The 135,837-nt window shown below is 38.0% G+C and overlaps 3 protein-coding genes across 7 annotated transcripts; 2 read left to right on the top strand and 1 right to left on the bottom strand.

Annotated features, from left to right (window-relative positions):
* Positions 1–8,699: 8,699 nt before the first annotated feature.
* On the bottom strand, positions 8,700–24,042 carry TMEM175 (transmembrane protein 175). 2 transcript variants are annotated; one of them, XM_062600346.1, is made up of 11 exons: positions 23,887–23,970; positions 23,450–23,488; positions 22,221–22,318; positions 20,032–20,083; positions 18,737–18,772; positions 17,328–17,411; positions 16,497–16,661; positions 13,377–13,455; positions 11,506–11,644; positions 10,664–10,952; positions 8,700–9,586 (listed from the first exon to the last, which is right to left on the bottom strand). In XM_062600346.1, exons 1-11 carry the CDS (start codon positions 23,887–23,889, stop codon positions 9,569–9,571), a joined length of 1,002 nt encoding a protein of 333 aa, XP_062456330.1. In that variant the 5' UTR covers positions 23,890–23,970; the 3' UTR covers positions 8,700–9,568. The 2 variants fall into 2 exon arrangements, with proteins under 2 accessions (XP_062456330.1, XP_062456329.1); XM_062600345.1 differs by having other exon boundaries at positions 8,700–10,952; positions 23,887–24,042.
* Positions 24,043–28,518: 4,476 nt separating this feature from the next.
* On the top strand, positions 28,519–45,229 carry LOC134153494 (S-adenosylmethionine synthase-like). Its single transcript, XM_062599737.1, has 9 exons — positions 28,519–28,591; positions 30,333–30,410; positions 33,405–33,527; positions 34,466–34,578; positions 35,209–35,352; positions 37,275–37,493; positions 38,382–38,564; positions 41,921–42,054; positions 45,127–45,229. The coding sequence occupies exons 1-9, from the start codon at positions 28,519–28,521 to the stop codon at positions 45,227–45,229; spliced, it is 1,170 nt and encodes a 389-aa protein (XP_062455721.1).
* A 7,942-nt stretch (positions 45,230–53,171) lies between these two features.
* On the top strand, positions 53,172–130,242 carry GAK (cyclin G associated kinase). 4 transcript variants are annotated; one of them, XM_062599103.1, is made up of 28 exons: positions 53,172–53,413; positions 64,574–64,635; positions 65,881–65,940; positions 67,578–67,692; positions 68,056–68,198; positions 71,355–71,480; positions 72,643–72,732; positions 77,040–77,175; positions 77,787–77,899; positions 78,446–78,557; positions 80,787–80,910; positions 88,232–88,281; positions 88,371–88,519; positions 91,603–91,725; positions 94,211–94,344; positions 95,586–95,780; positions 96,893–97,010; positions 101,369–101,448; positions 101,752–101,945; positions 103,841–103,990; positions 104,891–105,364; positions 107,306–107,476; positions 115,203–115,340; positions 115,710–115,829; positions 119,581–119,793; positions 121,180–121,328; positions 123,133–123,309; positions 124,810–130,242. In XM_062599103.1, the coding sequence occupies exons 1-28, from the start codon at positions 53,272–53,274 to the stop codon at positions 124,909–124,911; spliced, it is 3,960 nt and encodes a 1,319-aa protein (XP_062455087.1). In that variant the 5' UTR covers positions 53,172–53,271; the 3' UTR covers positions 124,912–130,242. The 4 variants fall into 4 exon arrangements, with proteins under 4 accessions (XP_062455087.1, XP_062455086.1, XP_062455088.1 ...); XM_062599102.1 differs by having other exon boundaries at positions 103,832–103,990; XM_062599104.1 differs by lacking the exon at positions 65,881–65,940 and having other exon boundaries at positions 103,832–103,990.
* Positions 130,243–135,837: the final 5,595 nt, after the last annotated feature.

Here is a 135,837-nt window from a genome sequence, read left to right as displayed (position 1 = left end):
ACTCTTTCCATCGGGCTTAAGCTTTTTGCACTTGTCTTTTTCAGCTGGAAATCTCTAAGAGCTGGTTTACAATAAAGGTTCTCAAAGTTACTGTACAATAATAAATAATTAGTTTTGCTACCACAACACTACTGGGGCTCTGCCAATTAGTAGTTTCACCTTCAGTACAACAGAACATTAAATATAACAAGCATTGTTTTTTGCTTCTGCTTCAGGGTGCATCTTGTGTATATATACAGTTCTGTTTCTCCCATTTCTTAAAGAAGAGAACAGGACTGAGAAATATTCAGATAAGGTCAACAAGGATGTTTAAAAGGGTGGTACTGTTTTCACAGAAACAAAATAAATAGACTAGGGCTTTTTAATCTGGAAAAGAAAAGACTGAGAAGTGTTTGCAATGGGGAGCTACACAGTGGAAAATTAAAAGAGGAATGTTTGTGCACTGTTTCTTACAATAGAAGAAAAGTTCTAAACTTTGCACGTTTGTTCGAATTAATAAGTAATAGCAAATGCATCATACCACATTTTCATACTAAGAAAATATGCAGCTTCTATATTTATGCATGTGCAAAACCTATATGCTTATGAAGAAGATCCAGTAAAGGATATAGGTAGATATGTATTACCAAGTACAGAATTGTGATCTAAATAGTTTCTATTTTTTTGTAGTTGTTACCTATAGAGAGATGGGAAGCCTCTCAAAGAGAGCCTTGCAGGGATCTCTGAATGCACTGTGCTCCTTTACTGGGAGGTCTGAGACAGAAACTTCACATAAAGTCTTAAGTCACCTCCACTCAGAAGAGGTAACCAAAACTGTAATTAAGATCCCTTAAAAAAAGAAAGAAGTAATTACTGAAAGTATTACATCCTATATAATTGTATCTGAACGCGTATATAACAAATACTACCCTAGGCTGTGTCTGCAAACAAGGAGCAATTGTGCCAAAGTTAATGAAAGCTGACATTTCCCCAGGTTAATTAAAATCCTTTTACATTTGGTGTATCTACAGCTGGGGACAGGCACATTTTTGGAACCTCAGATAAATTTGTCATCAAGTTACTCAGTACAGTTGCCATGCAGTATGTTGTTTATGGTAATGCTGCAATATATTGACCCATCAGTGTTTTAACTTAGCAGCAGTCCTCTAGGCAGCAAACGATTGTGGTGGGGGGGGGGTTCAAATATAAATAGCTGTTGTATAATGTCCTGGAAGCAGAGGGTCTGGCAAGTTTGTCCTCGTATGATGCATGTTTTGTTTGCTTGGAGTTCTCTTAAGGGGTTTGGCACCTCCTGTGTGACACGACTGGCTGCAAGCTTACCCTTGCCCCCTCAGTGAAGGATGCGTTATAAAGGCAGGTTCTTTAGGACAGCCTAGCACATCACTCTTCCCAGTGAAAATAGTAAGCTAACTCTTCACAACCAGGCAATCAACCAGGGCATTTAGCAGTGGACATGCTTTGGGAAGGCGCTGAGATTTTCTTCTGGTGTTGGGGGTCAAGAGGAATGGAAGAAGAGAATGCATTATATTTCTAGTGGTTTTCAGGTAAGTCTGAAGAACAAGTGTGTGGGAGTTGCATCTTTATAAAGCAGGAAGCTGAAACATGAAATACTGGTTTTACTAAATTCTGCTTGGAGATGGAGGGATGTCCCCTGAGCTGTTCTTTTGGGTCAGACTTCTGTCTTGACACTGCATCTTTGCCGCTATCAAGCCACCAGCTCCTGTGCTGAACGATGAGTTTTAACCTAGTTCAGTATTACAAGTGGCTCTTTTCCATCTCTGCCAACACCTTGACTCACCTATATGTGAGAATTTCCTGTTCTTTCTTCCCCATGTATACTGATACAGAGTGTTGAAATAGAGAGGCACTGTGTGGGCATACCCTTCACCACAAAAAATACAATACAGTGAAAAAGTGGTGTGCAAGTATGCAACAGCAGTGGATAACTGCACCAGGCATTCAATTAAAGTTCTTGGGTCATGTTGAAGTAGTTTTTATTTGCATTAAAATACAATACTGTCAGTATTTCAGGGAGCTATCTTCTATCTCTGAGTATGTTTTGTGGCCAAATGGTAATTTAAGTTTGAACATTGTCACTCTGTAAGCAACAAGAGAAGTTTGCTTTGTGTTTACATAATTTAAAAGTGTTTCACAATATGAATAAAAGACAAATGCAACTATTATATTCCAGCAAACACAAAAATAAGGGTATTGAAAGCTTATATAATTTTATAAGAAGGCTCTGCGTATATATTTTTCACTCAACCTTTCTCTTAAATCACAAATGTCCATTTTAGTAGAAGAGAAATAATGAGGAATTAGTATTTTCTTGATTCGAATGCGAACTAAACATACACTAATGTACAGCTTTTATGGAGCTACAATCAAAAAAAAAAAATCTAATTAACCTCTCCATTCAATTTATCATCTAGACTTTCACATTAATTGATCATAACAGGGATGGATTCATAGACAAAAAAGACTTGAAGGACACGTCTGCTTCCCTGGGTACATAAACCTTTATGGAGAACCAACGTTGAGTCAGGCATTTACCTCTGAAGCATTTATATAACTAGCTAATGGCAGAGAAATAATTTTTTTGGTAATCAGCTAAACATCTTTGGTTCTGTTATTAATGACAAAACAGCTAAAAAATCAAATAATCAAAAAAAATCAAATCAGTATGTTTAGAAGCAAAAGATTTTGGAAATTGAAACATAGTTTTGCAAATTACTCTGGTATCTAATAGTCTGAATAGTCTAATTAGACTCCCAGATTCAAAGAGCCATCACAAGGCCACTCTTGACATCAAACACTGGCAGAACACTTTTTTTTTGTAGAGGATGTCAATTATTACCATTGCTGAAACTGTGTAGTATGCTACAGTATTTGTTTTCAGATCGTATATCTTTATAAGGACATTAAGATGTAATAGTATACTTGTACATTTTTTCTATGTGTTTTGTAATCCCCAAGTTAGCCAATGTTAAAATTACTGTAACATTAAAATATCTCTCTAAAATTGATTTCTATGTTTCTTTAGTTTCACATTCCCTGTATTGGATAGATTATGCCTTCTTTCTAGTAAAGAACTTTTAAGAAATTAAAGCTTTGCATGCTGCAGGGTGTATCATGAGATCTACACACTACAATTTCTCCAATATTTGGTCTTGAGTGGTGATCAGTCACCACTCCTTTGGCAGCTTGTGACTCTTCTTCTGACTGTCTTCTTGCTAAGGAGAGTAAAATAACTCTGTAGCCCCCTTTTCATCACACATTTCTGAATTGTGTGTTAAGAAGCCAAGTTGCAGCCCTACTCAACATGTGCTGAGATTGGGTCATGACTTCCCTGAAACAGATGGGCTGTTGTATTTGTTACAAGTGGCAGAACAATTTAAACACTGGAGTTGCCTCAATTTACTGTATTTTCTGTTTAAAAGGTTCTGAAAGTAGGTAGCAGGGAGGGAAGGGGCAATGTGACAAGGGAAGGTGTGGACATTTAGCAAGAGGAAGAACACAGGAAAAAAAAAAGTTAAAGAGAGAGTTGCATAGCTGTGCCAGCTGGGTGCCCGTGTGGAAAGCAAGGAGCGTGCAGCCAGCAGGGACCAGATTGGAGCCAAGCTCAGCGGTAGCCAAAAGAAAGGCTTTTCTGGGAAGCCCAGAGGAAACTACGTGCGTGTGTGCGTGTGTGTGTGTGCGCGCGCACGTGCATGCAGGAGGTTACTCCATGTATTAACCGTGCTGGGCTGAAAGGGAGGACAGCAGAAAAAGACATTCCTCTCCCTCCTCCCTGAGGAAATGCAGACATCAGGGAGAAGATTACCTTCAAATGTTCTGGCCAGTCTTAGCCAGCAACTTGGGATTTTCATCCATTTCATTGTCCCAGTCTAGTTATTTTACATTCTAGTAACACAGCTTTTAGGAATGGCAGCTGCTGGCTGGGATATTGAGTACATGCAGATGGTTGTATCTGACCTAGTCATTAGTTCACGGGGAGGACAGATGCTTTTGTGGCGTTAGTCAGTTCTAAGATCTATTATAGGCAATTACAATAGAGTGAACTATTTTTCCTCATTACTATGAGGGAGCCTAGAGGAACTTGCATACACATAGATGTTCACCTTGTAGAAGAGAAGAATCCCAGCTCTGGTGTGGTTTGATATGCTAATTATAGGCTGGTAGGGGATGAGAAAAGCTGAAATTTCACCTCTATTTTCTAGCTAAATTGTGATCTTTTTGCAGCATGAAACTTCATTTTTATTCCATGTGGAAAACGTAGTATTTTACAAAGCAAAGGAAACTGAAAGCTTTACATGACTGAAGTTGTATTCACTAGGTAATTGCACTACCATCCCCCTACGAGGAGCAGTAAGAGTAGATAATATAAAGCAACAGACAAATCCAAGAATCATAAGGTATTTGTTCATTGAAAGACTTTCGTCCTCTAATTTATGTAATTTACAATTTACAAAGATAAAATTGTTTGCATTTGTATTTAAATTTGTATTTTAAAATTACAAATTTACATTTGTAAATTGTAATAAATCTAATTTACAAACGTAAAAGATGAGGAGCTAGCATCCATGCTTAAGGAAGCCTCTGCATCTATTCATTTCACAATGTTTGAAACCCATTTGGGGAAAAGTTAAGTAAGGTTAAGAAAAGGTAAGTTTAAAGCTGCCAGCCTAAACTTCAGAACAGCTTTAGTTTCAACTCCCTGGATACACATGTACCTTTCAGGAGAGGCTGTTCTTTACTTTAGAAGTCTATTGCTATTAAAAGATTTTTTAAATGGCCTATTTTGAATGAAGGCCAAAGCCCATGGCAAATACATCATGAAATCTGAAAAGGATTAGGCATAGTAAATCCTTACTTTTTAGGAATAACTAAACTGAATTTGCTGTTGGTGACCACTGTGAAGAACTCGCTTGGGGCCTTAATAGAAGAATTCTGTTTTTATCTGCTGCCATAATAATAGTATGCTATTTTTTTTTCCCTGTCTACTGGAGAAGTGATGTAAAACCGCAGCATCTAGAACTTAAAGAAAAGCACTGTTGCCATTTTTTATTTTGAAATATTGATACAGTTATTTAACTGCCTGAGCCCTTCACACAAAGGCCTTGATACAATGTAAAAAACCCCTATGGCATTGCAGGTATCCAACCAAACTGTAACGCAGCCCCTGGGGAATCAGGAACAGGGCAATTCCAACGTTTAAAAAAGCCAGTGGGTGCAGGTAAATGCGTATTTAAGAAAAGGAAAAGTCATTTCTATGAGTGTGGGAGAGTTTTACCACTAAAATTAAGAGTTCCATGCTCCTTCCAAAATATTGTAACTACTTATTTCTACTTACTTGGACTTTCTAATAAAGCAGATTTTCTTGCTGTAGCACAAATGGGTGGTAGCTTTCATATTAGAAACACTAGTCTTTTAAAAACAGAAATAAATTATCTTAAAGGATCCTAAATTTGGGGTGCAGGCTCTTAATCATGAGTAATATTGACAAGTTTTTGTCTGCTGGCTTCTGAAAACTGTCTTCTTGTGGTTTTACTAATCATTTTACATTAATAATACATTTTTATAGTAGGATGACATGAATTAACTTTCAGCAAAACCTAATTCATGACTAGAGTTTTTATCTGTAGCCAGCACCATGTTTTAGTATTTGATCACGTTTCCTTCAGCAGCAAGAAGCCATCATACTGCAAAATAAATTGTGTTTATCTTGAAAAAAATAGACCAGTAGACTACAAGTTCCCATTCTCCAGCCTGTTTTTAAAATCTAAAGACTCAATATTTTTACTTCATCTAAAAAGAATCTTGAAGCCTAAGGAAATGGCATTTGGAGCCATTAATGTTTTTGTCCTCCCATGCTGTAGTGCAGAGACGGAAGTGCAAGCAGTAAAATAGAACACTTTAGCTGTTTGCATGACCATGTTCTTAAAGACGTCAACTAGCAGGCTTTTAGCCCAAACAGACATGCTATCAACTGAGCCATGCTGATATATTGCTTTCTGCAGGTACTTATCCCAAAGAAACTTTATTAGCTGCATCTAAAATTTTTGATTCTGGAGGCAAAGAACACATTAGCAAAGACTAGTGTGTTTTTGAACCTTAGTAACATGATTTTGTTATGTGATAGGCAACTAAGTAAATATTCTGGATCATATTTCCCATTCTCATAAAACTGAGGTATTTGTATCTTACCCCACTGCTTATTAGTGTTATCAATTTCAAATCCCTGCCTGTAGAAAATGTACATAGTGAAAGACTGAGCATATGATTATTAAACTCCCTGAAAGATAATTGCCTGTGCTATTTTCTGCTAATCAAGCCATGTGTAATTGAAACCTTTCACTTACGGAGTTCTGAAGAGACTTTTGTTTAGCAGAACCTGTTAGATTATTAGTATTCCATTCATTTACAGAAGAAGATTGTTTTAATTTCATTGTTGTACCTGCTATATCAATAAGCTCTGAAAGATATTTCATCCCCACATGAAAGTTTTCTTCTCACTTACTATCTTTAGTACGTTTGTTTTTAGGATTCCTTTCTGCAGCAACAACTCTGAGACTCACCTGGAGAACCACATTGCTTTGTGGATCACTTTTGTTCCAATCAGTTCAATGCCACAGCAATTCAGCAGAAAGCTCAGTGCCAAGTCAGTTAGAAACTATTCAGCCACTTTTGTCCAATAAATTTCTGGACAAGAGTTATAAAATCACTGAAAACCTCAGAAGTAGCAGGATTTCGATTAAAAATTGTCAGTCTCACAAATGAAAAGCAGCAGCAGTTTAACTAAAAATTTTATGCTTATCTGCAAAGAGAACAGACTCAAACTGCTATTGGCAAAGCCCAAACTCAGTCTGGTATTTGTCTAGATGTTACTCTACAGTTTTGAAAAGTAACAAATTTAAATTACATCACATATTAGGTAGATAGAAGTGCTTTTTAACTTAATACTACAAAGAAAAGATTGTAAAGTGTGGGTTCTTGCATTATTGCATCATTTACTTTGAAATACAGCTGACCTGAATCAGTCATCTGCTGAGCCTTTTCTCTGTTCCACCATCCTGAAACACCTTCTGATGACATGGGCTGACAAACCCAGTGCTGAAGAAGTTTGTATGTGGCTTTGTTACTCACAAGGATGGTGGTGTTAAATGCAGTTTGCTTTGTAAATATGAGCTTTGTAAGACATCCTGTAAGTTAAAGTTCCAAACTTCTAAGACAAGGTGAGAAAAAAAAGCAGCAATTTTTTTATCTTTCTAAAAAGTTATTCTACAGAAAGAGTAGGTCTTTAAGCTAACAGCGTATTTTGCTCTTCAGCCAGTGCCTTTATGAACCAGCACCAACTCATTTTTGGAGGCTTCACTTTGTTCTCCTTCTGATGGGAGACAGTGCAGAAGACGGAAACTGGGTCTTCTCAGTGGTGCTGTGACTGAACGAGAGGCAAAGGGCACAAACTTTAACACAGGAAATTGTGCTCATATACATGGTGGTGGGGGGGGAAGCCTCTCTCACTCTAATGGTGGTCAAGTGCCATAACAGGTTGCCCAGAGAGGCTGTGGAGTCTCCATTCTTGGAGAGGATGAAAATACCTGTCTGGACACAGTCCTGAGCAACCTGCTGTAGCTGACCCTGCTTGAGCAGGGGTTGGACTACATGATATCCAGAGGCACCTTCCAACATCAGCTACTCTTTGATACTAGTCATTAGGAATGCTTAATTTTTCTAGGGGCAAAAAGCTGTGATCACTAGTAATGCTGTCGAGAACAACCACTTAAAAATAAATTTTGAAATATTTATCTATTTAAGAGCACAGTTATTGATGCCTCATTCTGCAATGCAGTTATTTCCCTAGATTTTACAAGAATAGTCTATCAGGATGATTTATACCAACTATCCTCTTCTTTATATGAGTTCTCAGATCAAGTTTGGCGTCAAATTTAGGTTCTGAAATAATACTAAATTTGATTAGAATAATGCTACATTGATTACGTATAAAACCATGTTTTCTGCAGGTGGTGTCATTCCCTTGCAAATCGAAAGGAAGAAGAAAGGAAAATCTTACTGTAGCCAACAGTCACTTGCCAGATGTCTACAACACAATTCCTGGCTCTTTGAGAGCCTTGGTCAGGTTCCTTTTCAGGTCCCATTAAGTACATCAAATGAAAATACCAATATTTCTGTACACCTTAAATATATACTTTAAAATTATTTTTATGTTTCAATATTTCTTTGATGATCTGGGTATGAAAGCACTACTTTACATGGATGATCTTCCCCCCCCCCCCCCCACACTGAGTCAAACTTGAGCCTCAAACCTCCAAACTTCCAACAGCTCACTTGCTCACTCTTGGTAAGTACTTGGCTTTAATTTACCTAATATGCCAAAAAGTACTAGAATGAGAATGGAGAACAACTAAACCGTCTACAAAATACACCTTCATGTTTCATCTGAAACAAATCACTAGCCTATGCTCAGTTTAATTAACCCTTAGTCCTGAGATGGAACAGTATTTATCCAGTCTTGGAAAAAAGTAAAGAGAGTTCCAGCATTATTTTAATTGTAAACATCAGGATTTGTTTCCACTACCTAGATCGAATTTAAGAGCTAGACACTTGGAATTTTTTTTTGTACTCAGTTTATTACAAATACACATATTCATGGCTTATACACATTAGAAGTAAAATCATACAGAACCCAAAGTGCTTTTATTAAATTTATCGCAAGAATCCAGACAGAATGACAGAACATAGTGCACAACCCCACTGCAAGCGCTTCAGCATCAACCAGGTATAAAACCCCTAGAATATCTGAAGATTTACATGAAGTACCTAACACTAAACTTACCAAGGTGTTTCAAACCAAAAGTAAAAGTGCTTTCAGACTGATCCAGGCTGAAAATAACCTTGATTGTGTCTTCACTAACAGTTACTACAGCTGTTCTTTGCTACAATTTTTTTTAGGACAAATTCCTGCAAATACTTCTGAACATGGCAGAAAAATTATCAGGCACTAAGAAAGTTCAAGATACAAATTAATGGCTCTGCCCAAAAGAAATGTATAACCTTCCAGGGAACCAGATCCCAGATGACTTTGCATACTCCTTCTATGCAGCTCTATGCAGGGAAAAGTTGGAGCAGCTGCATACATGCCTAAAAACTCCAATATCCCAGGGACTAAGACTCCTACTGGGTTAAGACCCTTTAATGAAACTCAAAAATCTGTAGGAATTCATTGTATTAACTCCTCAGCTAACCTCTGCATAGGGACAGACTCAGCTCCTTGGCCTGAGTGGGAATTTTCAGAGGTGGCAGAAAGTCTCATAACCTTTACAACTCCTGAGTCAAGTCTTCAAGCTGACCTTTTCCAAGGAGGTTCCTTTCAACAGGCACAAGAATAGACGTAAAAACCCTGAGAAATCCCAATCTTCCTTTTCAAAGGGACAGCTTGTTTCACAGCACAAAACAAATTTACTGGTGGTCCCACAGTTCTTCCAAGCTTCTTCCCTGGGAGATTACAGATCTGGTTCAAACCTTGGATAGGTAGCCACAGGAATCCTCATTTGTTAAATACATCCTTTAAAAAAAAAGAAAGTCAAGTACAACTGAAGAAGGATCTGTTAAGGGAGTAGAGAAGACTGCATGTCAGTCACAATTGCAACTCCTACCTAAACTCATGCTTAGAGTCATTCAAAAGCAAGGAGCTTTTGAAACACCATCAGAACTCTGCTGCTTTGCAGAAGAGACAGTGTAACCATAGGAAAAACCTCAACAAAAACCCAACAATCTGTATGCATAAATGTTCTACCAATTTACCATCCAGAAACTCAAGAGATAGCCCTCGTGTCGTCAGGCATCATTCGCTCTTCATATAGCGGCACAATCACCTGCTAGCTATACCTGTGTTTGTCTGCCACAATAACTTCCACATGCCAGAAAAAGGGCATCTTGCTGAGCATCTGTTTGTGCGTTTCTGAAGTGATCATCAGTGCAGTTACACTTCAAGCAGCATTTTTACCAAAGAGGTGATTTTAAACAGGGAGAACATGCTTTTCTTTTTATCTCCTACTAACCCAACTTTTTCCAATTAGGTATTTTGGAGAAATGGTCTTAAGCATCACCTATATATATATATATATATATATATATGTATATATATACACCCCAATTATGATAAACACAAGCTTTAGTTTGTGTTAAATCAATATAATCCATACATTAATTCCATGCGAGTTAGAACTAAAGTAATGTTAAATTTTCACGTGTGCTGCATGGAAATTTAAGACAGTGTTTCACTAGGAGACAAACACGCCTCCTCCTCTTCTAGCAACACAACCTTCTGTCTGGAGAGAGACATCACTGACTTTATGACAGTTAAGGAAATTCTAACAAAAATGCGCAAGGCAAGAAAAGCAAATGGGATTACAATCTGCATAAGATGGAAAATTGCTGTGCTAAATTCACTTAACCAGCATGTTAAAAAAAAGGCCCCAAGGCTCACACATGGGTAGAGGGCAAGCTTGGCAAACATGAAGGCATGCTCCTTGCCACCATATCTAGCAAAAGGATGCAAAGTTTCCCTTTCATGGAGGAGGGCTGTAGTCCATATTGCAAACTGAAATATGCTGGCAAAGAAAGTGGTAACACAGCTGACCTGAATGGCTTCTATTTCATTGTGAGACTTCTCTGCAAATTCACTGGTTAGCTGATAAGCCAACGGAAGCCCTCCAATGAAAGCCAACGACAGTATGTTAAGCAGTCCCATTAATCGTGTAGCCTTTGTTACATAAAGGAAAAGTGAGTGGTGGACAAACCAGAGAAGACCAATTGTTACAAAAGAGCCAAAGTAGGCAAGGTAGTTAGGTCCATATTCACTTAAAGCTTCAAGGAGGCTGCCATGGAACTTTTCCTTAACTTCTCTGGGATCAGGAACATTGTCTTCACTGTGGAGAGAAAGCTCACTTTACCTTTCATGCTAATGATAAAAACACAGACCTGAAGCAACACAGAACTATGTTGTTTTAATCTGAACAAGTATGAATGAACAGGCATCCACTTTATTTGCACTTCTCTAATATATAAATTAAGTATTTCAAATAAAAGTTTTGTGTATAAATGGGATTTGAAAGGAAATCTAAAAGTAAATTTTAATTCTTTTAATGTAACAGAGCTGCCAGTAGGACTAAACATCTTTTATTGGTACGTGCCTTTCATTCAGAAATATAAAACATGAAGCAAGCTTTGTTCTTCAAGACTTCCAAGTACATCACCCCACCCCAACATACACTAGACTGATGTGTACTACTACTACTGAAATGTACACGTTAGAAGACTTCTTCGTGCTCGGCATGCTTTAGAGAATTGTACCTCTGGTAACCACAGCAGATTTTAAAAGTAAAAGACGATGCTTATTTAGTTTTATTTCTCAAAAATTACATAAAGTTACAATTTAATATTGCATTTAGCAACGCAAAGCATGAGAGCACAAAGCCTTACCATATATCCAAAATAAGCAGGGTTGCTACGATAGCATACACTCCATCACTGAATGCCTCTACTCGTTCCTTACTCAGAGGCTCACTGAGGTAAAATGTGAAAGTCTCTAAGCTTCTGTGTTCCTCTTCATCTCTCTGGCCTGGAAAACAAATCTAGATGTTTACTAATAAAAGACAAAAAAAAAAAAGTTCAGGAAGTATAAAATAAGGTAGCTAAAGGAAAACAAAAACAAAACTGATCACTCCTTTTTATTCCCAACTGCCCAATCTTTCTGCAGAAGCAAGAGACTGACCACAGAGGTCAGTCACACACCTTCTTCTGCAGCTCTGCCTCTCCCTGAGGTTCATGTTCCTTCCTGGGACAACAAGTACTTCCGGAACAAAAAACTGTCCTTTAAAGTACATGGCATACTGTTTCTACTGAGTCAACAATGACCTGAAGCTGTAACTAAGCAAAATATTTAAACTAAACAAAACAGGGCTTCCTGAGGTTTTGCACAGCACCTAAGCAGCACTGGGGGAATCAAACCACTTGGTGTAAAATAAATCCAGTGTTTGGTCAGAAGATGGGGCTCTGGAGCTTTTAAAGGAAGGCGTCAAACTCATCCTGAAGGATGGGGCTGCCTTGCTAGCCATGCTGCACCACTTGCAGAATATATGCAAGGTGAAGGAAAAGCTTTACAGGCTCTTGAGCTAGTAAAGAGAAGAACTGGGAAAAAAAAAAAAAAAAAAGTGTAATCACATCTCAGTTATTAGTGCACTAACTTATAAAACCAAAAACAAACAGCAAAGATCTCTGCTCCAGGCAAACAGGACCAGGAAGACATTTTCTCCACAGTGCTAAGTTTTAGTCATCAGACAGGGTGGTCAGATGTACACAGCGGTGATCTGTTGCAGCAGGCACAGGCAATATTGGCATGTGTTTAGTTTCTGGCTCTGAGAATTTGGTTTCAGCTGTATCAAGGCATTTCTGCCTCCCTGTCAGATGTTACTGCCCCATGGCAGAGCCAAAGTGTGTTCCCACTTGCAGTAAACACAGATGGAGTTACACGAGGCTAAACAGTATCAGCAGACACAAATATGAACATTTCTCCTTTATTCTGGCACTAGCTACCTCCTTTCTGGTAGAGTCAATGAGCTGCTGGTGCTGTTGTGCAATTGTTTGCGCAGATACAAGGGAGGTGGAAAGAAAACAGAGTAAGGAGCATGATGACAAGCAGCACAGATTTATACTGATTTAAAGAATGTATGCAGTCAGATCTTTTGATCACTGTAATTACATTAATCAAAGGTAACACAGTGAACAGTAGACTCTCCTAGAAGTTCTTGGCTTAATATCACTACTAATCGTTGTTACAGACTCTCAGATATGCTGCTGCTTAACAGTTTGAGAATGTGGGAAAATACAGTATTTCTGGAGAGACAGTGAGTCAGGCAATACAGTTTCCTGTATTGTTCAATACTCATGTAACCTTTTTAATGGGAAGAACCACCTTTTAAATTGGGAAATACAGTGTACAGCCATCATGCATGTGTATGTTTATGTGCACACATGTACATTCAGGACAAACCAGAAGAGTTCTGCTTTCAGAAACTACATTGTAACATGTGCCTTACATAGATCAAGCAGCAAATTAAGGAAAATATGGGAGAAAAAAAAAACTTCAACAACACAGATCAAATGAAGGAAAACAGGGAGGGAAAGGGGAAAGAGTCTAGGAAGCACAGCAATAGAACCCCAGATCAGTATGTTCTAAGTGCCAACAATGAAAATGGGAGTAGAAAAAACCTGCTTAATACTATGTTGTTTGGATAACAAGTTGACAACTTACAATGCATCAGAATATGCTTCTTATGAGTATTGTTACTCACCAACAATCTTGGTTTTACACCAGGTAATGAATCGAGTGAGGTGTGGAAAAACGATAACGAGGCCAAGCAGCACATAAGACTATGGAGAGGAATCAAGACAGTTTTAGTTTAGTTACTGAAACATAAATTTGCTTCCAAGTTTAACATCAAATGATAACTCTCAATCTTTATGTATAATCACATAAAAAAACCCCACAAATTTTGACTTTATGACGTGGAAGAGGTTCAGCTGAAACACATGGGGTTTTTTGGACAGCGATTGAATGGCCAACAACCGAATGCACAGGCACCTCTATAAAGCAAACTTGGGTGCTACAACTGAAAAAAGAGCTAATTTGCCTCCTGAATATTATGAGTGCAACTTAATACCTAGTTTAGAACCGTAATACCTGGTTTAGAATCAGCAATGAGACAAGCTAAAACAGAAAGGGAGATAATTCTGTTAAAAAGGCAGCAGCAATCATTTCTTTGGAAGTTAGGGAACTATCTCATGTTTCTAACATTTTTTATCACTTGTCATTCAGACAAAAATATCCTATTTATTGAATGAACTGTCCAGACAGCCCCGCATTGTGCTGGCAAAGCTGCCTAGATAACCATGTAGTAATGGGAACAGCCACAGTTGAAAAAAACCTGCAAAAAACATCAAAACACTTTCTTTGGTTTAATCGCTTGTGTGATTTCAGGATGCTGGAAAAAAAAGATGAATTGGAATTAGGTGATTATGGAAGCAAGTGGGAGGGAAGCAGGTTCAAGGATTCTTAAGCTAGGGCCAGAGAAACACTTGTGAAAGACACTGCCAAGGACAGAGTGTCCGTGCTGCTTCTGACACCATACTATACAACCTTCATAAAACTGCACAAATCTCTCCTTGTTCCTTTATAGCTGCTGACTTCATTAAAGATATGTTAAACATTGCTGTGAAGCACTGTCACTACAAAAGAAAAAAAAAATCCTACCTTTCTGAAATCTGAGAAGGTCTCCACAGTTTCACCAAACAAAAGAACCCTTCAATAGTGTCTGTTTCCTGCTCTTGTTTTTAAGTATGTAACTGCTTCTATGTCCCTTTGGGACAGCGGTCCTCAGGGTAGAACTAAAACATGCTGCATGGTCTGCATATTACTTCTGTCCCAAAGACAGAATGCAGCAGATCCTAAGCTATTCACACAAGAGAAACCTACACAGTAATTTGGCTGTTAAGGACATACAAGAAATTACACTAAGGAACAAGGAGAGGGAGTAAAAGGAAGTAAGGATGCAAGTCATAGAAGAAGAAAATATCCTCCCAAATCTGCGAATTACTTCAACACTGATAATTCCCACGGGAGGTTTCTTAGATACACCTATTCCTGAAGAATAAGACAGAGGCAGGGAAACTCATGATACATTCACAGACTAGCTTTCGGTTCCAAGTGGCAGTTCTGAAGAACATGAAAGCTATTAACAACTCTATTAACAAACTGTATTATTGGACAGTGAGGTGGATTGAGAACAGGCTGAAAGGCAGAGCTCAGAGGGTCGCCATCAGTGGCGTGGAGTCTAGTTAGTGGCCTATGGCTAGTGGAGTCACCCAGGGCTCAGTACTGGGTCCCATCCTGTTCAACTTTTTCATCAATGACCTGGATGAGGGGACAGAGTGCCTCGTCAGTAAGGTTGCTGATGCTGCGGAGCTGGGAGGAGTGGCTGACACACCAGAGGGCTGTGCTGCCATTCAGAGAGATCTGGACAGGCTGGAGAGCTGGGTGGAGAGGAACCTCCTGAGGTTCAACAAGGGCAAGTGCAGGGTCCTGCACCTAGGGAAAAATAACCCTAGGCACCAGTACAAGGTGGGGGCTGACCTTCTGGAGAGCAGCTCTGCAGAGAAGGACCTGGGAGTGCTGGTGGATGACAGGTTGACCATGAGCCAGCAATGTGCCCTTGGGGCCAAGGCCAACGGTGTCCTGGGGTGCATTAGGAAGAGCGTTGCCAGCAGGTCGAGGGAGGTGATCTTGCCCCTCTACTCAGTCCTGATGAGGCCTCACCTCGAGTACTGCACCAGTTCTGGGCTCCCCAGTACAAGAGAGACATGGAGCTACTGGAGGGAGTCCAGCATAGGGCTACAAAGATGATCAGAGGGCTGGAGCACCTGCCCCATCTGGAACGGCTGTGAGAGCTGGGCCTCTTCAGCCTGGGGAAGAGAAGACTGAGAGGGAATCTTATCAATGTGTACAAGTACCTGAAGGGAGGGTGTCAAGGGGACAGGGACAAACTCTTTTCAGTTGTCCCATGTGACAGGACAAGAGGCGATAGGCAGAAACTGAAGCACAGGAAGTTCCGCCTGACCGTGAGGGGGAATTTCTTCATTGTGAGAGCGACAGAGCCCTAGACCAGGTTGCCCAGCGAGGTTGCAGAGTCTCCTTCTCTGGAGATCCTCAAGGTCCTCCTGGATGCAACCCTGTCTAACATGTTCTAGGTGACCCTGCTGAGCAGGGAGGTTGGACTAAGTGATCTCCAGAGGTCCCTTCCAACCTTACTGATTCTATGATTCTATGAACTCAGCAGGAGCAACTTAATACCATTTAATAAAGCAGGGTGAGGAAGCTGCAGTGTAAGAGCAGAATTCAGCCAAAAACATTTGTTTTAGAAGATGTTAATATCTGATCTATTTATTTTATTTGCTAACACCTTGACTTAGTGTATCAATTATATTCACTTGTCTTTAGTTTTTAGGCAACATGGTGTTTAACTCATGTAATTTTTCACATTATCCTACCTACTACTTATGAACAAGCAGCTGAGTTACAGTTTAAGAGACTTGCTTTCAAAGAGTAGATAAGGGAAGTGTTAAAAAAAAAAAAAATCAATGCAGAGCAAATGAAGCAAATACTCCTGATACCAGGAGTTTCACAACCTACACAAATTCATAGATCTAATTATAGATGCATCTTTAAACTAAACATCCTCATCTCAGAATAGTGGCCACCTTCACATCACCAAAGAACTGGCAACACAGAAATTCTGCACGTTTAGCATAGGAATAAGTTGTTAATGCTTAGTCCTAAATACAAATAATACAAATTGCTGTATCCAATTTTTAGGTTAATGCATCATTTTTAAAGGATAACTATTCAAAGAACTTACCAAAGGAATAAAGAAAAAAGAAAAAATGGCTGCTAAGAAGCACAAAACTGGTCCTCTTAAAATAATCTTTAAGATATGACGTTTATAGAAGTTCTGGTTTTCAGATACTTGTATCTGTTGATTTAGTAAGTGTGGGTGATAGAATCCGTAAACTACTATAACTGCCTGCAAAGAGAAGAGCATTACTGAAATTATTAAATACTAGTATACACAGCATTTCAATTATAAAGCAATGAAATTTTGAAATATCAAACTCCAACATGTTGAAGGTTATTCTTCCCTTTCACATGGAGGGCTGGTCTCAAAAGCTCTGCGTTTTCACAACATTTTACATATGAGCACCTTCATTTGCCCTGTAGAGCCTGTCATTACCCAAGAAAGACCTCCACAACAAGAAACAGAAAAGAACAAGGTACTGCTCCCAGAGGAAAAACTGTGCCATCTGCTAAGTATTTAAAACTAAAGCAGACTGCCCACGCTCATTGACTTGCTCAGCCAATGCTGCTCAACAAGAACCACAGCAGGAATGAGCAATGCAGGATACTAACCACTATTTTCCCAGTGCATTTTTAACAAGTGTGGAAGGAGTTCTAATTCAATCAACTTTGAGTTTAGTCAATTTAGTTGCATAAATCAGGTTCATTGGACATTGACAATAATACCTTTGTATAAGAAGAACGGTTGTATGTTATCACAGCAGGCATAGCTTTGAAAAAGAATGCTGTACAAAAATTTAGTATTTTAGATCCACAGTTAATAAACCTGGTTTTATATCTACACAAGAAAAATCTAGTCTTTAAAAGAGAAAATATAAAAGTAAAGCTCAAATACCTGAATAAGGCCAATGACAACAGCACAGACACTAAACAGGAAAATGCCAAAAGGTACATCTGGAAAGGAGGCCATTAAAGAAAACTAGAAGGAAAAATGCAGCCAGATTAAACACTTGATTAAGCAGCAATATAGGAATAGCAGTAGAGAAAATGATGTATTTTTCATTCAATACTGAAACTCAAGTAATACTTTGTTTTTCAAAAAAAAAAATCCATTAAATGCAGTTTCTTGTCAAAAACACACACTGGCATGCCAACTGAAGGCATCTGGAGGAGAGCGCTGTGCTCATATGTTGATACTGCAAAAGCTTCTGAACAAGAGAAATTGAGCCCAAAGCACAGTCCTCCTGATGCTGTATCTTCATTATAGTTACCAGCTGGCATGTAGCTGAAGTGTGATTTTGACAGCATTTTCAGGGCCAAAATGTTTGTAACTCTGAATATTCTTGATACTGGGAGACTTGCTAAACGTTTTAAGCTCTGGCTCCATGACTTCCTCTTGTGCTAAATTTTACAGCTTCATTTGGAAAAAAGTAGCATAGAGACTTACTAGGGTAACCCTGACAGCTTTCTAAAATTATTTCTGCTTGAAAACAAAGGGGAAAGTATGTGTTCTTGCCAACAGCGAGCTTTTTACTGATCATAGCTTTACCCTTTGCGGACTGATTTTATGTTTATGTATATGTATAAACACGCACACATATATGAAATATTAATGTGTATGTGTGTATATATATATTTTTTATATATACATATATATATATATATATATATATAAATTTAGATTTTATAATGTTATATGTATATGTAAAATCCACAGTGAAACAGGTTCCCTTCATACAATTTTTTCACTCAATGAAAATCAACCAGCATTTAAGGAACAGCTCTGTAGTGCTAATGCAGTGTTCAGTTGTAGATATTCTTCCTAGGCCCAAAGGGTATCTGACATCAAATTTGCAGATTTAACAACTGAGATTGGCTGTGCCAGAAGCAACACTGCTGAATAAGTCAAAAAGGTTATCAAGAACTCTGTTTAGATTACAAGAGTAAATATTGTGCAGTCTAAGGAGGAGTTTGTAACAGCATTATTTCCCTTAAAAAATGCAAAATTCTAATCAGTCAAATTAGACATCTTTCAAAATTTTCAAGAAGCTATGACTTCCATGACTGACACCTCCTTCTAGAATATCTATTTTCTTCCAAATCTACAGCATGTAGCAGTTCAAGATTACACCATGTTCTCATGCATTCAAAAAAAACTACAGCTTAACTATTGCAATGAGTTTGGGATTTATACCACAATAAGGCTGTCCTAAGTTCTTGAATACTATGGGTAAAGTCTTTCCAAATAAATAACAAAAAACCCTGTAATTTTAACATAAGTCAAAATACTAGAAAAGGACTTACTGTATATGGCAAGAAAGTTATGATCATCATGCAAGCCTAGAAAACAAAACAAAAACTGAAACACCAGCTAAAATACAACCTGGCAATCCAGTCATTCAAGATTTGTCTAGAAAATGCAATACAAACAAAATACCTCTGCTGCCTCAAGAAAAGACATAACTAAAGTAGCTGAGGTACCTCTGCAACAAACGGCTAGTCCTCAGTTGCCATTTCTGTTTTTCAGAGCTCTAATACTCACCTTCTAGATTTATTTTCCAAACTATACAGGCTGATTTTAGAAATCGTTGAAGTTTTGTTACCAGTAACACAAAAAAAATGTTTTGCTTATGTTTCTTAACAGACTTCTTCTAAAGTAGCAATGATAAGAGTACTACACCTTGATATTTTTCTTCCTAAGCAAATGCTTCTGATTTTCACCTGTGAAAAGCATTAATTTCTGAGTTCAAATAGTTCATATAGAGTAGGTCAAATTAAAAAAGCTCAAATACACAAAAATGCATTGCTTTGAAAGCTGTTAGAAAAGAACAACATGCCTTAAGTAATTCCTCTCCTATAATTTCTTGCAGTATTACCTCACAGAATTTAAACCTAGTATTCTTACTAACAAAAATCAGATGAACAGTATGTATGCCCACTACCAGGGAGCAGAATTTTAAACAATATAGTAGGATAAAAGTTCTAGATGAAAACAGGAATACGTTTACCACTATAGCATCCCATTAAACCAATTAGTAACTGAAGTATTAGTGTGACTCATTAAAGAAAACATGCTCTGAAATAAATGAAGTTTTTTTAAAACAAAGAACATTTATGACAGAGTAGAGCTTAAATCAAGTGATCCAAAGACACTACTGGGGTCTCAGTGGTAGGCAGTTTTTGAAACATTATATAATTCTGTATTCCAAACATAAGGAGAAACACTATAGCTGTAATTTAGATTCACCGTTACGATTTTTGCTTCAGAAGACACAGCATTTCATTTTCTTAAGCCTGGAGGACAGATGTCATACAGATCATTAGAGTCAAGAGTTTTCTCCACAGAAGACTCCTCAGTTCTTGGATGAACTTTGGGCTAATCTCGTGTAGAACTTGCTTGGCTTATGATTAAAATTATTCATGCTAAAAGCAAGTTAGCTATCAGTCTGCCACTTTGGCAAGGAGGAATTCAAACTCTATCTTCCTGTCTTGAACATTTGGCAGTTACACTATCTAAACTAAAAGCTCTCTGACATCCAGACAGAGACACGCAAAAAAATTACCTTTACTAGCTAGTCAAGTATTTTAACAAGACTCACCAGATTTAGAAGAGCAAGGACATCGTCTATGAGCTCTATCACCTGAAATAGCCTGCCAAGGCAAGGCAAGACACAATGAACAAGCCAGCTCCCCAAAATATGCATTATAGCGCTGCATACAAAATTTACATTGATGATATTGCAGGAAAACCTGATTTCATTTGCTCCATGATTTACGAGTGGCCCAGCCTGCGCACATTAATTCATACACAGAAGTCGTTCACTGATTTTCCTTAGAATTTGCCTCTTCATTTATACGATGAAATGCATCCAAGTCAGAGTAGGCTACTTGGTTGCTTTCTCCCAAAGGCGTTTTGCTACAGAACACCTGTCTTCCATGACCTGGCACAAGATTGCCAGGAAACTGCATAAATTTCAGAATCTAAAGGACAACTATTATTAGTTGTCTACCAGCTACTGATTTACCTAAATACAGGAAAGGTCCAGAGCTAACTGGAAACTTGCAACCTATGCCTATTGCTCATACAAATACTGCTGAGGCATGAACAAAGGCAGACTTTTACAGTGAACAATTTATTGCTCACAAAAGAAACTGAACATGTTTACTTGATGCCCAAAATAAAAGAGGTAGGCATCAGACTGACTTTTATCTTCTCACACTAAACTATGTTGTATGGGAGCTGAGCTCTGAAATAGCTTTGCACAGATTCTTCCATAACAGATCCAGACGTTCAGGGTGCATCCAGCACCTAATTTTTCTCTTTCTCATACGCCCTTGTGAAGAGCTATTATTTTCATTTTCTTCAAATCTGACTTGGAAGAACAGACAAGCTTACATTTTCAGAACCTGAATCTTTTCAGCATATCAAAGCTTAAAATTATTTCTCATGAAGATACAGCACCGCTGTTATTGCAAATAGAAAACAAGCTCTTTCTGCAAACTGCCCCATAACTTGTTAATGAAGTTCCTGCTCTGGGCAAATGTTCACATTTAAGAACTATGCTTGCGCATTTACTTATGCAAACAAAGAACAGGAATGGTGATAAAGCACTAAACTGAAATATCAATTGCAGCTATAGAATTACAAGTCTCAATTACATCTATAGTAGAGTGCTCAATCCATTTACTTAAGGGGGAAAAAAATATTAAAATTTATCAATTCCAAAATTCAAATGAAAACTGTCGTGATTTCAAAGCTGTAGAGAGTAAGCTGCAGAGTTAACTTGATTTTTAGCCTAATCTAGAAGATCTCAGCAGTATGATAATTTGACATAACACTTACTCTGGCCATGTTTTCTTTAGAATTACACTATCCATTCATAGCTTTCTAATATGCAATGATTTGTGAGAATTTAGAGGCTTGTCACATTACCCCCAAAACAAGTATATCCAAGAAAGACCAACTACAACATTTTTGCTGACCTGCTAGCCCTGGAAGGTGGTCACTACAGGTAAATTAATCAGTTTGAAAAAACAAACAGCTGCATTGAGTTCTAACTAAGTGCTATTTAATTACTGTAAATATTTGAGAGTATTACAGAGAAACCAAGCTATTAGAAAACAAAACGGCCTCCGATTAAGTGAGATTTAAAGAAAGTACAGTAATTTTTAGCGACTTAAGCAGAACACAATCAAAACATTTTTAGGGGAATGGAAACAGGACTAACTTTCCTTGTTCTTAAGAATAAAAGCCCTCATCATACTATGGCAGTATACTAAAAGTGCTTGCTTCCTCCTGTCTGCTCCTAGCAGAAGACGCCTGTATGTTAATTATTTTTAAATAAGAAATGGCTGGGTGGCAGTGTCCAGAGCTCTATAAAATGCAACATCTGCAACACTGATTTAGTAAGAAGTGCTGCTGAAGTTTGGGAAAGATGAACTTTGGACCAACTGTGATGTCCAAGTCCTTCTACTTGCACAACACACAATTTAAGAAGTCATGCTGTTTTCACAAAAATATAGGTTTAATTCCATCTAGAATATGAAGTTAAATGAAGAGTAATTCCAATTTTAAAAATATAATGCTTGTTCTTCTTTATCTTGCTCTTTCAATAGCATAACAGGATATTTAGTCACTGCTTAGGGTGGTGTTTCTTTTTAATACTATCCAACAAAAGATAATCCAATATAGAAATATATCAGATATATGGTTATCTCCTGTTCCTTTAAACAATAGTTTTTCTTTAACTTTGTAGTAGTATTAAACACTCCCAGTGTCCATTCCTACCTTACATGAGCTGCCCATGCCACCGTGACTATTAAGAAGGTCATCAAGTAGACTGCAACTTTTGCTAGAAGGAGCTGTTCAATACTTTCATCTAGTTTCTGAAACAAAGCAAAAAGCGACACACAGAGGAAGGAGAAGGGTAGAGGCTACATTCTGAAATTATTAGCAATGTCTGCAAGGAGGAATGATGTACTGTCACAGGATACACTTTTAGAAAACACCCACCAAGAATACACTTCTCTTCCAACGCCCTTTTTCACTATTCAAACAGAGGAACTGCCTTATTAGGCACCTGTACGCATGCCAAAACATGCAGTTAATGGCAGATGAGGTGCCAACATATCTCTTTAAACCATGGCTTCCCAATGCCCTGTCCTCTATGTGATTCTTTTACGCACTCTCTCATTACTGCGATAATGCATTTCAAAGGCAGGACGGCTACAAAATGCCCTTTCCATTTTCTCAGCACTGACTTCTCAAGCGGAAGTATGACACAGGTTTTCATGTGATGACGGTTAACACTGAGGCAGGGAAGGGCTCAACCACTGTCAGTTTTGCAGGTACCACCACACTAGCTTACACAGATTCTGGCAGCATATTTGCTGTGTTATGAATCACACTTCAGTTTCCTAAACTAAATGAGACAAGTCTTGCTGTGTTTTTAAAAGTAAGAAAGTAAGTTACCATAAAGCACTGTAAACCTTCTCAAGTGCTAATTGATGTTGCCCAACACTCCTGTTTTTTCAAAGTTACTGTGTTTTCTGCAGCTCTTCTCATTCCACCTACTTATCATGACCACAGTTGCAATTATCCTGATTTTAATACCAGCATTCAATTTGTATTCTATGTGGATTCTTTAACTGATGCTGCCATATAAACAGCAGATGCTTTTTTAAAAAATATTTTGCTCAGACAGGTAATTCATATCCATATAAGAGTAACCAAATAAAATCAATGGTCTGTCAACAGGTGAAGCTGTCAACAACTCATTCTGCCCTTAAGTCCTGACTTTTGCAGATTACTCTGAGCTTCAATATTTTTATTTATTCATTTATTTTTGCCTCTGGTTCAACAGCTCCTCCCTCGGGGGAAACCTCTGCTGGCTCTATGTCATTTGATGGTATGTCTTTTTGAAACCCTGTAACTTGAATTAAAATGGGAAGTTAAATTAGGGCGTTATATGTACTCACAAAGGCAGAAGAAACAACAGAACAGAAAACATACAATACCTGATCAGGATGTATTTTCGTGTGAGCCACAGGCAAAATCTGAAAAAAATAAAACCACATCAGCATCTAACGGGATCTTACGGGAACTTCATTAAAAAAAAAAAAAAAAAAAAAAGTTTACACATGCACGTATGCCTCACGTTATAACCAATAAACCCCACAAATTCTCCAACACAAACGCTGGTTCCTGCAGAGCGGGGACAGGTCTGTCCCCCGCCAGCGTACGTTATGCAGCTGGCCGATACACGCGCCACCGGGAAGGCCTGATTTCAACCTAACACCGCAAAAAAAAAAGGGGGGGGGGGGGAAGAGGGCCGCAAACACCGTGGAAATAAGTAAGTTAAGGAGGCAGGGAGGCGGTCCGGGCGCAGGGGCACGGCGCAGCGCCCCGCGGGACTCCGGGCGTGAGGCCGGGGCGCTGACCGGCCGCCGCTCACCATGACGGTGGCGATGATGGAGAGCAGCGCGTCGCTGTAGGCCAGCAGCCGGTGCGACGTCTGCGTGCTGCTGCCCGGCTCCGGCTCCGGCGCCGCATCCAGCTCCAGCCCCAGGCCCAGACCCCGCGCCGCCACTGCCGGCGCCGCCCCGCCGCCGGGGCCCGGCGTCGCGGCCCGCGGAGCCGACATGCGCCCCCCGCTGAGCCGCGCCCGCCCGCCCGCGGCCGGCGGCGGGGCGGGAAGGAGGCGGCACCGGCTCGAGGAGGGGGCGGTGCCGGCCGCGGCCGCCATGTCGCGAGGGGAGGGGCGCGGCCGCCATGTTGCGAGGCCGGGGGCGGGGTGGGGAGCAGGGGGGAGACCATAATGGTCGTCTGTTGGGAACAGAGCCCAGTCGAGTTGTGTTCTGGCTGAAGCGGTTCGAACTCTGTCGTAGAGAAATACTTGCATTTTAAAAAGTCCTTTCTTGTAACTCAAAGGATTTCAAGGGCTTTGAGGGGGAAAAAATAGCTGAGTTTGTGATAAGTTTTTATCTGGCAGTATCTCCAGCATCAGTATCTCTGTGCTTTTTTCTCAGTTCCTAGAAAGCCCAATCTCTAATGGATTTAATAGAGAAGAAACTGGCAATACATGCTGTATGTCTGATGCAAAAATGTTACATGATTGACAGGTATATGATTGATGGAGCCTGTGAAGATTAATTCATAAATGACTGGCTCTGCTTGCTGCCTGGAATTAGATTGCTAACATGCTCTAAATCAAAAAATGTCCAAATATTGCCCTTCGGTAGTGCAGGAGCTGCTTCCGGTAAATCATAGTAGATTTTCATCAATTCCTCTGTCGACCCAAGCTAGAAGTAAAAGAGGCCGGGTTAGAAATGTGCAGCACATAGTACAGACTGGAATGGTTTGGTAGTAGCATTTTTGGAAGGAATAGTCCAGGAAACATGCTAGAATTGTAGTGGAGTTCTCTGGAATTCATAAAGCTCCATAGGAATCAGAAATAATACAGCACAGTCAAGTCAAAAGTTCTAAGAACTATTGGAAATCACTTAAGTGTGCCCCATAGAGCCATAGAGCTGGCTATGGTGGGAATTAGCTCTTAAATTGGTTAGAGCCTACAAGAAAGTGGATGGCTCTTAAGACCTGCTTATATTCCAGAAGTGATCAGCCTGGAAGAATGATATGCCTGAGAATTTGGGTAGTCTTCTTGGAAAGAGGATTGTGAAAAGGGAGTTAGAAATCTGGATGCAGAACAGATTCTTGCACTGGAAGCAAGAAGAGGCCGCAGGATAGAATTGCAAAGCTGACAGACCTCACTAGGAAGAACTTTCAGCAGCTAAGCAGCTTGATAACACGTGTATGGGGAACCTTTTGTCAGGCACTCAAATAGGCTAGCAGTAGGCCTTAGCTGCGAAATCTCCTTGGGAGGATTTATGGAGACTCAGAAACTTTGTCCAAAAAAATGGTCCTGAGTATGTTAGCTCTTAGAATAGAATATGTTCTGCAGTAGTTTGCTGAGACAGATAGGTGAAGTAACAGCATTTCCATTTCAGGCTGACCTGAATGGTCTGAACAGGAGAATACAACTTTAAAGTGATCAGATTAGAGAAGGAGGTGACTGAGACTTGAAGAACCACTTTGTGAAATCTCAGAATTCGATCCCTTTTCATAAACGTGAACTAAAGTTTTGTATAGATGATGAAAGAAAACAGCAGAACTGTGGGAAAAATAATTTGTAGAATAAAAAAGGGCAAGCCTTTGGTTAAATACTGAAATGATGTGCCAGATATTAGCAGACTATGCATGGGCATGTTGGAACAGGTGCTTTTCTGTTGCTCTAAGAGTAACACTTTTTGGAGATACTGAGCTGCACAACAATAATGAAAGTTCAGCTGCTGAACTGATTCCATTTTAAAAAGGTCTTTCCGTTCAACTTTCAATTTTGCAAATGCAGCTTTCTGATGTGTTTTCACAAGTTCCTTACATCTGGTTAAGAAACATTAGTAAAGGAGACAAATTAAACCATGGCTCTTACAGAAGCAGTTGACATTCATGGAACAAATTTACCAGTTAAGAATCTTGGTTTGCACTGGTTCCTCTTAAAAACCAAATACCCTTCTCTATCCAAGCCCGGAAAAAACATAACATGAAGCACGGGCAGTCATTTGCATCATCTCTGATCTCCTAAGGAAATACACACAGAGGCAACCCTGACCCTCTTGGTCTGGTAACTGTGGTTTTTGATTCTCACTTATAAAAGTTCACTATTTTTTTTTTTTTTTTATCAACAGCCATGCTTGGAGTTGGAGTATTTGTTTACTCCACACAATAAAACATGCATGTGTTGAATGTGAACTGGGGGTGTATAAGGCAGGAAGTAAAGCACAGTTAGTTTAGAGTGCAGCATAAAATGAATTAACAAGGGAGGAGACTTAAATCCTTTGTGTGAACATTTTTATATGTTTTGTATGAAGTGTTTTGTGACACTTGAGCTCAGAGTGTTACATGGAAGTGAAATCCCTCCAAGCACACAGATCTTTGCATGACTACTTTAATTTTGTATTATAATAGTAAATCCTTTGAAGGTGACAAAAGGCAGTGAAATAGATGAGTTAATGGATTTCATAGAACATTTCTGATAATTATTAACTATGGTTTAAAGTCTTTCTCTTTATTGCTCTCCATCAGACACTTGAGCAATCACTGTCCTTCAGAACTTTACTATCTGTGAAGCAGTGTTTCAGTCAGTGTTATGCACTGAAAACTTTTGCTCCTAGGGTTGAAAAAGAGAGAAAAAAAAAGCCAAACCAACATGGGTTTGTGTGGCTTTTTGCCTCCGTCTGAATCACTTTGTGCACTACTGTTTCTCAAGTATAGTGGTAGTTTTCAGTTGCATAACTAGTGCACTAGAGCATATTTGCTACTACTTGAATTACCACAACTAGGCAGTAATTTCTCCAGTCATGCTTGCAGCTAAAATAAAATTCTGCTGTATATTTTCCTTTGCCTGAGTGAAATTAACTCAAGGAGTTACATGTAAGCTATTTTACCATCTCTGAGATGAAAGCATTCTCTTAGGCCTTGTGTTCACTGTTAAGAACACTATAGTTATTTCTGGAAAACAAAGATATGCTATTGGGATATACATATATCCTAACATAAAATATAAATATACTCTGGAAACAAGGTTACTATGAAGTAAAATAGTTGAGAAAAATTCCGTGCTGTGCTTAAGGGTTGGATTTGGCTTGTTTGTCTCAAAATAAAACTTGAGTCCCTTGTCTTCATTACTGCTGTTATTATCACGTAATACCTCACAAGTGTCCTGAAGGGAAAAGCACACTGCTTTTTCACAGTAAAGACTTAGCAGAATGGATGTTTGGAGTCATCCTTACAGTGTTTTTTGTGATATGCTTGTAGTAGCCTGGTGAATAATGTGGTTTGTTTGCCATGTCAAGTAGTGAAACTTTCAATGACAGCTGTCCACCTGCATCTCAGTACTTCTCTGTTACTTGCATAATGTGCTTAGATTATGGAGCAGTGTTTTCAGAAGTTACTGATTTATAGAAGCTGAGCTCAACATAATGTATTGCAGCAGAATAAAACTGTTGTGTAGAACAAGAGTTTTTAAGACAGTGCACATCTATTGTAAGATCCTAAATGGCTTTGTGGCAGTGTGCTGCACTAATGTGCTCCAGTGTGCTATGTGCTCTGAAGTAAGCACAGTTGTGTATTGCAGTGTGTTCTGAAGTAAGCTAAAGTAAAACAGAGCATCCAAAGGGACAGAACTTACTCGTTTCATTTAGGTATCTTGAATCCAACAGTTTCCTAGAAGTCTTTCTTCATCTAAGGCAACTAGGAGGCAAAAAGGGGTCGTTAAGAGAATCCTAGCAAACTGTAAGAGTTCTTTAGAGAAAGGCTAGTATGCACAAGTTTAGTAACACATGAGCGAGGGTCTAGTTTTCAGCCTCAGGATTCAAGTGATTTATAATGAACCCACTTTCTTTATCAGTTTCCCTACAGAACGTGCTGTTGTTTGCAATATAGCTATTTTCATTTAGCCAGTGACATAAATAGAGGCAGAGGAGCACAGTTTACCACCTGGGCAATTACTGATAAAAACATCTGTTCCCCTATAAAAAAGGGATGAATTTCTGTACAATTCACTACCACAACTAAGTACAATTTATGGAAATTACGCCTAGGATAAAATGTCACTTGCTCTTCTACGTTCAGATAAAATCTATGAGTTTTATTACTATCTTGAAATGCATTTTACTTAGTGCTTAGAGGTGTGAGTGAGAATGGCGGCTTGGGGAAGTATGCAAAAGCACTTAGCTCTGGTAGTAGTATTCACATTCAACTTAATGATAACACTTGTGCAGTGTTTAGCAGGAGCAAGTTTAATCAAACACAAAAGGCTTATGAAAGGAGTTTCTGTGGCAGTATGTTGTAAAATCCACAAATATCAGTCTTAATCTGCTGACCTTCTGAGGAACAAACACGCAGAAGCCATTACATCAGCTACCTGCATAGATATATTAAACTTTCCACCTCACCTTCTGTGTGTTTTTTCTGTAATCCACTTGCTTTGGGTCATTCTCACTTGCAGACTTGCTAAAGATACTAAAAGATGTCAAGTCATGCCTCAAAAAAAGAAAAACGATTTCTTTTTACTTCAGAATCTGTTGCTGAAGGTCATTCTGGTAAGTCAAAATCCTAATCGAATCTTTCCTTTTATCAATTACTTATATTGAAGAAGGCTGTATGACAAAAGTCTTTTCTATCTTAATGGAGAAAAGGAAGGACCAGTCAAATATTTTGGTTAGACTTCTGATTAATTTCTTTGTGCACTTTAAAAGAATTTATGTTCAGTATACAATTACATTTAAATTTTAAACTTTTGCTTGAGAGGAGGAGCATGGGGAAGTCTTTTACAGGTAGACTGGGAGCTGCTGCATATACTGGACATTGATTTCCTTAGCAATTCTTAATGAAAAGACATAACTTTATAGCCCTCTCTGTAATAGATGATCATTAATTCTGGACTTCTGATATTTGGAATATTAAGCATTAATTTTCATCAGAGCGGCATTCCAGATAATGCTGTAATGTTAAATGTGCCTTTTTTGCCATGTTGATGTCCTTAATACAATTCATATAAGCTTCAGCCTGTATAAAATCAGTCTACTTTCTAGGTCTGGGACTGAAGGACAGTGCCTGTGCTCTACGTGCTGTTCATTAAATGCAGCTATTTTTCATACAGATATTTTTAGACAAATACTTATCTACAAGCTTTGTTAACTGATGTATTGGAGGAAGTTTAGAGCCCCTGAAGGAATTCTATGGCTGAAATTTGCTATAAAGGTGGCAACAGGTCTTATTATTATAACCTTTAAATGACATATATTTTAATGTTAAGACTAAAAATAACATTATCTGGCTGCTTTTCTGCAATGGAATGACAGACAAAAAGTCTAATACTGGTAAAATCAGGGTGATGTCACACACTGAAGGTTTGCAACTACATTTTTTTCTGTGTATCTATTTTCTCAGCGTACCTATTGATTAGGTCAAACTGGCATAGTTTGAGACCAGTTACATTACTATCACATTTGTCTTCCCAACCTCTAGTGAGCAGATCCACTTACCCTGATGAGACAGAGAACCTCAATAAGTTGTTAAAGGCAGAATATGTAAAAACATTTTTGTCTAATGCATTATGTCCTAATGCTTCTTGTCCTTTTATTCTGACTTGTCGGGAAATCTCACTGTGAAAACTTGTAAATGGCCAGTGCTGCTTGTCCCTGAGAAGGTTTGCAAATTCTTCTCTAAACTCACATGAGCTGAATAGTTGTGGGTAATTCCAACAGTGGCTTCAATCTAAAGCACAGGTTTTTAGAAAGAGGAATGCCTCTTGTGATTCAAAAAAATTGTTACATGAGATAGCAGGTAGTGAAGGAATCAGCAGTGCTGCAAATGCAGACCTCTGGCACTTACAAAATGCAGATGAAAGTGGGTTCTTTGCACTCAAAGCGCAATACAAATTTTAAAACCAAGGGGAGGAAGAGAAACCTCCTGCAGAAGGGGTATAGCTATCATGTAATGAAATTCTTTTTTGGAAAGTCTTGTATCTTCTCTTTTATTGAAATGAACATCTCAGGATGCTTTCATGGGCCTTCTTCATTTTTCCCTCACCTAGTAAGCTGCTGGTCCTTGCAGATGACAGTGATGCATCAGCTGGGATTGACTTGAGGGGAGTGAAAACATACATACATACATACATACATAATGCACACATTTCAGGGTTTAAGTTGTTAAAATTGCATCTTGGCAGTTGCTTTAGCAGAATTCTGCTGCCCACAAGAAAGGAAGTTTTACCAAGAAATTATTTTTTTTTCTTCTCAAAAGAAGAGATATTATGTCTTTCTTATTTTTGTCCTCTAGATAAGATGTGTGATCAGATAAGTGATGCTGTTCTGGATGCTCATCTCACTATTGATCCAGATGCCAGAGTTGCCTGTGGTAAGTACAATGCAGTTAGAAAAACAGATGAACAAAGTGCAAGAAACTAATCTATGCCGACTTAACATCCTCTGATCCAAGATTCTTGTAGTAGGTGTCTGGCGGTTGACAGTTCCACAGACAAAAGGCCAACTCTGGCATCCTGACTCTAAGCTGAAGGAAAGACAGGAAAAAAGCTGCAAAAAAATGAATAGGGAAAGGAAATAGGGAGTATTCCATACAAGTTTAAAATGATCAAATGTATGGTTGAAGGGATAATGAGGAATGCAAGAAAACTGGGGAAGAGAGAATTGGGGAAAGATACATGGTATGGCATATTTCTTGATATAATAAGTAAAATGTGCTAGTAAAACACGAAATCCGGAAGTATTAGATGCATATTTATCCTGCCTTTATAAAAGTGGGGTGATGCCTTTGGTTCACAGTAACATGAAGTACGCAGTTGATTTGAATGTGACCCTCACAGCAGTGGTTTGCCTTTTTCTTGGGACTTTGTCTTAGAACTATGCTGTATATGGACATTGTCACTATGCAACGTCATCTCTTCCAGAGCCTTAAGAACAGGTCATCAGAGTACTCTGAGTGCAGCTGCCAGTGGGGAGTGAACGCTGGAAATGGAGATGGGAATATTTCCAAAGAATAGGAATGTTTCTAAAGAGCTCTCTGAATGCAAAGTCATCTCTTTCTTAGAACAAACTATGCAGTAGAGTTACAGAACAGAGAACTAGCTGCATCCCAGGAATACAATGACTAATATGACACTTGATCTAAAAAAATCTCATGCGATCCTTGGAAGCATAGATGTGAGCAGTGAGAAGTGGAGAGAGGAATTAATGTCTGTATTTGACTTAATAAAGCATATATTTGAATATTGCATGATGCCTGAAAACTGCTAAAACTGAAGAGCGTAACAGAGAAAAACTACAAAAATGACAAGGATGGAAAAATATGTTTTAAGAGATGTGAGAAATATGATCAATTTGTCTTACCAAATAGAAATACCGAATACCAAATAGTAAGAATACTGTGGTGTGGCATGATTATTTATGTAAATTCCTGATTTTTATAACCAGATGGGGAAAAAAGCATTAAAACTGCTGACTGGAGTTAGAAAACTTGAATTAGCATTAAAGCACAAGTCTTCCTAGTTGTCTGGACACTATTTTCTTACAAAGTAGTGGGTTGGAGAGTAGAAAGTAGTTAGTTCACTCAGTACAGGGTTTACTGGGTAAAACTTCCTGTCTCATATTGTACAGTACTTCCGCCTTGTTGTGCAAGCCTCAAAGTTTCTGAAAAAAATTCAGAGCATTATATAAGTACTAAGTCATTGTAACAACCTATTTTACAAAACTATGAAATGCAGTTCACAGAGATGTTTAAAGTAGGTTCTATCTATCAGTAGAGACAGGTACCTGTAAAATTCTCTAAATTTTATTTGCTGCTTCGTCTTTTATCATCAACCAGTTTGGCAGATGATGTTCTGAGCTACTTCACTGGCACTGCTTCACTGAAGCAGGATAGGGCTGGGCTATCCATGTACTGCCAACAAACTAACAGCAGTAAAGTCAAGCAATAGAATGCTAGGTGCAAGTAGTATAAGACAGAAGGCCGATTAATGATCCCAATTCCTCTGTGATAAGTGAAATCAAATTCTTTCTTGAACAAAAAAGTCCTTCTCAGTGTGTCCAGTAAGTCAGTGTCGACAGAGAATATTAACTAACCATATACTATTAAAATACCAGAAAGAAGGTGGAAGTTTTTACCTAGTACTGGCGTTTAAAAATACTCTTTGGCGGGACTTAATCCTGTAAGAAGTCAATCCTTCTAAGAACCAAAAACTTTATAGTAACTTTCGCTTCGGTGGAACAAACGGAGGTCTTGCCTGTAGTACTTAAACTTGAAACAAATAAAATTACATAAGCAAGATAGTAACTGGATGAAGAAAGTGATGGAGGAAATTCAGTGTAGACTAATGCAAAGGAACAGGGGGCATTCTTAACCCAACATATAAGGAGAAATGTTTGGAGATGATTGCAGGTGCTCACAAGTGAGGGGTTGGGGTTTGACTTGCACTTCTGTGAAAATGGCCAGTGATCAGTAGCAGTCAAAAACCACAAGGAGTGTTAGATATTGCTGGGAAGGGAATGGAGAGCAAAACTGAGAACATCATTAAGGCACCGTATAAATCCATAGTTGCCTCTGTCTTTAATACTGTGTGCAGTCTGTTCCCCTTCCCCCATTTCCCAAAAGGCTATAGTAAAATTGTAAAAAGTACCGGAAAGAGTAACAAATGTTGTTATTGTCACAGAATTCCAGTGAACAGCATAGGCCTCTTCAATCTGGAAAAGAGAGGAATGAATTAGATATGAAATAGAGCTATACAATTACAGGTTACATGGATGTGGTGACTAGAGAGTGATAGTTTGCTATCTGTTGCAACACAAACTGAAGAAGGCATGCTACAAAATTTGGGTGCTAGGCGGACACTTGAAACAAGCAGTATATAATGGTTCTGCTCAACATTTGTAATGAAATTGTGGAGCTTCTTGCTGTAAAGCTGAAAGTTGTCATGGTTGTCAAGGACAACTGGATAAATTAATGTAACAATCTATCAGTGACTATTAATGCCAACTGCTAAAAAATGATTCTGCTTCAGGTTAGGAAGTTCCTGAACTGAAATTACTGAAGACTGGAAAAGTGTAAAATGTTTGAAAAATAATGCTATATGCATGACCTGTTCTTATGGTTCACCCTATACATTTTCTGCAGGCCACTGTTGCGATAGGATAGTTGAGTTAGATGGATTCCCCCAACACAGCAGTTTTGATGTTCATTTTGGGTAGAGAGAGAAGGGGTTGCTTAGAGCCAGATACATGCTGGGGCATTACAATAAGTTCCCTTGTGAGTAATCAGTTGTTTATGGAACCATCCTCAGAATCTGATTAACTGTAAATAGTAGCAATGGTATTCTTGTGTTTAATCTTTCTTCTTCAGAGTGTGTAGCAAAAACTGGAATGATTTTGCTTTGTGGTGAGATTACTTCCCAAGCTATAGTGGATTACCAGCAAATTGTAAGAGAGACCCTTAAGAGGATAGGGTATGATGACTCTTCCAAAGGTGAGTGAGATCCTTCACATGTTCATTGTTGGGTTTGTTCTACATGTCATGGTCATGTTCTTAACAGTGTTCTGGAAAATAAAAGCAAGTTTGGATTCAGACCTCAGAAAAAACTGCACATATATTGATATATATTTTTCAGTGCCACAGCTGGTACTAAAGGAGCTATTTTAAGGTGACATATTAGTAAGAGATTTATTCTTCAAAGTACCAGGTACCTCTTGCTTCTCTGATGCAGAAGGACTGGTGCATGCACAAATGACAGGAGAAGGTGGGCACACCTGAAGGTTCATACTGTGAAAGTTTTAACACGGATGTTCCTTGTTCTCGGGCTGTCTCTTCTGAGACTTGAAGTTCATGGCCAAAGGAATTCTTTCTGCATTCTTGACATATTTCACACAGTAGCTTCATTCTAGCGTTGAACCCTTTTTGTGATTGTTCTCCCCTTTCATGATTATCTTCCTCTTTTTTTTTTCATGACATACATAGCTCTTCTCCAATTCTACCTAATTTTCTATAGAAAATTTTCTATAGAACCTACTACACAGAAAATGAGTAACAATTGCTGGTAGCTTTTTACACTCATACTGTCCAGATTTGAATGCCTGAGTGGTCTGAGCCTAGATATTTGTCCACAAGCAATGTGACAACCCGTGGTGGGGCAACTTGCAGGATTACATTGGGCCTCTCAGTTCAAGAGCCTGGGTTTCAGCTAATACCCTGAACTTGCCAATGTCCTGAGACTGTGATAAAAATGTGCTCATATTGTCTGCTTCTACTGGCAATATAAAATGATGCTGGCATAACAAAATTAAATATAAGTCTTGGAAACTATAAAAGCTTTAGCCAAGATGACTAAGTAATCCATAAAGGCTTTTCTAGCAGTTTGTGAAATCTTCAGCGTGCTTCACTTAACTTTCTAAAATTATCTTCACCAGGATTGGACTATAAGACTTGTACAGTTTTAGTAGCTTTAGAACAACAGTGTAAAGAGATCAAGCGTGCTGTCTCCTATGGAAAGAGTGACGATGACATTGGAGCAGGGGATCAGGTAATGAGAATTTACTCCAGGCACATAAACAATTTAGCATACACACGAGCAATTAGATTTGTGGTGAATCTGAACCTTTTCTTAAAAGTCACTGTGCATTTTAAAATTTAAGAATTAATGGCTAAATACTGCACAAGTGCAAAACTTTCCTTCACTAGTTTCTGTGAAAGTGGCTTTGCCTGTATCCAGTGGCCATACTCGATAGTGCTGCAGGTAAGCCTTTCATCTGTAGGTGGCGGTGATGGGCTTTCAAGTCCTTTGGGTGGCTTGTTTTTGCTTCTCAGCAGTCAAATACTGTTTTTTTCCATCTGTCAGGGGTGAGGAGAGGGCTCAGCAGCACTTTATGAGCTTTATGTCTATTAAGCCTTTATGGTGAAGTCTTAACACAGAGTTATTCTTGGGAGCAGATCCCTGTGTAGCTCTGATTCTTGTTAGAGGCCATTACCCTGCATGCAAATGCATAAATGTTACTTCAAACTAGCTATGTATCATAATGTATTCAGGCTCCCTATTACTGCTGTCTCTTTCTAAGCTTGTGTAGTTTTAAAGTAGGTGGCAACGACAGCTTCAGAAGTGGAAACAGAATATGGAAATGAGTGGCTTTGAACTATACCCTGTTTTTCAATGTAGGGTTTGATGTTTGGCTATGCCACTGATGAAACTGAGGAATGCATGCCCTTAACAATCCTCCTGGCACACAGACTTACTGCAAGGATAAAGGCCCTGGGGCGGAATGGATCATGGCCCTGGATTAGACCAGATGGGAAAACACAGGTTTGTAAAGAAGATGCATATAAAGTAGCTTGTAAACTTTAAAGCAGAAAGAACAGAACAGATTTATTCTGTCAGCTACTAAACCAGAATTCATTTTTGTCAAAAAATGGTGGTGTCAGTTTTGTATTTCAATGTGGGATAAGTATAACAAGGTTCACTTGTATATTACATACATGGTCTGTTTAAGCTGTTCTGTCAGTGTCTTAAAAATTTTCTTCAAAATAACACCTGTTTTCTTGCTTCTTTTCCCTGGGAGATTAGGGCGACTAATAAATTACTGTCAATCAGCTGTGTTTTTTTTTTTTTTTTTTTTTTTTTTTCTTGGAGAAATACTTACATTTCTGAAGCATGGATTGAGACAGTGCTATCTGTGGTTTCCCAATTAAAACTTGCTTGTACTGTCAAACCTCATATTTGCTCTATTTGATCTGTGGCCAGAGCCACTGATGGTTGTGCTGCAGAGCTGAGTGGATAAATCACAGTGCTGTAAGAGCTGCAATATGGCAGTCTCTGAGGCAGTAAATCTTCCTTGTTCTGAGGTGTAAAATCTGCAGGAAAGGGAGAGAATCTATACCTGTGGCACGCTTCTGGGAGAGGAAGGTGTTTTATTCTTAATTTTTGTTGCATTAGTGGTAGTGAGGTGCATTAATTTTTCTACTGCTGCAATTGTGGATGTGCAACATGCAGTGTGTCCCAAATAGTATCTTTTGTCAGCAGTGCATAGAACATGTGGAAAGACTGACCTTCATGTGGTATAACCACATAACCAAACATTTCTGAGGGTCAGGAGAGTTGAGAGAACTTCTTCATCTACAAGAACATCTGTGTTAAGGATAGAATTATGCTAGCACATATTTTTGTGTCTATAAATGCCTGTATCTATGCTACAGTTTACAAAGAAATGTTGCTTAAGACAGATCACCATTTCTGGTTAGACTTGCCATACATAGGTCAGGGTTACATTGATGCCTTACTTACTTTCGAAAGGTAGGAAATCATCTCGGTATTCCATTAATCAGAGCTGAATCAGACATTTCATTTAATATCAAGAGTGGAGGATCTGTAACCAAGGATTTTTTGATGAGATTTTGTACCTATCATTTTTCTGTTTCTCTCACTTTAAGGGAGGAGTAGATGTGGCAAAGATACCTTCCTATGAGTTTAGCATCTAGAAATAGGAGATGCTACATAGGAGAGAATGTGAGAGGAAAAATTTCAGTTGCAGCTTGAGTAGGCACCAAAGACAGCTGGTTACAAGACATAAATCTGTAAGACTTGGGGTAGTTACGGCATTCACAGAACAACTTGTTTTTAGTGTAGTGTGAATACTGGTATACAGCCCACCAAATTGTGCTCTACAGTTACTTATTTTATCCAGGTTTTCCAAAATTTATTTTGGTCTTGCTTTGAAGATCTGCTATTTGAAGTTACGTTAATGTGGGCCAACTGTGAATGATTTTAGTATCTGCCAGATATAATCTCAGGATTCTGTAGCTTTCTTACTGTTATTTTGCTTCTCTGTTTAGCTCAGTTGGTTAGAGCATGGTGCTGCTAATGCCAGGGTCGTGGGTTCAGTCCCCATACGGGGCTATGCTGAGGGTTGGACTAGATGATCTCCAGAGGTCCCTTCCAACCTTCCCATTCTATGATTCTGTGACTCTATGGCAATACATGTAATATCCTGTCCTTAACTCCATTTGATAAAAGGTCTTTAGTACTTCCTATGTCTTTTTTTTCCTACAGTGCTTTTAAGCATCAGCAAAATTCCAGCCTCTGTCATCCTATTTCCCTTCAGCTGTTTATTTTTTTGCTGCAAACAAAATGTGAGGCTCATTTTTAAGTTTCAGGCTGGCATTCTGCCTGAAGAAGAATGCTGTGAGGGTCTTGTCCATGAATAGCCACTGCTCTTTTGCCTTTTCCAGGTCACAATGGAATACAAGGAGTGCAGTGGAGCAGTGGAGCCCATCCGAGTGCACACACTTGTGATTTCAGTCCATCACGCCCCTGATATACCTCTACAACAAATACAAAAGGAGCTAATGGAGAAAGTTGTTAAAGTAGTCATTCCAGAAAGGTACCTTGATGAGCATACCATTTATCATCTCCTTCCAAGTGAAAAGTTTATGGAAGGTGGTCCTAAGGTATGGTACTTCAAAGAGGGACATCCTAAACACACTTGGGTTCTACTTTGCCACATGCGTCTGAGTATTCTCTTGCACAAAAATGTAATGAACTGTACAACTTTAAGTAAAATAATCTTCAAGTTTCTAAGGAAGTATCAGTCACTTTTACTTGAGTTTTACCATTGGGTGGCTGGTATCTAAACTGAAGCTGTATCTGCTTGGACAGCCAATTATAGAAATTCTTGGATCTTTGTCTTGATCCTAGAGAGTATTTTAAATGACCAAAATTTGGCCCTTAAGTTATATACTGAAATGCTTGACTTGAAGAATCTTTGCAGTAAAGGTTAAAAATAAATAAAGATAAATCTGACTCCAAGTACCAAGTAATCTTTGTGTCACAAGAGAACCATTGAGTGAACTCAGCTATAATGCTGAGTTCTGTTGTGCAAGACAGCACAACAAAAGTCTCCTATTCCTCTTTTCAATTCATATGTAAGTGAAGGCTGTTAATCTGTTGGGTCACATGTGATTTATTTTTCAGAGAGGTTTTGTTCCTCTAAACTCTTGGCCTTCACGAGGTGTTAACTGAGTGAAATCATTATCCAGTGATCCAGAGATCATGTTTCATGATGGAGCATTTGAAGAGAACCCACTTTTTGTAATAATTATAGTTGTTCTGCATTCACATCACTCTTCAAAAGTTATTGCAGCACTGATGGCTTAGTACATTTCTGAAAAAAATCCACTCAAGTAAACAACATTCATTAAATTGTCGCATGAGAAGGCAAGCGTTGTAAACAATCACTGACATCTGGAAAATCTAGAACAAAGCTCTATCCAATAACACAGAATAGGATTGGGTAAACTCTGGTGTCTCATGAATGTATTCAACTGTTTGTTCTGCAGAGCGATGCTGGACTGACTGGCAGGAAGATCATTGTTGATACCTATGGCGGCTGGGGAGCCCATGGTGGGGGTGCTTTCTCTGGAAAAGATCCTTCCAAAGTTGATCGCTCTGCAGCATATGCAGCTCGCTGGGTTGCAAAATCTCTGGTGAAAGCTGGTCTCTGTAAAAGAGTATTAATCCAGGTAAGAGCAACTGGGAAAGTAATCCATCCCTGCACCAAGCTCTTGTTAGTGTCATCCTTGCTTTTACTTCCAGCATCTCCAGTGATCCCCTGCACCTTCTGCAATCTGGGTACACACACCGTTGCTGCACTCCAACCCAGGCTGTACCAGCACATTACAGACACTTAGGTTAGCAGTGACACATTTTGTGTAGCCTGCTGTGTTGTGTGGACGTATTAGTTGTAACTTAGATCATTTCAAGTTATAGTTGAAATTACCATTGAGTTACTGTGGATTCCCTAATACACTACTACAGTGTGATGTGTAACTGAAAACAAAATTCAGTCTTGTGTAATACTTTTTGTGTAGGTTAAAACAAGAATCAATTTCCTCAGTCTTAGATCCTCAGAATAAATGCAGTTCCTTCTTTATGCGTGAATACTTTGGACTACTAAATAAAAGAAATGGAAAAAGGTGTTTTATTGGCCCTTAGACAGTTTCACCATTAAATATAAATGCAAAGTGAATGCAGAACAATTAAAGTTTGTCTAGGCAGTTTGCAATGCTTGTTTATGCATGTACTTACTCCGAGTGGCTGCTGTGTAATAGCTCTAACTCAGCACAACAAATTACTACAGTAAAAAGTAGCCATAACTTATGTTTTGCTGCAGGACTGTGTTCAGCACCCTTTACTTTTCCATGGGCTAGAGATTCAATAAATGTGGTTATGATCAATGATATAGTACCCAGACATCCCAGTTAGGAACAAGGCCTCCTGTGCAAGGCATTGTGTGCATATTTGATCCCTTGTCAAACTTGAAGTCTGGAGTACAACAAGCAAGGGGAGTGTGGGAAGTGGCATGGAACAAAGTGATGGTTAGCAAATGGTTGGTAACTTTGCTTTCTGAGGGGACAGAACACAAACTTGAGACTTAACTTCTGAGACTTCTTGGTACGCATATTCTGAATGGGATTTTTTAACACACATATCATTGGCTTAATTCTTGAGTTAGGTGGGAATATAGTTATTCCAGTACTTTCCAGAGACCATCCTTAAATATATGAGCCTGGCTCTAGACACAGTAAGACTGATCTTGTTAACAACAAACTTCAGAGATACCAGTTATTATCAGTAGACATTAGAAGCAGGAGGGAGTAGGGAGAGGATGAGAGCAGAAAAGAAGAGGTTGTGTGAAGTGGCGGAAGACTGAATGAAAAGTTAACAAAAAGAAAATACATCAAGTTTGTCCTGCACAGAATTGCCCTATGTGTCTGTCTCCAGCCCAGTAGTCGCAGTGTGCTGTAGTATGACATTCCCAGCCTCTGCTGAGGCTAATGCTAACCACCTTTTACTACTGAAAAGGCAAAATGGATAATGCAGGATAGTATGGACTGATTAGCTGTATGTATCGCAAATACTGTGTAAGTTTTATTTAGTATGATAAAAAAAAATTACCAGCTTCTTAGTTAATGCAAAACAGATAGAACATGGTATCAAAATTAGCTAGTAGAGATGATTAGGACAGTTTCTAACAGATCAGTACTTTGCTGCTGAACTGTGTCATTTGGACTGTTACTTTTTGATATATGGAGAAGGAAGAGACAATGAGGAAGATAAGTGATGGATGCAAAAGATGAGTGATGGATGCAGAAGAGTTTGCACTGCTTAGTCACATTCTAGCAAAATGCGTATTCATTCAAATATATTTTAATGGAAGAAAAAGAAGTGTGTGCTAGCCTATACAACAGGAGGACTATATCCCATGAAGGGACTGAATGATTGAGGAAATAAATTTCAGGAGAATCTGTCAGTGCTGGGTTGTGGTGGGTTGTGGTGTAAAGAAGCTAATGTGATTCTTGGATGTAAGAAAAGTGCTACAAAGTGGAATATAGTGAAATTGCAGGTAACACTTCTCAGGTTACTTTGATAACTATTTTATCAAAATAGTTTCAATAATTGCATTTTGGAAAATACATGAAAATACTGGGGAAGCTCCAGGGACCACATGGAAATAACTCAGACTCTGGGAGAACAAGTCTTCCACAGGACATCTTAAGGATATTGATATATTTGAAAGGGAAGAATAACTTGATTGCTGTATATAAACATTTAAATGTTGAGGACTCTCAATGAAGAACTTTGTGGTTTTGCTGGGAAAAATGTTAAAAAAAAAAAAAAAAAAAAAGCTGGTGTCTGGAAGTTGACACTAATAGGCTTTGTTTTATTTAAAAGTTAAATTAATGTCAGAGTGACCAAATTGGAAGTGATGAATTTCCTACTACTTGGAGTCGACAGCATGACTGGTTATTTCAAAGGCTTTCATCCAACTCTGGGAGAAGTTTCTGTGGAGGCAGAGACTGAGACCTGCCTCAGCTAGGGGCGGCAGCATGTGCTGGGCCTGGTGGGCTGGGCTGCTGATCAGGGTCCCAGTGAGCAGTTATGGGGATATGCATTGGCTGGAGCCCATGACACTGGAGCTGGCCATGGTCAGGGTTGTCTTAGCAAGACTGGGCGCAGCTGAGGGAAGGAGAGGTCTTTCACCTACCATTGACATTGTGAACCCAATCATACCTGGGGTTGGTGTCCAGTCTGGGCTTCCCAGACAGGGCAAGACAGACACTGATGCTGTGGAGGAAGTCCAGTGGAGACCACCCGTGGGGAGGCTGGTGGGGGCACATCCAGGGAGGGGCAGAGAGAAGGGCCTTTGTTCAGCCCGGGGAGGAGAAGGCAAGGAGAAGGGAATTTGACAGCTGTCCCCACCTGTTTGACAGATGGTTTTAGAGAAAACAGAGACAGAGTTTTCTTAGAAGTGCATAATGAAAGGATAAGGAAATGGACACAGGTTGTGGCAGTTTCTCACCGTGAAGGTAGACAAACACTGAAACAGGATTGCCTAATACTCTTCTTTCTTCCTGCCTTTATCTGAAGTACTAGAGATGAACCAAGTAATGGTGCTCTGGAAAGGCAGCATGAGTGCTTTAAGGAGATGTAAACATTTTTCTCATCTTGTCCTATATAATTTTTTCTCTGTCTCATTGAGAACTGGAAATACTTACAGATCTCAGACCTTCCTGCCTCAGTGGCATGGAGTCCTTGGATATAGCTGAGCTGAATGATGCGGCATGGCAGTGTCTGAAGTTTGGAAAGCACCTCTTTTGCTTTTAAGTCATGTCATTTGGGTCAAGTATTTGTCCAAGCTGATTATTCTCTGAAGAAAACTGCTAATTTTCTAAAATAAAATAGCAAGAACACATCTCCTAGCTTTCCTTATACAGAAAAAAGTGCATGTGAAATCTTCCCCTGATAAGCAATATAAATCTTTTTGCTTTAGCAAAATGTTTTAATTGCTTTTGGATTTTTTGCATGTGCCCTACAGCTATCATACGCTATTGGTCTCAGTCATCCTCTTGCAATCTCAGTGTTTCATTATGGCACTTCGGACAGATCGGAGGAAGAACTGCTCGAGATTGTACAGAAAAACTTTGATCTACGCCTTGGAGCTATCATAAGGTTTGTGTGCCATTAGTATTTACTGAAGGGAATAATTTGTATTTGTAGTGGTCTCTTAAGCAGTTTAATATTAAAGCTTCTAGCTTCTTACCCAGCTGAAGACACCTTCATCCTATGCCTGTTATTGCTGTTATATCTACTCTTGCCATGCACTCACTAAAGATACAGAGACATTCTAAAATCTCGTGACAAAATGTTTTGAATAAATAAGATTGGTCTAAATTACATCATGTAACATCTCCCAGTAACCATGGTAGTGTGCTGCTTATTGCAGCTCATTAGCCAGGTTGTGTTGTGCTTGATAAAGTATAATTAAAATTTAACGTTAACTATAGTTACGCTTTCCAAACAGCCTGTTAACAGGCCATGTAAGGCTCCCCATTCCTGCCTTATCTGGAGAGTATTCAGAATATTGCTCTTACCAAGAAGTACTCTGTGAGTATGGTCTCCTTGCATCTGATTTTTATGTGGAAACAGCATGCGAGACACCTGCCGTAAGATGGCAAGATACTGGTGCCCTCATTTCACAAATAGCCCCACTAAAATCAGTAGACATTGGGATTTCATAAGTTGGCCTTACCTGTTATAAAGACACTGAGTGTTGACCTACCACAGTAGTGACTGGCTGGTGTTTGCTGTTGCTTTTCTGGAGATATTGGCCATTAGCTCAAAATAGAAAAGAATACTTCTAAGCAGCTAGCTTCTTCGTGAGGTGAAAATGTAACCCATATTCTGAATCAAAAAAGCAGAACAATAAGAGCCCTAGTTGTCCCTATTTGTCACGCAGTCTTGTGTTGCCCATTTGAAATCAAATGAACTTAATTTAAAAGGAGTCCAGGTTTCTTAAATGCTCTCTTAAACCTTTGAAAGTAATTGATATAGTGCATATGTTTATAAAAACAAAATAAAACAAAAATCCCACCATGAGATGAACTGTCCTCAAGTTCAGTTGTGATTAGAAATGTGCAAGTTACTGAGGCTGCCATACAGTCAGTAAGGACAAGAAAACATAAAGCTACTTAAGCTGTCCCCTGAAGCCAATCCAGCTATATTCCTTCACTATTTCTGGAGCTGAATAAGCAGATGTTTTAGATGGACACAATCCTTCTGTTTACAGAAGCATGTGCATTATCCTTTTCAGAGAGAAAAGGATTTTTTGACTATTTTTTACCAAACTTGACTGGCTGAACTTCTTGCAAGTTTTATGACATGTAAAACTAACTGAGGAAAACACTGTTTTCTCCATTAAGGAAGCAGCCACACTGAATTCACCTTTATTGAACTCCGTAAAATTGAAAGAACTCTGAGATAGTTATCAAGAGATTAACTCCTGCAAAGAGGAACCAGTTTATCACTTCGTGCTATGCTGGTTTTAAAACTCTTTTGTTCTAAAATGCTGGTATATATGTTAGGTATCTCATTACTTGAAGAAACTGCTTTTAATCATTCACCTCACTTTTAAATCCAGAGCTACACATTCCATAGGAATCTTGAAAATATTTGTCTGTATCTTACAGGATAGGAGGTGTCTTCTGCTCCTTAAAAAGGATAGCCATTTCTGACGAGCAGTAACATTTTGGTAATGAGGCCAACCATTGGGATTCGCTTTTAAGAATGTTTTCTGAACATACATGCTGAGAGTAGAGATGACGTTTCTTTGACTACTGTTACTGGGTAATATTTTTCCAAGTGTTTTCAGTTTACAAGTATAAGCAAACTCTTCTTTGCTTTTGTAATTATGGCAGTTCATTGCCATCCATAATATGTGTGATGGCTTCCAGATACTTTCCTAGGTGTAGTGTGCTGAAAAAAACGCTGCATTTTCCAAGTACATTATCTTAGTCATGGAAGTGCTGAAAGGAGTGAAAAAACAGGCAAAAACAGTAGCATTGTCTAGTGAATATTTCATTGTTAAGCTTTACCTTTAAAACTTCTTTGAATGGTACCATTTCTAATCAGCTAAACACAAAAACTTCATGCTGTCTTTGTCTCAGCATTCAGATTTTGATAGCTTTTTTATTAGGGTCAGGTGCAATTGACCTTACTAGCCTTTAGAGCATCTGCTCATATTATACAAAATACTGTTCAAAACAAGATTTAGCTACTGTACTTCACAATACACACAAATGTCCCCTCAAGTACAAGAATACATAATATCTTCACCATCTGAAAATGGATTATCCTGTATTTGTTCTTCTTTCCTTACTTTAGTATTCCTCAGCCATTTTTCTCTCCATTAGTGTAAGATACTAATCATCTATTTTAAATATGTTTTCAAAGAGAATTCAAAACGTAAGAACAAACAGAAGAAAAGCCTCAAAATGTTTCAGGCGTTACCTGAAATCAAGATATCTGTGGCTACCCAGTTAATAGCTGTAATCCACTATACTTTGCAGATTAAAAAGTAATAATTGTGACTTAAATCTTCATTATTTATCTAGTCATAATCAGTGTTAAGCCTTATTCTAAACAATGTCTTTGTGTGCCTATATAAGCAGCTTAAAATCTCCAGTTACTGCCATCCAACAATGGGTGTCTGCAACTGGTGCTGGTAATCCAGGGAACAAAGGTATATATCACACTACAGTTTTAGTTACAAATCTGGAGTAATTCATTCTTTGCATGAAAGTGATATTGGATGATTATCTGTCCTCTAGATAATCATCTCTGGCTGTTTCTTTTAAGATCATCATCATCTTTATGGCATAGCAGCATTGCAAAATACACTGGCAATAACACAAAACACCTTGAGGCTTGCACAAGTATAGCTGAACTCTATTACATTTTTAATGCTTGTGCATCATAATGTGTATAAAGTTTAACCGCATACTTATCTAATCTCTGACAAATTTGAGGAACTATTTCTCGTTACTTTAAATTGAAGCCATTAACCCTGCTACATTTCCAATGGTAAATTTAGGTGATTCTGCAAGAAAAGAGTGTAGTTAGAAGTCTGTATTTTTTTTGTCTTTCTTCCAGTGATATCACTGATTATCCCTCTGGTATGTCTGTATAATAATATACTTTGGAGTAGAGTTAAGTAAAACTTACATTCTTTTTCTTTCTGTGTAGGGAGCTGGATTTGAAGAGGCCAATTTATCAAAAAACAGCTTGTTATGGGCACTTTGGGAGAGAAGAATTTACTTGGGAGAAACCCAAAAAACTTGTGTTTTAGACTTTTCAGGATGTTTTGTGTAATTGATAGCTGTTTAATAATCAGGTTCAACTTGAAGCTCTTCATGAAAAGACCATATCTAGTCTTCTTTAAATGATATTCTGTAGCTAATAGATTTACTGAAAATTACTTATACTTAATTTCTAACATTTATAGTGGCCTGAGAGTTTAAATGCATATGTTCTATCTAACATACCCTTCATTTTGTCTTTGTTAAGGGAGCGAGCAATTTAGGCCTTTGGCTGTGATAAGCTGTTAAATGAACAGCTGGCTGCAGAAGTTGAAGTCATTCCTGTCCTGCCAGGGAAGCCTAGTGCTGCTTAGTCAGATAACTTAGTACTGAAGTGAATGAAGAGAACTTAGCTGAACTGCTGTGCTGTAGGTGAGGTAACATCCTACAGCTCACTGCGCCAGCATGGCAGTAATAGTGCAAATTCACGTAATTTTTTGAATTAACTTCTGTGACTACACCTTTAGTAATGGTTCTTCTGATCCAAGCAAATTAGTAAAAATATCTGTTTCAGAACACTACATTAGATATGAGGTAGTGTTATCTGTTTGCTTCTTTTTCACATTAATTTTGTAGGTATACCTCTGTAAGAGCTGATCAGCTCCTCTCTCATAGTACTTCTACTCAATTAAAGCCATTCCTTTTTGAACTGAAATTTTCTGTGCTGCTCTGCATGAATTGGAACTGGTTGTATAAAGATTGAACTAAGTATCATTCATTCAGTTCTGGCTGTTTGTTAAAGACTTTTTGTTTAAAAAAAAAAAAAACTCAAGGGGACATTATCTTTCTCTGACTTGTCTGGCAGAAAGCACAAAAAGAGACACAATTCAAAATCACGTAGTTTTTCTTTGAAGACTACGGAGGGATTAAAAGGTTTGTATATAGGAAGTAGCAATTCTGGTGAGGAAATTTATTAGCATATTGTAATCTAAGACAGAATGTTGGAATGTTGTAACTGCATTTACTTAATATGAGGGAATTCTAATAAAGAGTTAAGCAACTCCCTCCCTATCAAAAGGAAAATATGGGCTTCACTAATAAATCAAGTTAAATGCAAATAGTTTAATGTAACATTAGTTTTCAGCACATTTTTGAAAGCTGCTTCTTTCCATGTAAAGACTGTGTGATCCACTGCTCCTTTCATGGAGCAGAACCAAAGTGAGGTCATTGTACAGCTGTACCTGTACTTTACCTGGCTTGGTACAGTTAACCTGATCTACTGTGGCAGTGCTGCAGTCAGTCTTGTGGCTTACAAAGGACTCTTTTTGTCAGGTAAGAAAAACAAGTTAGTTCCTAGAATAAAAGTTACAATTCTCTTGCATTTTTTAAAGTTTTTTTTTTAATGACAGATTTCCCTTTGTATCAGAGGTTAACTTAGACCCTCTCTTTGCCTGAAAACCAGTGTAATCTGAATATGGGCATGTAGTTGTAAAACATGTAGTTTAATCTTTATTAAAATATGCCCAAATTAGTGTTGTCTATGAAATAGTAACAGTTTGCTAAAAAATCTGAAGAAGTCAGAAGAACTTATTCCACTCTTAGTAGTATAAACCTAAAATGTTTAAATTATGACAGACGGCAAAGACTGCTATATAGTAAATGGGTCGTAATGATCTTTTGAAAGAGATTGCCATAAATAGTCTCATTTTAACTCTGTCATGAAACTTCACCCTCCAAAATTGAACAGTATTTTTGGTAGGAAGCTGTGGTTGTGTGTTTGTCAGGGGAAAAGCCCATTTTGATGAAGTCTTTTGTTAAATTTGAAGAGCTAATAAACTGTGTTATAGAGATGTCTCTTAAACTCTGATCACTGTAAAAAAACGTAACTTTTAGACAGCTGGAGTCTAGAAGAGGCAAATTGATAATGAGATGTTTGGAAAATAAGAACACATCTCAGCAACATTTGATTCATTTTGTTCTCTGGCTTCCTATGAAACTGTTGAAATCAAACTTACAGACCTTTTCTTCAAGGACTTGAACGGTTTTTTAAGGATTTTTTGTCAAGTACTTAACATTTTGTAGAGACAAAGCAACCATTTGGATTCTCTGCTGCCATTAAGTGTTGTCATAATTCTGTTAACTTGCGCACTTTTGGGGCTGAGAGATGAACAAATGCTCTGGAATGACACTGTCTTCTGTTGTCACAGATATTGCCATCTCCTGCACTAAAGATAAATACATGTGCATCTGTCTTCCAATATAAAAAACACAGCTGCAAACACATTTAAGACGAAAAGCAAACACTCCCTCTTCTCACCTATCAAAATAAAGATTATTATACACAGGCAGTTCTCTTCCAGTGAGGTAAGAGAGAAACAGAGGTCAAATCCATTGGTAACCTCATTCAGTGCCCTAGAAGTGGCAGTGTACTGTGGGGTTGAGGTAACATAAGACCTTTTGTACAATAAAAAATAAACTATGCTCTGAATAACAGCAAATTCTCTTAAGTTTTAGAAAATATATTTGAGCGTTCTAGCATCAAAGTTAATTTTCACAGCCTTTGTGAAAGCAGGCACTTACTCTCATTTTATTTATTGGAAAACTGAAGAGTAGCAATATCTAGAATATCTGCCAACTTTGGGGCAGCTGAGGCCAGATACATGAAGCCATTTAAGCACCTGATTGCTGTGTTGACATGTACATACCTTTGTGGATGAAGTTCCACCTCTGTATTTTTACAGTGATTGTACTAAAAGCCCAGCTGCACCTGGAGTCACGTGGAGCTATATATGCAGTCTGTAATTCAGATGTGAGGGTCTCATTAAACTTTCAGAAAAACGAAAGCGAATGAGGAACAAGTTTGGTCAGTCACAGTATCACACATGAAGTCAAAAGCAGAACTGGATTTCATTAATAAGTAGTTAATGTAATGTTAATGTAGTAGTTAATGTTGACTGAACAACTGTTTTTTTCCCTTCTTGCAGTTCTCTTACTTTCTTCACTGCTTTTATACTTTTATATATACTTAAGAGTATCTGCATTCAAGTCATGCTCTGTGGTCTTTTGTAATGCTAGTACAGCAACACTAAGCACACAGATCTTTCTTTCCTCTTGTTCTTGATTTTGGTATCTTGTATTAAAATGCAGGAAATGCTCCCTGCTAAGATGCTGGAACAGGTACAATACACATCAAATCTCCAGAGATTATCTCTAGCAGGTTTTAACAAATCTTTTAACAATTAGTGAATTTAATTTACAGAGATAATTGCCCAATGTGAAATTTTCCTGAAAAACAGCAGAAGACATATTCCTGTTTTATAAAAAGGCTACCTTTGCTAAATTTGAAGTGCCTAAGCCAAAGTCAGAGAGAAAACAATTGTTCTACAAAATCGGTAGTCATTTTTTTCCAGATAATTGGCATATTTCTGGCTATCATGCTAGAAATTAATCACTTAAATTGTAATCTCGAAAAAGAGAAAAGGCTCCCAAAGCAGACACAAGCATTGAGACTGAAGTTACTGTCTATAGCTTAGCTAAATTATAATGTAAACTACCTACTATATAGAGACTAATCAAAATATTTTTTTTCAAATGTCACAACTTCGCTTTATTAAACTTGGGAATTTAGTATCAAATGAATAGGCTCCTCTTTCAGATACATGGATACCATATAAGTCTCATATGTATTATATAATGGCTTGTAATCTATGTAAGAAAAAAGAATTTGGATCATAACGACACATCAGAATAAAAGAACATCAAAGTCTATGCTCTGTATTTTGGGACTTCATACAAAGTGGCAGGCTGTATAGAAAAAAAACCCACATGAATGAAAAATCTTTATTTTAGTGAAAAAAAAAAACTTCTGTGCATCACACAATATAATATGCACAGCCAGTAGTGGCTATCCTTGAAAACAAATTTGTTGAATACTGAATTAAGATAGGACTTCCAAAAGCTAATGATTCTTGCTAGATCTTGTGATGCAGAATTAAACAAAAATCTTTCCAAAGGGCACAGCTTCACTCAGACTAAGACAAACCAATTAGAGAAGACACTGAATGAAGCAGAAGTGCAAGCCAGGCTACAAGAGTGCTTTTCATATCATCAAATCTTTTCATGGAATAATTTTTTTCTCGACTCAGAAGAGATGAAGTCTCTCTGCATTTAGAATGAGGACATTTTAAGATTAAGAAAGGTCAGGAGCTGTTCTATTTCCTTTTTGTCAAAATTAGCTTTGTGACTCATGCTTTTATGGTACATCACAAGAGCAGCTGCACCAAAAAATACACACCTTGGAGATGGGTTTAACGTTTCTTCCGAACTGTACTTTCAGAAACATATTTTCAGCCACACTGAACCTAAACATTACCTAGAACTCTGCAGACAATATTTTATATGCGATTTTGCCAGCTGTTGTTCTCTTAAATGGTACATAGAGAAATGTAAAGTGGAGTGCTAATTCATTACTATTTAATTCATTTAATTCCTAGTGAACTGAAAGCAATTGCTGGAATGGAAATTAAAATGCATATTTTTAGTACATGCTGATAAAGAGAATGGATTTTTCATTTAGTCCTTCCTTTCAGAGCTCTCCACTGCCTTAACCTTAAGATGCAAAAGAAAATCCCCTCTTTACTATTACATTCCCCACCCAAGCTTTTTAGCCTAGGCTGATTCTAGGTGAGGCTGTAGAAGGAAAAGGACTAGATGAGAGCTAAAAGGAAAGGCTGGAGTAGAGCTTTTTCATGAGAAACTCAGCTGTCCTGCAGCACTCCAAGTGTCTGTCGGAATAGGGATGCAAATTAGTGGTGACAGATGGCAAAATCCCCCTTTCCTCTTTTTTTTCCATGACAGATGATGCCAACATGAGAATGGATAGGCCTTGCAGCCTTGAATAACTCAAAAAAAAAAAAAAAAAAAAAAAAACAAAACAAAAAAAAAAAAAACAGAAATTAAAAAAGGAGGGCTTCCATAAGGGATAAGCAATTAATATGTTACACTTTTTGGCCAAGCACTGTTAAGAACTGGTTTGTCTGAGCAATTAATAAAAGAGCTCAACCTCAATCCTGGAGAGCCTTTCTAACATTTCAGACATTTCAAACTGCATCCTACTTACTGGGCCCATTTGACCTTTCCAGCATAATCCTGAATCTTTAAAAAGACAGATCAGTAAAACATTATCCTGCTGTTCTTTCCAACTGCTGGGCCAGAAAAAACGCATCTACATCAAAACTCTCCTAGCATACTTGTAGTAAATGGAGTGCTAAATTCATCCTGATTTTTCTGAAGGTAACATTCTTGCCTTTTACCCTACATTTTTTTGTATACTTCCTTCATGTAACATATACTTACTGCTCCTGCAATACTTCTTCAGACAAACTCACACTGTAATCTATGAGTGTCCTATCTGAGCAATTTCATACATCGTATGGATCACTAAGTTGAGCTTTTAGTATCACATCTCACTCTTGGTGAGATCTGCATGCTATCTTTGGACTGAAATTTTGGATCATTTACTCCTTGTGTCAAGGTCCTTTCCTACCAGTCAAATCAGCCCTCTGTTCTTGCATAAATAGTGCAAACCTGAAGTTTGTATTAAGATCAGTCTTCACTTACAGAATTTGCTATTTTTTAACATTAAAATAACATTATATACATTGATAGGATATAAAGATTCTCAGCTTTAAGGATGTTTCAAGCAGGCATAAGCCTGCATTGCTGCTAAAAAAATAGTCAAGCTGTCTTGTCATTCTCAGCTTTTCTTCCAGTGCTTGGGCTCTGTCAATCTTCTGTGCTAATGTAAATATGAGGCTTAATAGTGATGCGGATGAGAGAATTGGCCCATGTTAAGGCTGGTTGGCAAAAAAAAAGGGGGGGGAAAGGTCAGTTTAACCCATGTCAACTAATATGTTACTGAAGATACAGCAGTGGCTGCATTTAAACTGGAGTATGAGTTTTAGTTGCCTCATATTCCATCTATGACATAGTCTTCCTTTTTGAGATGAGAAATTTGTTAGAAAAAAATTCACCCCCTCAGATCCAGCAGGATTGCTTCTGCAGTTCTTACTCCTCCGCCAGTGGTCTCATTTATATGAGTCTTTAAAGAATATGCAGGTGAATGATAGGACAAGGGACACTGAGCCAGAACAGTATGGTGTAGCAGTTCTAACTAGCAGTGTTTTGTGGTCCAAAATAATTCCAGCTTTTGCGTGAAAAAAATGAAAGAGAAGTGAGAGCAAGAGCAGTATGCCCCTGACATGAATACAGAGTCTGCTGTTACCAAACTGGTGAAGGTGTTGTGTTAGAGGGAGAACTGAAATAGAAAAATAGCAATTGGCCTTCATTGCAGACAGAAGGAAGTTCTCCATCTGATCAGACTTCAGTAATTTAAAGGGTTTTTACTTTGGTAAGAGATATAAAAAGATGGGATCTCAGTAGAAATCTAACATCCTTTAAGACTGTGCTTCCTTCTCTGGTCATGTATTACAAAAAAGTACAGGAAGCAAAAAACACTATGCATCTGCAGTTTATACACTAGCATGAAACACAGTGAGTCCCTTGTTTATGGAAAATGATCAAGAAACACTGCTTTAAAATAAGTATCTACTCATCTGTGCAGGAGAAAAAACAATCATTTGAAATTTCTGGAATTTGGAGATTTCTGGGATCAAAAAGTGATGGCTGGCAGACTGCCACAGCAGAGAAACATGGCTTTTTGAAGGAGAATCCTGGCCACCAGTATGCTGTCTGTAATAGAAGACTTCAAGACACCCTTGCTTTTTAGTGACCTGCTGTCCCAACTCATATATCCTTATCACTGAGCCTTATAGCTAAATCATCAGGCTAACACTCTGCACAGATTATAGCAATTACCAATATTCATGTGCCTGATATGCTTCTACAAAACAAACATGTAACACCGTATCCTCTCTGCCTTCAGGGGCAGGAAGAGGGAACGCAGAAAGGATTTGCGTTGATCTATCCGGGTTACAGGAAAAAAAGAATAGGTACACTTTGAAGGCTGATAAAACAGTGGAAGAATCGCAGCAATAGCATACGTAAAATGTGCATACACTTTGCAAATGTAATCTATGTAGGCTTGTGTTATTTACATGACACCTATGTTATTTACATGACAGCGATTAAGTGTAGTGGCTGCTAGGTTGCAAGAAGGTTAAAAAAAAAAAAGCTATTGTATAGTGAATTATGTCACTTCTGAACCACATCGAGTGGTTCTACTTCCTGTTGCTTTTTAGGCTTGCAACCCCCACCCACACAACACTACTGAGCTGCTCTGTCTGTGGCAGTAGGTCCTCTCTTTTTGCACACCTGCTGGCTGAGAGCAATGTGTGTTTTTATCCACAAGCCTGGCAAAGCTTCCTCAACCCCATCCCCCAGCAGCAATCCTTCCCAAGCCATACCCACAACAGACTGCAGAGGCACAGCAGCTCTGGAGTCCCACTGCCAGCCCCTCCATGACTCCCCTTCGGAGGGCAGAGCCGTGGGATGCCTGAGTGAAACAACCCTGGCTTATCCCTGGGTTGCGGCCCACAGAGACTGGGCCCAGCCTCCTCCGTTTTTCTCAAGCCTGCGAACAGCAGGTTCCGTCTGCTTGAGCGAAATACCCCTGAAAAGGCTCCTCTCCCCGCCCTGCTCTGGAAACACGCGTGTGCCTGCTACCCCAGTCACGGCGCGCAGCAAGCCGCCAACTGCCGCCGCCGGCTGCACGCGGGAAAGCCAGCCCCGCCCCCGCCCCTCGCGCCCAACCGCCGCCCGCAGACCGTTAGGGGCGGGGCTTCCCTTCGAGGGGCCGAGGGGGGCGTGGCCGGCGGGCGCGGGGGCGTGGCCGGCCGGCAGGTGCCGGCGGGTGGCTGCGGCGGAAGGCCAAGGGGCGGGGACGGGCCGAAAAGGAGGCGGTGCCGTGAGGTCATAAATGACGCAGCGCTCCCGGAAGCAGCCGCGAGCGGAGGGTACGGTGGGCGAGGAGGGGCCTCCCGCCGCCGTGGGTAGTTTGGCGGAGCCGGCCGCCGCGCCTCCCCTCGCCCCGCCGCCGCCGCGCCCGGCCGCTGGGCAGCGCCTGACCGGGGCCATGTCGCTCCTCCAGTCCGCCCTGGACTTCCTGGCCGGGCCCGGCTCGCTGGGGGCCGCCAGCCGCGACCAGAACGACTTCGTGGGGCAGACGGTGGAGATGGGTGACATGAAGCTGCGCATCAAGCGGGTCATCGCGGAGGGTGAGCGCGGCCGCGGCGGCTGTAGGCCGCGACCGGGGCTGGCAGGGTGGGTGTGGGTCCGGGGCTGAGAGGCGGCGGAGCTGTGTAACATGCTGGCCGCGTTTGGCCCGGTGTGTTAACGAGGAGACACGGGTGTGCTGCGTGCCTGTCGGCGCGGTGGACGGCGCCTGGCGGGGTCTGAAGGGCAGCAGTTGTCAGGAGGTAGCGCTCATGCCAGAAAACCCCCTGGCAAGCCAGTTTGTCCCGTGGGAAACTCCTTCACTTGCTTCATGGTTTGTTTGCATGGTAGAAGCCTTCTAAAATGAATTTGTAGTCGAACTGAGACCTCATCAAAATAATGTGTTGCACCTGTGTTTAACAGGTGCAAAAGTGTGAGCTTGCCTGTGCTGTTTTGGGTTGTTTGAGCATTTGTTAAATGTGGAGAAGTATGTTAACTTTGAACGCAAAAGTCAGGAGGCTGATTTCATTCTGGACAGTAGCTTCTTGAGAGTATGTGAATTAAATGTAGTACCTGGAGCATGTCCTGGCAATCTTTAGTTTTGATGAGTTTTGGGGGGTGTATACTCAGCATGTTACTCTCACTGATCTGTTTTAAACTGGTGCGTCTCATGTACAGTGTTTAGTGTTCATGAATTAGAGAACTAGCAGGAATCAGAGTTCTGTTATGTTTGTAGTCAGAGAAATTACAATATTCCTTCAAGCAGAAGAGATGCTTGGAAGCTTAAGATTTAAAATACAAATTTATCTATGTTAATGCATTTGTACAGCTCAAATATATGGAGGTGGTTGATGTTATTTATTTAGATCAATGCTCTAAAGCTCTATTCAGAGCTTTTTTGCTGTAGAAATTTCTTTTGGTGGTTGTTGTCTATGAGTGGCTTTTATTCATGTAGTTCTATATTTAATTTCTTTCTTTTCTTTTCCTGAAAAGTTTTTTAGCATCTTAATGGGCAGTATGAAAGGAATTTTTGATTCTTCAAGTTAAGCTACCGTAAACTCACGAACTACATCTTTAAAACACCAGGAGATTGGTTTTCAACACTTTCATTTTCTCAAAGCAAGCAAGGTGTAACCTTAACTTTTGTCTGAGATCGTGACTCAACAGTGCTGAAAACCTTTCAGGTTCAGATGAAAAAATAGTTTTTAGATAGAGTGGCATTTTAAATAGTAGTAAATGGAAAGTCTAATTCTGCCATAATTTTTTTTATTTACTGTTTTCTTTCAAAAGATACTGTCAAAATTGTAAGTGTAATGTAAACATTCAACATCATGTGAATGCAAGGTGAACACTAAACTAACTGGCTGTTGCTGCTGATATTCTGACATTCCAATCTGGAGTAATCACAGTCGTTTTCAGAGAACAATAAAGAAGGAAGGACAGGAAGCTAGTTTAAAAGAAATATCTGCTGTACAGTTTTGGGTTCTGAAACAAGTAGTTTGTTCTTTACTTTGGCAGCAGCTAAATGTTTCACACGATCTGCTAAAAGGTCAGGGAAAAGAAATTCAAACACTTAAAGCAAATAGGGAGGTGTTGTAGGCCTGGTGTTTCCAAGAATTTATTTGTAACCACAATTTCAAGGATTCCATGTTTGTCTCAGTATCGTGCTTTTACTTTTTTTTTTTTTGCTGTATATTGTACTAAATGAAAAGTGTGCCTTACTGTTTATCTATGCTGAATTCTAATTTTCTAGCCAATATATTTTAATAGCTGGATATAGCTTAAATATAGCCAGCTTTTTTACTAGTGTAGTTTGCAATTGTGAAACTGTGGTGCCATCTAAAAATCATGTGGACAAAACTTCCAGAATAGACATTGTGAGGGGAATACTTCATAGTCATGTTCTCAAATTCTTTTTTTTTTTTTTTTCTTTTTGAGAAGCTTACATTATTTAACTGGTCCAGGAAGATTGTGTGTATTTGTATGGCTGATGAGTGTTCCCTTCCATGCTTACAAATACAGACCTTGTCTATCTTAAATGAGCCTTTTCATACAACATTTCCTACTAAGAATTCTATTCTACTTTCTGAATTTGCTTTTCCAATCTCTGTGAACTTTGTGTGGTCTACCAAGTGCAGAAAGCTAGCCTGTTTTGTAAGATCTTATGATGTGCTTTGTTTGAAATGTTGTGAATAGGGTTTGTGAGTTAGCTGTATTAATTATCAGAGGGCAGCATAATTTTAGATATTCTTGCACTCTGAAATTCATCCCAGGTCTTCAGTGTGCTGCTTGTTTGTGTTAGTGCAAATATTTCTGTGCCAGTGTTGTAAACAAAGACACTGGCTACACAGTTGGATCTGCTTCTGTTGTTTCACAGAAGAGCCACCCTAGGAGTAGGATTGGTCTAACTGAAAATATGGTGTACTACAGCAGGAAGTTAAAAGTAAGTGTGTGAGGGTAATGATGATTGCTTGTACTGATACTACCTCCACATGTGTGAGGAGATTAAGCACTTCACAGGATGGACTGAGTGCTTGGGAGTTCTCCTTTGGCATTTCATTTGTTCACTATGGGTAAGAAATTTCAGAGGAAGCAAATCTGGGCCTTCACATTTAATCCCTACCTACCCTTCATGATGATGCTGGCTTCAGCAAGCTGAACAGTAGTTTTCAGAAATTCATTTCCTGTTTCCTGCTCCTGGAAGGTAGTATTATTTGCATAGACGGGCAACTTCCTGTGTTGAACAAAGCATCTTTCATGATAAAACTTAGTTGTTTACCTATTAATGGTGAAATTCAGAGATGAATGGTCACATTTGGGAAATTTATTTATCTCCATTGGGCTACAGGGATATTAAAACCTGGTGACTAGACTGTCAAAAATATTCACTGATTCTAACTGATAGTGTAAAAGCTAGTCAATGAATTGCAAAATCTATTTTTGACCTCATTGTTCTTTGTCTACAAATGTCACCCCAAGGAAAGGGTAAGTTGATGTGAGAATAGCATGTTTTCTGCTATGTCATTGGTGCTGTCAAGATCTAAAATGAAAAAATTGGAAATATGTTTGTAAGAAAATTTTTAGTTCTGTGATTTGTAATTACTTCAGTACCTAGTTTACTGAAGAGGGAGAGAAGCTCATTTACTGGGTGCTGAATGAATGTTCAATGAGTTATTGGTGTCTTTTAAAATACACAAATGAAAGGCTGGATGACAATGTGATTGAGCTGATACTGACAAAACTACTTATGTACTAAAAATTACCCAGCCTTTAAATGTTATCATAGTCTTCCTTGAATTTGTTCAGTGAGCATTTCTTGTAAAAACAGTTAACTGTTGTGTTGATGGGGTAGCAGAGACACTTATAGCAATTCATAAATTATTTCATATCTTTTGACTAAAATGAAAAACATAAAAATTAAGCAAGAGAGCCTCAACCAGTAAATAGAAGCATAAGGTGATCCATGGAATAGAAGTTGATACTTCTCAATCTATTGTAGAGTTGCAGAAAATCTCTTAATCCTTTCAGGTTTCATGTTAAGCATTTGCTTAGATTAGGTAATACTTTAGAGGGAGTTTATAGAATGTTAAAAATCAATTAACAAGTTAATTGGTGGTTCCTGCTGTCTCTCAGTACACAATATATCTTTCTACAAATATACCTTTGCCAGCACATGACTTCAGCTGGCTTTGAGTACTGCTGTTAAGTTTTGTATGTTGAACAGTAAACAGAAGGTTATTTTAACTTTATTAAATTCTCTAGAACAGAGATCATTTTAAAGCAGATATAATCTTTAAAAGATTTTGAGTATTCTGCTTATGATAAACTAAGAGATAAACCAGGTTAAAAAAATCTTCTGTTGATGTTTTTAATGACTTAAAAACACTTTATTTGCTTGAGTTACTCAGTTTATTGAAATCTGCAGTGGAGATACTGGAATCATGAAAATAGTTCAGTGCCATAATTACAGTGTAAAATTACAAATCTCATCTTTAAACAGCTAATTCAAGTGTAGGCAGATTAACACTTCCATAAGATATGGTGTCTCTTTATTCTTGATTTATGTAATTACTATTCTAAGTAGTGTAGACTAAGACTTTGTGTGAAATGGGACAGTTGTATCTTGAACAAAAGTTCTACTTAAACTTAGAGGAAACAACTCAATGTTTTGTCAGTGGGAGGAAGCAGTATCATTGGATTAGCAATGCTTGTCTTTGAAAGTATATTGAGAAATGTGCTACATAGCTGTGGAAGTGTGCCTGTTTTTATGTTTGTTGTAATGTGTTTGAAACTGGTTTATTGCTTTAGCCAGGTACTCATTAAGCTGACAAATGCAGAAAAAATGCTGAGAATAAATAATAGAACTAGAATTTCAATGGTTTTGAGATTTTCCTACTGAAGATTGTGAGTTGATTTCCTTAAATAAGCGACCAAATGAAGATGGAGATTTTTACTATTCAGGTTAATAACCTAAATCTGCAGATGATTGTGGGGTGCATAAGTGGCCTTAACATCTGAAACAGATCTCATGAAATGCACTTTGTGCTGATACATGTATGTGATAGCCAGTATAAGTGACTTAGAGTCCTGATCTTTAAAGTTGTAGTAGATGGAGAATTTGTGGTAAATTGACTTCATTGCTCATTTTGTGAAGCAAGAGATAAAATCTGTTGGAGTTCTGTCTTTTTTGAAGATGGTATACAAAACTACAGAAATACAAACTTAAACTAGAACAAAAGCAATTTTGGGATCCTGGCCTCTGCTTATCTGTGCAAGTCTAAAAAACGTGCTTTCTAGAGTTTTACTGTGCTACTATTGTAGTACTAGCCAGTTAAAATTAAGGTTGAGTATTGAAGGAAAAGTAGCTTACACCAAGGACCAGTCTTCCTATCATTCATGTAAGTTGATAGGAAGTCCTGAAGTTCAAAGAGTATGCTGACTTGTGCACTGTTTCCATTAAATTCTTATGCAGCTGGCTTTCTAATATGCAGCTTGTGCAAAAATGAGTACTGTTAATCAGTTTTCACTGGAAGTTGCAAAAGTAGGATGAAAAGCACTAAATTGTGCAAATATTCTGTAGGATATTTTGCGATTACTGTGCTGCAAATATGACTTTTTTAATGCATCTAATTTTAATGCGTTGTAGAGTATTTTTTCTTCTATGTATCAGACTGAACAGTAGAGAACAAACTAGATTTATAGTCCTGTGAAAAGCAGAGAACCAAGTTCTGTAGCACACAACTTCATGGTTCTTGTCTGTTGATTTCTTGTATTTCCTTTTGGCAACAGACAAGGGTATAAGAATGAGACCATGGAAGAAGAGAAACATGACTGAAATTATGCATTATTCAAACTTACCGTAGTCTAAAAATTTTGCTACAAAGAAAGAAAGCTTCCATAGTGAAAAAGAGGGCAGTAGTACAGGCTACTAATTTCTAATTACAGCTGGATTTAAGAACTTGACAATTGAGACCATGTATGTAACTTGTCGCAGGCTGTATTCTGATAGTGAAAACTGTCTGTCACTGATGCATCAGAAAATTCTGCCTTGACTTTCAAGGCTGTTCAGTCAATCTTTTGAATGTGAACAGGCATTATTACAGTTCACCAAGATTATAGATACAAATTCAGAGTCTCTGTTACAACTCCTGGATTCTGAAGAAAGTGGTAATGTAAATAGTTTTTTTAATAGATTACATTCATAATCCTCTTGACAGAAGCAGCATGATGAGCACTTACTCCTGATTTTGAAGATGTTAGTTTGATCTGCTGACAGATGGTTGGAATTATTATGAAGGGCAGAGAGCTTATATCAAGTGAAAGGAGCAAGTCACAACATCCTGTGAAATAAAAGGTGATCTGGCAGTTACTTTGCAAATGATGTGAGGTAAACTTCTCAGAAGCAAGAAAAAGGGGAAAATCTCTAAGAGTCGAAGCACCTTAACCCAGCAGCTTTCCTGTTCACATTCCCTGTGTTGTGCCTGTAGAGAGGTTTTTGAACATGAAGCAGCCCAGTGCTGTTACTGTTGAAAACCTGTGTTAAGTACAGCAGTTCTTACCTGGAGGGTAGTAGTGAATGTTCCAGGGTGGTCAGACTCTTCGTTTTTCAAGGTTATGGGATAAATTGCAGACCTTTGAGTTGTACTTTCTCTGAGTCAGTTTTATCTTGTTATTGGGACTCCTTAATTGACAAAAATATGTAACTGTACTTAAAATAATGCTTATCTATGTTGGGCTGTAAAGTTAGAGCATTCCTTCCCCTTTGGTTAAGGCTGTTTCTTATGCCCTATTGGAAAGACATCTGTCCACCTTCAGGTAGGATGCACGAAGTTCTAGTCCAGGCTAGAATTAGTGTTTCATTTGAGCAACGATCAAAACATGAGCAACCCAAAATTGATAAGGAAATGAGTTCGAGTAGTTCTTGAGAATCAAGTCATATCAAGCATTAAAATTAGGAAGGAAGTTACTCGCATCATTCCTTTCTCATGACTAGTAAGTATGTAATGAAACAATGCACTGCAGTAGCAAGCTGTATCTTCTTATGGTTGATGTTCCTGTAGATCAGATGCTGCAGTAATGGACAAGCAGAAAGACAGTCCTTTCTGAAACAGTTTATCTGAAAAGAGAAGTGAAGATAGGTAAAATAGAGGATGAAGGCAAATTGGGCTTCTGAGCACTGTTTTACATCCATAATTATCCATAGTGCAGTGAACTTGTTTGATTTTGTGGAATATTCAGGTTTAAGCTTAGGGAGTAGGCAGACCTCTTGGTCTAGTCTCAGCTATCATTCTTTCATTTTTATCATTTGGGTCTACTATAAGGGTGTTGTTTTACAGGTATGTAGATGCAAGGGTGTGATCCCTGACTGACACTATTGGCAGTGAAATCCTCTGTAGATTTAGTTAAACAGGTGAAACTGCATTCCCCCCTATTCCCCCTTTTTTGCAAGTTAGATTGCAAAGTATGTTGGTCAGAGAGCCTGGAATAAACTCCAAAAGGTTCTGAAAGGTTCAATATTAACTACACATTTAGTATTCTAGTACTTGATTTTTAAAGTATGGTAGCTACAGTAAAAGTGCATCCTTGATGCTGCTTGTATGCCTTCAAACTATTGCTATTTTAACAAAGTTGTTTCTTTCAGATTACTCTTTTAATGACATAGTAAAAACTGTGCAATCTTACTTTATAACTAATACTAGGAGCTCTAGCAAGCCATGCCACTGTTGAAATGATATGCTATGTCACCATGCTATGAAAACATAGTAATTGGAAAAATTCAGTAAATTTCACTTAAATGCAGAAAAAATAATTATATTTATAATTAGATTAATTAAACCTTATTTTTAATAAAATCTAGTGCAACCTTGACATTTGGAAATGGTTCTGCATAAGCAGTTCTGCATAAGCAGTTTGCTGTTCATACCAACTTCAGCTGTCCCAGCTTTCTTTAGTTATGTACACTAAATCATCTCCCTGTCTCAATTCACTTTAACACCTGCATGCACGAACACACTTGCCTTTCTCTTCGGCTTTTAGCAGTCACGGAACTTTACAGTAGCTCGCTAAAGCTCTCCATAGAATTTCGGTAAAATGTGTGATTGAAAAGTTCGTTGTTTATTTTTGGTTTTGGGAATGAGTTGTATCGCTGCCTGTAAGTGATAAATTGATAAAGTGGTCTTTCTGTGAGAATTTTAATACCTAACTTGTCCCTTTCAATTGGGCTTTTGATAATGCAAGAATACACTAAATCAACTGGCTACTTGTAACCCGTTTGACGTACAGCCTTGTTTGCTGTTCACCCAGTGTGACTGGGTGAGTGTCCATCTGATCTGGCTTTTTACTTTGAATCATCACAAGGGTGGTCATATTGGAAAAATACTAATGTAGTTTTAATTCTAGAAAAATTGTGAGATAATTACAGCAGTTAAATGTAAAGAATTTCTAAACTTTTTCCAGTTTTTTTGAAGTAGCATCAGACTGAGTTGTATTCTCAGGAAAAATTTCTTAAATGGTCAAGGCGTAGTGATTGAGTGTTAATAAAAAGACTTTTTATTAAGACACTTGTGTAGCTTCTATAAATGTGCTTAAGCTTTAGGCATGGATTTTAGGATTACTTACCAACTGAAAGATTGAGAATTTCAAGGCAGCTGTGAATATGGCTGGAGTTGTGGGAAGACCACATGGAAGAAAAGTTATTTCCTAGAAAGTTGTAGTATGCTGTTCTTGAGGATGTAATTGATGTCATCTCTATTTTTAGTTTTGAAAAGGACAAATTATCTCCTTCGTATATCAGTCTCAGCAGGATTAAGCTTAGTGATATTTTTGCAATTTGGTCTATATAGTAAACATTCCTGACTGGAGAAGGAGCTTGTGCGGAAGGGTTATTAGACCAGCTGAAATAGCTGGAAAAGTTAGCAGTGATTCTTGGGCCCAAAGCTGTCTTCAGAAATTCAGTCAGCTTGATTGTCCATCAATAGACACTTGGAGATGGTGAGATTAGTGAGATTTTTCTGATGCATAGATGCTTTCACCTATAGTTTTGAGGAGTGCATTTGAATAAATCATGTTTCAAAGTACGTATGTGTAGAATCTATGGGTTTTGTTATTTGCAGAGGTAAGAGATACATGCCTGAAATTCAGTTCAGAATACTCCCATTTTAACTGTCAGAGCTCTTTTCAGTATATACAGTTTAACTGAGTTTGCAAAATAACTATTCAGTGATTTGTGCTGCCTCTGTTGCCATTTTCAAGTGCCTTCCCAAAAACTAACCACAGTTGTAGAAACTCGTGCTAACTTGAAGCCCTTCACTTTGCATCCTGAAGCATCTTTTCAAGCTGTAGTCTACAAAGTGGTGAGAATGACAAAGTAGTAGTTAAAGAATCATGTGAAGATCTTCCAGTGCATGATGTGCAGTACTGTCATTGTGGGCTGAGGGCCTGTGTAGAACAAGAATGTAGAGGCTCTGTAGTGTAGTGACTAGCGTGGGTGTACTGATGGTGCCTGGAGGCTTGTGACATATTGGGACAATGAGTGCTGAATTTGGGGACATGCATCTTGGAGTAGAGAGCAATCAAAAATCTGGCTCCCCAGCAGCCTCACCACTGCCACACAATTTCTTCTGTATAGCTGCTGGTATAAATTGTATACCCTAGCTCAGTACAATACAGATGTGAAAAGTTTGTTTTGTGGAAATGTTGCTGAGTAAGATGTGTTAGGATCCTGAAGTTACAAGAAAGAAGTGTAGAGATTGTCTAGAAGCAGCAGTGGGCTTCAGTCCAAGAGCAATTACTGGATTATCTTGCTTTTTCCCAATGCAGTAAAATCCTCGGAACAGTAATCATCTCTTAGCACTATGAAGAATCAATTTCTTATGTATGTCCTTGTTCATAAAGGAGCAAAGTCTCTTCAAGATGCTGGCAAGTGTGGACTTCATTCTGTCTTCAGCCCATGTTACCTACCCAAAATGCTCTTGCATGGTTGTAGCTCTTAAATGCCCAGTACAATAGTATTCTAGTTAAAAATGGAAGGGTCGCTGTTGTGAGAAGCGTAGAACCTGTTTTAGAAAATGATTCAAAGTAAATGGACATACTGGGCATACTGTGAAAAACAAACTGGCCACTCTGTGGATTCTGTGTCGCATCTTTCATACTTTAGTGGAAACTGTGTCTTGTGGCTTAGATCCTCTTCAGTGTGTTGTGCTGTCTGAAAGCTTGGTGATGCACTCTGGTCTGTGCGGGAAAGCCAAAGGCAATGACCAATGATGTATGGCAGGACCAAATTACTCTGGAGATGACTATTGTCTTTGGTGTTCTCATTGCCATTTTGACTATTCTGTAGACCACTGGTCATTCACTTTTCTCTTCCTTATCCCCGTGCTGTCAGGATTTTGCTTTTGCTGTTCCATGTTTCGAACTCCCTTCCATATACCAAAAGCAAAGGCAATATTCAGGGGCTTGTCAATTATTCAGTTGAGTTTTTGATGCTACTGGCTGGGCAGTCCCATTTGGGAATCTTACTGAGCTAAAAAATGAGAAAACTGAGGGCTGATTGCTGTATAAAACTCTTCGGAGAGTAGTTCTTGAAAGGCCTTGTGTCTGAATTGTGCCGAGCAAATACCATGTGCAATTCTACCTCATGTTGATGCTTCTCGTAGTGGTAAGAATGTGACTGTGCTGGTTCACATTCTACATCTTTGAACAAGTGCCTTGCCAGCTTCTTTCTTGCCTGTGGTATTTTATTCTTCACATTTACTCTAATCTTTTATTTTTTTGATGGCCAGTGAAATTTTGCAGATGAATGACATCTTAAGTGCTATGGAGATTCCTATGTAGTTGAATAAAAGTAGAATTGGTATTAAAGAGGTGGAAAGTTCAACCACACTGATGTAACCACAGGAAAGATACTATAGAAGAAGTGGAAATGATACCAGGTTCTTTAAAGTGGACATTACTGTGTATGGTACACAACTGTACACAGAAAACAGACTGTTAACTTATGTTAACATAAGTTAAATGAGGCAACCAAACAGACATGATTATTTTTTTGAATGCTTTTCTAATTACTAGAAATTTGTCCTGTATTTTTGAGCAACTTTTGATTATATAGGTGTTCTGACAAAAGGAGTTTGAAGGAAAATGATGTAATCTGGGTAGATAAGTTGCAATTTACTAACAGCTTCACTGTTTATGTGGTCATGGAGTTACGGCTTTGGTATTTGAAAATGTTGTAGACTCTCAATATGAAGCCTGAAGCATGGGAATTATTCTAGAAGTATAAGGAGTTTACATTTGTCAAATTATCTCCCTTAATTGTTGCTCTTTTTTATAGAAAGCCTAAAAGGAAAGATGTTCCTACGCAGTAAGTGAATTAAAGTGATTACACTTGAGCATATTCTGATGTTTGCAGTACTCAGTCTTGGTTTTACAAGGATCTGTATTAAATTACTTCATGGAAAGTCTGCATATGTAGATTAACAACATACAGGGAAGTAGTCACTGTGGCTGTAATGCAAAAGAAAGCAAACTCCATTCAAGAATGGAATGGAGTTTAGATAGTTTCTTATGCATAGACTACTCATTGTTATTGGCAAACTACTGAAAGTTGTGTTTACTGTATTTGGAAAAAATTCTAAAAGCTCATGTGTTGGCTTTGTTAGAAGAAAGTCAAAGGATTAATTTACCTCAAAGGTCAAATTAAAACTCAGTCATATGCCTTCTTGTAGGTGGTTTTGCTTTTGTCTATGAAGCTCAAGATCTTGGAAGTGGAAAAGATTATGCTTTAAAGGTAATGTGAGTTTATTCACTGCAGGATTGAAATGTCTGTCTTGTAATTTAATGCTTCAGCAGAATAGTATATTCTTGATGTGTACTATTGAACATGTCCCTTGGGGAAGTCCACAGAAGATACAGTGGTGTTTTCAGGACAAATTACCCATATTTAGAATAGACATTAGTTTTAGTGCTCTATATTTAATACTTGAATATCAAAAATATGGGAGCAGGTTGATTAGGTGACAGTGTTCTTTGACTTAGTTTTGTCTGGAAATTCATAACCTGCCCCAAGTTTTTTTTCAATGAATGGAAAAAAAATCTTCTCTAGTTACCTGAAGAGGGGAAAGGGAATATATTTTCATTCCTCACAGGTAGATTTAGCCTATTGATTAACGTACCTTTGCACTTACAGAGTAAGAGTTTCAGCAGTCTTAGGACTAGTGCTGCTCACTTTGACTCACTGATTGAACACTCAGCTAGCCAGTTGAGATTCCCAGAAAAACTTCTCTGGAGTCTTGTGTTCTGAAGGCTTAGAATAATAATGTTAGCAGCTGAAAAACTGAAGTATTACAGAGAGAGGACAAAAAGGTAAAGTCACTCTGTATCATACATTGCTGCAAAACCTTCACACTTGCCATTAGCATTCACCACCAAATGACCTCATTTTGGAGTAAAGGTGTTCTGTGGCTACATGGAGAAAAACTAATCTTGAAGAGGAAGTGGGAAAGCACAGTATGAGAGATAGGAGAGGTAAGATAGTATTATACCACCTCAAAAATGTCTTGATCTGTTTTTTTTATTTCAGGATATATCTAGTATGGTTGCTGCCACATTTTGTTACTGTACCATGTAGTACGTGTGTGTCCACTCATTTTAAAATAGTAGATAAGATGTGAAACATTAGTACTCTTCCCCTGATTCCTAAACATGGTAATTTGTAGTGAATGCTCAGATTTGTTCTATTCAGATGTGGACTCCAAAGGAGATTGGAATTTGTTGTATAATAGAAGACTGTCAGAAAACAGTTGCTTTTAAATGATAAAGACTACAGTTATTTAGTTATTGATAAACCTGAATGATACACATAAGTGGAAAGCTGTTTGCTTTTCTGACAGTATGCCTGTGTGATAAATCCCCTTTGATTGGTCCCCATATTGCAGGTCCCTATATTTTTGACTTTAGCTTATTCTTTGTGTTCTGAAAAAAGTGTATTTTTGTTTTAATATCTAAATACTATCAAAAATTTCTGTTTTGACAGCGATTGTTGTCTAATGAAGAAGAAAAGAACAAAGCCATCATTCAGGAAGTTTGTTTTATGGTATCCTTTTCTGGAACCTACTTAAACTGGGGGCAAGTTTAGCTCGGTTGGTTAGAGCATGTTTAAATTAAATATCTGTCAAATGTTTCTGCGAACACAGGTGACTATATACATTAGTTTCTTTACATGCCTTATAGCAGTTAAGAGAACTTATTCTGAGGATGGACCATCTTCGTACCTGGTCTGTCACAAATCTGGTACCAATATCTGCTTTAGATACCATAGACTTAAAAAGTAATACTCAATATCTAGAAATAATTTCAGTAGGATACATAGAGCAGAAGAAAGGAACAAAATTTTCCCATAATATGGTTGCTGTCTTTTTCATCCTCTGTAGCAATGATTTAAAAAGGGTATAATGTAATCTCAAAGCTTTTTTTCTTAGTCCTTGGATTTAGTAAGCTTACTGCTCTCTCCCAATCATCTCTTCAAAGACCCTCAGTTTGTTTCATGAGTAAGTGAGTAGCCTGGAGACGCTGCTTTTATCTGCCTGATTTACCAGATAAAACCATTGTCATATTCAAAACTCTACTTGGATCTTTATATGATTACTGAAATGTTTGGAAAAAATCTTAAATCATACAAAGTTAATTGAATGTTAATGCATCCAATGGACTAAGCACCAAAACAGTATACAATTTCTGGCTACTCTGACTACATCTTGCTGGGAATGAATTTCCCATGAATAACAATGTTTGAGCAGTTTTTCGCAGCTCAGGCACATGAAAACATATACACAAAATGATGAGGGCTATATATTGCCAATTGTCCAAGATTCAAATGTGAAATGAAAGCACTTGCAGGCCTGAAGTACCAATCTATGAAGTGGTACATAAAATATAAAATAGTGCTTTGAATTCCGTTGCCTGAACTAGTGGATTCATCTTACTTTTTTCTGTTTTATAGCTTAGTTCTTAGGCTGTCTTCACTTTCAGTTTTCAGACTTGGTGAATATGTCTCAAGCACTGTATTCATGTCTCCCAGACATGAGTCACATTATTTAGCTTAGATGATATGCATCAGAAAATACAAATAAATGTAGTACGATGTACACTAGCAGGAACTGAGATCACTTGAGTTCTCTCCTATGTGTAATTCAAAAATACCTTGACTTTTTGAATAGAAAGTGAAAAATAAAGGTTTTAACATGAAGAATGACTTATGGGAGAAATTTCCCTGTCTTTTGGAGCTTATATTTGTTTTGAACTTTTTATTTCCTTAGAATTAAAACGTAAGAGGCATACTTAATACTTTTGGAAAAATAGGTGTTGATACAATGGCCCTTTCTTGATTAGCCAGCTAGAGAACAAATTGATACTTAAGTCTATTACTTGTGTTAATATGTTGTCATTGTCAAAGGAGAAAAAGCAGTGGTGAAGCCTGAAATGGGTACATTTTTCCCAATCACAAGTGTTTTTCTTTTTACTGTTTCATTTTGACTTTGTATTACTTTTAATAACTTACCCTGAAGTCTCTTCTCTCTTTTCTGAGATTTGTTTTTTCTCATTCTGCTTGATATTTTAAGCACAGCTTTGTTTTCTGCAATTGTGAGGTAACATTTCAAATGAGATGTCTGTGACATACTGTACGCTATCAATAAACTTGGCAATTTTCTTTCTTGAACAAATTACTTCCAGAAAAAACTTTCAGGTCATCCCAACATTGTCCAGTTCTGCTCTGCTGCATCTATAGGAAAAGAAGAATCAGACACAGGACAGGGAGAGTTCCTTCTGCTTACTGAACTATGTAAAGGTATAGTTAATTTTCTCTGAGTGGTTCACTTGCCTCTAACAGCTCTTCTGCACAGTTTGCTTCATAGCAGTTCACAGAAGTCCTGAATGCCTCTAAGAGGTAGCATACTTCAGTCAGGCTATAGTTCAACTTCATCTTATGTGGGATGATCAAGTGCTTTGAGTTGAGACTAGTCTGGGGAAGGAACAAAAGGGGTATTTTCTAACAGCATTGTTTTCACTGGAACTGTAGTCTGTTGATTTGCTATATCCATCTGAAATATTAAAACACTATTGTAAATCTTCCTTGATGAAGAGGAGTGTTTGTATTAGGCTTTAGAACTTGTGTTTTATATGTGCTTACATGAATTTGTTTTTCCTACAGGACAGCTGGTGGAGTTCTTGAAGAAAGTAGAATCCAAAGGACCTATCTCCTGTGATACAGTTTTGAAGATCTTTTATCAGACCTGCAGAGCAGTGCAGCATATGCATAAACAGAAGCCTCCTATTATGCACAGAGATTTAAAGGTGCATTAAAACATTTAAATAAATGCTGTCTTTTTAAATAGGAGCCTGTCAGGCTGAAATAGTGTTGAGGCTGTTGATCAAACACAATGGAATGTCTTGAAATGTAGTGCTTGTCTATCGTCTTTCTAAGAATTCTGGCTGTCAGTGAAGAATATAACTGAAATACCCCCCTCTCTTCAAATAACTTCTCTTCCTTGTGCATATGGTATTCATACTTCTACTATTCCATCTGAACAAGCTGGCAGGAAAGTGATATATCGTGGTTTGCTAATTAAGTTAGCCTTTTAGTAGTTTCTTCTGATAGAATAACCAAAAATTTCTGACTCTTCTGTTGAATGTCAATTCTGGAGGTAAGAAGGATTTTTAAATTGAAGAGGTGCAAAACTATAAAGGAAAAAAAGAAGGTAATGTCAGATTCTCTATGAAATGTTACTTAGCTTTTGAGGATGTATAACAAGCTGAAATATTTAAATGATTGTAGTTTTAAGACTTGCTAGTAATTTACGTTACATTTGGGCTTTTTATTTTCAATTTCAAAATGTAGTAGGCATAATTTGTCATAGATCTTCAGGTTGATCCTGTTAATTTTTACCAACATACAGAAGGTCCCATGCAATGCTTTAGACAGTGTTGTCCTTTTAAAATCTTTGGCTATTTGAATTTTGTATTTTGTGGGTAGGGACTGACTTACATGTATGTTGTGTGTCAGATGGTAAAGCCCTTACATTAGCGGGACTCTGCTGTACTACAGATACTTGACCCTAGTGGAAAGGGGTGGTATTCATAACTGTAGCAAACTAAATAAAAGATCTTTCTTCCTAAATCAGTGTCTGAATTTCCTATGTTTCCTGCTTGTCGTGGTATCAGCTGAATAAAGGAAAAGGAAATTTTGTTCCTCCTTAAATAAGCATGTACTGGATTATTTTGAGGAAAGGAAATGATTACTTTAGCATTAATAAGTGTATGTGCTAAGTTTTGAACACCTCTATTGAAAGCTTTGAAGTTAGACAGTGACATAACCCCTTAGTCTAAGTATAGTGGAGCACTCCTTTTCTCTTGATACCATTGAGCTGGCCTCTAGATTCTATTGAAGAAATTTTAGTCGAGCTGGGATGAAAGTTTGCCATCTTTCTAGAGTAAGATCTTGCACACTTCATTGAAATCTCTATAAGCTAATTCTTAAAGCTTGCGGGGAAGATACATCTTTTATCTGAAAGGGGGATAAAAGCTATTTACAGATACATACACAAGTTTTTATATAGTCAGTTCCATAGAAGTGATATCAAGTGTGTTACAGTGGAGCTAAAGCTGTAATTCAGTCTGTTTTTCCTGCCATGAGAAGTTCCTGCAGAGACAGAGATATGGAAAGAGGCAGCAATTTAGTTTCATGTTAGTTTCATGCTAGAGGCTGCAAAGGAAGACAGAATCATGGTGGTTTTGCTATAGGGGGCAGAGACCTTGCAATAGTAAGGAGTCAGATAGTATTATTACGTGGTCACTTAACTGTAGTACACTTTCCAGAAACCTGAGTTTAGATCAGCTGCACAGAAAGCAGTAAGTCAAAGTTGTAGGTATTCTGAGGTGAAGCTTCTGTTATCATCTGGAAAATATGTACAAATATCTTAAAAAAAAAAAAAAAAAAAAGCTTTCTGATGTTCCATCCCCATTTTTTTTCTGAATTATTTTGACTAAAACTATAAGATTCCTAAAGTTGTATAGTACATCTTAAAATAAAATTCAACATCATAGGCTGTTTGCCCTCCTATTTTTTTCCTTCTCTTATCAGTGTGGGATAGCTTTTTCTCCTGAATCTCTTTGGGTAAAGTTGCCATTTGAAGATTTGTAGCACTCTTAAGAACCCAGCGAATTAGAGCTGTAAGAATTCCAGACTAGCTGGAGGAAAACTAATAACGAATCTGGTGCTTCTCTTGATATTTCAGTTGTTTGAATTTGATCTTTTGAGGATATGCCATGTACTTCATAGCACAGATCATATAGCCTGTTAGTATCAGCTGATAATTCAGATTCTATCAGTAGTTCATGTTTTAAACTAGCAAAGTTGCACACACAGCATGAGCCTGTGTGCAGTAGGCATGCAGTTCTCTTATTAGTATGATCACTTTATTTAGTGTGTTAATTTAGTTGAATGCTGAATGCCCACCCTTCTCATTGTAGCAGCAAGCAAAAGTTATTCAACAGATAAATCAGATTGCTACTCAGCATCATTAACAGAGCTTTTTATATGTCCCTTTGGGTAGTCAAAATTACTGTTATGGTAGAAGTCCATTCTGGGGAAAAAACTGGAAAGCGCAAGTGTAAGGGAGGCCAGTAGAGTGTTTCAAAAAGTAGAAGACAGAAGGGAGTCCAGTGGTGTGGTGGTTGTAAAGAGAAGGGGAAGGTTGCTAGATCTGAAGTGTGCTGTAGAAATGTTCCTAATGGGCCTGTTCGCCTTCATGCAGAGATCTGGATTTATGTTCCTTTTCAGATGTTGCTTGGTTATGACCCCCACAACACTCCTGCCGAATGCCTACTTTTTTTCCCCTGCAATATTTTTCTGTATTTCACTTAGTCCAGAAATGACACAATTTTAGGAAGTTGGAAAGGGGATGATACGAAGATGAACTAATCAGACAGTGCATTTTGCTCAAATAGCTGGTTTCTGTCTTATAGGGTTATGATTACCTCTTTGAGTCTACTCCAGCAGCCTGCTGCTCTTCTGGTACCTTTCTACTTAATTTGTGCCTACAGAAGCGCTAACCTCAACCCCACTGTGATAAAGCTAACAGTGTTCAGTTTTATGCATGATAAAGTTCAACTTCCAAGATTTTGCTTCTGCAAATAGTGGTTTGGAAGTGTAGTCTATAGTTGAGTACTAATGTTTTTTTATTTCCTGAGGTTTACCTATTCTGTCCTGGATGCTTCCTGCTGTTAGTGTTTTTGTGTCCTTTAAAAATTGACTGTATTGCCACCATGCATATTTTATGGTACAGTGTTGTCTGAAATACTTACGCTTCTGTAAACACAAATATTCTGGGCTAAAACGAAGTATTAACTTAATCTTCATTCATATATACACAAGTCAACTGACATTTAAAAGCATGTGTTTTAATGCTCAGAAATGAGTATTTTCAATTTATTATTGCACTTTTTTTGCAGGTGGAAAACTTGCTTATTAGTAATCAAGGGACAATTAAACTTTGTGACTTCGGTAGTGCTACAACTATAGCTTATTATCCTGACTATAACTGGTCTGCACAGAAGAGAGCATTGGTTGAAGAAGAGGTGAGACTATTTAAATGCAGTTACTTCTAAAGTACTAAAATACTGACCATGGATTCCATTGTTGTTACAGTTAATCTGATCTTGACCTAATTTAGGAATTTCTAAGACGACTAGGGATTGTTTTGTTTGTAGCGTTGTTCATAAAACTGGTTTTTTGTATGTGGGTTGCCAGAGTTCAAATGTGGTGGTTCAAACAATCATAGTCTGTGTTCTGTAGATATATGTATAAACTGCTGTAACTTGAATGTTCCTTCTGTACTTTGTGAAAACAATCAAATGTGATGCAATAGTTAAGGTTCCTTTTAATTGTACTCTTAAAGTAGGTTATGTCTAAGCTATTCCCACTTCTGATCTGATTTTGTTAGCTGAATGATGTATGGTGAAGCAGTAGGTCAGCTGACCAGGATTTGAGAATAAAGTATTGCTGTACTTCTAGGATAACAGTGACAGTATTAAACGTTTCTATTTTACAAAATTGTTTACGTGCGTGTTTAGTTTTGAGTGAAAGTAATGCTGATAAATGTAATACATCAGCTAGACTCAAATTCTTCAAGTATAGAGAAGTACAATCACATTTAGAATTTGTGTGTGATCTCTATCATGAGTCTCTTTTTCCTCCCTTGGAGAACAATCTAGTGGTTTCTGGAGAAAAGTTGATTTTGTATCACTATCTTCCAGTGTATGCAAAAGGGTATTAGAAAAGGTCTCTCTTTCAGGGGTCATTATGAACATAGTCTAACTCTTAAGATTTGTCTGTGCTGTTTTTAAGCATGATGAGAAAGTGAGAAACGCCCAATAGAGTATAAATTCTTATCCTGATTTATTGTTAGATTTCTGTATTTGTGTCCCTTCTCACTTTTGCCTCATACAGAACAAAGTGATTTTGCTATACTGGCTTTGCAGTTTGGAAGGACTCTTGAGGGTCACTGTGTTATTTAATTATAATTAAAGAATCCTCCAACCTTTATCTGGCACTATGTCAAAGCCTCTGTGGCTGTTGTAGGTTTGAATTGATGGCTTCTGCCTTGACAAGTATTTCTTCTATTAACTTTTAATGTTTTTGCTGTCCATTCGACACAGACAGCTGTTTCCTTGGCTGAATGTTGTTACAGCATATTATTCAAGTTTCTGCTCAAAAAAAAAAAAATTGTATCTCCTGCAGATTACAAGGAATACCACACCAATGTACAGGGCACCAGAGATGATAGACTTGTATTCAAATTTTCCAATTGGTGAAAAACAAGACATATGGGTAAGAAATTTTTCTTTTCCTGTGTTGTAGCTGTCATAATGAAACTAATTCTGCAGTCTTTTGATCTTAATTTGCTGATTCAATATAAAAATTTCTTATGTGGAATAACCTATTTCTTTTCTTGAAACTTAATAGTATGAATTGTATATCTAAATATTAAAATAATTTGAGGTATAGACTTCAGTTTTGTATTTTCAGCTTGACATCTACTATGAAAAATAATGCTGAACTTTGATTTAGCAGAACTGTTCCTCAGATGGAGCTTGCTGCCACAGAAACTTTAATTTTACTCTTTGGTTTCAAATTCATGCATTTCATATTCTGGCATGCATGAAATGCTAGGACAATTGATTGATAAATTCAATTAATATTGGTTGTCTTAGGTAGTGCATCTATGTACAAGTGTTAAGATTTACTGAAAATGGTAGCCAGAGTTAAGGATGTCTGAGAAGTTTATAACTCTTTTGTGTAATAATTGTGGAATACTGAAAGAGTACTAAAGTGTTGTCCAGTAACATTACACTTGGGTGTGTTTAGTTTATTGTGTATCTCTTATAGAGGCAGGTGTCAAGCTTGCTCTATTTGTATTGTGAACCTAACTTTTGGTATCAAAGGACAGCAAATTAAGAAAATGTAAAAACTGGTGCTTTAAAAGTTTTCATTTGGGACATAATTTTATTCAGTATGTTATATTAGTGATGAGATACTGATAACACTTCTATTCAATGTCTGCAACTGTAAGTTGTTTTTTTTTTTCCAACTTACAGAAAAATACTGAGAGAACTCACATCACATGCCTTAATACTAGGAATCTGAACCAAAATTACATCCAGTTAAACAAAATTAGAACTTAATTTATCAAAAGCCTCAAGCAAAAGGGCATTTTTTTTTCATTTAGAATCTATATTTGTTTATACAAACATGGCAGTTAGGTCCCCTGACACCTAATGAGTCAGGAGAAGATTTCTGGCTCTTTGGCTGAAGATTCATGTACCATTTACTGTGTTTTCTTTGGAACCTGTGATTGTTTTTCCTTTCTTCTCTGGTTTCAGTGAAACCATGCAAAGTATGCAGCAGTAGAATGTGACACCATCTCAGGAAGCATAACTGATCTGTAGTTTGTGGTTAGCATAAAACAAATTTCCCAAGCAAGCACGTGGAGCAAGTAACACTCAAGGTTACCATCTGTGTGCTTGTCATTGTGTGAGCTTAAAAATACGAAGGAGTGTCTTGTGTAAAGCAGCAGCATAGATGAAATATTAATTACGAATCGTATAGGTTCCTCAGTCAGGAATGTGATTCCAAAATAAAAATGTACCTCTTCCTAGAATTACAGGAATGACTTAGACTGCAGCAGTCTCTGGCAGTTGAAAACAATAAATTCTGTACTTTCAGGGGAATTAAAGGAGAGCTTTCAGGAAACAGATCATGTGGATTGTCCTGAACCCTTATTTTCAGTACCAGACAAAATAACTGAAAGATACAAGGCACAGAATGTTACTATTCTAGAGCTAAGTAACTGATTTTGGTTATTACTTGTATCCTTGACTTAATATTTGAAAAATGAATAGGTTCTGCTAATTTGGATAAAAGTACTCAGTGGATTTCCTGATACACTGATGATGTGAGGCTGGTGCCTTTCAGGAAGCTAGTTAATGAATATTGGACATCCTGCTGTGTGACTACACTCTTGCTTTTGGAAAAAGAGGCTGAATGTAGAAATTATGTTGTAATGGGAACATAAGTGGTGATTGATTGTTGCAGGGAAGGCTAGATAAAATGGTTGATAAATTAGGCAAAATAATAGGATACAATGTATTGAAATTTAAAGTCATTCAGGGCTTAATCTACTCTTAGATATCTAGGTAGCTGGATAAAAAATGTGATAGGCATATGTCTAAACTGAAGCTCTTTAGAAGTAGTATCTAATTGTGTATTTATAGGTTGTGAATTGTTAAATGAGAAGAGCATATAGATTTCACTCTAGAGTAGTTTGAAGACTGCTTGCTCAATGCTTGGAATCAGTAGGTTTTAAGATTGCTGTTATAAACACTTTGATTTTTACGTGTGAAAACCACCCTAGAACTGTAGTTTTATCACCTTTGTGGAAGAGGGCAAGCCTGAAATTGTTCTAGGAATGGTAGCAAACTGGTGGATGTACAACTTCTGTGGAGAATGGAAATGTAATTAGAATTAGTAGATTAATAGATTATGAATAAGGTACTTGTATAAAATGAATTAGGTATTTCTCACCCTTCATCAAGCAAAGCAAGTAAATACTAGTGTTACATGACCTTTATAGCTCAGTAAAAATTAGGAATGTACTCCTTAACCCTGCTGCATGTTGGGAAGTTGTTTCTAGTTATTTTTAGTTACTAAAATATGTTGCCCTTTTTGTTGGTATGAATTCTCAAACTGATCTGGACAGCTTCTGTGATGGGATAGTGTGCAACTTTGGGGGACACATCTTTAGGAAGCAGGCACTTCTGTTAAGAATATCAATGCTGAAGCTGTGCTGATGGCAGCAGCTTTGAGTGAGGAATGCCTCAGTGTAACTGGAGTTGCCTTTTAGTCAAATTGAATTGAAATAAGTGTTTGAAGTATTCAAAATAAATCACTATGAGATTTCTAAACTATACAGATGGAGGAGGAGGAAAGAAAAACCTTTTTCTGTTGAAGCAAAGATGAAATCTAAGTGGTCTCTACTTTCAGTGTTTGTTTGATGGTCTTAGTGCTCCTCTGCCCCTGGTGACTGGGGATGCTGTCTTTTGATGTGCTTAGTATGTACTCAGGAAGCAGTTTCACTGCTCCCACTTACTGTGGTCTGCCTCACTTTGGAGACAGAAATTTCTGTGACAGATCAGAAGTTTCTTGCACTTTAGTAATGGGTTAACATAGACCTGGTGCTTCGGTGCATACATTTCAGAAGTATTTTATGACACCATGCAGACTGGTAAAAATGTACTTACTCTACAATTAAAATCAAAACATGCTCTTTATTTCTGGCCCTGGATTGAGAACCGGTAAATACCTGCTTTAGAGTAGATCTACTGTAGCTAAATGTCAACTCTTTGAGAGATATTTTAATAACATACAAATCTTTGAAAGTGTTCTTGGTATAAATTAGCAACCAATAGCAGTCTGAGTCAGTGTATAAGGAGGACTGAAGGTAATACACAGATTTCTTAAATTTTTCTCATGCTTGCTTTATTTGTCTGACTATAAGCCCCTGTATGCTAGGGTTCAGAAGAAATAGGAGGAGTCTTCTAGTCTGTTGCACAAACATTTTCTCTAATGTATCAGAGGCTTTATTTCCAAGCTTTCTTTCATCATTTTATTATAGTGACATCACTATGTCATCATAATTTATCTATTAATTGATATTTTAATTAAATGCTAGAGGAAATTGTTCTAACTAATCTATGATACTTGGGCTATTCAAAGATTAGAATTCAATACTGACTACTGATTTTGGTGTCCCAAGTCAGGTTGCATAGGTCTTCTAGGTTTGGACACATGAGGGAACTTGAAAGTTGCCTGAATGTAATAGACTCAGCCTGGTGATTTTCAAGGCCTGAATGAATTCTTCTGGAATCAATGTTAACTTTTGTTTGCTAGAAAGAATTTAATAGGCTTTCGATTACAGTTGCTACTTGGTTATTAAAAATAAGCCTCAAATGATGATAGTCGCTTTATGAGTTACTATTTCTTTTTGTAGATCTTTATCAAAACAACAGTTTTAGAGAACTCTATCTACATAATGTCATTTAATGTGTTTAACACTTAAATGCTTACCTAGTTGATGCACTGTTGTAACAGAATGTGTTTGAATTAGAAAAACAAAACTCCAAATCCTCTTCTCATAAATTACTCTCCTGGAAACCTAGCACAAAGTTATGAAATAAAACTTTGAGCCTTTTGTACAAACATGCAAAACTATGTTCAATACTAGAAGAGTGTTTGTATTTATATACTGTAAAATTTATAAAATGGAAGAAGCCACCTTGTCCACAAACCTATTTGTGAAAGCAGTATTGCTGCCAGATGCTGTCTAATTGATATGCCAAATGAATGTGTCAAGAACTTCTGTTCTTAGAGAAATACAGAGACTAATGCTTTCAGAGTAGTATGAAACGGATCTCTAAAGCACAAAATGTGTGTAAGGTCGTATGAGTTGGGAGTTGAAGACTGAAACCTTTGATTTGTGAGCAGTATTAGGAAATGTAATCAGTTTCGTAGTTTAAAATCCATCTTTAAATTTCAGTGCTCGAGTTAGAAATATTTCTCCTTTAATTATCTCTGTGTAGGCTCTGGGCTGTATCCTGTACTTATTGTGCTTCCGGCAACATCCGTTTGAAGATGGAGCTAAACTTCGCATAGTCAATGGGAAATACGTCATTCCCCAGAATGACACCCGCTATACAGTGTTTCATGATCTCATTCGTAAGTATATAATGTTATTTCAGTATCTTTATCAGTACATCTTAATACTTAAAATACTGTGTTATTGTTAGTAAATGCTAACTGCTGTTTAATTATGTGGCAGTGAAGAGGATAGCTACTAGCCTTTCATTTTATTCAAAATTCGTAATCAAACATAGATTTTAAATAAAAATATTTTTAATGCTGTGAACTCTGTCTTAAGATTTGAATTAGGTCACAGGAATGACTAAAGTTTCTGTTTCTCTGAATCTACCTTGAATCTGAATTTTTCTCTAAACTGGAAATAGATGACTAGAAACTTTACAATGCCAAAAATTTAGCACTAACTCCAACTGTATGTGGATATCAAATTGCTTCCAGTGTTGTTCTTTAAGAGGTCTTTGAAGTATTTTGTGTGAAATATTCTTAATCCTAAATAGTTTTTGTTCATTAATACTTGTTATATGCTAGTAATATTTGATATGGAGATGGCTATTGTTGCACTCAGTTTCACATATTTAAATGCTCATGTTACATTGAAGTACACTGAAGAAATTGCTTTCTGCAGGAACAAAACTCTGAAAGGTATCTCTTAATACATATGAATCATTCATATGTATATCTATTTTTAGGTTGCAATTTGAAGGTGAACCCAGAGGAGAGGTTGTCAATCACTGAACTTGTGAATCAGTTGCAGGAGGTTGCGGCGGCCAGGAATGTGAATCCTAAATCTCCTATCACAGAGGTAAAGAAGTCTCATGAAGGGTATTATAATTATCTTCTTTTTTACCTCTTAGCCAGTATGGGTTTAGTAACTAATGTCAGAGTAGGTATCTTATTCCTTGGAAGCCTTTTGAAAATTTTGCGCTATCTGGTCTTGAAATGGTTGAATTGATTTTATATTGCTTATAGGATCTTTTAAAATAGACCTTTTCCAGGCATAGAGCTTGTATGGCATTAAAGGAAACGGTAGTTCGTATTCCTTATTGACAGAATTGTCTTAATGAGTCATTCTTTAGTGAGTACTCAGTGTGACGTGCTGCATTTAATCATAAGCAACTTGCACTGAAAAATCTTTGCCTATACCAGCTTGAAACTCACTTAGGTGCCTACAGTGGTGCTTAATATGCACAGGACTGCAAGTGAATCAGTTAGGGTTTAAGTTCCCAGCTTTTTTCTGAGACTCAGTAACTGGTAGTGTGCTTGTTTGCACTGTGTGAAAGTAACTTGCAAACATGATAATTGGTTTAATCAGTATGCAAATCCTCAGAGTGGATATTAATTTCCACAGCTTCTGGAACAAAATGGAGGCTATGGAAACAATGCTCAGCCTCGAACGTCTACGAACTCAGTTTTACAGAGCTCGAAGCCTGCAGGACAGCTCAACAATATGTATAATGCAGGTATGTACTGAAAGAGTTCTCATATAGCATGTGACCAACAACACATCTTTTATGTAGGGAAAAAATGTGGGTTTTTTAACAGATGTTTTGTGCAACTGCTACCTACTTTGCTTTTAAATAGTTTTAATTTACGTTCAGTTTTGTTTCTAACCCTGTCTTATTTTTCTCAAAATTTACCTGTATGCTGATATGTGCAAATGTGAATTCCTAAAGTTCACTGCTGTAAAGGATGGTATTCAGTTTCCTGATCTAAAATAATTGAAACCAAAGTATGTTATTGACCTGAAGTGAGGGAAAAATAAGTGAATCAAAACTTGATGAAAGCCATGTGTTGGTACAATAAACTATAGTCTTTTTAAGAGCAAGAGCTGTAGAGAAATTTTAAATCCTTATACTAAATCAAAAAAGGTTTATATTAAACACAAAACTGATTCCGCCAAATGTATGATACTTAAGTGTAATGCTAACAGATAAATTTAAGAGGAGTTATATTTCTGCTGTTGATTTTGCAAGAACAGTTGTGTTTAACTGAAACCTCTTTACTTTGTAGCTGAAATTACTGAGCTAAACATATATTGTGTTTGTGCAAAACACTAGATCTCTGGTGTAAGAAAAAGACACTTCTCTTTGCTTTCCAAGCAGAACCACTTAGCATCAAATAGGTTATAACTGAACAAGATGTTTCATTCTGTTACTACTTTAACTTTATGCTAAAACAGGCTTTTTGGTGTCTTAGGTTGAAGCAGTGAAAAAGTAAATGTTAAAGTAAATGCAGGAGTTTTGACTATGACTACAGTCAGCTACAGATCACTGTAGTTTATTAATGATAAGAAGTCACTGACCCTGGTAGTGTGTTTACTTTAGTCTGGTATAAGCCTGTGTAAGAAAGCAGTGCTTCTATAGTATTCTTGGGACCAGCCTCCCTCCTTCCTCTAACCTCCCTGCACCACCCTCCCCCCAAAACTTCTGAACCTACTGATAGCTTGGAGCATTTTTGATAGTGTGGTCAGTGTAAAACTGTTTAGTTTTTCCATTTCCAAAAGAAAAATGTCCATTTAAGCTCAGTGAGGCGAAAGCAGCAGCTGCAGCTCAATTTACCAGTTGTCCACTCATTACCTAATTCAGAATTAGCTAGAGCGAATGCTGCCCAGCTACTGATGAGAGGGTTGTGCACGGAGAGTTTAAGGAAATGCTTGCACAGAGAGCAACAATGTGGAGGAGAAGGTGTGGTGAGTATCAGTTGATGAAAAAAGAGTAGTTGGACTAGCAGTACTTCATGGCTCAACCAAAATTTGTCTTCGAAATCACACAAAATAACTGGTGACATAAATTGTGTATTTCAGTGTTCAGTCAGATGAAAATATTTACATTTATTACAACAAAATGAAAAGCTGGACAGGCTTACTTGCATCTAATTTCTTACTAAATGAAAAGATGGTTTCTACCTCCATGTTATCATTTATCGTATGTAAATATGAAGTAGAGCTTAACATTTCAATTAATGTAGAAGATAGTGAGGCAGTATTTCATGATGTATTCCCTGCCAGCTTGTTTTTTCCTGATATATTATGTGTCTGCTGAATTGCCAATGCAAGAAAACATATGCAAGAGGAGAATTTTAAAATTAGATAATGTTTATAGCAGTAATGTTGTTTGTACATCGATATTTCTGTGGAAGTATCCAGCTTTCCAATAGGGTTATGTTTAAAATTTGTCTAGTCATCTGTTTTGTGCAGGGTCAAAATGCTTTTGGTACATAATCGTATCAATGCGATACTACCTGGCAGTAAGTTTAAAATGTAACTTAATTATAACAGATTGCTTTTGAATTCCTACGTTGAGGTGTCTCTATAATGGAGAAGCTTGAGTAATTTGCTAATGGTATGCTGCACTTCAAGCCAGTGATACAAAACAAAAGCCGTGTATTGTTGCACGAGCTGTATGAAATAAGTGCTTTAGCTTCAGAGATTTTGTGTTGTTTTCTTTTAAATGCAAATATTCTATTAAATAGTTTAGATAGTTGACTCGTACTTCTTGGTCATGCAGAGGCTGTTTTTGTATAGGTCACTATTAAGAAAAAAGCTTGCTTTTAGAACTGTGAGTCTCAAAGCAAGGCTTAGTCTATATGTATATTCACTTCCAACTTTGTAGGCAATTTGCATTAATATGGAGTCCATTCCAGGATGTAACTTATATTAAAGTACAATTATTTTTATTTAACTACTCTAGGCCTGACTGTTGCGGAATGTGACCAGACTTATGGAGGGTTCTTTGATATTCTGAGGGGTGGAACAGAGCGATTTTTCACTAATATTAAGGATACATCTTCTAAAGTTATCCAGTCTGTGGCCAAGTGAGTAAAAATTAAATTGTGCTGGTAAGAGTTCTAAATGGAGGGTAAAGAGCTTACTCCAGAAATGATCAAATGCAGCATTCTTTTCCAAACATGAGTTCTAAAAGTCATTAGTTAGCACTGAGAATTTATGAGTAATACTAATATAAAAGTTATTGTAACACTATTCTAGCATTGAGAATGTTGGGGAGGGGAGAGCCTTTCCGTAGTACTGCTTTCCCTTCTGTCTACTCTACTTTTTAGATGCTGAGACTCTGGAAGAGGTGAGCAGGTGGGAAGGAGCAGAGAGGAGAGCTGTGGAGTAGGAGGACTGTGGAGCCAAATGAATCAATTAGTAGATACGGACTCCATGAATAGGAGAGGAAGAAAAGATAAGGAGCAGTGAAAAATAAAAGGAACAGATGGGAGAAAAGCTGCAGGGAAATGGCATATAAGCTTTTCTGTCTGGTTTAGTGTTCAGGAATTCTGAGCCCTTTTAAACGCTTGTCAGATACAGGTGATTGAGGAAAGATTTAAAATGGGAAAGGTTTGTCTCACTCTCTCCTGTGCTCTGAATTACAAGGAAAATGCTGTTTTGGTTTGTATATGTTCTCAGATATCTAGTGTGCGATTTTTTTTCTAGTCAGTTTTTCTGTCCCATTGCAACTGTTTTTCCATTAGCTTAGTGTGAATAATGACCAAAACCTGTTTTTATACATCTTAACTCAACTTGATTAAGCAATTAAGCAATAGATTTAGCTTTTTTTGTAATTAATTCTAAGATGAGAAGTCATTACTGAATGCTGTACTAAACTGAACTAAAACCTTAAGAGTACAGTGCCATGTCCCTTGATGGCAGGGTTTCTGTCCCTCTAATTGGAATACTGTGCTTTGTTTTGTGAAGTGTCTTACTTTGCCATATGCACTCTGCCACTGGGTATAAATTGTTTATTGTGAGGATCTAATCTGTTTTTAATGTTCAGATAATTCAGACAGCTGTTCTGGCACCTCTGTAGCCTCTTCAAGAACATTTTAGCTGTTCTGTTTAGTCTGTTCAAACTTACTGTGCATGGCTTCAACAGAAGGCCTTTCTAATTTAAAGGTCACCAAAGTGTATGCAACTTTGGTTTTTGTTCTCACATGTACAGATTAAAACTAATCGGCACTGTAGCATCAAACTTTTCATTAGTTGTCTACCCCGAAAAATCCACAGTGATTGAAAAGATGACAAGGAATAAAGAAGAATGAACAGCTACATGATGAAAAGCAGTGTCTAAACAGCAGCTTTGCTGCTTTTTTTTAGCTTTGCAATTTTTTGTAGAAAACCTATTGCCTGTGTTAGAGGCTTAAAATTTACACTGCATCCTGATAGGTGGAGGAGTTTCATTCTTAAACCCCACTGTATAACTCAGAGGTACAAAGTTTAATTCAGGCCAACTTGGAATGCGTATCCATGCCTGAAGTCTGTTCCGTCTGAACTAGAGCAAGATAGATAGGCAGTATATGGACAGTGGCGGAATTTAGGGTAAATACAGCTAGTGTGCTTTGTCTTTACAGTGTTAAGACACACTGTGGCTGATAAAATCTGCTATTTTATTCTCTGGTAGTTTTGCAGTTTCTTTCTCCGTGTATTGCAGAGCTCTGTTCCTTTTACTGTACCTTGTTAAAAGTGAGTTTGTTAAAAACTCATTACATGGAAATGTAAATATGTCAGATTCCCTGCCTTTGATAGCTATACTGTTTACAGACTTGAAAGTACATAATTTCTTGTCTTGTTTTCAGCAAGTTTTGCTTACTCTTTTTCTTTAAATTCTGTAGCAGATAAAAATTTGACATACCTTCCTTGGGAGAGATGACACTTAAATTCCTTTTCTGTTCCTTTGAGGTTGAGCTCTACTTTCCTATTCTGTTGTTCCTTTACTTGATCTTACTCTTTTACACCTCAAGCTGACATGAGTATTTTGACTGTGTACTGTTTTTGAAGTACTGTTGCATTCAGCTCTTGTGTTTTTGTCACCACATGGCCTTCTAGATTTGTTATGCCTCCAGCAATCTGTTATTGAAATCTCTTCTTGCCACTCTTGAAAGTGGTTTCTTCCTTAATGGCTGCTGGAAGTGAAGTTTTCTTTAGAATGTCATCGTCTCCTGTTTTGCTGTTTTTGTACTAGTTAAAAGTTGTCTAAAAATGATCTTAGTGTGGAATCCCTCGTATTACACAACACCCTATTCTTGTTTCTCTTATTTTGTCTTATTTTGTCTCTTTGTGGTGTTTTGCTATTTATTAGTTCTCTTTATTTGTTCCATACTGCATTAACTATGGAAATAAAACAGTAACTGTATAGCCAAGCAGAGCTGATCTTGCCATTCATGAAATGTAGTTGGTCCTTGCTATCTGAAAAGGTTCTACCCAGTTCACACACTCTTCTCTACAGTTGGTTTAGACTTAGTGACCATCCAAAATAATTGTCTAATTCCTGTCATTTTCCTTATTGCTTACTGTGCTGCTTCTGAATGGCCACCTAACTTTCTGTGGCTGAACTCTACAATTGATACCTTGTAATTCCTTTTTTGGAGGAAAAAAAAAGGGGGGGGGGGGGAAAGATGACTCAGATGGAATGTGAGGCTGTATATTGCTGTCCAGAACCCCATGGCATTTATGTTTTAAATTTGAGTGGAAAATGTTAAAATCCTCTAAATTGCTTTAAACTTTACCCAGTATCATTAGTTAATTGTGACAGTGTCTGGGCCTCTGTCAGGGATTGAAGTGCTGTTGCAGATATTTTTAGTATGTCCTGTGGAACTTAACAAATGTTCTTAGTCAAAGAAAATATCTTTAAACCTTTGTATCTTATTCTGTTACACTACAGAAAGTTGCGTGTGTGGATATTGATTAGCACTGAGTAGCCTGTGAACATAATTCTTTGCTGATTTGCTTTTGGTTCATAGCTTTTAAGTGGGAGCATCATGATATCAAAATGAGATCAACCAACCACAGCACTTCTTCAGCTAAAGTGGAGGGCAGCAGCTCTGAGTTTTGAAGAATTGTCAGAGGTTTACCAGACAGGATCTGTAAATGTGCTGTGAGTTAAAACTGGCAGATTGTTGTTTTTTCCTTAGTTTGTTTAAATAACTCCCAAGCTTCATCAGGAAGAGATCTCTACCAGGTGTTTTGGTCTAGACTGCTTCTTCTTAGTGGTCCCATAATTTTAATTTCTAGGTAGATCTGGATAGTGTATATTTTAATCCTTAATTGTGTTCAATAGTTTACTGAAATGGCAAACCATGAATTTGAGCATTTCTCAGTGTTTGTGCAGAATCTGTGATAGGGTCTCTTATGCTTAGCATTTCTGATGCTGCTGTGTCCTACTGCTGGCATTGTACTTTCCTTAGCTACTTATGCTTTAACTGAGCCAAGGTGTTAATTCTTTGCATCTACAATAGCAAATATCTGCTGACTGTCATGACCCAGTATAGGTACCGCCAATGTCATTTTTTCCTTTTCAAGTTTGTGGCTGATCCCATCAGAGGGTGTAAGAATTTCTTTTCCTATTGTAGCACTTACTGCATTCCCATAACTCTTCAACTAACACGAGAAGCAGAAACTATGGACAAAAACTGTTTCTTTGCTGTGTTTTTTCCCTTACTACACCTAAGAGCTCTTGTGTTGAAGTCCTTCTAGGTAAGTAGTCTTACCTAGAGGTGTCTCCTTTCTGCTTGTCACTGCTTTTTGAATCATGGAGTATTTCCTTTGTCTACAGTCAATTTTTTCCTCATTGAATCAGCACCATTGTGGAATAATTAAAACAAGTGTTTTGTATTTCCTACAAACTTATTTTCTTCACCTCCTCCCTACCTGGCTTTTCATTCAAATTTTGGTCAGATGGTGTTTTATTTTATCCTGGTAAGTGATAGTCTGAAAATTAAAATGCGTGTCACAGGCTAGAAGGAATCGGAGTGAGTGAAAGCTGTTCTTGTCCCACAGTTCACCTTATCTGGGTGACAACAGGTGGCATACTTAAAGCCAAAACCCCCTTTTGACATACCTGGTACCCAGTTACATACATTCCATTCCAATTGATATTCGTAGCAGTCCACAACTTAAGGTAGTCTTCTGTTCCATTAGAACAGTCTTTGTCCCTGAAGTGTTTTGATCTAAGAATATAGGGAACAGTTAAGTGCCTTTTATTACTAGCTTATTTTGCATCTAACATTGTTTCTTGATGCAGTGCTAATATTTCATGAATTTTGGAGTTTCACTAGGTAGTAGAATGATTAATCCAGTTTTATGAAACGAGTTGTGGTTGGTGCTGCACTTCCTCCTAGCTTTTAAAAAAAAGTAATTATGAGGATGGTGGTTCTTAGAAGGTTTTTGCTTGGTATTTTGAGTATAGGGATGCTAGCTGGAGAAAGATTACATAAATCTTTATTTGACTGAAGATAATACTTCTTTACTCACCTTGTTGCTATACTTATTAGTATGTCATTTTGTTCTTTCTTGTCTTCATCTGTTAAAAACAAGGTAACTATGCACTGTTCTAAAATTTTGTGCGTAATATTAACTAGCTTCTTTTAGGAATTTAATTTTAATTTGCTGGAATTATTTTTTAGTATTAAGTGTTTAAATGCAGTTACCGGTCAAGATTAGTACTCCCAACATTTTTTATGCAGTGGAGAGGTTTTGTAATATAGCTAAAGATTTTTGTTTTCTTTAGGAATTCACACTTCACAGTGGAAATTCATAAATTTGACTTGCTGTATTTCTTATTAGACTCTTCATTACAAAAAACCTTAAAGTAACCTGATACCATCAGGAAAGGAATTCAGTGTTGGAATAACAGGTTTCCTGTTTAGCTTAATTAGCATTGTAAAGTACACTTTGTCTGGGGCTTTTCATGTGGGTCATAAGCCAGAAACTCTTCATGCAGTGTGTTGGATTTGTTTGACTATTTTTCCGTTCTTGTCACAGTATTTCTATGTAAATAAAGTACTGCTGTTAGCACTGTAATTAGGAAAGACCTCAGTCCTGGTATTTAGTCCAGTGAAGGAAGTCTCCAAGTAAAAAGGAAAAATTGCAAAAGTTTTTTCAGATTTAGTTACAGGACTGTATCTTGAAGTGTGGGGGAATGCAAATAAGTAAGGAATAGACTGCACAATTGCTGTGCATACTTCTTGTCTTCCTGTTGTTTAAAGCAACCTCTTAGTTGCCAGAATCTGACATGAAGCACTCCATTCGAAAGACAGTAATAGTGGTTCAGTCTTAATAATTAAGTAGCTCTGAAATTTTCATATTAAAATCCAAGGAAAACATGGAATGGTAATTCAAGGGTAAAGTCATGCGTTTTAGGGAACTTCTGTTGATTCTGCAGTTTGTGTAGCAATTACATAGTTTTAACTAAGCACTAACATTCTGAAATGTATTCATTTGTAATAGGCAATCAAGGTAATTTCTGCCAAAAAAAAAAAAAAAAAAAGCAAGCTTGAGATGGCCATGCTCTTTATTACTGACATACTACGTTACACTTTTTCAGTGGCTGTTTCAGTTTAAAAGTGTATGGCAATTTTCTGTAGCTGTGTAAAGCAATATCTATGTTCCTAATAATGTCATGTTTAATTGAGACAAATCTAGAAAGCAAAGCTATATAGAATGTTGCTAATCAAGGGTCAATATCTGAAACTGTTCCTAAAGGAATGGATATGAAGACCTTGGGGTTTTGCCTTTCTATATTTCTCCATCCGTCCATCTCAGGCTACTACTTAACCTTTGTGCTTCAGAATTGAAGGGATAATTATTCTTTGTTCTCAGCCTATCATATGAGGTAGAGCTTTAACTTGATGCCAAAAACGTTGAAGTTTTCTTGAAAATGGTAGACATATGTCAAGTGTGGTATTCAATCATGTAATAGACTGTTTATCATTAATTTTAATACAAACTTATGATTAGCTCTGAATGTAAATTTCTATCTTAATTTGACTACAGCAGTGTGTTTCTAATTTAGCTACATTTTGAAGTTATGCTCTTCCAAAGATGCAAAAAACATTCAAATAAAAATTTGGGTGTGTTGTCCACCTTTTTCTGCAAGATTTTCAGGATTAAGTTTTTTTTAGTGCTTTGTCAAGTGAGATACTCAAATTTCTCTATGATGTTTTCCAGTTCTCCTGAGTCCCTTGTTCAATATCATTGTTAGGATGCTCTGATCATGCTGTTCTACATAATACTTCTTGATGTCATTGCTTTAGAATAGTTGTTCTTGCTTTATATCGTGTCTTCCTCCAAATCCTTGTAAATTCGGTAGTTCTTTGGTCAATTCCTCCAGCTTCCTGACTTATTAGCAAGCCATAACGAAAACAAGACAGTGTAATGTTTTCTCTTGATGTTTGAGTGCAATATCCCAGGTCTCCTCTTTCAGGTAGTGTCTTGAAACTTCATCATGATGTAAAAGCCTTCCTTCAGTAGTGCTGTTTAATCACTTCTACATTCTTTAAATATAAACAATAATATTGTGATATTTTGATATTCTGAGGATTATGCACTACTAACTTGTTAGAGATACCTAAAGCATGTTCTCTAGGTGGTGTTTATTCTTTTTGCCAATCAAGAATGCAGACCTTTGTGGTCATGCTCAAGGGTGTTGGTTTATGCTGGGCTCCAAGATTTTTCATCCTGCTACATAGCAGATAGCCTAGAGTAAAAAGTCACTAGGATATTGTTACTCTTCAAAAAGGCTGCTCTTTTTTATAACTGTGTATACTTCATGTATAAAAAAATGATTAATGCCTTGCTTACTATGGACATTTTGGAAGTGAATTTTCAGAGGAATGATTTAAATAAGGGAAAAGAGTGAAATAAACTCTACTTGTATGGAATCAAGAAAATGGGGTGCATGGCAAACTGACCCAAATAGTAGTAGAGGAGAGTTAAGTTGGTTCAGATATAATCTTTCAGTAAATTTTTAAGCATTAACACATGTTATAGTTAAGATGTTATTGAATTTTCATTAGACTTTAAAACTGATACCTTCCCAGGATAAGATGTCTTCAGATTCTCTGAGAAGCCACTTACTTGTGCATCTCCAGTGAACCTTTGTGAGTAGCAGTAGGAGCTATTGGAATGATTTAAATATTGAAGGCAGGTGTAAAACATCACAAAATATGGATTTGTGGCAACAAATGCAGATGAGTAGCTTTTCAGTGTTACCTTCTGTTCTGTAAACACTGAGCTGTGAGGAGCAGTCCTCAGATGGAAGAAATGAAAGCAGTGGGTGGAGCCTGAGAGACCTGGGATTTGGATTTACAGCTGGGTGGTTATATTTCCATATATTAATTCCATTGTGTCTTTTTTCAGTTATGCAAAAGGAGACCTGGATATATCATACATCACTTCCAGAATTGCTGGTATGGTTGCATGTCTGTCTTTCAAATTATTTCTGATTGTCTTTAATATATAAAAATGCATACCTTACCTGTAGGTGTTCTGTTTTCAGTGATGTCCTTTCCAGCAGAAGGTGTAGAATCTGCCATCAAAAATAACATAGAAGATGTGCGGTTATGTTTAGACTCTAAACACCCTGGTCACTATGCTGTGTACAATCTTTCTCCAAGAACATACAGACCTTCAAGATTCCATAATAGGGTGCGTATAGTTTTTGTATACTTCATTATAGAAGGTCTTTCAATGCAATGTCTTGATTAACAAAACACACAACAGGAAATTGTAGTTGTAAAGTGTGTTGCATAATCAAAGATCATGGAAGAGCTATTATAAACATAAGGTCAAAGGGTAACCTATATTTCACTTGTCTTTGCTTCCAGTTAAACTTGCTGATTGAAGGCTGATCATTAATCTCACTGATTAATGGCTCGCTCTTAGGCTAGTGATATCTTTGAAGAAATGTGTAGGTACCAAGGACTTTCCTTGCCTGTTTCAGATTTAAATTTAAAAATGTAACTTAAATCTTATTAAATTTTAATATTCTACATTCAGAGATTTACTTTCTGAGGTAGTACCCTTTTAGGGACTGATTGCATAACCTATTTGCCAAACTTTTTCTGTGTTAAGCTATACAGAAAAACAGCTATCTTTACTCTTATGTGGCTTAGTTCTGGAGTACTGCTTTTCTGTGAGTGAGCAGCCTGGCTCTGGTATTGCTTTTGCCTGAAATACTGGCATAGCTTAGCTAAACCTGCTTTTGCTTGCAGGTGCCATCCCAGACAATTCTCTGATAATAAAATAAGGAAATATTTTCCCAACCCAACATCAAGCATGAGGACTGCTTGTTAGGTGCTGGGATACTGTACTTCAGTATCCATCTCTGCTAAATCCATCTCAGAGCTGTCCTGTGACTAGCCCAACAGTGGAGTGTGTTACAAGTTGTCTAGCATTGTTCACCCTAGGCCTCAGATAAAACAGTATGCAGTAATAGTGCCCTTTGCTATGATACTAACTGACCAGAAGAATCTTAAAGCATTATTTGCTACACAACCGCTCTTGGAACCTTGCCTTGCCAAGCTTCATTAGCATGGGTTCAGTTGTCTAAGTTTAAACTTTGTAAGGCTGGAAAATGTTTAATGTATTCTATTCAGTGCTTGTTGGTTACCTTTCCTCCCTTTGCTTCCTCACAAACTGATGGAAAAGAGACTTGCCTCTTTCAGCAGATGTGCTAAACTTTTTCTGAAACTGGTTCAACAGCAGGGCTTAGTCTAATTGCCAGAGGCTGTTCAACATGGAAGGCAAAATTTGATCATGCACAGGGCCTGTGATTTATTTGGAGCAAAAAACAAATTGGAGCTAAACAATGCTTTTTAGACTTAATTCTCAAATGTCCACTGCGGGTGATGTTTTTTAAGAAATTGATTGTTCCTCTTTGAACAAAACTATCAGTCTTGATTTATGGAATATTAAATTATGTCTGGAAGATTGTCTATCCTGGAGACAATTCCTTTGTCTGCACACAAGTCAGAGGTGCCAATGCAATGATATTCCTGTTGTATTGGTAGAGTGTGAGATATTGCGAACACTGATGTATCTGCCGATGATCTGAAACTCGTCTGGTCTTTCAGTACATTGGACTTAGTGATGTTGATTTTGTTTCAGGACCTTTGTTCTCTTCTGCTATAGCTGAAAGGTAGTAGGAGATTATAACTTGTCAAAACAATTGTAGCCTCCTGCCCCCTTTATTGTCTAGGATGCTTTGAATACTTGTACAAGACATCATGGCCTTTTGTAAAAAAAGATTTTACATGGAACACAAGCTCTTTCTGCAAATATGGTGGGAAATTTTCACAATGCATCTTTGAAATCTAGATACTCAAAATGAGCAGTACTTCTATTTTGATTTTAATTGACTCTCGCTGGGTGAGAGCAACACTGTAGGAAGCTAAGGAAGCTTGGTATTTCTCTAGTGTCTGTAAAAGATTCTGGCAACCCTTATAATGCTGATCAGAGGAAAACAGCTTCTGAAATATCTAATGTTAGAGTTCTGCTTAGTAGGTAGTCACGAAGTGTAGCTTGTTGATTCTTACTATAAACTATCTTTATGGAACTTTTTGGTTCTTTTTCTTTATCCTTGATTAAAGTTGGTGCTGGTTTTGAAATCTTTTCTGTTCTAGTTTTGGAAAAAGTTAACCAGAGGTTATGCAGTCTTCAGCCCTGGAGGTTTAAGTCCCTACTGAAAAAAAGCTGTCAGTAACCTAGTCTGACCTCATAGCTGACTGTACTTTGAACAAATTAGACAAGAGACCTCCTGAGGTCCCTTACTATTCCTTGGTCTTATTTTATGAGGAAGTTCTATGTATCTAAGAATGCCAGCAAAATGACATTAGTTTGGCAGTTTAGATTCTACTAATGAACTAAGTGGATATATCAATATTTTGAGCTTACAACACAGAATAAAAAGACAATATAAATGATATAAATTGTATGGGAAAACTAGTCTGTGCAGAATGTAAATTGTAAAACAAACAAAAAAATCAGTTCTGCTTGCTTTTTGAGTACAGCTGTTTTTCCAGACAGATTTCTAGTCTATAGCTGTAGTGCTGCTATATGAATCTTTTACTGTTAATATAGTACTTAATATAGTCAGTCCAGGTAACAAATCTGAGAACAACCCTTGTACCCTTCAATCTGGATAAGAAAGCATATGGCTTGTAGCAAAACTGTCTTTCATATTCAGCAGTTTTGGTCCTGGTTAAAAAACAACTTGCTTTGCAAAATTTCTTTGAGCCTGGCAAAGCATCCACTTGAAGTTTCAAGAGCTCTAGGATCAGGTTTCATATATTGCATCCTTATATGGCAACCAATTTTAAGAATATAGACTCTCTCAGCAGTGAGAGGTTGATTATTTCCTAATCTTTTGTAATACTAATTGCAGAAAGAATACTTAACTTTTAAAGCTTTTCTTTGAATAAAAGAAATGTAAAATAATTCATACACATTAAATAATTTTAAAGTTCAAAGCTGTTTTGTTCTGTTCTATTTCACTAGTTGAAATTGTCTTATTGAAGAACAAAAAATGGTTTGAGTTGCTGATGTTTGTAGTGCTGCAAATGAGAGATGGGATTGAAGATCTGTTGTGCTTGATGATATAAAGAGCTCTTTACACTGAGACTACTTTTCCTGAACATCTTGTTTCATTTCTGCCTCAGGTTTACACTGAAATGTAAAACTGCCTCTTATGTGAATTTATGTTAATGTTTCTCATTTGTCTCTCACTGCAGGTTTCTGAATGTGGCTGGCCTGCAAGACGAGCACCAAATCTTCAGAACCTTTATAGCATATGCAAGAACATGCATTTATGGCTGAAACAAGATCAGAAAAATGTTTGCATTGTGCACTGTCTTGTAAGTAATTGGTTTAATTCTGAAGTGCTTTACTCAGTCCAACTTTAGATTGTTGATAGGACACTAGTGTCCGTTTAGTTTGTGACTGTTGCTGATTTTTCTTTACTCTGGGATTTGGAGACTATTCCATGCTGATATATTGTGTTTAAAAAAAGCAGTTTGCCCTTGTTTCTGTGTATGTGGTACATGCACACACAGTTTTGTGCCAGATGTGACACAAAGGGCATATACCAGATTTACTAGAAGTGAATGATAGCTGGAATGTCTTGGATTTGTCTAGCTAGAAATTACTTTGGATTTAAAATCTTTTGAAAATAATGTCTTTAACTGAGGGGGAGTATGTTTTAGACAGTTTCTCAAGCAAGAGAACATGATTTGGGAGTGGCTTTGTGTAAAGAGGAAACCGTGACTATGGGGAGCAGGGATTGTGGGATCATAAAGGGATTCTTGATTTTCTGATCTTGACTGAGGTTTTTACTGATGGAATGAATTGCTAAGGTTTTACGTCATAATTTGAATGTTCCACTTGAAAACAAGCAGTTAAACACAAGGCCTAAATAGCAATCCTGCCCCATTTCAGCTACACTTAAGGCTTTCTGGATTGCCAAAGCCTGCCATCCTGAGTTTCTGTTGATATCGCTGTAGCACATATACCAGAGGCTGCAATAGCTGCTGAACATCTGCAGTAATACTTTGCATAATTATTTGAGGTCATGCAGTCATGGCCATCCTTGAAAACTTGTGTAGCTTTGTCATTGAAGGTGTCAGTACAGGATCATTTTGATGGAACTTAATGACAAAACTTGAACTTGATAAATAACAGTTGTTTAAACACAATTGTTTCAGATACCTGCATTTGACTAAGCTTTGACAAGCTTTTCCGTATGTGTATAATAATCTTGGTTCATTTAATTTCCCTTATGAAGTTTTTCTTTTCAAAACAGTTCAGCCACAAATCTCATCTGACTTTGGGGGGCTTTAGGAAACGTCTTAGCTTTAAAATCTATCTATTCCTGATTTTTGTCGTCTTGTTTTTTATTGCTGCCTTAATGACTGTTCTGGCTTGAGATTTATTTATTTTTAATCTCTGAAGTCCATCATCCTGCAAAAACAAAAGGAAATATTGAAACTCTTACTTTTTTACCTTCTGTCCTTGCAGTAGTTTCTTTTGCTTCCATTCTGCAAATCAATCTTTCTGAAATGCAAGGTTCTGTCAGTGGATTTGTTTACTAATGAGTTATATATTTAATATTTTGAATGCTGTAATTTTAACTGAATTCCTCAACATGTGAAATATCTTCCTCTGACACCATGAACAATTACAGAGGATTTTCTTTGGCTTGCTGGTTGACCTGTACAAAGATTTCTCTTCTGTGATGCTTTCATTTGGCAATGGCTTTGTAATGCTAGTGTACTTAAGTTACTGCTTGTCGTGCTGGTCAGTGTTGTTTATTCTTCCCTTGTACTCATCAATGCATTGTCCTAAAGAGTAGGCTTCTCAGGGTAGGAACTGTTTTTGTTTCATCTGTGTAGTATTTAACTGGCATGGTCTATTTCATAGAAATAGACTAATTCAGGTTAGAAGGGACTTTTGGAGGTCATTAGGCTCAGTTCGAAGCTCGGAGTAAGGCCAAGTTAGTAGTAGTTCAAGTTATTCATAAATAAGGCTTTGTAGTTATGCCAAAAGTAGTAAGTATTTGCTGCTTTACTCTTTAAAGGTCTGGCTGCTTTGGTGCTGTCAGACCTTTTTAGTGAGCTAAGTGGTGGTTAGAATACATGCCTGGCTCTAAAGGAAATGACTATTGAAACAATCTGAGAGCATTTCCTTCTTTCCCATTTCCACACACATAATGAGTATTAATATGCTAAATGACTGCAGAAGAAATTGTTCTTTACTTGCTAGCAATCAAAACTTGAAAAAAAGTCCTGTCAACTTGTCTCCTGATTTTTGAATCTTCAGTGTTTTATAGTATAGGAATGAATCTGGTATGTGTAACAGTGCTCCCTACAAATTAAGAGCCAATGTTATTCTTCCCTTCTCTTATAGTTTCCTGACAAGTATTAGTCTCATTCAGTTTTAGTCACAAGACCTACCTACTGTTCGGTGTGGCTCAGTTCTTCTGCGTATTAGGACTTACGTTGTAATAGAAACCAATGAGTTGTTGGTCAAGAAAAGCACTGAAATTGGATCTCAGGCAGCAGCCAGAAAACAGACTTGAAAATGGATATTCATGATAGTAAAGTAGTAAACATTAAACTGAATGCTTTAGACCATTTTAAGCTAAAGTAATTATTGATGTCTGAGCAAGCAAATAATTTGTAGTAACTCTGTCTTTTCAAAATCAAATGAAAAATTGTCACATTCAATTTCAAATCTGATTGTACTAGAGCTTGGACTTTATTACATACGGTAGGCAACATGTTCTTCAGCGACTTCTGTATTTTTTCCACTAGATTTAATAACAAAATTGCAATTTTTTTGTAGGATGGAAGAGCAGCATCTGCTGTTGTAGTTTGTTCTTTTCTATGTTTCTGTCGTCTCTTCACTACTGCTGAGGCTGCAGTTTATATGTTCAGTATGAAACGCTGTCCTCCTGGCATTTGGCCTTCTCATAAAAGGTATGGTATCAGTCTCTTTGTAGGGTACTGCTGAAGCAAGTATTTCTGCAATTGTGAATATACTGCTATTCTTGCAGAACGTTTTCTAGAAAGATAAATCATTTCAAAAGTGACTTTGTTAGAAAAGCAGTATTCAGGAAAGCAGATGTCATGAATAGGGAAAGTGGTTCTGAATTTTGTAAGACTTTACTCGTTCTTGTTACTGCTGAATCAAATATAATCTGTAGTGAGGCAATGTTAGGAATGAAAGCAAGGGTCTACAGTACTCTTGAAATGCAGTCTTAAGTATAAAAACCACTTGCATGTGCGAATGACATTCTATTCCATGCTTAGTAATTGTTATTAAAATAGGCTTTAGAGTGTCAAAATGGAAGTTCTGTGGAAAGAGTAACAATGTAATTCCTGTTGTAGTAGATTTCCTGTTGGAGTATTTTCTTTTTTTAAAGAGTGTGTGCAGAGATGACTTTCTTACATGTTGAAGTGTTTTAAACTGATTATTTAACTTGATGTTGTTTGCTAGATCACGTAACAGTGAAGTCCCAGTAACAAGTGGCAGTAGCAATAAAAGGTACTTCTGCAGAAAGTTAGATATAGAAAAGGTGAGAAGTAAGGGCTAGTGAAGTGAAGTGACAGATTTTGCTGTTGTACAGGTTGCCTTTGAATATACTTAATGGGCCCTTTTCTGATAACTGAAATTTACCAGGATAAATTACAGCTAGCCCAAGGTATGAAGTGCTTTTGGAAGCTTTAGATTACTAGCTTGAACTGAAGTGTAACCTTGATCCAGTGTGTGTAAAAGACAAGTACGTAATTCTCCTAGTAGGGTGTAGTAGGGTTTTTGGAAAGAGGAGCTAGTTTGTCCAGCAAGTAAATGTAAAGCTAAGGAGGTGAGGCAAAGGCTGGAGTTTGATTTTGGAAGGTGGAACATGATGCAGATGAGATCATATACAGTGTTATATTCATTTTCTGGATAGAATGTCCTTCTGTTGGAGTTTAAAAAACACTATTACTGGACTTAGACTGGTTAGGGATCCTAAATATTTCGTAATGTTCCTATTTCATTCTCCTTCTGTGAAATTCTCTCAGATTTTAAAATGTCTCTCAGGAGTGCTGTTCAGTGTTCTCATTGTTTATTGTTACCATGTGCTGCTGCTGAGTGGCTGGATATTAAAAGTAATCGATATGCATTCACTCATTTTTAGTATTCGGCTCTCTATTAAAATGAGCATCTCTTTTGACAGATACATTGAATACATGTGTGACATGATGGCTGAAGAACCCATTATTCCTCATAGCAAGCCGATCTTCGTCAAATCAATCACTATGACTCCAGTTCCACTTTTCAGTAAGCAGCGCAATGGCTGCAGGCCTTTCTGTGAAGTTTATGTGGGGGATGAGAGAGTGACCACTACCTCCCAGGAATATGACAAAATGAAGTAAGTACAGCTTTTAATTTGCTCTGAAACTGCAAATTGAATTTAATATGGATCCTTACTGTGGGGAGAAGGCATGTTTTTGATATGCCAGTTGAGCAGAAGGCTTCTTTAGTGCTTACTCTTCATGGAAAAACTAGGTCCACTGTTTGATTCAGCTGATCTTGAATGATAAATCACAGGAAAGGGACAGAGCAATTGTAATAGCTGTTCTCAAATGGGCACATCCCCACCAGAAGTATGGGTTACAGTGGGGAGGCATGTTGTGTAGTGGACATTAGGAGACAGAGGTGAGCAAGACTTTACTTTTAGTCCATATTGCATAAACTGTGAAGGTTGACCCCAAGCTGTTCGCATGGTCGGGATAGTATATCAATACCACTGAAACTGAACTTCGTGTCTCAGTCATAGAAATAGGATCCTCCAGCCACTGTAGCTTTAAGGAAGGCATTACCTATTAGCTCCTCTGTTGCTCTTTTGTGGTTCAATGTTGGAATTGCAAATATTATTAGTGGTTTGGGATGTACCTAGTTGGGGAGGGAAAGTATGAGAGAATATCAGAACCCTGCTAACTTCCCTTTAAATCCAAGCCCAGTGGGGAAGTGTCATGAATTTATTGAGGGGGACAGGAATACCTGAGTGGTCTTCAAATAACCTTTTTTCTCTTTTATACTTTTTCTATACCACTGTCCCCAAGTGGGAGCCCTGACATAAGTTATTTAAAGCTATGGGCAGCTACTGATTCTCTCTGCACCTTTCTTTTGGAACAACCTGCTTTGTAATATCCTGTTTCTTGACATCCTTTATCCTTAGTATCATTTGCCCTATTCATGCTCCTGTATTTTCCAGCAGCTTCTTGGAAGCATGTTTTTCCCCATATCTGATTTGAGAACTGCAGGTCTAAATAGGTACCTGTTGGTCTACTGTAGGCAACTGTTAAGCTTATTTTTAGACACCTTCTAAGTTTTCATTTAGAGAGTTAAGTCTTTACCCCATAACAAGAAATTAAAGTGGAATTTTATGGGGTGATGTTGAATGGCTTGGAGAAAGCAAACTGAAAAAAAATACAGTGTATTTTTAAAAATTATGTTAACTGTAAATATGCTTTTTTCCAGAGAGTTCAAAATTGAAGATGGGAAAGCAATAATTCCACTAGGAATAACAGTCCAAGGGGATGTTCTCATTGTGATATATCATGCCAGGTCGACACTAGGAGGCAGGCTGCAAGCTAAGGTAATGATAAACTTAAGAGCCTGCGCAGAGGGTTTGCTTAACATTGCTGTTTGAATTTAATTGTATTTATGATCTCATTAATAGGTACATGGTTTTACTTATTCTTTGCTCCAGTAAATCTCTGAGGTTTTCGTATGCTTGAATTCAACTCTTTCAGGCCTGATATGCATGTCCATTCTCTTAGTGCTCACACACAAATGTTTTGGTAGTCATTTCTGCAAATTACTTCGGTATTGTAGGTTACTATCTTTGCATGGAAAGCCTTTAACAAATTTATCTGGGAAGTGGTTTTAAGTCGCACAACAGATGAGTGAGTTTTTTTCGCTCTGTACACACAAACCATAACTGAAGGGAAAATACTACTCATTGAAAAAGCAGGATTCCAGGGACTGCCTCTACAAAGCAGGCTAGGAAACTCCTTGTGGTGTTACACCTTATTTCTACAGCTGAGTTGTGGTTTTCTTTATAGCCGTTTTTCTTCCCGGCCTTCATTTTCCTAGGGAGAATGCATTTTTGCTTTTAATTCAACTGAGAATGCTGCTGTTTTGGAAAGTCACAAAAAGCTTATGAAACCCCTTTTCAAATTTCTGAAAATAAACATTGCTTTCTCCATAATGCAAGCCAAATGAAACCTGGAGATCTATGTAAAAGATAGGAAAGAGTAGTATAAATTTTAGAGTAGCTTTGAGGATTATAAAATTTGATCTAGGGGTTTTTTGAAATAATACTACAGTTTACAAACATTTTGGTAAAACATACATTCATACACATCTATTACTAACATAGATTTTTTTTTTTTTTACTTTGTGTGTAGAAAGGCAAGTATCAAATATTGTCATGTTGTAAAAATTTAAGACTTTATGCCCCTGGAAAATGTTGTACCTCAACTCCTTAGTCATATTTTAAGACTGCAAGCTCAGTGAGATGATTGTCTAGTGCACAAAACCAGTACATGAATCTAATTCAGCAACAAAAGTGCACAACTAGAGAAATTCAGGCAAGGTTAACCTGATCATGTGTACTCTCAATGTCAGCTTCACTGTTAAAGTTAACACTTCGTTTTTCTGGCATTTATTTTTTCACTGGAACAGATAATAAATTTCTCAGCTGTCTGCTGTAACATAATGCATGAACAATGTTTTGTGATGATCATGGTTTGGAACTTTGAAATAATATTCAATTGCTTTAGTCTAAACTGCTCCCTGAAGTGTTCTGTCAAATTTTTATGGAGATAATGTGAATGTCTACCATTTGCTTACAGTTAATTTGAGAGAGGATTTAGTTTGTGTAGGAAGTGCTTGCATATGAAGGGATTAATAAAGAAACTGATCTAATAGTCTGTTCAGTTACTCATTTGTATTTCAGAATAGATAGGGATAGACTGATCAGAAACTGATTTTTAATTCCTTTTCTTGGGCTCATTACTAAATTGACTTGACCAAAAGGCTGTGGCAGTAAATTGAGCAGATCTTTTGGAGTCAGATCTACCATAGGGAATGAGATCTTTGCTCAAGTGCGTGCCAGGGGAAATAGTGGTACACCTACTGGAGAGAAAAACTTCTTGCTGAGTGGACTCTTAGTTTTGTTTTCTGGTAACATCTGGGACTCCATGAGTGAGAAACAATGTTAGAATCAGTAAGGTTAGAAGGAACCTGGATCTGGAGATCTTGTCCAACCCCCCGCCCCGCTCAGCAGGGTCACTTAGAGCATGTTAGACAGGGTTGTGTCCAGGTGGGCTTTGACTATCTCCAAAGGAGGAGACTCCACCACCACTCTGGGCAACCTGCTCCAGGGCTCCGTCACTCTCACAGGGAAGAAATTCCCACTCACAGTCAGGTGGAACTTCCTGTGCTTCAGTTTCTGCCCATTGCCAAGGGTCCTGTCACATGGGACAATTGAAAAGAGTTTGTCCCTGTCCCCTTGACTCCCTCCCTTCAGGTACTTGTACACATTGATCAGATCCCCCCTCAGTCTTCTCTTCCCCAGGCAGAGGAGGCCCAGCTCTCACAGCTGTTCCTCATGGGGCAGGTGCTCCAGCCCTCTGATCATCTTTGTAGCCCTATGCTGGACTCTCTCCAGCAGCTCCATGTCTCTCTCGTACTGGGGAGCCCAGAACTGGTGCAGTACTCGAGGTGAGGCCTCACCAGGGCTGAGTATGGGGGCAGGATCACCTCCCTCGACCTGCTGGCAACACTCTTCCTAATGTACCCCAGGACACCATTGGCCTTCTTGGCCACAAGGGGCCATTGCTAGCTCATAGTCAACTTGTCATCCACTAGCACTCCCAAGTCCTTCTCCACAGGTCTGCTTTCTAGCAGATCAGCCCCCAGCCTGTACTGGTGCATGAGGTTATTCCTCCCTAGGTGTAGGCCTCCAACTAGACTCCACGTCTCTGATGACAACCCTCTGAGCTCTACCTTTCAGCTACTTCTCAGTCCACCTCACTGTCCACTTGTCTAACCCACACTTCCAGAGCTTCTCTAGGAGGATGTTATGGGAGACAGTTAAAGACTTTTGAAGTACAGGAGAGAACTGGTGCTGTCCTATGCCACTAGCCAAGCTTTTGGGTCTTACCAGGTGTTGGTAGGGAATACTTGAAAAAGTTTCCTGTAGTACATGACAATAGGAAAACAACTCAAAGATTTTTGATACCATGGATATTTAGTCTATGCTTAAGTAGGATAATACAGGTACAGCAGATTTTGTATTTCATATTTTAAAGCCTGACAAAACAGTGAAGTTTCTTTCAGTGGAGGGAAAGTTACAAGATACTCTAGCCTTTAGTAACAAAGCAGTTATTTTCAAAATGTGCTGAAAGTTATACTATTAAAGCAGACTACTTAAAGAAGTTATGCCATTGAGGTGAAGCATACTTCTATTCACTTAGCATTGAGTTCTCACTTAAGAGGAAAAGTGTGCTGTGCTGTTTACATCACTTCTCAACGTGTAGGTAAGGTTGAATTCAGGATAAGATGTAAGTCTTGAGGAAGACAAGGTTTTTAGTAACTTAAACTGAAATCAGTACAACTGATCTTACATTGATTTCAAGGTAAGATCCTTTGAGCAAACTTCACCAGGCATCGTCTGATCCTCTGCTGTTGAAATAACACAGAACACTAATTCAAATGTGCTGGTGGCAGCAAAATAACTTTCAGGGTCCTAAGGCTGTGATTTGATGGAGACTTAATGGAGTCTAGGCAGGACTGGCAAGGTCTGAATATGGCTGATTCAAGCAGGGCTGGTACTTGCTTTAAAGACAGTGCAACTTAGGTATGTAAGTAACTTCACTGTAATCACTCTGACTTCTGATTACTTGTCTTTCAGAAAACCTAACTGTGATAGCAGAAATAGTTCATTTGTTGGATATGAATCCTGACTTAGTGCTTTTGTGGCCTTCAGAGTTGTCCTGCTGCTCATACTGGGATGTATGTAAGAAATCAGCTGGACTCCTGTCATCTGACATCTGATTTATAATGTTTTGTGAATGCACACTTACAGGGAAAGCTTTCAGAATTTAAATTTACTAGATTCTGTTTACTGGTTGCCTTATCACTTACATTGTAAGGAGTGGCAAGAACATTCCACACATGCTGTGTGAAATTAAAGCCAGGGAACAAATGTATTGTGAGTTTATCAAAACTTGCTCCTTTTTGGCTTTGTGCAAGATGGCAGCTATATGGACATCTGTCTTGTGGTAGCATTTTCTGAGCTACTGTGCTGATGAGGTATAGAAAGATAGTTTTTCTGTTGGTAGAAGAGTTTGGAAATTTTTGTTATAATCAGTTTGGACAACGATTAATTCTGCTGGAGCCGAGCACCTGGCTTGATTTTTGTAGAGGGATGCTTTCACGATGTCCTGTTAAAAGTATGTGCTAGAGATCCTTTCTTCCTGTACTGAATAGAATCATTTATCTATGGCAAATGTTTTTTGCTTGGTTTATCTAATGTAGATAATTTTTGAGCAAGATGAGTCTCTCCAAGTGTATGTTGGTTCTGAGAAGTATAATACACAGGTCACGGAGTTCCAACCTTTAGAACAGAGTCTAGAACTACTTGACAGTCTGTGGTCTCCTCGAAGTTAATATGAGAAAGGTATCTGCTTCAGGACCTTTTGGTTTGTGGAGAATATTTCCACAAAGGCACTACAAACTTACTTGAATATTAAAATTTTATTTGTTACATTCTGTCCTAATCTGCATTCAAGCTACTCAAGATTAACTATGGAGGTAAACTACCATGGTAGCAAAACAAACACTTTAACATATTTTAATATTGAAAATATTTTATATTAAAGCAAAGCACTGTGCCTAGTGTTCATGTACAATTATAGACTTCCCCTGTGTTTCTTGTTTCCACAGATGGCTTCAATGAAGATGTTCCAGATTCAATTCCACACAGGTTTTGTGCCCCGAAATGCCACCACAGTGAAATTTGCCAAGTATGTTGTTGATGCCTCTTCATAGGTGATTTGGAAGTGTTCTTTCAAACCTGTCAGGCTTTCAAATTGGGAGATCCATTGCAATAAGATGATTCTTTTTTTTAACCTTAGTGAACCAGGAAGTTTCTTCACAATACCAAAATATTTTCTTTACCTAAATACCCCCTGTTAACTTTTTACAAAAAAATTAAAGTATGACATTTCTTAAGCCTTACACTAATTCCATTAATGTTCTGTCTTGGATTACTGTGAATTTAATCTAGTGAGGTATTAGTTTCAGTCTACTTGTATGTGTCTGTGCAGGTATGATCTGGATGCTTGTGACATTCAAGAAAAATATCCTGATTTATTTCAAGTCAATTTGGAAGTGGAAGTGGAGCCCAGAGATAGACCTAGCTGTGAACAGCCACCGTGGGATAACATGAACATAAAGGGACTGAATCCAAAGATCCTTTTCTCAACCCGAGAGGAACAACAAGAAATCTTATCAAAATTTGGTAATGAATCTCTTTAAAAACTAGAGAGCGTAGCTTCTGATGCACTTCAGTGTTTGAGGAGGAATTTTGTTTTGTTTTTCTGACATTCTTTCAAGTGTCAAACCACACAGGGTTTTTTAAGTATCACTTCAAAAAGTTGTGTTGTATAAAGGAATATAAACTATTATCCAGTATTGGCTTATTGAATTGTTGCCCTATCTCTACTGTTAAATTTGCCTGTTTTAAAGCTCCAAAAATGCTATTTGGAGGGATTTTAACAAATGGAATTGACAGCTAGGATTTGTAGGCAAGTATCTTAAATTCTTTGGCTAAACAGGTATTATTGCTTCACTAAAAATTGAGCATTCTTTAACGCAGTTTTAACTAAAAATGTTTAGGATTTCTTATATGTAACTAATCTTGCTGTTAAATGTTAATGTTGAATCAGTACCTCATGTGGTCCAGAAGGATTTCTTAATAGTACACATTCTGTTCTTCACTTGTAGATGTCCGTTAATTCCAGTTAATATTGTCTACTATCCATTGTCTTTCCAATGTAACAGTAGTTCCATTTTTTTAAATTCTCTTTCAGAATGTCTGTGCTGCTAGTTTAAAAAGCAAGATAGTGTGGTCATTGCTTCTGGTACACCATACATGAGATCTTACTCTTTTATAGTTCCATATGTTTTAATTTCATTTCTCTTATTGGATAGCTGCTGTTGTCTTTAGCAGGATGTGTTCTGCAGCACTTGCACTGTGGTTTAAGCCATGCTGTATTTACCTTAGCTTTTATATTAATTTAAAATATGTTGTGAACACAACTTTGAGCTCACTGAAATCGAGGTATTTCACTGAAAATAAGGATCTTTAGTGTTACTTTCTTCACCTTTCATTTTAAATAAGTCACTTTCACTTTTTGGTTTAGAAGTGAAATGCAAGGGGTTCATATTCAATTGAAAACACTTACTAAAACTTGTTGGGAGGCAATAGTGCTTACTTCCTTCTGTCCTATGAACGTGTTTTATAAAACTCCCCTTAAATGAACTCTCTCCTTAGATAAACTGACATTGAACTGTAATCTTTGTACTTTTCCTGAAATGAGTTTTTTAGCATTTCTGTATGTTACAAGCAGACTACACAGAAGGAGTTTTACCAGTCTGATATGTAGATTTAGTTAAAGAGCATGCATCCTATTCTTTCCAAATTAGTGGGTGAATGCTTATAAATCCAGAGTCTTTATCTTGCAGTGAGGAAACCTTCCTTTCTGGGAGGCAGTATAGCATCAGGTAACCCAGCTGAACACAGCTTAATACAAGAGTCACTTAACACCTGATTGTCAAATAAGAGTTATGAAGAGTTGTTAAGTGCAGCACATGATATATTACTGAACTCTTTTGATATTCTTGTTGACAACTCTATTATTATCTAGTATTATACTTGCAGTACTTTCTGTAGCTGCACTCACTCTTTTCTCATGCTTTCATGTTCCTTCACTTAAATTTCTGTAGACTTTGTTCACAGCTCTTCTTGCCTGATTTAGAAACAGTGGTATAAATGCACTGTTGATGATTAAATGTAACTAAAAGAATTGGTTACAGTTTCTTGCAAATTGAAGTAGAATACTTGAATGGATGCCCGAATTTTAACATCAGTCTAATTTCTTAATTTAATTTTGTAGCCAGAAATAGGCTTTTGCACGTTCTTACCGTTGAAATACAATTAACAATCCTAAATTCAAACCTAAGACATTTTGCCTTTCCAGAGTAATAGCTGCTTTGAGAGACAGATACTTTGCAGTAGTAGTCACTGTGTAAGTCAGACACCAGCTGTGTACAATTGGGATTGATCAGGGTTTAGTTTTTAGAAGTACCTCTGTGAGGATCCTGGTTTAAAATCTAATCTTCTAGGAAAACCAGAGCTGCCTAGACAGCCAGGTTCAACTGCACAATATGAAGCAGAAGCATCACAACTGGAGCAATCTTCAGAAAGCATACCTACTGAGACGGAATCACCACACAGTAGTAGTACTGATGCAAATAACTTCTTTCATTCTCTGGACTGGAAAGGTAGTTTTTTTTTCTCTAAAGTGTGGAACATACTTGTTCTTGTGTGTTGTACTGTATACTCTCTAGTAAATTCTGCAGCTGTTTCTTTGTATGCCTTGTATGACAAAGGCAAAATCACTATTTCATCAGATCATGAGAAAAATATTTAAAAAGTGAACTCTGTAGCTTATTAAATGTTCAGCTTCATCTAGGTAAACATTTGGTAATGACTTTTATGCAAACCTATAAATGCTGAGGAGATCTTTCCTTTTCTACAAGGAAGCCTTGTCTTAGAGCTCTGTTTAGGGCTGGTGGTGGAATGGAGAAAATGTAGATTAGTCAGTGAATCTCAAAGGGTCCAGATAAGTATATATTAACTGAAAAAACATAACTATGTAGTGCATGTACGAGGCCTTTTCCTGGATGCATCTCTAGAGAAATTGTAGTGATTGCATATGTTGTCATTGAATGGTATCAGATCAGAGCAGCAGTAAATGAAGGCTTGTTTAAGCCATATATAGCAAAATATGCTGAGGAATATGTCCAAGTCAGTCCCATTCTGAAAGTATTTGTAATACCTTTCTTTCTACGGTGGCTTGTTTTTTGGTATAGTAGATTAATTTGTAGTTTTTGTATTTAAGTGTGTCTTTTTTCATGCTTATGCTTTGTACCTGGAGAACTCCTTTGTTTACCTGGCTAATCTTAACTAGCAGAGCACATAAGCTAAAATGGAAAGAGCTGCTCCTTTGCCATATGCACAGATGTGATAGGCAATGGTTAGTTTTTCCCCCTTACCTCTTTTGTGTGAGAAGCCTTTGTAAATCAAGGTTTGATATCATGTGTCTTACCACATAAGCCTGTCTTCTCCTATTTGGCAGGACAATTCTGGTAATCTAAAGTTGTTATTTCTTTTCATTCAAGATGGAAAAAGTTCAGAAAGTGGAGTAGAGGACAATTCTTCCAAAAATGATCATGTTCAACTAACTGATGACAAGGAGGAGAGTGATCCTTCCGATGAGGAATTCTCTACGTTTTCGGGAGAAGAAAGAGTGGTAACTGATGAAAAAGACTCTACTACTCCAGAAGGAGAGTTGCTTTTTGAAGCCAGTTTTGAAACACCACCTACACTGTTACAAAAACCTGTTTCTGAAGAGAATGTAGATTTACTGGGACTAGACTCTGATGTTTTACCAGAACAGAAACAGCCTATCTCAGAAATAAATTCTTCATCAAGCAATGCAGACTTATTGAACAGTCTTTTTGTGGGTGACACATCACAGATTTCAGAAGAGTCCACTGGAGATCTTCTGGGACAAGGAACAGATTTCTTTTTCAGTCAGGTTCAGCATCCAGTTGCTGCTCAGACTACATCTTCAGCAACAGCTGTATCTTCTGGTATGTAAATGCAACATCAGAACTCTTGAATGGGCCAACATTTAAAAGCAGTCTGTGTTACACTTAAAATGAGTACCATGTTGTGATATGTACACTGAAGATACATCTGTTTATAGCAAGAATCTGGAGAGAACAGGTTGTTTACTGCATGAAGTAGACAAAAATTACTATATATTAAACTATTCATGTGGTTCAGGGCTTCTTAAAGAAGCAATTTTTAGGTTATCGGAAAAACCAGTTCAACAGTGATAAAGCTTTTCTCTCTTGGTGTTTGTTGGCAATATCCTCTAATCATATGAACAAGCATGTGTCAAGTTTTGAATTTCAAGAAAATTCACTGCACTTTGAGGCTTTGCTATGCATATGTTATATATGCTTGATCTTTTGGATCTAGGTGTAAAGAACTTCTTTTGTTAAGAGCCAGAAATAAAGATTTACTGCATTCTTGTATTTTACATAGATTGGTGGCATTAGGTGTGGTGGAGAGCTGTGCTGTGTAGGTCAAATGGCTGTGTGGGATTTTTGGGTGTGTTAATCGGATAAGACTTCTAGGCAACTGGAAATCCTGTGGATTACTATTTAGATCAGTGGGATAGTACTGTGAAAGGCTGTTTTCTGATTGCTCTTACTAGTGTTGGCAGATTTTTATCCTGAAAGAGAATGTTACTTTATCTAAGGGGCTTTTAGAATAAGGTGTTTCAATTTAGAGGTTCCGTTCTTAGCAATGCCTTGCTAGCTCCTTGTGTCACTTGATTAAACTTTTGGGGCATAACAGTTCTGTCTGTAGTACTACGGTAAGGTTTTAAAGAACATTAGTCAAATAATCAGGAAACAGAAGGCTTAGTCTCTTTGCACAGAGATGATGCACTTGGATTGATAGCCATGCAGCTTGGATTAAAGCTATTTGGAGCGCTTATGTGATTTGTAATACTTCTATCTTCTATTGAATTACTACAGTCAATGTGGAAATATATTTTTTCATTTTTTCAGATAGGCAGAAGTGTATAGAACAGAGCCTTTATCTATGTAGTAAAGAAGTTGAGGTTGAACTCCCCCCAAAACCCTGAGCAGTAGTCACATGCATATCTTGTTCTGCCTTTGAAAACTGACTTGAGAGAAGGATAATTATAGAAGAAAGAATACTTGGCCTATGTTGCATTTCAGTTTTCCCATCACAGTTGTGCCTGATCTTTTGTACATGTAAAATGCTGCAATAAGAACTTGTGTAGATGAGAATCGAGGGTTTTTTTTGAAGTGTTATGAGTGCTATGCAATGTTACCATTGCCTTATTATGCAGTAGGTGCTAGGGCAGAGTAGCAGGATTATTGTTCCTCTTTATGTGAATCTGGCAAGAGTCCCTGGGTTTTTGAGGATTTGAACCTAGAGGGAGGCAGCAGTAATGGGAAGATCTGGAGCCTTGCTTCCAGCTGACTGTCACATGTTACCCCATGCTGACTATAAATACTCTTCCAATTAGTTTTCTTCACTATGATCAGGACCTGCTGAAAGCTCTGCTTCTGTTGGCTTTCCTTCTTGAGCTGACACATTTTCAGCCCCAGATTCACCAATGCCTTCAAGTCAGAGTGGTAGTATAAATGTTTTATTTGACTTTAGTAGTTTAGTTTGTTTAAATTCCTTGGAGATTTGGCATTATAGACAACTGTAGAAACAACTAATTTCTTTGTTTATATGCAGCTGATCACTCAGATTTAAGGAGTACTTCACATGGAGGAAAGTGATTAGGTTGAATATAGGCAGCCTCAGTAGTGATTTATGTGTGAAGAGAGCTTTGTGTAGAGTTGAAATGCTTTGAGCATGAAGGTACATGTTGGGAGATATGTATGTCTTGTCTGTGACCACTAAGGTATACATTTTTTTCTATAACTTCATTAATCCTAAGATAATTGATTTAAGATAATTTTGTTTTCTGCCCCTTCTAGTTGATCCTTTTGATCCATTCACAATGTCATCAAGTCCTGAAAATTCAACGGTGCCTGGTCCAGACCTCTTTGGAGATTTCCTTAATCCAAATTCAACATCTACGTCAAGTACATTTCCTTCCACACACAGTTCACTTCCACCTTCTTCCAGCTCAGACTTCTTAAACTTAGGTAAGTGTGCTTATGATGATCTGTTTCTCAACAGTTGCCGCTACTCAGTGCACTTGTCTTTCAGCCTAGTCGATGTGGGTTAGTGCATCTGAGTAGACGCACTTGTTGACTGCTGTTTTAATTAGAATCTGTTTTGGGAACATAGATACATATGTCCCAGGTAGCAAGGCTTTGCTATATAATGTCATTTTAATAGTTCTGATGCAAGAATATTTCTAACAATACTAACCTTTGGTTGAGAGTTTGATTTTCCTCCGAGTTCTTAGGACTAGGATATACAAACACTTGCAAACATACTGTCTAGATGAGAGAATACTATTGTGATTCTATTTGTATTTTAAAGATTTTCTTGAAGCCTTGGCAAAGAAACAAGCAATTCAAGCAAGTTAGAGTACAACAGTGTCTTTAAAGGCGAGCTAAGGCTAGCTGGATGTTCTTGACCTGAATGCATTCTGATAATATACTTAAAGAATACATTATATAATACTCTAATCTTTGTGTCATCTGGTTTCTGTTTCCTGGTGAAACCTTTCCCTCATGCATTTATTTTAATGTCTATTTAAAATAAAAAAGCTAAATTGTAGTGTTCTTGCCTCCTAAAGTTGATATAATCAACACTTCAGACTTAGTTGTAGTAATCAGCAAATTAACCATGCACATTTTAAGTGGGAAAAATTAGTAATGCAAGGAATTGATAGTATTGCAACAGGACTTACCAATTGGGACTGGAAGATAGAAATTGATTTGAAAAGAGAAAAGCTTAAAATTAAAGTATCAGTTCTTAAAATGAGCAGTTAACCAAAATACTATCAGGTCAATGCATTGGCCTGCACTAAGGGAAAAATGTTTTAATTTGAATCATAGCTGATCTCTATTTTAAACACTTTCTCTAAATCTCAGCCTCATCAATAAAGCAGAGAGTCATGGGTCAGCTGAAGTGAAAATACTAAGTACCAGTAGGAGCACCAGAAGAGCCTATGCTTTTGGAGTTTAAGTTCTGTGAGAATCTGCTAAAAGCAAACTAAAAACTTTTATCTGCAATAAAAACACTTTTATTGAAGAGCCTTGGTTGCACAATACCCTTTGCAGGAATTTCAATTGCTTGAAAAAGCTGCAGAGTCAGCTGCAGTACTTTGTGTAGAAGAAACTTATTGGGTTGAAATGCAGGGATCCTGCTTGTTTGTAACTCCACTTAGCTAAAATTCGGAACTCTGCTATAGTAACTCTAGCTGAAATACTCAGACAAGTTTTTTAAAGAAAAACCCATACAAAACAAACCAGAAACAAACCCAGAGCTTTCTCTTTGTACTTTGAATCAGTACTATACTTCGCCTTTGTGATATGTTGGGTCTTTTCCCTATCTCCATACTAAACATGTTATTTCTAAAATTTTACAAAATGGAGCTTTTAGGCATGCCTGAAAGCTGAAACTAGTTAAGTGATATGTTCCTCCCCTCTGAATCCAAAAACATTCTCTTCATAGAGCTTGTTTTATGGAAACAGTTTAGAGTTGCCCCTTTTCTTGGACAAAATCGGTCTAGTTGACTCTAGCCATGGATGAGGTACTTACTGTATTGACTACACAGATTATTTGTTTGACTGATGGCTTTCTTCTGCGCATACGAGGCTAGTGATCTGAGTACTTTGTTACTTCATTGTAAATTAGGTCTTACCTTGCAGTCGTGATTCTGCTAAAGGAAAGGACTGTCCCACTTACTGTTTAATTTGAAGCAATTGTGTTCTTAGAGGTACAGTAGCAGCTGCATGTTCTTTATTTTATACTTGTATACTTGCCACTCTTAGGCCACTTTTAGTTAGGACACTGCATGAAGTGATAGACAAGAAGATAGGGGGTTTTTTGCAGTTCAGTGAAAGATTTGATTGACACTGATCACTGGAGCATCTTCCTTATCCAAATTTAATCTCACTACCTATTTTTTAAACCATAGAGGCCTTGTTATATGTGATTGAGTTTCTACTTGATGGAATAAACTGATAAATCTCAAGGAAGAGGAAATAGAGTTCATGGCAGGAAATTTTGACTTCTATTCTCATAATGTGCTGTGTTGAAGCAGTGATTACTTCTGTATTGCTTTAAAACAGCTGTATACTGCATGAATCTGAACTCCTTTCTTACTGTCTCCTTTAGCTCACTGGGTACTCTGTCATCTTTCGCTTTGACCAGTGAAGTGATCTGTAGAGTAGTGGTAATTATAAATTTTTTTTCAGTTATTTGCCATATTTTAAATGTCCATAGTAGTTCACTCATATTTTGAACCAATTGCCATAGTCCTACTGCTGTCCACTTAGTTCACTTGCACTGTTTTTATTGTAGCCATTCTACATTGTTATAGAAATCACAAAATGGTTGAGTTTGGAAGGGACTTCTGGAGATCATCTAGTCTGACCTAGTCTGGTCAAACTATGGTCAGCTAGAGCTGGTTGGTCAATGTTGTATCCAGCCCATGACATGTATATCTCTAAAGCTTGAGAATCCACAGCCTTTCAGGACAGCCTGTTCCTGTGTTTGATAACTGCTATGGAAAACAAGATTTCTTGGTTTAAACAGTTTCCTGAATTTTAATCTGTGCCTGTTGCCTCTTGTCCTGTCACTGGGCGCCACTGAGAAGAGTGTTAGTCATCTTTACTTGTTCCCATCACGTATTTATACGTATTGATATAATCCAATGACAGATACTACAATCCTTCATTTGTCTTTGACTCCTCACTGGACTCACTCCAGTAGCTCTGTGTCTCTCTTGTACTGGGGAATATAGTACTGGACACAGCACTTTAGATGTGGCCTCACAAGTGCTGGGCAGAAGGGAAAGATCACCTCCCTCAACCTGTCAGCAACACTTTTCTCAGTGCAGCTGGGGAGGCTGTTTGCCTTATTTGCTGCAGGGTTCACGGCTAGTTCATGGTCAGCTTGTTCACCAGGACTCCCAGGTTGTTCCTTACAAAGCTATTCTCCAACTAGTTTGACACCAGCCTGTCCTGGTGCATAAGCTTATTCCTCCCCAGGTGCAGGATTTTGCAATTCCCTTTGAATTTCATGAAGTTTGTCTTTGCCCATCTCTCCAGCCTGTTGAGGCTCCTCTGAATGGCAGCACAGCCCTCTGGTGTATCAGCCAGTCCTCACAGTTTTGCGTTGTGTATAGACTCACTGCGGGTGCACTCTCTGCTGTCATGCAGGCCATTAATGAAGCTGTTAAACAGCAATGGCCCCAATGCTCGCCTTTGAGATTGGGCACTAGTACCGTGCCTCCAGCTGGACTTTTTATTGGTGATCACAGCTCTCAGCACAGCAGTTTAGCCAGTTTTCAGTCTGCTGTATCTTGACTTTGTCTGATATAGGATACAAAAAAGCTCTTCAAGAAAAGTGAAAGAGTAGGATATGACTTTTTAATTGTTTAGGATAAACCTTAGCATCTGGAATAGTGTTTTTATAATAGACTATATAAACCTTATCCCCACATAATGTGATTTTTCAAAACATTGTTAGGAATTTGTTAACCAGATTTTTTTAAAAAACTCTTACATACCAGAGAACCTCTTTGTAAACAAAATCTAAGTTGAAAAAACAGACCAGTGAGAATTTCTGCTCTATATATTTACCTGCAGCCACAGGGATAGAATGTGTTGAGTTGCTAATCTAACCTTTGAGCAAATGCAGAACATAAAGGAAGTACCTAGATATTGCTATCTTTACTCCAATGCTTTTTCTATACTTCCTTTTTCTGATTTCAGGTTAACAAGATGCACCCTGATGAGTGCGTTGGTATTTCAGATATTTTGAGAATGCGTTGATATTTCTGATATTTTAATGTAGTTCTTGGAGGTTTCTGTCAACATCGGCAAAAATCTCAAAATATACACATTTACTCCTTTTCATAATTTGCCAATATATCGTAACTTTCTACAAATATAGAGATGACTTCCCAGTGGTTCTAGAATTATTGTTATGCAGGCTTTAAAAACACTGCAGAGTTGGAGGAATTGGGATAACACTTTATGCTCCTTTAAGTTTGCCTTCTAAATGGTAGCTCTTCTACTTGTTTAGCTGAAGTCAAGTGTGTATTTGGTCCTTTAGCATTTACTTCAGATACTGGTGTCAATTTTTAGCAATAAAATCAGAAATATTAATTATAATGTTTTTAATATCAGTAACTAGTGTGAGTGGAAGAATATGCTCACTAGTGACCGCAGAGCAAGCACAGAGAGCAGGAATTAAGTAACAGATTTGTAAGAATCTTACTGAGAGCGCAAAGTAAAAATGCAAGCATCAGGTCATTAAACTGAGAAGCAGTTTTAAACATTAAAAATAAATTAGTAATGTCAGTATTCATTTAAAATAAGCTGCAGCAATGAGATACAGTGAACATACTGTTGGAGCAGTAATGAGTGTCTGAAATTAAATGTTACAGAAATAGATGAGCTTTCCTGGGCAGTAAAAAACTATTAAACCTCTTTAAATACCAAAAGAAAATCTGTTACAGTGAACACAACTGAGGCAGAATTCTGGGCTTGCTTTTCACAATGCAGCTTAAAATTTGAAATACATTTTAACACTCTTTTAATGATTTAATTTTAGCATAGGAAATGTGGTTCTTAAATCTGGTCTGTCAACCTGTTATCTTGTAATAAAAGATACATGGTAGTTGAATTTCAACAGAAGTGTATTTACAAGGTGTTTTTAATCTTCCATAAAAATCTTTAATCACTTGGCAGGGACTCAGATATGGCATGACTGTTCACTTAAGACTTTATAACTGTTCTTAAATTTAAGTGGCCACAATTGCAAGAGCAAATTTTATTTCCAGTAGATGGAGTATCCATTTTCTCCTTATTGAAGAGATCTGTTTATTGAGCATATTTGAAAACAGAATTGCTTGGTTTAGATATACAAGAAGCAGATGAGTTCTAATGAAAATCTGGCCAGGAATATATTTCATGCTACCAAAATAAAGTGATCTGATGAAAAGATAGCAGAAGACATGGAAAGTCATCAGAAGCTTGAGTGACTACTATAATTTTCTTCTGAGTAGAGGCAGTTTAAGTGATTGTTTTCTCAGCCAGGCTCTAGTTGAGCTTAACAAGCCTTGCATCATACTAAACCAGTCATTTAATTCACAGGAAATCCTGTTGGCCTCTGATTAAAAGATTTCCTGTGTAGGTGGCAGGTTAAATAAAGAAAATATACTGTGATGTTATGTAGAATGTAGTAAAAAGCAGGGCTTTTATTTTGGGAAGCTGGAAAATGATCTGGTTACCACTAAGTTATTTTTACCTTATAGCTTGGTTTGAGCAGTTAGAAAACAATGAGGTCCTGACTTTCAGTCTTTATTGTTGCATGGCAGAAGATTATAAAGATGCCCTTTATAGAAGAATTTAAGGAACAGGTAGGGAGGGGCTTGCTTGCTCATGTTCTGAATTTCTTTAGCTTTTGGAATATTTAGCTATGCTTTATTTTTTACCCTTTAAGATAGATGTTCTGCTCCTCTGTCCTGATGGGGCTATATGAACTCCAGTGTATAAGGTAGCAGAGATAAAGTTCAGGATGTGAGTAGCCATTGACTTTCAGAATTTTTTGGAGGTCAGTTACATGTCTCTAATGGTATCTCCTGATCTTAAAATCTATTCTAATGCCTAAGCTGTGCAACTAGATCGATTTGGTTCTAGAAATATATATGCATATGCTCTATTCTTTTCTGTCCAGTATATTGCATGTTGTCTCCTGGGCATTGTGCTCCATTCTCTAATTTTTAATGGAAGTGTTATGGATGTACATGGGGAGAAGTGATGACTTCAGTAGCTATTCACAGTGAATTTACTGCTGTTTACAGAAGTAGACTGCTCCCTGCTTTGTTCAGCAGGCTATTAATTGACTGCTCTTTAAAAGGAGGAATTACGAAACAACTAAGTGTTTCTTAATCTTTTAAATGTATTCAGCTGTAGGTAACCTTATCCTTATTTCTGTCCTTAGTTTTATTGTAGGAAAAGTGTTCATTCAGTAAGTGGTCATACATTTTTCTCATGCCAGTGTGAGAAACTTGTCATGGCAGGGAGCTTAAGCCAAAATTATTTCTAGCTTGGAGTTAGTACTGATCATTTTCAAGCCTGTTTAACACCTGGGAATGGCATATGGTACTGCAGATTTCTGAACTGATAGAAATTGTTGGAGACTTTGACTAGCCTTTGACAGCCAGTGACACTGCTGTATAGCAGATACCTGAGATTTTGACTACTGAGAGGCAAGTGCATGCTATTTCTCCCTTGGTCTCGGAGGCAGGAGGATGCATCTTAAGCCTGCAGAAAGGGCTGTAAATTTCCCTATTCATTCATTAGGCTTTAGCAGCTATTTTTGATCTGATACCTTCCTTTACGTGCATCAGGGAAATAAGACTATGCTGTAGTAGATACTGCCAGCACATGTTTGAGGCAGAGTATTTTGTATGTTCTCTTTGCAATTGTAAGGACTGTGTGGTTTCTTAACAGTATTAGTGGATTGAAGTGGTGGAAGGAATATTTAATTTGTGTCCATTTATTTCCTCAGACTAGATTTTCAGATAATAAGCTGTCATTTGATATCAGTATTAAGAATGTAAAATTGAGAAGCTGAGAGAAATGAAAAACCATGATAAAGCTTAAAAATGTCACTTTAGATGAGGATAGCTGCTGTTGGGTTAACTTTCCTGGTTCTGGGTCTCTGAAATATCTTAGTGCCACAAAGCATACCAGCTTTCCTGAAACATCGTTTTCCTCTGTAACGCTGATTTGTTGTAGTAGTGAAAGAATTGTTACTTTCAAAAGGTGTGCTGCCATACTGTGAACCTCTACAAGTTGTTAAAGAGACGGCTCAGAGCTGGTATGCAACTTTGAAGGATTATTCCTTACTTAGCAGCTCTTTGATGATAGTTTGTCTCTTATGCTGTATGTGAATGTGAAAGGGGAGAATTTGGGGACGAGAAGATGGCAGTGAAACCTGTATGTTGGTTAGGACATATGTTAGAAGTTAGTATCACACCTTTATATCCGTCTGAACTTTAACTATCTGATGGTCCATTTTAAATTGTCTTTGTGGTTTTGCTTTACACATAGAAAAGTGGCTTTTTGTCCATGGAGATAATGAGTCATTATAATCCTTTCCCAGAAGAGAACACTCGTGTTGTATCTTTGATTGCGTGTATTCATTAAGATATTGGACCTAAAAGGGAAGCTTCTTAGATTGCCAAACATTCCCTTTGTCCTGCATGGTCTGTTGAAGATAAATGTGCACAATGAAGTTACCTGGCTCCAACTGCTTAGTTTGTGGGCTGCTCGGTGACTTAGAGCACCATTCCTGAAGCACTGCTGATTTCTGATTACCTGCTGTGTTGTTAGGAACAGTAAAGTGCTCTCAAGTAATAATAGCTTAGATAATCCTTTTGCCCAGGAGCCCTAAGCTGTTGAATTCATAGCAGTGCTTGTGGATGAAAATACCTTCACTATGAAGTGTTTGGGTAAGCTTAAAAGTACAAGTGAAGGAATTGTGGTACTGTAAGCCTTCTAAGTATTGTTTAACAGCATGTGGCTGTGCTATGGAGTGCAGCAAACTAAATGAGAATTTACACAAGACAAGTAGTTGGCCAGCTGATAACGTGGTTACAGTTCTACAGGTATTCATGGCAAAATGTCTCTTGTTCTGATGATTTCATTAAAAGATAATGAATTTTTTCTTTTTTAGGAAATTTAACAGCAGAACCACCTAAAATATCATCATCTTCAAGCCAGCCTGATCTCTTAGGTGGATGGGATTCTTGGGTAGAGTCCTCAACAGCTAGCAATGTGACATCATCACAACTGAAGACAACTCTGTTTGAAGGTATGAATTAAATACTTCTATTAGAATAGAATAAGAAAAACTCCAAATTGGTCTGTTTAACCACCTGAAACTGCTGACTGCATCTTCAGGCCTTTATTTTTTTTTAACTGATTAAAGGACTCCATATTTAGTCTCTTTAGTAAGATGCTTGAAGTTTTGTTTTGCTTTTTGTCCCCGGAATAAGTTCAAAGCAGAAGAACCAAATAGTTTGTTGCCTTTAGTAACAGTGACTCTTGTCAGAGTAAAAAATTCCATGTAGCAAAATGCTGGGGAGGTTGTACTTAGGGTGCTTGTGGAAATGGTACTTTTACTGGTTCTTCTGAATTCCTGAATGTGACACATACATTTATATATTTTCTTATTATACAGGTCAAGCTTTTACCACAGGGAGCCAGTCCAGTGTATCTTCAGGTCCATCTTTCAGCCAAGCTAAATCTCAAAACTTCGACCCTTTTGCTGATCTTGCCAACCTTGGATCTAGTCTTCCAGGTAAGATCTTTTAAGATACTAATACTTAGAACAGATACTTTCTAATTTGCTTCTTTGCCAATAAAAGTAACTGATAGCTTATACAGAAGAAAAAATTTTCTTTTAATTGGTAACAACTAGTTTTTCGCAGCTATTGAGAATGGACATATAACGAGAAAAGACTTGAATCTTTACAGGGATGGCGTGAAAATTCCAGAACTGTATTTTAGAATATAATTATGGCTGTGGTTCAGGAACAAGATAGGCACTTAGTGCTTCAGAATCTAGCTGAAAAGATAAGAGAAGCTAGGGGTCTTCTATTCTAACTGAGCATGAGGTTTCTTATCTATCATTGATACTATGCTATAAAGGATATAAAATGGAGAACTGAATTAAGTTCTTGTTTAGACCTAAAATGGCAGTTCCATTTTCCTTTGGATTCAATACTTTGATTTAATTCAGTAGTCCTTTATAGCCCCATTACTCAAAAATCTGTTGTGATTGGGCCTGATTTGTGCCCATCTTGTACTTCCATACCAATTCCGTCAGCATTATGAACATTTGTCATTCTGCAGATCCCACAGTAATGTCTCCAGGATGTTTTGTTCACCCAAAATCAAATAGCCCTGGGGCATTCTCAAACCGTGAAAAAGTAAGGGCAGTAAAAGGAGCTGACTTGCATTTTAGGTCCATATTGCCATAGCAAATTACTAATTTGTGGCTGTTTCAATGAGATTGGATGCCAAGAGTCGAAGCAGCAATTCAGAACAGCCTGTAATTACCAAGTTGCAGAAATGTACTTCATCCTTTGTTTGGAACAGGAAGAGGATGAGGTGCTGAAGCCAATCTTCTGGCACTTTACAACTATTCTTGATTTCCCCAGAGTAGTAATTTGGTAGGTTGTGATGAATTCTATGCATCTTTGCATGCCAAAGTAGTAGGATAAGGAGGCAGTAGCTTTGAAGAGCCAGTGTTTTCTGTAAAGTAAATGTTAAAGGTAAGGGAAACTGATTCACCTCTTTTACACACTGGCAATCCTTGATAACTCATATGCAAAAGACAGCAGAAAAAACTCCTCCCAAATCCATTTCAAGAAAGAAAAGGATCCAGCAGCTGCTTGTAAGCAGTAAGGTGAACTGGAACATGAGGTGTTGACACAGGTAACGTTACCAGTGCTCTGGAAGTTAGCTTCGTAACTAATTTTGACAACTATACCATATCAGACTTACCCATATGAGTGATTTGCATGGCTGTCACTTGAAGCTTGCAACATACTTATATTTAGGTTTCTAGGTAAAAGCTTTATCCTGTTGCCCTAATAGTTAATACTGTGTTTCTGTTAGATCAAATATCCTCTCAGTGAAATTATCTTTACTGGAATACAGTGTAACATACAATGTGTGGCTTCTGTTGCCTGTGCGTCATTACTTGCAAAACTTAAAGTACTGGAGTAACTCCGATCAGGCTGCTCTGCAGTAAGCAATTTCTAAAATAACTAAATTTAATATTTCAGGAAACTGTGGACATGTTAACTCTTTATAGATAGTATGAGAAGAAAAAAAATCCAGTAACTTATCTTTGATGTTGACATGTAGGTATAAAGGATGTTGAACCAATGGAAGGAACTGCACTGATTTTTACAAGGTTTGGATTGATTCCTTACTCTTCCAGTTAGCTTTCAGGAGGAACATTACTCTGTTAAAATTCTCAGTACTGATATGGATTTTCAGAGAGAAGAGCTGGAATTTAGGGTTGTTTGTTAGTAGTGTTTTGAACTTTACATACAAAAGTATTATTCTGAAAGTGTTCTGAGTGAAGCCTGCTTAATTGTAGTGCTATACTAGCAGTTCAAAAATGATAGCTAAAAGTAGTAGTATTATACTAGGAGTAAACTGAGTAGTAATTGAGTTGGTCCTCTTAATTTCAGTAATAATCTTGCACGAGAAAGTAGGAATGTGCTGTTGAGACAATGAAGTGTTTGCTTATCCTATAGGAAGAGCTGGATAGTCTTGAAGTGATAAATATAGGATGATTTGCAAGAGTAATGGAATGAGATTGTTTTTCAGTGTGCAAGATCATGTACTTAGTCTGGAAGCAAGAATTTTTAGCTAACAGGTTAGAAATGACAGATGGAGCTGGTTTAGAGTGACTCTCCAAGTAGATGCTTTTATGAAAAAGGCAGTGCAATCCTAGATTATATCAATGGAGGTGTTTAGAAGCGTAGTATGTTGTATTGTACAAGGCACTGGTGAAACATCTTTATAAGCTGTTATAAATATATACAGTAGCTACGAATGTGTACGCTATCAGGAGTACCTGTGGCTGGGGAACCAATTCTGAAAGAGAAATTGAGTGTACATGTCTGGCCTGACAAAGCTGTCTGGGTGATTTTTTTTTTTTTTTTTTCTCTAAGGCTCCATGGTGTGTATCAGAGGAAAATGGCATAATTAGAAACAGGAATGGAGCAGGAATGTTTCAGCTGAAAGTTAAATTCTGATTATCATCAGCTGGATAAGAAAATAAGTGGAGATGCAGACATTATTTCCTTGAGAAAAATGGATTAATGAAATGGGATCATAAGCTTATTAATCAACACTGCCTTAAAATGTCTTACTTTTTTAAAGTTCATTAGTTCATCAAAGTTTAAAGTAAAGTTCATTAAACTTTCTGACTGATTTAAGCTGTAAAACCATATTTGACCACTGGTCTTGAATATATTTTGGCATTTTTAGGTAATTGTTCTGCCAGGAGGAGATCTAAATCTGTTCTTGGCTAGCATAAATGTGGTGTAAAAATTTTCTTTTCCAAAAGCTCTAGGCATATCTAAATTCAGCCACCATGCTGTTTTTTCTGTTGTGAGTTTATGCCATGAGATGTTACATTGCAAGTTGTCAAGGAAACTGATTTTCTAGAAATCTTTCTGAAGGAAGTCAATCAAGAGCAATCTAATCGTGGCTGAGTTTTGAATAATAGATCTCAGGCTAGTCTTCGTGATTGAGAACGGACTAGTGAATTAAAAATAGCAAAACTTTTTTCTGCTCAGTTGCTTACCTTGGGTATAATGGTGTGGCGAAAAGGCCATAGATGTTTTTGCCAGAGTAAATATCAGCTGAAGCCACTAAATGGCTCTATATGGCTTTAATGAAGGGAAATGGGGTCATACAAATCAAGGCAATATTATGTTGATACACACAGGCTGGAGCATACAATGGTGGTGATAACAGGCTTCAGCGTTTTTCCTCTTGTTTGTAACATTACCTGATAATGCTCCTACAGAATAGCTCTCTCATCTTTCTTATACAAGAAATTGCTCAAGAAAAGACTGAGAATATTTTCAAATTGCTGCTTTCAAAATATGCTACGCTTTGATCGTATAATTAGTCTTTCAGGATCTTTTGGTACGCGCTGTGACAGACACTGAAATATAATGAATTGGCAGGAGGAACTACTGTCAATGCGCAGTTTATTTTTCTGATGTGTATGTGCCTGCCTGAGACAAGCGAATGCTTCTGCTAAAACTAACAATTGCAGGCTTGAGGTTTAAGAGCTGGGAAAACTTCCAGTAATGGCTTTAATTCCTGTAATCCAAGTTATGTGTTATTCAAACGCTTAATATTTTATTGTTTTACATGCACTTTTCTGCTATGCTTTCCCTTTAATATTAGCATCACTGTAAACTGTGATTAGATGTCAAGGTTGGAAACTGGTTTACTGCATTGAATAGGTGACAGATACCAAGATGGACAACTACTGAATGAGTATTTATTGTTAGGTCCCTCCAGTGGTGGATTCCCAACTAGCGGGTTTGGTCAGAAGTCTGCTTCATCTCAGAAGTCAGGAAATCAGTGGCAGAAAAACACAAAACCACAGAGTACTTCGTGGCAGTCCCAAACTAAACCCAGCACACCAGCTAAACCCAATTATACAGTAAACTTCAGTGTGATTGGAGGACGAGAGGAAAGAGGAGTCAGAACTCCAGGCTTTGGTAAGCTTTCTGAAGATATTAGTGTAATGGCGTGTGTAAAATCAGTAAAATGTGCTTTTGGCTGAAGAAACTGTTGCACCTTCATCTTTTTATTTGCATGTAAATGATATTTAGTAGAAATCAAAAGAGGTTGAGAGGTTTGTCCTGCTTTTGGAAAGCTACACTGGACTATCACAAAGAGGAGCTAACTATGCAAACTTTGCAAATTTGAGTGTAAAGTCTCAAGGTTATATTTGTTAACCCAGATGGATGATGTTTTTGTATCTCCTGATTAGAAAGGTAAATTTACATGCATGTAGGGAGAAGTGGTTTATACCATTGCTTCCTGCTAGTTGACTTACGGATACACAGGCAAAATGATGCAAGCGTTCTCCCTAACTGAAGAGTAATAGCTAGTCTTAAAAATGATTGAGCTTAAACTTGTGGGAAATTTGTTTTAAATGGGGATGGGAATAGGGAGGGAATCATTGTCCTTGGAACCATTCCCTTAAAATATTCCAGACAAATATGCAAATCTAGAGGTACAGGGATGGGCATGACCTCTACACTTATCTTTTGGAAAATATTATTTTACTGGTGTATTGGTATCAGAATAATGCTTCCTCTTAGCTGACACATCATTGAACAACGAGGAGTCCTGTAAGTTGAAATGATTCTGATCTGCATCTGGAGGGAGGGATAGAATGACAGGCAGGAGGCAGAAGTTGTAATGTAGGGATGTCTGGATAACAGGAAAACTTTCACAGTGAATGTGGTCAAACCCCAGAACAAGGACCCAGAGATATTGTAGGATCTCAGCCTGAGTAAACAGTTAAACTGCAGCTGAGCAATACTCTTAGCAATCTAGTTGTTGCTGTCATTGAGGGGATTGCACTAGATGATATCCAGAGGACCCTTCCAAACTCAATTATTTAATGATTTGCTGAAAAAGTAAAATTTTGGGATACAGTTAAAACCTGTTTCCTATAACAACTGTTCTTGTTGATATTTTAATGCTTTATTATTTTATGTAAGTTTCAACATACTTAAATGTACAGTACATTCTTGACTAGAATATATGGTCATGTGAAACTACTGCACAGGAAATAGTTTTTTTCTATTAAGTAATCATTTCTAAAAACCCTAATAAGTAAAAGTATGCACCCACTCCCCCAAATCTACTTGCAATTACTGAAAAAGGATATAAAAGTGATTGGTTGTCACATGTATGAGGGTCTGTATTGCTGGACTGAAACCTTGTCATTGACCACTTCTATTCCTGTCTTTTAGTGTTTTAGAGTTTATCAAGCTACTCCAGGGTATTCATCATGGTAATGAGAAATGCCAGACACTTGTATCTAAGTGCCTTGCATTTCTCCAAGTTATATGATTTTTTTCCTTTTATAGGTCAAAAGCCAAAGGTTTCAGAAAATGACTTCGAGGATCTCCTATCTAATCAAGGGTTTTCAGCTAAATCTGATAAAAAGGGACCAAAGACCATTGCTGAGATGAGAAAACAAGAAATGTCAAAAGATATGGACCCCTTAAAACTGAAGGTTTGTTTAATAATGATTTTGATTCAAGGATAAATCTGAGCTTTTGCTTAGAAGTGCTGGTAACAGCAGGAAGATACAGTGAGTGACAGAAGAAATGGATAAAGCAGAAATATTTTATTTGCAGTGAATGATCTTGTCATGTGATTGTACAAATTAGCATAAACTACATTCAGTGGGTAATGAAGTAGCAGGGATATTACTGCACAAAGTGTGTAAGCCCCCAAAGGTTTCTGAATTGGTAAAACTTTCATATAAATGTGGGGATAACAAAGCAGCAGAGATGTAATGAGTTGTGTTGCAGGTATGCTGTTCTAAGCTAAAAAGTTTAGAAGGGATGGTAATGTAATCTTGCATGCCTCTTGCATGAAATGATAAGAATTGATTTTTTTATTTCTCTTTTAATGGAAAGGGGAAAAGAGTATAATGGGCAGAAAAATATGGGGAAAACTGGGCTTCATAGTATGAAGAATATTGTAACACAACTGAAATTCAAGAGAACAATTTGGATACAACCTTAGTTTTGAAGTTAGGTACCTCTCTCCTGATATTCTGTTCGTTAAAGCTAGCCATTTATTAATAAAAGGCCATTGCCTAATTGTAAACTAGACTTGTTGACTATGAGTAACTTACTACTGACAATTAAGAGGGAGAGAGATTTCCCTTTTCTTTCAGCTAAACTTGGAGAACTTAAGAACCAGCACTGTTGCTGGTCTGTTTTTTAAGCCAGAATTGTTTCCCCAGCAAAGACTGATTTAATTGTTAATATAGAACTGTAATTTTTAAAGAACAGGAAAATGAGATGAGCTGTTTTCAGTTTGAGCATTTACTTGCATTTACTAGTAAACTACTACTACTGACATCCTGAGAAATTACTAAACAATGCTATTTTAGAGATACACTATTAAATAGAAGTTTTTATAGTCTGTGGGATGTTATCTAATCAGCTGTTTAGTTTTTTGTTATATTACTTGTTGATAACACTAAGCATTAATATATTTTCACAATTGTGTTTGAAGTCCTTGTTGTGCTTTAGAAAAGAATTTTGGAGGGGTCCTTGAAATTGTTCTTACAAAACATCTTATCTGAAGTGTGCAGAGCTTGCAGGACTATCCTTTAACATAAATCACTGTAAACAGAAATGAATGTTTTATTATGATACTCAGCACTGGTAGAGGGCACAGAATTTCGTATTACATAATGTCATGTTAAATGAAGGTGCTGTTTCACTCTATCACAGTAGTTTGAATATTGTGATATAAAGTCTGTGAAATGACTGATTATTCTAATTAACTTTCAAGGGGATATCTGAAAGAACATGTCAGTTGTGCATTTTACAGATTACTGAAGTAGTCATTAATGGTTAATGTGCATGATTTGGAACTTTTGTGTACCAGTCAGGTAGGAATCTTAAAGACAGCAAAGAAATTAATGTTATGCTCTCACAGGAAAGTAATGTAGCAACAGATGTTTTTAATTACTCTTCTCAATTTTCTTGTCATTAATGATACAGGATTTTATAATTGGTAACTATCTCAGTAATTTCTCTTGTCATGACTGAATCTCTATAGTCAAACTAATATATGGGAATTTCTAGTGGTAGATGTAAAATGTGACTGGCTAGCAACCTTGGATAACTGATTGAAGAACATTAAGACTGGGGTGAAGAGAACAGCATGCCAACTAGAATAGGTCTTAATCTTGTAACCTTGTACAGAGTAATGAGTGAGGGTTATGTGTCTAGAAAGAATGAGGATGTTTACATGTGTTGTTGCAATGAAGTTCTTATGCATTCTGTTTTTCCCAGATTCTTGAATGGATTGAGGGAAAGGAGAGAAACATCAGAGCATTAATATCCACTCTTCATACTGTGCTTTGGGAAGGGGAAAACAAGTGGAAACCAGTTAGTATGGCAGATTTGGTAACTCCAGAACAAGTTAAGAAGTACTATAGGAAAGCAGTACTTGTAGTTCATCCAGACAAGGTGAGTGTTCCGCTGGCTTTCTCTTTCTTCTACTTTTAGAAAGAAAGAATAGAAACTGCTTTTACTGTCACTGACAGATCACACAGCCTTGTTTCTTGATTAGCAACTTAGATGCTTTGCACTTTGCTTAGATAGTCTTCTGATTTTGGTAGCCTGTGGCATCCAGATAGTGCAGATTTTTTTCGGTCATTCTGACACAGCACAGAATTTAACAGACCAATCTTAGCAAGTAAAAGATCCTTTGAAGGTCATACTGAGCACTAAAATCAGTTTGGCTGGGTTCTGACTTCTGGCAGCTTTAATGCAGATTAGTGGAATCTACTTTATTTCCACTAGCTGAGTTTTCAGGTCTTCTAAAGTTATTTACTACTATATGAAGACCCAGAGTCTACCACAGCAAAACTTGGTGGTGGGGGGGGAACAGTTAAACCTCTGCTGGAAATCACTCAGCAATTGAAAAATATATTACACAAAATTCCAGTTGGCTATGAAGAACTTGCATTTTTCTGCTGCTGTTAATTTCCCAGTGTATGAAAATTTCTTCCGAAACATTATTCTAGGCAATTTCTTACATATAGCTATGTTAAATATACTTGATTTGAATATTAATGCATGCCTTGGTTGGTGTGTCAGTAGTAGTTGAATAAATCTGTCTTGTTGCATCCATAACAAACAAGACCATCCCTTTTTCTTCTCCTTCTTTTTTCCTATCTCTGACCATGTGTTGTTTTTCCACCCTTATGCTGGTTTGAGCTGTTTGTGCAAGCCCTCAGATTCATCAGTGTCAGATGTGACAGTTGTCTTTTTCTTGATTTCTTTTCTGACACTTTAGGGTCCTTTTTGTGAGCTGCTTTAAGTGCTACACCTGGGAAAAGCTGAGCAGCAGGGGAAAGGAGGAAGCTACCAGAGGAGAAATTAAGGCTTCCCTCTTGTGTTAAAGAACCTATTACAATGGCTTATGGCCTATGGGACTGGATATTTACTAACTGCAGAGGCTGGTTTGACTGCTGTAAAGTAGGCAGGGAATCAGTAGCTCTGTCTCACTTGTCCATTGAGCAAAAAGTTCAGTGTGTTTAATGTTGAACCTGAACATTGTTCGTAACCAGCAACAGATGTTTCTCCAGGAAGTATCATCCAAAAGGAGCATTCTTGGAAACAGTGCTTAAATCTTATTGCTATGTGCTAGTGCAAGGACTGTCAGGAATAATTCTTACAGTGAGCAAATTTGGTTTTTTCAGAGCTATTTTCTAAAAATATAGTTTTCCAGCTGTTCTTCTCATAGCAAGTAGTTTTAGCACAGTTTCAATTTAACAATTACACTAAAAGTTTTAAGTAATGTAAGGAAATCGAGGCTTCAACTCTGTGGTAATTGGGGACTGAGCTGTGTTTGCAAAATTATAGTCTTGTGTTCATTATAATAGCAAATGAAAGAGGATGAAGTCTTTCCTAAGCCACATCATAATTCCTACTATTTTATACTTTTGTTCTGTTTATTTTCAGGCCACAGGACAGCCTTATGAGCAGTATGCCAAAATGATCTTCATGGAATTGAGTGATGCATGGTCAGAGTTTGAAAACCAGGGATCAAAGTCCCTGTTCTAAAACTTCACCTCTTACAGAATTTTTTCCAGTAATATGAGGCTGAGCCATGGAGCTGAGCTCTGTCATGACCTTACTGCGCCTACAATTTAGGAAATACTTTTCTGTGATTTCAGAACAGTTTGAAATCATGCGTTTAAATATGATATATTTTGTAGTATAAGGCATTATATAGATGCATTAAGCAAACAGCTGCTCAGTACTTTAAGAATCAGTCTGGAAGTAGAGATTTCCTTTCAATTTTAAATATGGTAAAATGGGATTTTAATGATGTTTCCTGGTATCTGGTATACTAGTATCAATTGTAAATCATTCCAGATCCACAGATCTTTGTTTAAAGACTCTTTCCCTCAATTTGTTATTCTCATTAGTTTTACGTGATTTGATTTTGATGTTTACCTGTCGCCTTACTCAAAGTGCTTTAGTCATTGGCAGTGCATTTGCTTGGCTTATCTCAAATCTGAAGGTGTATATTTTCAGTTTTATTTTATGTAATCAATCTGATAATCATTCTGTAAATTAAAATGTTTTCAGACAATACCTGTGTTACTTACAATGAATCAACTAGTTGTTTAGTCAAAGATCCCAGCTGTGGGAAAGTCAGCCAGAATTGCTGTTTTTTAACAGATCATGAACAATAGAAACAAATCTTGACTTTAAGATCTGCATGTTCCCCTTTTATTAATTACAAATTTTGGAAGGCAATACTATCTGACCAGTGCTTATTTTCCTAGTTCTTTAAATTGTATCTTTTGCTTCTGATTTCAGTGGAATGTGCCTTCCAATGGACTTTACTATGATAGAAACTGTTATTCTGAAAGCTGAAGTGCGAGCACAAACCATTTTACTCTGTTATGAGTACATGTTACTTTACAAGTCCTCTGGAGAGCATTTAGAGTGCTTTAATTTTTTTCTGCATGTCTGAACTTCTGTATTTTGAGATACGCATGACATCAGTGTATGTGAAAATATTAAGGTTCACTGGTAGTGTCACATTTCTGCTCCTACACTTTCCACGCGCTGGCTGGTACAAAATAGGTAAAGACCCAACTTGAGAACAAAACTTGCCATTTTTGTCATCCATCTTATAGTGGCAATTTTTCAGTAGTGCTGGAGTAAATAAATGCCAATGACCAATTGTATAATAACAAACTGCAAATCTCATAGCAAGTTTGGAAATGCTAAAAGTCAGAAATGGTGTATTAAAGTTTTGGTAGCTCTTTCTTGGAACAATGTAGTTCAGCCATCTATGTAGATAAAGACATTTCAATCATCTTGCCATTGTATCTATTTTTCATGCTTAATTTGAGAAGTAACCTATAACATTGTCAGATGCAACTCTTCAAATGCGCAACAGGAAAAAATGAGATTTCTAATGATGAGTAAACAGTATCGTTGCATGAGGTTTTCTACTGCCAAACCAGCTTGTGAGCTGATGGGATAGAAATTTGTGAATACGGGGTGCAATTTATAGTTGCTCAGATCTAAGTTATCTGTTAATGTCTCTCTGTAGTAGGGTGTGTGTTTGGATATATACACCATATATTCAATTACTGTGATTTCTTTTAAATATAGAGGCCAGAATCAGGTGGAAGGTTATGTATTATTCAGAGCTGCAACTGTATTTCAGTTGCTGCTCCGAAGCAGTCTTAAATCTCAGGTTTCTCCTTCATGAAAATAGGTAACATCTCATTTAGAGTAAAGGAACTAATTTTTTTTTTTTATTGGGACATAGTTCTTGTCATGCAGGGTCTGCATCCGTAGAAATTAAAGGCTTCTGCTGGTAGAATAGATGTGTTGGAGACCTGCATGCTTTTTTTTTTTTTTTTTAAACAGGTCTAAAGCAGATGATATATAGTAATAGGCTTAAAAATAGATGCACCGCCCTGTAGTGACTGGCTGCATACTTTTTTAAAAAACTGTTCATTTCAGCATATTCAGGGACCTGAATTTGGAGGGATATTTTGCTAGTTTCTTTTCTTGAATATGTTCATGATTTAAAACACACTGGAATTTGGAGGAAAAAATCTTCTGTCTGCTTTGTATGCTTGGTAGCATTTTGTGGGTGATACCAGTTCTCTAGTGTTTTGTTCCCTCTTGTTTTCAAAGTTTTATTGGGCAGCAGAGAAGAACCTTAGGTGTGATTTTAAGTGAGCAGGAAAAGAGCATAGGTGTTTTATTTGAAACTGAAGATATCATGAAATCAACTTCCCTTTTTAAAGATCTGGAGAATCATGAAGCTTGGCAGTGGTTTCTTCCACTGGCATTTCGACAGTAACTGAAATCAGTCAAATTTTGGAAGAAACCCTCAACTTGTTTTATGGCTTAAGCAGCTCTGGCCCTCAGTGAGGGAACTACCTGACCACCTCTATACTGTTGCTTTCTCTTTTTTGAGTTTAGATTCCAGGAATATAGGAAAGACTCTACAAATCCAGTATACTCTAAAATCTTGACAGTGCTTTGGTTTTGTTTTTGTTTAACTGATGTTTAACAGTGCTGCATACAGGAATGTACAAAAAAGGCAGAGTTTCAGTAAGGCCTTTTTAAATTTTGAAATTTCATTTAGTAATGAGCATGAGCACAGTAAATGCATGCTGTGTTTAGATTATAAAACATCACGAGGAACAGGTTTAAGGCTTATACATTACGTTCTTCTAATGGAATCTGGAAGAGGCAAATCAAGGGGAACTTTATGTAAACTTAAATTAAGTCTTAAACAATGTTGCTGTTAAAGGAGTTGTTCAAAGACAAAAGTCCAAGAAGATCTATTTGAACTCCTCTAGAAATAGCCATCAGAAATGGTAAAAGTTGTATGTAAGTGCTCTTCCCTTTCACACCCTCTGAACTTCACGGTTGTGTGCTTTACAGGATAGGACTGTACCCAAACCATCATATATGTATGTCACTATAGTTATATTATTAATGTCCCATGAATTGAAAGAATTTCAATATATACTACAAGAAAATTGATTAAGCTGAGACTTGGTCAGAAAGTTTGAATTCTGTGGATGTAAAATGCAGAGTTTCCATTCCAGCTTGTTATGCCATGCACAGTTAGATTTTTAAATGGTGAAATGAAATAATGCCCTGAAAGCTAGATTTTTATCTGCTTCTGCTGATTGCAAAACTTGAGGTTCAGGTAAATGGAAGTGGTGTCACCAGGGCTGAAGATACCAGACTTCACATGTGGCACTGAAAGCTCTGTTGTGAAGCTTCTCCTTTTCTCTTGCACCTCATTGTGCCTTCTGGACCATGTTTCTTGTTTGAAGTTTCTTTTTGTCTGTTAGTGGAAAAGAAGTGTAACTGTTCATTGCAGCCTCACAGGATCCAGTTCTTAAAATTGGGTAGTGTCAACTGCTATTGCAGAAGCAAAGTAAAAACAATGCGATATAGATTGAGAGAACAGTAGAGAACATCTGGATTCTAACAGGCATCTGAAAGTTATTCCCTCATTCACTCTTTGCTGGCTGACTTCTGCTTATGCTTAAAGACTGGTCTAAACTGGTAGGCAAAACGTTTCTGTGTTTCCTGCTTTTCCAGCCTTTTTTGGAAGTGCTACTGACTGATTATAGACAAGTGGCAGTACAAGAAGATTGGCTTTTTTGAAGGTGTTGCTATGGAGGAGGGCCTATAAAATGAGGCTGGTTTCCACTAGTTATTTCTGAAGTTGGTTGTTAGTTGTAAGATTTGGAGAGCCGGACAACCTAGCTGTTGAAAGAGATCAGTGAATAAGAAAGTGTTAAGAGTCCATGTGGTAGGACCTGCCAAAGGAGGAAGAGCGCAATGTTTTTGACCGTCTAGCAGATACCAGTTGGTTCCATCTGTTGTTTCCTACTGCTGTCGGAGTTGACTTATCAGCAGGGAAGAGAAAGCAAAGTGAGCAGTTAAGCTCACATCCGTATTAAATCAAGCAGTTAATATTGCTAGTGGGTACTGATACAGAGGCATGAAATGGAGGAAAAGTCCCTCTGCTTTGTCACTTGGGTGAAGTTCAAATAGTTTGCTAATCAGTGGTAGCTTTTTCCAGCAGTTATAGAAAACAAAATCTACAACAGTGCTAATTGAGAACACTTCCATGCAACAGTGACAAAGTTTTTGGTATTGCATTTATGAATAATTTGTGCTCATGAAATAAATGCCTTGCTTATCTGGATTTTCTTGTTGATTCCAGAAAGTTCCTCCAAAGTTGTCCTGCCAGGCATAAAATGAGTTCCTTCCTGAGTTTGTCTCAAAGCTGCATGCAGAGGATTAATATGTTGCACTAACAGAACCAGAGCCTGAGCATAACTGAGGTCTCAGCTGCCCTTTGGGATTGCTGGGCTACACAAGCTATTCCACCTCCCAAGACCTGACAACAGCTTCTAGTTGGTGTCAATGTATGTTTGCATGGTCATTGGCCATAGCATTCTTTGCTTTTCAAAGGAAATATTTCAGGGGTTGCATAAATGTGGTGATTTTGCTCCTTAGCTTTGTCCTGAATTGTCTAACAATTGCAGTGTAATCAATGCTTTGTAAATAAGTTCTGAAGTCCTGTACAGTTGCCTGTGCTTTATTGGTCAGTTGACACTTTTATGTCAAGAACTTGCAGGTGATTGACCTGCCAAAGCTGTAGGAGGAATGTATAATTTCCCACCACTTGAGTCTGTCCCTAGTGCAGAGTGGTTCTGTTTACCAGATCATGAGTGGCTGGCAGCAATGTCCCAGGTGGTTGTGTATTAAGCGATGGGATGACTCAGTTGAGCTGCTGTTCTAATATTGATCAATCTTGCAATGTTTGCTTGCTCTCTGAGTGAGCTTATTGTAAACCGCAGCTTAGGCTGCATCAGACTTTGAACATGTGCTCCAAAAATAACTCAGTCGTTTTATGAAGGATACATGTTTGTCATGGAAGTTTTTATTACTAACAGAGGATTAAGAGGCATTGTGAGAGCTCCTGAAACCCTCTTTAGTGGAATGTACTGTATATTTGCTGTTTAGTCTTCTAGAAGCAATTGTCATCTCCATGATGAGGACTTGGCTTGTTCTGAGATCCTTACTGTAATTACTAGTAGTTGTGATTGTACTTTCTGTATCGGTGATTTTTCTGATTTGGAGTGGGCAGAAAGACAAAATATATATTCGAGTCCTATTTTTGCCATCTTTCATCAGAAAACACAATGTACTGGGTAGTTTTGCTACTAGTGAAATGAAAATCTATACTTGTATGTATATAAAGGTAAAATAGTCAAATTAAACCTTGTTTTAAAAAAATGAATAGGTTTAATGTTTGGCACAATGTCCTTGAAAAGATTTTGCTTTGAAATGTATTATGACTTAACCAGTGATCAATTAAAACAAACCAAATAATTTTTGCCTGTTTCTTTCTTTAGCAAGGGAAAATGAGCTGAAGATACCCCAAAGCATTTCCACTGCTTTTTTTGGAATAATATATGAGCACTTAGAGAAGTGGCTCTCACTGAGGTAAACTGAACTTCACAGATCACTTGTCCCTCTTTGAAACAGTGCTCCTCTTCAGGAGGGTCGGTCTCCCCTATTTCAGAGGGGGTAGGATGCTGTCCAGTTTGCAGGTGGTTTTTTCCTTTTCCCATCTATTAGAAGGGGCTCTGGTGCAGGAGCCAGGCCCTGTGCTTGCTGGAGCAACATTGTTTCTTCTGGGGATGCTCTTGTACAGGGGCTTAGCAATAAGGAGTGGAGGGGGAGAGCAGGGACGAGACTGAGGCAGGAACAGCCTGGGAGAAAGTGGTGGAGTTGAGCAGCTTGGTGGAAGGAGACAAGGTAATGAACAATCGCAGATCTGCAGTATGTGAGGGGATATTGGAGAGGGAAGAGTCACTGCTGAGGTAATACTAACAACTGGGCTGCAGGTGCCAAGAGGACCCTGGTTTTAGCCTGTGCTCCCCAACAGGAATGGAAGAAACAGTTTTTCAGAGTGGGGAACAAGTCACTTAAGGACATTCAGAAAGTAGTGGTGTATGTGTTGTGATGGAGTATAAAAAGCATGGCAGCATAGGATTGCCAAGCAAATTCAGAGTGGTGGGAGAGGATTACCACAGGTGATTCCTCAAGAAGGGTGGAAAACAGGATATGGGAAAATGCCTATGCATGATATGAGGAGGATGGTTGGGATTAGGCAGTACGGACTGGAGGAGACTGCAGAAGGCACATTGAGGATGAGAGGGAAAGAAGAGAAAATGGAGAATCTTGGGGCATGAGGTGGGAAGGAGGAGTACTAGCAAAATGAGAAGTAAGCATAACGAAGTTGGATTAGGGAAGAGTATGAAGCATGGGGGAGACCTGGAGTAGTGTGTGTATGAGAAGGGCTTTCTGGAAAAAGGTTTAAGACTTCCTAGTAGGGTCTCAGATGCAGCTCTGGAGAGAGAAGGAAGACCTCTTTGGAGAGGGAGATAAAGGGAAAAGCAGAGACCACACAGACTGCAGAGAATCTAGGGAAAGAAGTAATCAAAGGACCAGCATCACTCTCTGTGCTGACAGAAGACCCAGTTAAGGTTAGCCAGTGCAGGAGCCTCAGGGACTGAAGGATTGCAGGTTATTGCAAGGTCCAGAGAAGCAATATGTGTGCTACCTCAACATCCCCTTTCTTCAATGTGTTTCACTGGGCACCAGCAGGTTGTGATGCTTGTGTGATGTCTATGCTGGGGTTCATTCCCATCTGAATATAAATTTGGGGATAAAAGTGCTGCACTCTGCCCTACCTCCAGAAGCAATCTGAGGGGTAGATCTGTCTCAAAAGGCCATGAGTGTGTTCTGCTGGTTTACCAACAAGCTTAGATACGAACTTCAGGTTAGCTTTGGGAAAGTCATAAAAACTGGGGTGAAGGAGAACACCGGGACACTAGCCGAGCCCTTGCCTCATGGCTGTTGTGAACTGCTGCAGTTCACTTCGTGGACTACCTGCTTTACCCCCGCAGGAGCTCAACCCTGCTGTCACCCCAACATATGTGAACCTCTGACCTGCTGGAAAATGGAGTTTGAATTCCTGTGAACTGAAGGGCTCTTCCTGTTTGAACCTCACTCTGCCAGATTTCTGTGTAGGCAAGGCATTATGCAGTGGTTGAGAGTCTTGTCATGAGGCTTCTCATCTTGTGAGCTCCATCCTGCCCCTGCATCACCTTCAGAGCAACTTGCAACACTTTCACATCTGCAACATTGGTAATGTTCATTCTCTGCTTGCTACTCCTAATAGCCTGGGCTGATGATAATTTGATATTAAGCTAAGCCTTCTAGTGCTTTCTCACTGAACAGCTCTTCTCCCTGCATCCCTCAACAACAAGCTGCTACTTTCATCATTACTGTTTACAATATCTCAGTAAATTCGCAAGTGATTCGAGAGCACTGATACTCACTTTGAGTGCCTTACTACTGCAAGGAAAAAGGAGTTAGTGAGCTGCCCCTTTCATGCATATGCAGAGCCTCCATCCTCAGACACATTTGAAAAGAATTTCGTAATTTTGTAGAATCATAGAATCAGTAAGGTTGGAAGGGACCTCTGGAGATCACTTAGTCCAACCTCCCTGCTCAGCAGGGTCACCTAGAGCATATTAGACAGGATTGCATCCAGGTGGGCCTTGAAGATCTCCAGAGAAGGAGACTCTACAACCTCTCTGGGCAACCTGGTCCAGTGCTCTGTCTCTCTCACAGGGAAGAAATTCCCCCTCACATTCAGGCAGAATTTCCTGTGCTTCAATTTCTGCCTATTGCCTCTTGTCCTGTCACATGGGACAACTGAAGAGAGTTTGTCCCTGTCCCCTTGACACCCTCCCTTCAGGTACTTGTACACATTGATAAGATCCCCTCAGTCTTCTCTTCCCCAGGCTGAAGAGGCCCAGATCTCGCAGCTGTTCCTCATGGGGCAGGTGCTCCAGCCCTCTGATCATCTTTGTAGCCCTATGCTGGACTCTCTTCAGCAGCTCCATGTCTCTCTTGTACTGGGGAGCCCAGAACTGGTGCAGTACTCGAGGTGAGGCCTCACCAGGACTGAGTGGAGGGGCAGGATCACCTCCCTTGGCCTGCTAGCAACACTCTTCCTAATGCAGCCCAGGAGACCATTGGCCTTCTTGGCCACAGGGGCACATTGCTGGCTCATGGTCAACCTGTCATCCACCAGCACTCCCAGGTCCTTCTCTGCAGAGCTGCTCTCCAGAAGGTCAGCCGCCAGCCTGTTCTGGTGCCTAGGGTTGTTTTTCCCTAGGTGCAGGACCCTGCACTTGCCCTTGTTGAACCTCAGGAGGTTCCTCTCCACCCAGCTCTCCAGCCTGCCCAGGTCTCTCTGAATGGCAGCACAGCCCTCAGGTGTGTCAGCCACTCCTCCCAGCTTGGTAGCATCAGCAAACTTGCTGAGGAGGCACTCTGTCCCCTCATCCAGGTCATTGATGAAAAAGTTGAACAGGATGGGACCCAGTACTGAGCGCTGGGGGACGCCACTAGCCACAGGCCTCCAACTGGACTCCACGCCACTGATGACAACTCTCTAAGCTCTGCCTTTCAGCCAGTTCTCAATCCACCTTCCTGTCCACTCGTCTAAACCACACTTCCTGAGCTTATCTAGGAGGATGTTATGGGAGACAGAAGGAACTGTTCCATCACCTTTCCAAGAATGCAGGTGAGGCTCACGGACCTATAGTTGCCTGGGTCCTCCTTCTTGCCTTTCCTGAAGACTGGAGTGACACAGGCTTTCTTCCAGTCCTCAGGCACCTCTCCAGTTCTCTAGGGCCTTTCAAAGATGATGGAGAGTGGTCTGGCAACAACATCTGCCAGCTCCCCCAGTACCTGTGGGTGCATCCCATCTGGGCCCGTGGATTTGTGGATGTCTAGCCTGCCCAGAAGGTCTCTAATCCTTTCCTCCTCAACCAAAGGAAAGTCTTCCCTTCTCCAGACTTTCTCCCTCACGTCCAGGCTCCGGGATTCTTGAGGGCTGCCCTTAGCAGTGAAGACTGAAGCAAGGGCGGCATTCAGTAATTCTGCCTTCTCTGTATCCCTTGTCACCAGGGCCCCCGCCCCATTCAATAGCAGGACCACATTCTCCCTAGTCGTCCTCTTGCTGCTGGTGTATTTGAAGAAGCCCTTAACATCCCTTGCCAGACTCAATTCCAAATGGGCCTTAGGCTTCTTTGTCGCGTCTCTACGTACTCTGGCTGCATTCCTGTAATTCTCGCAAGTGGCCTGTCCCCTCTTCCACAGTCTGTGTACTTTCTTCCTCTGTTGGAGTTTTGTCAGGAGCTCCTTGCTCATCCATGCAGATCTCCTGCCCCCTTTGCTGTGCTTCTTTCGCCTTGGGATGCACCGCTCTTGAGCTTGGAGGAAGGGAGGTTTGAATACTAGCCAGCTCTCCTGGACCCCCCTTCTTTCTAGGGCCTTAACCCATGAGATTCCTAATTTGGAGTCCTGTCCATGCCAGATGGAAATCCTCCTCTGTAGGCAGGTGTCAGTGGGAGATAAATAATTTCTCCAGCTAGGCAGGATGGGTTATGAAGAAGTAACATGGCCTTAAATTCAATACAAAATCAAAAGGAGCAAATGAAAGGGCAAGAGCACATAGGGGATAAAAAAGGCAGCAGAAACACTGCTGTCCTACAGTGGTGTGTGATACAGCCTGCGGCAATCTCAGTGAAAGCCTTCCAGCTCTGCACTGTTGACCACATCTGCTTTAGACGTGGAAGAGCTGAAGAAGATGCAACGTGTCCTGCCGTAGCTCTTTGTCTGCTATGCAGATGTGAGGAATACAGGATCCTTTCCACTTCTGGCAGATTTTTACCCTCTGTACAGTGGCATTAAGAAGGAAAAAATGGAGAACGTAAGTTTATGAACTTTCACTGGAAGGATAACTTGCTTTCAGAACAAACTGACTAAGGGTGTGAGGGATTTTTCATATCCTGCAGTCTCTAAGACCGTCCTGGCTCTGTTCCTGGGTGGCCTCCATACCTTCGCAAAGTTTTGGGCGTGAAGAAAGTTTGACTGTAAGGTTCTCTGGTCTGTAATGCTTATGGCAGGCTAGAGAATTAGTTAGCCCCTCTGCCTGAAGAGAACATTTAATATGGCTGTATCTATCTGTGAGCTTCACTGTCTGCTTCCTCACAAATGCTTTTGGTGATCAGGAAGGCAGAAGAAGTGCTCTTCAAGCTGCAGTGTGTTGATGGTCCCATGTCCTGAGTGTGCCTCCCTGTCACACAGTCTGCAATGTATTTGACAGCAGGTTTCTTGGTGTGCAAGACAAAACTGGAAGTAGCAGATCATTCAACTTGCTTGTAAATCTAATTTTAATGACAAGCTCCTTAAAAGATTTAAGATTGCAGCTGTTAAACCATTTTTTTTTCTTCTCCCATGTGAAATTAATTGAAGTACCTAGCTGTGGATTTTGAGTATTGGTCTAATTCTTGCTGGGTTTGGAAAGAGGAATATTCTGTTTGTGAAATAACTTGAACAGCAAGTACCATGGAAACACTTCAAGAAATAAAGAGCCTAAGAATATCTGGCTGTACTTGATGCCTGTCAATGTGGAAATGCCATGTATTGTGAAATGCTCCATTTTTTCCTAGCTTAATGTTTGAGTTAGATGCTTCCATCATGTCAGCTCCAGACAGATTCTCAGCTCCTCACCTAATCCCTGTTAGTTGGGTCCTGTCAATTTCATTATGAAGTTCAGAAATATTAGGTGATGTTGACAGCCTCCCTAGCAGCTGTTAACAGAGCACTTGACCCTAAACCTTTCCTGTCTTCAGTGTTCAACACTGCAGCTTTCAACTGGCTTTAGCCAAAAAAGCAATGAATTTAGTAAACTTCATGCAGAAACCGATCATCAGCAAAGTGGAACTAAAATGTGAAAATGGGCAAAAACATGCAGCCAGGAGCTGTTGTAATTGATTTCATGGCTTCTCCTTTCCCACTGTTTGCTTGCCCTGTCCAGATCCTGGC

The sequence above is a fragment of the Rhea pennata genome, chromosome Z (genome assembly GCF_028389875.1).
Source record: "Rhea pennata isolate bPtePen1 chromosome Z, bPtePen1.pri, whole genome shotgun sequence".
In the NCBI taxonomy this organism is placed as follows: domain Eukaryota; kingdom Metazoa; phylum Chordata; class Aves; order Rheiformes; family Rheidae; genus Rhea; species Rhea pennata.
This window is presented reverse-complemented; position numbering and strand designations above follow the sequence as displayed.

Bases quoted from the DNA above. Each gene is read 5' to 3' on its own strand.
- TMEM175 (XM_062600345.1), bottom strand. The intron at 18,773-20,031 runs GTGAGTCTTGTT...TTTGTTTTCTAG, and splicing joins TCCTTGCTCTTCTAAATCTG to GCTTGCATGATGATCATAAC. The intron at 10,953-11,505 runs GTAAGGCTTTGT...TTCTCTCCACAG, and splicing joins CTGCTTATTTTGGATATATG to TGAAGACAATGTTCCTGATC.
- LOC134153494 (XM_062599737.1), top strand. From the start codon at position 28,519: ATGTCAAGTCATGCCTCAAAAAAAGAAAAACGATTTCTTTTTACTTCA. The intron at 28,592-30,332 runs GTAAGTCAAAAT...TTTGTCCTCTAG, and splicing joins TGTTGCTGAAGGTCATTCTG to ATAAGATGTGTGATCAGATA. The intron at 33,528-34,465 runs GTGAGTGAGATC...TATCTTCACCAG, and splicing joins GTATGATGACTCTTCCAAAG to GATTGGACTATAAGACTTGT.
- GAK (XM_062599102.1), top strand. From the start codon at position 53,272: ATGTCGCTCCTCCAGTCCGCCCTGGACTTCCTGGCCGGGCCCGGCTCG. The intron at 94,345-95,585 runs GTATGGTATCAG...CTCTTTTGACAG, and splicing joins ATTTGGCCTTCTCATAAAAG to ATACATTGAATACATGTGTG. The intron at 107,477-115,202 runs GTAAGTGTGCTT...TTTCTTTTTTAG, and splicing joins CTCAGACTTCTTAAACTTAG to GAAATTTAACAGCAGAACCA.